The following is a 144179-nucleotide window of genomic DNA, read 5'->3' on the forward strand; positions in this document are numbered from 1 at the left end:
CAACATTCATATTTATTAGCTAGAGACTCCATTGCTTTCCTATGTGGCATGGCATTTAACAAGAGGAATTTATCTTGTAGTCAACATTTGGCTTATAAGATGAAAAAGAAATTCATAAGAGACATGTGCTCTGAATCAGCCTGAGTGGATTATATTTCACTACGAGGATGAATGTTTAGGAGAAAGTGTCTCTTTGGGAACATGATGGTGAGTATCATGAAAACACTAAAGCAGAATGGGCTACTCTACTCATGTACCCTCCCCAAGAAGAGGACAGTAGAATAACACAAAAACATTTGAATGATTGAAGAACCAAATGGTTTCTTAGTAACAAGAGCAAAGTGAAAGGTTTTGTCAAAGAGAAATGATGAGGACAAGATAACCTGAGGTGATTGTTACTAGAAGAAAGACTAGCTTGTGGGGCTGGGGACATTAAATCCAGTTCCCACATGCATGCAGGACTTCTGAGGATGCAAAGAGAAAGAGGAGGTTCCAGATATAGAGAAGAGGCAGCAAAGAAGTAGACAATGTAGTAAGCATTTGAGATTTAGCTTTTAGTCTCCAATGCATCACTTCGGGAGGCTGGCTAGGGACCTAAGCTGTAGGTGGTACTCCAAACATAAAACAGTTACAGATTCTGCCTGGCTTGCATTAGTCAATGATTCTCAGAAAACATAACATTCTCTTTGTACTCACTCTACTAAGAGTGAAGTCTGGACCACTCTATCCCAGCCTGCAGACCCTGAATCTATGCATGGCAAAGTACAGTGAGGGAACTGCAAATGACTCATTAAAACTATAGTAAGTATGTCTGCTCTTCTCAGAACAAGCAGTCTTAGATTGAAGAGATATGAGTAGATAAAAATCTTTCCCTGGCTTTGGAACATTTGATTCATCAGCATTCCTAAAAACAAGTCACCTTTATTGGGAAAAAAAGTCACACATTAGAAAAAATTTTTATTATAAACTTGCCATTGAGTTTCTTCTCTTTATTTTTTTAACTTGTGATAGAAGGTACAAGGCTCTTGTTTTTAGAAACTACTGGATCATTAACAGCAATAAGATAACTCTCGTTCTTTGAATAGATATTAGGTATATTGAATCAGGTAAGGGAAATAAAACATATTTTTAAAATGTCTTCAATCTCCTTTATATTTCTTGGGGAACTTGGACCATTAACTTATGTAACTAGTTTTGTAGTAAAATATAGGACACATGTCCATAAGAGAGATGTCTTATCATAGTTCAGATAAATAGGGAAAAAGTCCTTTCCATGTTTTGAGTTGAGAAAAAAAGACACTACAAAAACGATCCTAATGATGAGTGTGAAGGCTTTATGTTGGGTCTGCTAGGGAAAGGTGGGGTCTAGATGTACAGTATGCTATGTGCAACAAATTTATACATACATGTGCTGGGAATAGTCAATGATGATAATAATTCAATGATGGGGCTCCTGTTTTGGAAAAGTACTCACTATGTCCCAATACATTCGACCAATGCTTTTTATATATTATCCATTTGCTCCCCTCAATAAATATATGAATATAAAGTAATAACACATAATGCTCTTTATACTTTATACTTGAGGTATTTGTGGCTTGATCCTGAGTACTGCCTTGTCTATGTTAAGCAAAGATACAAGGTTCTTCCTCAGATGCTTGGCCTAACCTCCTCATCGTTTTACTTTATCATGCTTACGATAGTTAGGCTGAGATTGCCAAAGCCCTACAACAAGAGCTCATCTGGAGGTGTGCAGTAATACAGGGATCTATTTTTAGAGTATTTAAGAGAAGATAAATTTTTGCTACTAGAGCAATACATGTTGTTTGCTCATAGAGTCTTGTGCTGACCAGGGAAGCCAGCATGAGATCAAGGCCCATCTCCACTGAGGTATTATAGTAAAATACAGAGAAAGCGACCTGATCTAGAGAAGGTTCACAGCCTGATGTTAAGACTACTACCAGAGGGCCAAAAAATGCCAACTTGTGATTTACATTTATGGAAGTCTGAAACCTATAGAAGCTCTATCCTCCTACATAATTTAAATCGTAGTAACCTTGTGAGGTATATGCTGGAATGATCTCCTATTTTTTAAGTAGATGTGGCATTAAAAGATTTAAATACATACTTGAAGGCATATAGAAAACTGAAAGCTAAAAAATTTATCAGGGGCATATAACTATAGAAGATAAGTTACATAAACTATTCTATCACATGAGGTAGCCATGCAATACCGATTTTGTGAAGAGAAAGAAATTCCATGAAGTATGGACACAGTATATTTGAATTGAAACACAAAACCTTTCCCTTAAAATCACCTCCAAAAGCTGTAAACTGTATCACATACCCTGCACCCCATTTACCATCCCACAACTCTGACTGCTTTCCTAGCTGCCTACAAGACAAAGGCACATTAGGTAATCCCTTTTCCCTCCAATGCCCTACCAAACAACTCCACTGAAAGCACCTCCAAAAGCAATAAACTGTACCCCATACTCTGTGTTTCTTTTTTCACTCCCCAGTTTTGCCTGAACTTTTAGAAGCCCACAGTCACCAGGGACAAACAGGTAAGATCCTCCACCAAATCTTTTCCTATAATATTCTCCTAAAACCTAAAACTTTTTCTGGAGGCCCACTATACCATGTATGCCAGGTCATGCTGATACTGGGAACTCCAGAGGCCACATATACCACAAGCCACAGGGAAGCCACTATACTAAACCTGAAGACTAGAACTCCAAGGCACTCAGGCCAGTGAACATAGAAGAAACAGAAACCAAGAGAAAACCATCCAAAAACACCCAATCCAGCAAAGATAAACTCAGAAATCATCATCTAAACCCATACTTACCACAAAACACACTGACGCTTCAAGAACTCCCATTCCCGACTTATACCCAAGTGAGACGGCTGGTGGCATGGTACATCTTGGTCTTCATGTGGAACTCCTAACAGCAAGAGCATGTGCTGTGTCTATCTGACTGTTTCAGCCTTGGGATCCCTTTTACCTAACTGGGCTGCCCTGCTTAGCCACAGAGGAGATGTGCCTAGTCCTAGTGCAACTTGGTATGCTGATATGAGTGGCCTCCTTTTTACTGAGCCTTTTCTGAGGAGAATGAGAGGGACTGGGAGGAGAGGAGGATGGGGATGTAAATTTGGCATAATTAGTTAATCAATCAATTAATTAAATGATTCAAAATCCTTTGCTTTTCCATAAAATATTAGCAATGACAATACGGCACTAACTGGTATTATGGAGATTTTATAGCAACTCTTACAATAAATGGCTTGTTGAATCTTCACTGAAATGCCAGGACATCTTTGCTATCATCTCACTTTTGAAACATATTCAGATACGGTAAAGTTTATTTTTTTCTTCATTGATACCCAAAACAGACATTTCCTTAATATTGTACACTGAATCAGGTTGTGCTTTATTAAATTTTCTCCATGATTCAGGAGCAAATTATCTCCAGCAATCTACAGATGAGGAAACCAATGCCCAACAACCAGTAGTCATTATCAGAAAGCCACAACTCTTAAATGTCACTCAAATCCAAACTACTTGGTTTAAATGCTACTATAATTAATCCAAACTGCTTAGCTAAGGAGGACAAAGCATGGACCTACCAGAAGCTTGACTTGGAAGAAGCCCAAAGAGCTTCAAGTCTGTGACAGTATGTTGATTTTCTCTTCTTGGGAGGCCTTTTGAGGTTTGAGGCCTAACTGCCGAAGAGAGTTTGGGGAGTAGGGCGATAGACTGAGAGAGAAAGAGAGGCAGAGTCAGAGAGAGAGAGAGAGAGAGAGAGAGAGAGAGAGAGAGAGAGAGAGAGAGAGAGAGAGAGAGAGAGAGAGAGAGAGAGAGTCCTCAGACATAAGAGTGGCTTTTTCTGTGGTTTTTCTCTGTATGTTTGGTGTACATTACAAGAACTACTATGGAGCAAGAAGCATTTTCTGCATGTCTGTAGGTGTGAGATTGGGTTACCTTCTGAGCTTCACTCTCCTGATCTGTGCCAGCTTTCTCTCCTCACAGTGTGTACTACCAGGCAGCTTTTCTTGTCCTCCAGTGCACAGTGGCAGCCGCCATTTACTTGGCAAGACTTGGATACTGAATAATAGAGGTCATTTTCACCAAGTACATCTAAAGACACAAAGATATCTTCTTTTTAATTTATTATTATATAGTTTCTTCTATTTCATACATCGATAGACATTTGATATGCCCATCCTTGTTTCTTCACTATGTCACTTGAGGGCCTCAAAAAACACAGAATGGAAATCCAGACAGAGATGGGACAGATAAAGTGATGTGACTTGGGCAATGCTAATGCAGTCAGACAAAATTCTATTCTTCATCTTGCTTGTTTATAAGAATCATATCAATTCTGCATGAAGGGCTCAATCTGAAGCTTGGTCATAATGCAGTGGAATATCTAGAAGGAACACCCAGTTATTATAAGGTCTTTAAACAACAAAGCCTTAGTGTTTTGTCTCTTTCCACTTACTAGTCAAATCAAGTAATTCCTTTGAGTGAGCTGCTTGCCTATTAAAACTTTTAGAAGTCTGTATTTAGCTAGAGGCTGGGAAGTTACAGGAAGGCATAAACTATTAACAGGAAGAGAAATATGAGTTAGAATAGTGATGGTCAACATAACACATATGTGACATATGTGTTAATAATTTTGACACAATGTACAATCACTTGGAAAGAGAGTCTAGATCAGTTTAGCCTAGGAATGTGTCTATAGAGGTTGTTGATATTGTCTTAATTGATGTGAGAAAAACTAGCCCTCTGTGAGCCAACATTACCTGGGTTTGGGGCTTTAGATTATATAAAAGAGAATAAATCTCACTGAGTTCTAGAAAGCAAGCATTTATTTCTCTTTGCTTTGATTACATGTGGGATGTGACTATCCTCTTCATGTTGCTGTCTTGACTCCTCATCAATGACCGACTATTATTTGGATTGTGGAATAAAATAGAACCACTTTCCCTTAAGGTGCTTTTTGTCAAGGTATTTTTATAACAAGTATTAAGAGGATTCTATGGAAATGCAAGAAGAAAAAGGACCAGAAATATATTTCACCACCAGCATCGTGGTCTTAATAACAGAATCTGACTAATGTCAGTGCTTTAAAACTCCAGAACCCACTAGTGGAAAACCTGACTGGTTATTTGTGGTTATTTTTTCTTCAACTAAACTTATTTATGAAGAAGAACAGGTCCTCAATATCCCAACACTGATAACACTGACGTTTGCACATCATGGTTCACAACAGCAATAGACATATGAACTAAATATGGAAACCATCTAAACCCCCATAGGCCCAGTATTACAGAAGGAAAATCATTGTGAATACACACAAACACACAAGCGCTCACAAGACATATATATAAAATAGATTATGCTCACACAAAAAACCATTCACATGCATGCATACTATAAAATAGTATGCATATATCATCTCACACTTGCATATATACAACAGACTATTATGCACACACAGACACAAAAGTATATTGTGCATACACACACATGAAAATAGAGATGGCTATATAAAATAGAATGTTAGGAGCAAAACCAAGCACATATAAGATGTATACAATAGACTATAATGTATACACACAAGCAACATGCATGTAAATACATTATAAATTATTAAATACATATGCTTACATAAACTATAACATTATGCATACACACAAGCATCACATATGTTATGATAGAATATTATTCACACACAATCACAGGCATGCAGAAGCATATTATACGTACCAGCACATATATGTACATATAAGACAGAATATATTAGGCACACATGAGTACACATACATACATATATGTAACAGATAGAATATCTTTCACATTTACAACATTGGGAATTATTAATTATTAAAATTTGGCTTATGTTACACAATAAATGACCCTTGATAACATTGCAGTAAATTGCAGTTAAAAGTAAAAAAGACAAAACCAAATACAAATAGCCAAAACACTAAGAATGTAACAATTACATATAATTTCAGATTGTGTCATGGTTCTTACTATTGGTAATCTATTGCATATATGTGTAATAATATAAATGTATATGTAAAAAATAAATAAAAATGAAAATAAAACAATAAAAAACAAAACAAAACAAAAAAGACAAAACATGTTTAATTCCATCTAAAAAGGCAATTAGTGATCAAATAATTCAACAATAGAGTACTAATTGCCTGGACTTAGGCAAAGAGGGAAATGAAAGGTTTCTTTTTTTAACTTTGTTCTGGAGGTGCTGAAGATTGTGTCAGTATCCAGTTCATTCTTCATTCCGTTCTTCCACTGAGCTTCATTCTTAGACTATGTAACAAGAAGGATGCATGTTGGGTCTTTCCCTCTTTAATTCTATTGTTTCCTTCATTTCATTTTTCTCATTTTTATTTTCTTCTTCCTTTTATTTTGAGATTATATTGCAACTAAAACATTTCTCCCTTTACCTTTGTCCCTCTAAACTCTCATATACACCTTCCCTGCTCTCCGACTTTATGCCTTTTTCCCCATCAATTGATACTGCACTCATACATGCACTGATATATGCATATATTTTCTAATATAACATATTGAGTTGATATAATTTTACTTGTCCATCTGTTTCCGGGGCTGACAGATTGGCACTGGGTAAGCAGTTGATGTGTTCTTCCCTGAGGAGGGCTACCTCTCCCACTCTCAGCTTTACTCAACTCCTTTAGTACTTGTTGTTTTTGTGTAGGATTGAGGTATCACGAGCTATTCCCCATTCAATTTGGCATGCTAATGAGACTTTATGAACGTAGTTTTTGATGTTAGTAGGAGGCATAATATCACAGTAAAGTTCCTGATCCTCTGCCTCATAAAGTCTTTCATCTGATCTTGCACTATACTTCATGAGCCTTAGGTATCGGAATGTTTTTATATGTATTCACTGGGACTGGGCTCCACAGCTCTGCATAGTGTGTGTGTGTGTGTGTGTGTGTGTGTGTGTGTGTGTGTGTGTGTGTGTGTGTGTTTCTGTAGGGATCACTGTCTGTTGCAAAGAGAACTTTCCTTGATGAAGAGTGAAGGCTACACTTATCTGTAAGTGTAAGGACAAATGTTTATACATTGTTGTTAGTCATTATCCTGGTTTAGTACATTAGCGGTTGTAGAATGTCCTTCAATAATCATTTCACTAGTACCAATTAGTTACCTAGGTTTCCAGTACCAGGCATTGTCTCCTTGTTGAGTGGGTCTTAATTTCTACCAGAGTGCTGTTACTTACCTACAAAGCATGTGTGCCACTACTGCAACTTTGGGTTATTTTGCCATGCTGGTTATTGATGTGGTTCATAGTTCTCAAAGCTAGTTAGGACTGTTGGTTGCATCCCTCCTTTGGAAGTATGCATGACGCCTCCTGGTACCATAAAAGCTAATCTTCAGTGAGGGGATATTCAGGTCAACTCCAGCTCAGTGAACTCTGGGACCTGTTTCTGAAGTGAATGGTTTCTTCAGCAATAAGGACTTATGTGTTACATCTAGGACATAACCAAGGGCAACAGTAATGGACTTTATGTTCTGGGAGTAACTTAGACATCTCTGGCCGGTAACTCAAACAAGAAGACCACTCATGCCTAGTATTATGTTGTTTGTTTGTTTTTTGTTTCTTTCTCTGTTTTTTTTGTCTTTTGGTTTTAAAGTGAGCACCATCAGTCCAAATGTTAAAATTTCATTAAAACTATGTGTGTATGTTTATATAATGAATTATGAACATAATTAATTGTATGACTACAGTAAGGTGATGGTTTTCTATCATCTATATTTATATTTTACCTCCTTCTCCTTTACTTAGCTCCTCCTGTTTCCCCAAGGATGCCTGTCTTTCCTCTTTTCCCCTAACAAATCAATTATACCCTTCTATTCCCCTTTAACTTCCCACTTCTTCTATTAGCCTCCTCCCTGCCCGAGAGTCTACAATTTTCCTATGTCCCCCATCAAATCACTTTTATCCTGATACCTATCACTGTCTTCTTTCCATCTTGTAACAAGCAAGGGGGCTGTTTGCCTGTGCTGATTTAATTTTAAAATAATAGCATCAATGAACTCATAATAAATGTCATGTAACTTTTTATTTTCCTTGAAAGATAAAAAAATGAGCTTAAAAACTAAGAAACTTTTAAGTGTCCACATTTCATTGCCCAACTATACAATGCTGACTATGAACCCCAAAATTATGTTAGGAGTCTAGGACGAGACCACATTCCTTACCTGGGGGAGCCGTAAAAACCTATAATATAAAAGAGGGGATCACATTCCTTACTTGAGCCATACAAGCCTATAATGTAAAGTACAAATTATTATCTTAATGGTGGTCCATAAAAACTTAAGCTTCTTTTCAGTATTTTATTCTTTTGGGCCTTCTTGACAAATACTGCCCCACCAGCTCAGGTATTCCATGTCCTGCATTGGGGATGGTTCGTCCTGAACTAAGAGACTGTCCCTGTGACCTTGTGGAATGTTATTGTATAATTATTTCTTAGTTGTATCTAGGGAGACTTGGAGGCTCATTTAGATTAGATTAAACCATCATTTGGCCAAGTCGGAAATTTCTCTTGGAATAATTGGTAATAGAAGAATAAGAGAAATATTTTTAAAATCAAAGTTTACTGTAGATGTAACAAGAGAGATGCTGTCTCTCACACCAGCCCTGACCTCAAGCCAATTCTTTAGGGAACTGCAAGAATAAATTACTAAGATGTGATTTTAGAAATGATATCCCAGGTGAGCCAAGAAGCCTTTGCAATTAGAATGTCATTTGCATGCTTAGCTGTATTACTGCAGCCCCAGTTCTACTTTCTCTGGAGCCACAGTAGAGAAAGTCATCCAAATAAACACTGGTTAATATTTTTTAAAAGGAAAGCTGAAGAGCATTTACTTAGTCCTTAGTGGTGTAGCAGGCAGTATAAATGAAAAATTGGAAACATAACTTTCAAGCCCTGATACTATCAGGGAAATGATGATATTAATTTACAGGCTGAAAGAGAATGAAACAGAAACAAATTCTCTCTTTTTGCTTAATGGCTGAAGTCAGAATGTTTTCCCAATGAAAAAGTAAACTAAGTACCATTTCTGTGGACTAATTGTAAACTCTGTGTAGATGGTATTGTTCCACACTGCAAGTGTATTCAAGAGCACTAACTGAGTAGTGGGAGATGGGAAGTGACGAAGATGTCAGCACTCAGCATGATGGTTTATTATTTTTACTTAGAAGCATGGCTGTTCAAACTAAGAGTCACTTACAGAGTTTCTATATGGAAACCTGACTCCCATGGTCATTATGGCTAAATGAATATATCAGATTAATGACAATGGAAGCAATAGAGAACTAGAAGGCTGTTGAGCAAAGTTCTTTTATTCCCCCATTACTAGCCATCTGATGTCAATGTGAACCACAAAAATAATGCTGAGCACAGACTCTCTACACCTTTAAATCCCCTTTATTTGTATAGAACTCCAGAGCTATGATCCTTCTAGCACTCCTCAGCTCATTTTCTTCCTCGCTTCTCTGAAACTTCTGTCACCAAAGATAAACCATAAGAGATGCAACGCATAAAGCTAATGCTGAGATGGAAAGACACACTGGCCACTGTTTGGCTTTCAGAGACAAAGATCACAATAGTACTTTCACCAATAGAAACACTAAGAAATGATGAACTTTAAGAACCTTAAGCAAACATGTTTTCTGAATGAAGACAAAATTCTTTCCTGTTTGTTCAAAATAAAATCTGATTGTGACCCTCTTTATGTAGCATTTCTTTTCCATTTGAGTGAGGAGACAGACTCATGGAAGTCAGTGGCCTTTCACATGTAAAACTCAGTCTCTTTGTCTTCCTAATACCAGCCAGTTTTAACCATTGAGTCCTAGACTACTCAGATATTAACAGTTAGCCGTGAGTTTAGCCAAGGTAGTGTATGACAGTTGCATGAATGTGTGAAGAAAGAATGTGTGTGTGTGCATTTGAAAGTGAAGGTCCTCTAAGAGTCCTCAGAGAACATCCAGTAGACAACTGATTTAGTGGTGCCTCACATTTGACCATGTCCCCTGGAGGGGGAGACCTGGTGGCACTCAGAGGAAGGACAGCAGGTTGCCAAGAAGAGACTTGATACCCTATGAGCATATACAGAGGGAGGTAATCCCCCTCAGGAACAGTCATAAGGGAGGGGAATAATGGGAAAATGGGAGGGAGGGAAGAATAGGAGGATACAAGGGATGGGATAAACATTGAAATGTAACAAGAATAAATTAATAAAAAACATTAAAAAAAAAAAAGAAAATCAGAAGACTGAAAATGCACTCAGGTCATATTGAAAGGGAAAAAAATATAAATGTATACTAGTCAATCATACAATTGCATGGCTATAGGACTCATTAAATTCAGATAAAACTGTGTGAATGTCAGTCCCGCTCTCCACTCAACTGTGGAGACTGTCCTGTCCATTGGCTAGATCTGGGTAGGGGTTCAAAGTTTACTGCACATATTGTTCTTGGCTGGTGCCATAGTTTGAGCAGGGCCCCTGGGCCCAGATCTGCCCATCATAATGTTCTACTGTAAGACCCTCTGGATCCTTCTACATCCCCATTCTCCATTGCTTCTCTCACCTAGAGTCCCAATAGGAAGTCTTCCCCTCTGTCCCACTTTCCTGGTAAGTGAAGACTTTCATGGGACATGTCTCTTGGGCTAGTGTCCAGATATAAGTGAGCATATACCATTTGACTCTTTCTGCTTCTGGGTTAACTCACTTATTATGATCATTTCTAGTTCAATCCATTTGTCCACAAATTTCAGGAATTCCTTGTTTTTAAAAGCTGAGTGGTATTCCATAGTGTAAATGTACCATAGTTTCTTTATCGATTCTTCTTGACTTTCATACGAACTCTGGTGCCCCATAGTTGGCCATGTCCTCTGGATGGGGAGGCCTGGTGGCACTCAGAGGAAGGATAGCAGGCTACCAAGAAGAGATTTGATACCCTATGAGCATATACAGGGGGATGAAGTCTCCCTCAGTCACAGTAATAGGGGAGAGGAGTAAGGGGAAAATGGGAGGGAGGGAGGAATGGGAGGATATTAGGGATGGGATGACACTTTAGATGTAATATGAATAAATTAATAAAATATATTTTAAAAACTGTATGAATTCTTAAACACCACTGGTAGGAATGTTAACCCAGCAGTAACAGGATCATGAAGGAGTTTTATGTGGAAAGAAATTGGTAATATTGGAATTGGTACAAAAGAGGCAGAAATAGGGTAGGTACGAATAGATGCTAATTCTAATCCATTACAATATTTTATCCAAATAGCTTGCATGCTCTCTTAACATTGCTGCCAAATGTCTCCCAGAGCATCACAAAATGTAGTCTTTCATTCTTTGCTGATTCTTACATGAATAAATTTGAACTTTAAGATTCTTTTCCAAGAAGATAAGGGGTCTGCCCCACTATGAGACGTTGGGCCAATTGCTTATTCATTCTGAACTTAAGTAATTTCTCATGCAAAGTGAAAGTACCGTAACAATTTTAGTTTGTATATGCAAAAGGAAGCCATTGTACTGGAGCACACAAAGACAGCATTTCATGACTGTAGACCCTATAAGTGCTTTACTAGAGTATGGAAGAGCAGGGACAATAACAGAATAACTTGAGTTGCTATCAAAAGACCTTGGCACTCCACACAGTTGTTCAAATGGTGGGGCCTTAAGTAAAGCAATGAGGCTGTGTAAGACTTCATGACTTGAAAAAGAGACTTTACCTCTCTGAGAGTAGGTGAATACCTCAGGAAGATGCATGTCAGATGACTCAGAAAAGAAAAAGTTTTCTGGAAATGGAAGGGTAGCTATCAAAATCTGTGTGAAATTTTGGTTGAGCCACTTATTTCAGGAGTGTATCTCCCAAATTATAACTCAGTAGTATTGGGACTAGTAATTAATATTTCAAAAACATGTGCCCACATATAAAGGACAATGTCTATCATTTCTGAATACTAATCATGACACAGTATTCAGTCTCTCACTATTGAGTCTGTGTTCTCATGAGAAAGCTAAGATAGATGCTGGTCATTTTTCAAGATCCCATAACTCTAGTAAGTCATTCATGAAGGAAGAGGAATCCCAGCCTAGGTTTCATGGGGATCCTCTTGACACTTTCTCTAAACTAATATGTTTCTTGTATCCAAACCAGTTTAACATTTCAGCTTTATGTTGTCAGAAAATGGCCCAACTAAGTGCCTGTAGTTAAATATACCACACATCTTTCTTGGAATTCCTACTCAGTCTCTAAAAGCGTATAAAGGAACATGGGTAATACAACTCCATTACCTTTTCAACAGCATCCTGCTTATAGCTCAAATGTTATTCTAACTTTTGATTTCCTACTACCTAAAATAGATTTCTAATTATTTTCAGTATGTAAAAACATATTCAAAAGACACCTTCTTCAAAATGGACAGTAACTGGAAAAATAGGCTCTGAGTAGAAGGTCATTTTTTAAAATGTTATTATGGAAATGTCTCTGATTGTTGAAATAATTGCATGGCTTCTCTAGTTTACTCCTTAAACTATGAAAAGAACTGCTTATAGGTTTTGTAAGAATAAGTCTTAGTGGCTCATTAAATTATCTGTACATATAGTATTTTTCAAACAATATGCTTTATTATTTAAAAACCTGTGAGTAAATAAAAACATGAAACACTAAAATTAAAAGACTCAAAATCTATACAACTTAATAAAATTATATAGAGTTAGCATTGGCATCTGGATCAGAACAGCAATTCTTCATATTGAATTTAACACCTTCATTAACAAATATATTACATGCACTGATCCAATATCCATCTATAACACCACCAACTAGATACTGCATATAGTCAAAGTCAGTCCCTTATGTACACAACTGCATACACACATATACTGTCTCTATTCTATACATAAATTTTTCTACTTCATAAGAGTATTAGTGAAGTCACGTTAATGAATTTGATGTGCTTATTTATTTTTACTCAAGAAATTAAATGTTGGCTGGCATAACGTATTGTGATTCATATACCATCTTTAATCCCAAACCAAAATTATTTGAAATATTTATTTTTTGTAAAACCCAAGACATTGGTCTGAAAATCAAGCATTCTAACACAAGAAAATACAAACAACAGATGAGTTTGATGTTTCTAAGCTGATAAATGAAGGCAGGAAATAGTTAATATCACTGTTTTTCAGGAGCTATTAAGTTTCTGTAAGGACAGAAACCTCTGTGGGTGCATGGTAAAGAGGCCTGGAGTTCCTAATATGAGCCAGTCTTGAATCTGAGCTGAAGTTCACAGCAGCCATTGTTGGCATGACATGACATTCAACACAACAGAAAATATGTGCATGTTGCAATCAGAGTCCACGGTGCACTGAAGCCCCATTATATACCACCTTGGATTCATGATATTTGATGTGGATTGCAGTTTTAATGTTATGAATTCAGAAACATTCCACTGTTGTCAGTTGTTTTGCTCACTGGATTACGTGATCCATGGTTGTCTGTGATCCACAGCTTAGGAAACTGGGACAAACAAGAGAGCCTTGCCAAGACTGAGATGAGGAAGGGGCAACTAGAACTTCCATATTCAAGACGTTGCATGCTCATAGGCCTTTCTGTCTCTGTGTTGATGGCAGTGAAGCGTTCATCAAGGCTTTACGCTATGGGAGTAGTGTTGATTCAAAAAAGGAGCATGAAAACAAACTCTGAAGGAGACATGTGAATACTATGGCCATAAGCAGAGCTGTTTCTATTGAACAGAATTTTGAAAAGAAAATGCAACAATTACTTTATTTCACAAATGAGTTTGCATATTTGTTAAGTTTTGCTATTTGCAAACTGATAAAAAACATAAACTATGAAAAACATAGCCTTGGTTCTTCATTGCATTTATTAAATATACTATTTACTTGATATATTTCTTATTTTTTTTCAAAAGTAAAAATCACTGGTATACCAAACTTAGCTTTCTTTTCATACAAATTTCTGGGAATCTTAAGGACAAAATTCACCAAGCTCCTATTGGAATTAACCACATTGGAAGATATATTCAAAGAGTCTGGTTAGTGTTTTATGAGCTGGAATGTTCATGTCAAGAACATCCTAACATCCATGACAACTTCATCCTGTATAATCAATACTCTTGCCATTTAAGTGCCTTTTCCTTGAGGTGGAAACTTTTGGTTTCTTTGAAGACTCAATTATGTCATATGAATGTGGTTTTGTTTTGGTCTCAAATGTGGGATGTGGGAGTGTTTCTCCACTGCTGAAAACAGATTCATGGTCTTTGTTAACTGAAAATAGGTACGTGAGGGAGCATGTGATGTTTGATGGAGGCTGTCTCATGCCAGGGGCATGGCTTTTGCCAGCTACAAAACATCCTTCTGTGGATGCTAAGAAGGGACAAATGAAAGCCTACAGACAGGAAAAGAATGCTAGTGCATCACTATGCTTTGCAAGGTCCATGTTGCTTTGCTAGTCTATGATTCCTACACTTCACTTTTCAAAAGGGAATGTTCCAGAGAACTTCCTGTGGCACTCCTGCCGAATCTTGCCACTTCTGCTGACTCATGAAGATTTGGCAGAGTTTTGCTGTTCTTGCTGGATTGCACCACTGCTACAGATTTGTGTCGCTGTTTAGAGTTTCTATTGGACTGGGCTGCTATTATCCGGATAGCAAAGATTGAGATCACCCCCAAGGAACTACGTTTAAAAAGGTCCGTATCCTCCTCTTCCTACTAACCTTCCTTTCCCCTACCTTTGGTCTATGGGTTGGATGGGAGGAGGGAGCTTTTTTACTTTCATTTATTTATTGGTTTTTGGTTGTTTGTTTGTTTTCAGGTTTTCTCAGTGTAGCCTTGGCTGTCCTGGACTTGCTTTGTAGACCTGGCTGTCCTTTAACTCACAGCGATCTGTCTGCCTCTGCCTCCTGAGTGTTGAGATTAAAGGTATACACCACCATGCCTGGCAGGAGGAAGAAACATTTAAGAAACCTAAATGAAGTAGGTTTTTGAAAAATCTAAGCCTACACTTCCTTCTGTAGATAGTAATGGCATTAATATGGGTTTCCTAGATCCAGGAGACAGTACAATAATGAATAATGTGGATGTTATTCCATGAAACTTAAGGGTAAAAGTATTAAAGATGCTTTCGCTAGGTTTTTAAAAGTCACACTCTAAATGTCTATAGTCTTCCTAGTTGCAAATTGTTGTAATAGTCTTCCTCTGCTGCTTCTTTCTCTCTGCTCTTCTTTGTTGTGGAATGAGAGCTATACTTCTCTGTGGTAAGGATACATATTAGAATAGACTGGAAAATTATAATGTCTATGCAATAAAGAGTTCTCTGGGGATCATGAACTCTCCAGCCATTGTTTTCTGGCTCAGTTTACAGCAGCACACCTGAAACTCCACAGATTACGTGGGCCTTAATTTTAACTATACAGCTGTAAGTTATTAACAATATGAATATATCAGAAAAAAGATGAAATCTTGTTGGACTTGTTTTTCTTGGGACCCATTAGCTTTCCATCTGTGTAAGGCTAAAGATTGTTTCTCTCCCTTAGAAGCTTGCATGGATCCTTTAGGTACTGTCATTGCTAGTCTCCAGGAAGGAAGCTTCCAGATCAGTTCCAGCTGGATTCCTCCAAGTTTTGTGTTTGAAATATGTGGTGTATTGGAAGTAACCAAGGAATTAAAACAGCATATGAACCATGTAGCTCAGGATTGCCTTGAATATGGGACAGTTTTCCTGCCTTGGCCTTCACAAAGATGGGATTACAAACACATTATTCTAGGAAGGACTCTATTGAAAGATTTAAATTTCAGTGTTTTCATTTTTAAAATAGAATGGCAGTAACAAATCTTTATTTGGATAGTAGGTAGTCTAAGCAGGTAAATAGCATTATTCTAGGCAACAAGCAAGAATAATACCTAGCATAGTGATCGATGCTTCATAAATGATAGGATTTTATGTATCTATAACTTATGGAAAAAGTACATGGGTGATCAAGAACGGGAATAACAGGTTTTGATTAGCATTAGATTGCAACCATTGAGCTAAATATTGTTCCTGGTAAGAAGACAGAGTACTAGAACTCTTTAAGATGAAAAGAAGAAGAAGAAGAAGAAGAAGAAGAAGAAGAAGAAGAAGAAGAAGAAGAAGAAGAGAAGAAGAAAGAGAAGAGAAGAGAAGAAGAGAGAAGAAGAAGAAGAAGAAGAAGAAGAAGAAGAAGAAGAAGAAGAAGAAGAAGGGAAGAAGAAGAAGAAGGGAAGAAGAAGAAGAAGAAGAAGAAGAAGAAGAAGAAGAAGAAGAAGAAGAAGAAGAAGAAGAAGAAGTGGAAGATAAAAGGCAAACTAATGTAATTTCTATTTTTTGTTAGTAAAATAAAAGTTTGTAAACACATACAGTGCCTAAAAGAACACAACTACTAGTCACCTGCTAAAGTTTCTGGCATACTTTAAAATATTTCTTTTAATTATCATATTAGTATGCATTAAGGAAGGAAAATAGAAAGGAAAATATCAAATACTAATTGGAAAGGTAACTAATACCTTCCTGGTAAGAAGTATAAGTATTTTGTTATAGTTATACAATTCTGTTTAGATATTCCATTAATCATTGGATTTAATTGGAACCATACTCTGTATAAAATGTTGTGATTATAATTTTACTAACTTATATTTTGAGTATATTTGATATAATTTTTATAATAGATGTTAGAGCTAATAATTTCCATTTTTTCAAAATTTATGGTAATGGTTGAGAGTTTTCACAGCATTCTGCTATCCAAAAGGTTAAAGAGTTAGGGTTAGTAAAATATTTCTAAATTCTCAAATGAAGCTTCATATATTTCAGTTTTCCTCTGAAATGGATAAAATAGAATATATTTTTAAAAACCCATAAATTAAATAAATAAACAAAATCACAAACTGTAATCCAGAGTAGATGTGCTTGATGGGAAAGAGAAAGACAGATACCAAGGAGATGTAGAAGGGAAAGGGGGAAGAAACAGGCACAGCAGCTCAAAAAATAAAACACAGATTTCAATCCACAGGAAGAACCAGTTAGCATCCAGAAAATAAAACGAGTGTAAAACACAAAAGCACATTCATTTTATATATTTTGATGCTTACCATTCACAAATTTTGCTTTTATCGTTATATACTCTATCCTCATAGAAAATGTTCTCTAAATGTGGCTCTTGAGAAACATCATGTCTAAAACATAAGCCAATATGTTTATCTTCCAACGGTCTAGTCTATTTATAGGTACTTTCAACCTTGGAGGTTATCCTCTTTTTTTCTGTCACTACCATTATATTTTCTCTATATTTTTTCTTACCCTTTTCTTTCTTTTCTTCCCCTTTTCTTTATTTTTCCCTGTACTCTTGCTTTTCATATTTAATAATTTCATAAACAAATACAACATATTTAGGTCACACCAACCATATCTTGCTTCTTCCAGAACTTCCCACCTACATTCTCCTCCAAAATTCATTCCTTTTTCTCCTCCTTCCTCTCCTCCTCTAAGTCCTTCTTTCCTCTTCCTCCTATGTCATTTCCTTCTTATTATTCTATAACCATCAAGTATAATTAATGCTGCCCCTGTGTGTATGGGTATAGTGCCATCCACAGGAGGCCAGAGGTCACACCACTGAAGAAAACTAGCTTTCAGCAACCCATATCAAAATACCTTGGCCCATCCATAGGGCATCATGAGCACCCCTAGTTTTTTTTTTTAAGGAACTTGAGCTACAGATAAGGAAAAAGCTTCATTCACACTTACTGGACACAAAGGTTCACATCTAAGCTTTACCAACCCTGCTGTCCTTTCTGTATGGCATCAGACATGAAGTTGTGGATTGGTTTTTACTTCTGCCAAACTCATAATTTGTTCCATCACTAGTATTTATGCAGTTTCCCCTTCACATTATTTTTAGTTCTAGTGCAGACTTGATGACTAATTACAACCATATATATGCCTTGCTTGTCACACTGAATGGAGAACTTTCAGCAAGCCACGCATAAAGAAAACTAAAATTAAAATCTGTGATTAGACATTTCTGTTTCTAGCACTGAGGTATTTTATAATCTTGTAAATAGAGTCAATGTCAAACTGTGTAATGATTGCACAGAAATCGCTCTCTGCGACAACAGAACATTCTCAAGCATTATGCCTTTAAGTTAAAATATACTGAAATAAAATGGGGAACAGAGGTAAGGGTGCAGTGCTGTTTGCATTCTTCAGAAGTCTTGTTCAATAAGTACTGAGTTTTGATCGATTGATACAGTGTCATATTTGACTAAAGAGGTAGGGAAGTCACACTGTCTCTTTGTGCTAGGTGGAAGCAGAATGCACTATTGATTTTATATGTTGGATGGGTTGTCAGTGTTCAGTGCATTGTTGATTTTGACTTTTATAGCCAACATGTTTCCTTTAATTGGATCATTTGTAAAAGAGAGGAGGAGACTCTTTCTCTCCTGACAGTAACTGATGACAATCATTTCATGTTTGTCAATATTTCATAAGCCCACTCTTACCCAACACCATGGCTGCCCTTGTATATTTGCTCATTTTAGTTCCACCTCTCTGCTTACATATTACATGGAATGGGTTTCCCCAATTTTTCTTGCATAATATAATCTGATAGTTGCTATTTTGCCAGCAGTCCTTTTTTCTTTAATTTTCACAATCAAATCCCGTATGAGAACAACCTGACTTCTTCATAATCTAGTTATTTTCCAATATCTATGTTAGATAGTACCAAATTATCCAGGGCATAATCATAACCAAGGAAAAAACTCAATGGTTCTGTAAGTTGAGTGTTGTTTCCAGAACAAAGAATACTCTACTGGAGTAAACTACTTTTTTTTAATCTAGTATTGTAATTATTTGCTATCTTTGGTCCATAATTTCTGTGAGCACATCTGTCATGAGGACTTCCTGTTCATTCAGGAAAACAAATACAGGTGATTAGGAAGAATTTTTTCACTAGAAGCTTATCAAATGATTGTGTATGTTTCTGCATATTTTCCAGAAGGACCTGTAGCCAACTTGGTAGCCCAGCTCTTCTTGCTCTATTAGATAAGAGATTTTTTCTATGCCCCCATTTATACCTAGGCGCCTTGGACTCAGATTTGAGAATGTGCTTGCGGTATGTTAACAAATGCTTTTTAGAAAATGAAATCTTTGTAGAAAATGACTAGACTGCAAAAAGAAGGTGAGTTATGATCTGCTAGACCTTGGGCAAGTCATTCAACTTATCTGTGAGTGAATTTACTCACCAATAAATTACAAAGTTTACACTAAGTAAAATTGAAGGTCCCTTCTGTCATTCGTTATAATTTCATGCTTACACATATCAAGATTTGGTGTGACAGGAGCTTGGAAGGCAATCTATGTATTTTTTCAGAAAGAGCCTTCTCAACCTAGGTAGATAATTCAGGACAGTCAGGGCATCTGACTGCTTATCCACTGGACAAATGGTGTAAACTGCCTCTAGATGTTTCCCAAGTAAAGATGGATGATAACCCACTTGCTCAACCCCTCCCTGTATTCTACAAATCATGTTCTGTTGACAAGCTTTTCTAGCTAGGCCATGTATGAGTGTTTCAGAGACAATTCTTTTTAATTAGAGAACTCTGACAGCACATAGTCTGATGTAGTATATTGGTCATTTGCAGGAACAAACATTCATTGTACCTTTATTGACAAATATATATATTTGACACTGGCAAGATTCAGTAGAGGACATTTCTGGTAGTCAGATGCAAAACAATAAATATAAACTGTTGCTTTGCAGACATTTCTCATTTAGCATTGTCCTAAAGGACATAATTTAATTGATTGATAATTTTTAGAAATGCATTTTACAATTGTGTGATCTTGTGTTTTGAGATATTGTAACTATAGACAACCTAATTGAGTTTAAACTGAGAGGGTTATCATATTTAAATACTCTAATCATTTTTAAATCATTACTTTCACCCCTTGTTATGTTAAATTTCCTAAAGACATCAAGGCATTTCTTGGTTGGTGGGTCTCCTTTTGACAAGAGAAACACATCTATTCTATTATATGCATGGATATCTTCTGTCTCTTCTCTGTTGTCTCAGAGGCTGATATGATGGAAACACTTAGCAAAGTTGAAGTGTATCTTTATTGAGAGTCTGTAGAAAGCCCTTGTGTCATTAGCATCTAAATGATGGCTCATCGTAGAACATGTGGACTATTGAGAGATGAGGCTGTACTTTCTTTCTCAGCTTCTCTCTCCATCCTCTCAAGTTCAAATACTTGGCAGTGGCTCATTACCTTTATATGAAGGGTTTCTGTGAAATTGGAGCTATGTTTTCCATATTCATGTTGTTTTTGGTCCATTGTTACCCTATGGGAAAACCATCATATATTCCTTTGTTACTTTAATGATGGAAATCTCTGGGTACCTTCCTATGTGTCTCCTTTCTCTTGGGTAGGAATGTAGTCAGAGCAACTAGAACAATTTCAATAGTTGTGTTATGAAGGAGGAGATGCAGTTGGCTGTGATGCCCACTGACCTCTACTTATGATCTTGCACCGATGTTCAGCCTTTCCAATGTTTAATGAAGGAAAAAGTCAGGATGTGTTCTTCCACAATTAATAGTTTCTGGGCATACTCTCTCTGAATCTCTTATCTTTTCTTTAGCTAAGTTGAAGAAGAGTGACTGAAATAAGCTCTACCAAAGCATATGAGACACTTGATTTCCTTTAGCATAGAATGTACACCAGTGTGTTTTTATTTTTGTTTTAACCTAAGTTAGGTCTAAATTTCTATTCTAGCATTATTCTAGATGATCTGGATTTGTGTTTTTGAAGTGAATATGAAAGAATTGAAGTACAGAATGCTACTAAATTGTCTTCCATGAATAATTTGAGAGTTTTTCTGAAATTATTTGATAATATAAAAACATAAGCTGATATTTGCTTAGATTATAACATATTTGCATTCTATTTACTCAGTGTAATCAGTGAAAATCACAAGACAAGGAAAAGGCAAATATCTCCATGTTATAGTAAAAGTAGGATGTACTCTAAAAGAAAATGAGGAAAGCATACAATATCCTGATATTTTAGTAAACAGGTTTATTTTAGTGTCACCTCTAAAGATGCATGACTTAGATATCATCATCACTATACTTAGAAGGACAAATAAAGTAAAAGTTTCATAACTACAGCAACTAATTATTAGAGCTATTTCTCATTGTGCTTGAGGTTGGATGAATCAAAATAGGAAAGTTAGTAATTACATCGAGTCTAACACTTGATTCACTTTTGGAACAGAACAATTTAAAAAACACAAAATAAGCAAATAAATAAATAAGAGTAGGTACATAAGTATGCATAATGTTTTTAAAAGGCAGAGTTTGGTATATAATATTGAAAAAGGTATTTATCCTATTCATTTAGGTAAGGACAGTGGTATCAATAAGAATAAGCTACAAAACAGTAAGGAGTTGTGGAAATCACAACAGTCAAAATTAGAAGAGAGTCTTCCCAAGAAGATCAGCTTCTATTTGTGGGTTCTTCTGTATTTATTGCAAGATTCATTCAAGACATCAAATCTTAAGCCTGGGCCTCAAAGCTCATTGGTTTTACTGTATAGTACTCTTGGCTTTATTTTTTCCTTTGACTTTCTTCTGGTTTTAAAGATTTCAGTCATTTTTATTCATTTCAACAGCAGGTGTGAAATAGTAGGCTGTCATCTGCCTTTTTGTAGTGCTGCGAGCCAAAATTATAAATGGGTTGACATTAATGGTAGTCCAGAATTTAGTGCTGTGTTGGTAGACGGTATTGAAAATGTTTTCATATGACAGATGAAATGCCGGCTACTGAAACTTCAGTGAGACTAGTTGAATACATGTGACAGGTGGTAGGTTTTTTTTTAAAAACTTTCTTGTTGGTATCCATTTTTTTCTCGCATTTATTCACCTTCATACTCTATAGTTCTTTCTGACTTTTATCTGAAGTTGCATTTTTTTCATCCCCTTTCATTGCTTTCAACATTTGACATAGTTTAAGAACTCCTAGCCAGTGAGCATGGTCTCCATCTGGAAGGAACTGCATTAAGAATGCAAACTTGCCTTCCTTACAAAGCCACCTCAAGCATGGAAAGTACTAAGCATACAGACACCTTATCCAAGTTTCCTGCATGTGGTTCACCCCCTTTCACAGACCTGGTCTTTAAAGTAGACTCTGGGCAGCAGTGGGGGTGGGTGGGGGTGAGGTGATGTGTATCAGGAAGAATTTCCTAAGCCCTATCTGTAGTTGCTTTGCATAGAGTTAAGTGATCCACATATATGGGGTGCTTGTTAACCAAAGACAAAAGCAATTCCTTTCTAAGGAAGTCTTGGGGAGCTTCTGAAGAGTTCTCTGAATGCATTCTTTCCTTCATAATAGTCTCTAGATTGTTATGTCTTAGAATCTCTTAATTAACTTTACTACTTATATGGTGAACACATTATTCTGTTATAACAGACAAAAGCTGCCAGTAAACTGAAATTACTACAATAAGACTTTTTTCTTTCTCTCATTTAACATTGGCTGTGCTGGAAGCTACCTATGGTATTAATAATTGTCTAATTCAATAAGAAATGGTCAGACTTGACATCACACACATACAAGAGCACTAAAAGGACTCAGCAGTGTGTGTGTTTGTGTGTGTGTGTGTGTGTGTGTGTGTGTGTGTGTGTGTGTGTGTGTAAACAATAACCAAAGGAAAAAGACCTTGAATTTGAAGAAAAATAACGACGGTGCAAGGGAAGGATTGGAAAGAAGAAAGAGAATATGGGAAATGATATGATTACATTTTACTTAAAACAATTGCTGTCTTCTATACTGTTAAAGACTTAGGTTTGATAGTTAAAATATAGTTTCCCCTTCTGATACATTAAGCAGTATTTGATCTTGTCCTTATAAATGTGAAATATCGTTGTTTTTACTTTTTGAAGTGTCTCATTTAAGTTTAACTCTTAATTTTCATTTCTAAGATGTCTGAGAACTTACCTTTGCATAGGATACAGAAAAGAAAACATGTTTAAGTAAAAAATTGCTCAATCTGTTTTCTTTTACTATTTCTACATGTTATTTTGTACACTATTTGAGAATTGTCTAAATTATCTCAGGTCTAATAGACAATACTGGTAAGATACGTGGTATATTATACATTTTAATCTTCAAATAAAAAGAAGGCAATACAGATATTGTAAAATAAAGACAGCACATAAGAGAATGAGGGAATATGGGTGGAAAATGTAGGGAAATGCCTGATGGTGTACCAGATGGTAAACTAAGAAACAAAAGACTTTGCGTAGCTTTCTGACAGTTGTGAGCATGCTCCATTCACTCCACCTAGGTAAACCACACAAAGAATTCAGAGAGGTGTCATTTGTTTTTACTATGAGTAGGAATGTCATGGCCTGAGAATAGGAGGGAATTTCAAAAGGTAAAACAGCCTGAGTAAATAAAAGGAAGAAGCCAGAAGGGACATTATAGGGTTGGAGAAATTTAAGGAGATCTGTTAGAAGGAAGCAGAGTACCCAGGGTGGAGCTTTGGAGCACTGGTCATAAAAATTAGTTTTAGGTCAGGATGAGAAAGCAATGGATTATTAAAAGAATTGTATTTTGTTTTGCAGGTGAGGATATCCCTGAAAGAGTAAAGGAGCATTCATGCTTCATGCTCAGAAGAATGTCTGATTGAGAGATTCTTCAGTGGAAGCAATCCAAAGGGAGTGGAATTGAAGTTTACAAGAAAAAAGAACACGAAAGTTTTTTATTATTAGAAATCTTGGATTCATTTACTTATACCCAGGATTCCATTCATTAATAGTACTTTTTGACTTGAGAATACTTCCTGCTCTGCCACTGTATTTAATATATACATTTGACAATCTTTTAGATCTAATATGATATATTCCCATTTAACATTTTATAATACTTGTATAAATCTAAGCAATATCTTCTTGCTGATAATATCAGAAGCATCAAGTGCATCTCAGAATTTTCCAAGACAATTGGTTTCTGTCATAAGAAATGAAAACATAATACAACGAAGATGAAATAATTGGAAAAGATGTCTGAGGATGAGCAGCTTTGAATAAAACTGACACCACATTGGCAGGTATATTGCTTGGGAGAATTATATAATACTCTTTCAATTATCATATGATAGAACATACAAGATGGGAAAAAGAAAGATCGTAGTGTTGCAATGGAGAAGTCTAAACGTATATAAGATTTGTCATCAGATTATAGGGCATGGTGGCTAGAAAGATGGTGTAGCAATTACGACTTTTTGCTGCTCTTTCAAAGGTCCCACGTTTAGTCTTCTATACCAAGGTCAGGCCTGTCACTTGAGCTCCAGCTGATATGTGTGTGTGTGTGTGTGTGTGTGTGTGTGTGTGTGTGTGTGTGTGTAGAAAGACACATAAATAAAATAAAATGAAGCAAAAGAGAAAATAATAAAAAGTATACCCTATGAAGATGAGTGGCTTTTGGTTCACTAAGTTTATTTTGAGGCTGAGGCCAGACTCTTTCCATTCTTTTGTCACCATCATAACTAATAGTCATCCTATATCATTTCAGAAGTAATACTTTATAGGATATAAAGAGAGAGAAGAGACCAGAGACAGAGAAATCACCCAAGAGTTGAGGAGACGCTCATCATCTTCTCCTAAATTAATACACAATTACTTCATAATCAGTTATATTGATACTGGTATTCATTTGAATGTACTAGGGATGACATTTGCATGAAGTTATTAAACAGCACTTTTGCTTTGAAGCTAATGAATATTCAGAAGGCTATAGGAAAAAAATGATGGGCAGAAAGAAAGACCAACTGACTTACATTAGCCTAGAAGTTTCACAAGAACATTACACGTGTAGTGAATTTTAAAGTGTGAATTGTGTTTACTGTATGGGCAATGGCAAGGTATGAAGACCCAATCATATAGAAGGGGAGGATGTCCCCTCAGTCACCGACATAGGGGAAGGGAATAGGGTGAAAGTGGGAGGGAGAGAGGAAAGGGAATATGCAAGGTATGGGATAACAATTGAGATCTAGTATGAATAAATTAATTAAAATAAATAAATACTTTTACAAGTGTATTATGACATATTCTCATAAAGGTCGATGACACCTGTGGAAGAATGAAGCAAAGGGTGATGGAAGATAGAAGGGAAACAGATAGAGCTGTGCTTTGACAAACTATGGCTGCCAATCAAGGATTTGTACTGATACTTTGGATGTCATAGGGTACCACTGAGTATTTAAACAGTTGTGGGATATGGATACTAGTGTTATACAGAACAAGGACCATTATACCAGAAAAATAGAACATGTGAACTTTAACAATGTAGATGGACCTTCACTCTCATATTAGTCCCATCACTTGAAGATAGCAATAGAATGTATCCCTCTGCAATAACAAAATTAGATGATAGTCAAGAACTATGTAATCTCTATTATAGAATATTTCTCTGAGATGTATATAATAATAACTCTACATGCTAAGTTTGAATCTGGTTTTTTATAGTATATGTTCTATGTGACAGACATTGCATCACACAGCAGTAATTGTATAGTTCGCTAGACACAGCTCCTGCCACCACACAAACATAAATCAATGGCAAATGTCCCAAGTACTGTCACACATCATTGATTTTTGCTGTTACATTTTGGAGAAAGTAACAGGAAAGGATACTTGTTGAAAGAAGTGTTACAATCAAAGGTTGATGGTAATAAATGAAATAGCAGAAACATAAAGCATGCTACATTGTAAAAGAAAAACATAACAAAACAGCATCAAAAAAGGAAAAAAAAAAAAAAACAAAAGCAAAAACAAAAACAAAAATTAAAAAAAACTAAAAAAACAAAACCAAAAACCAACCAAGCAAGCAAACAAACAAACTATAACAAAAGCATAACTCCAGGGGGTTTGATGAGTAGGATTTTAACTTCTTGAAGTTCTTGAGGTAAGAAGTCCCAAATTAAGGTGCCTTCTGGTGTTTTCTATGTGCTCCCTTTCTGTGACTTGTTCATGGACTTATGCATGCGTCCTCACTAGGTCCATTACTTCCACACACTGATTCCTGACGTTTCTCTGCTCTTCTGAGGACCCTGTCCTTTTGGATTAGCATCTTTTCCTTGTGAACACATTTAAACTTTAATTACCTGTTTAAATGAATGGTATCCAAATACTGTCACTTTATGAGTTAGAGCTTCAACAAATAAGCTTGCATGGAGGATAATTAAATTAATAACAAATGGATTAATTTCTTGTTTTATATTGTGTTTCATTAAAGCTTATCTAAGCTACTGGGTGGATATATTGATAAATTAATACAGATATAGGTTTTTAATGTGTAACAAAAAACTTTATGGGTAAGAACTCCTAGAGTTTTTTTTTTTTTCTAAATTACATGTTTCTTTAGAAACTGGCATTAAGTGTATCCTCAGTATTGGCACAAACTGATGGGAGATGGGTTAGGGCAAGGAATGAATCACGCCTATTTTGTGAGCCATTACTTCACACTTCAAAGGTATATGCAAAACGCTGGTCCTATCCACCAGTGCTGTTCAAGTAGAAGCAGGAGTCACAGAACTGGCCCCATTCCTCCCCTGGGGGCAATAAAGGCATGCACACTGAGGGTGGTGAGGCATCCTTAAGATTTAATGCTTCCAAATTAAAGAAACTCAGCAAAGGATGCTAATAGATCCAGTGTGTGGCACATGCACTGGTCTAACACCTGCATTCTTTTTCTTAACACATGACAAAACGACATGGCTTCCCAGGGACAAAGAAAAAAGCATCACCAGGGACCCAGACCACAGAGATTTATGAGCCAGTGTCATCACTGCGAGGGGAGGGCAGGGCAGTGCTTTAGCTTAAGATGTTTAAAACCTGGCTGCAAGAGAAACAGGGAAGTGCACCACAGGGAGCAATTCCCTGCCAGGTTCTAGGGATGGAAAAATGACTTAATGGCACTTTCACTGTCTCAACTTTGGTGATTTTTTTCCTAGTAAGCAGGTATCTCTGTAATTCCCTTTGTAAATAGACTCATAAGATGGAGATATGCATTTCTCTAACTTGGCTTGTATAAATCATCATTGCTTCTTCTCCCTCACAGAGTTGGAAATTCATCACTGAGGCATGAAATAAACCAAAGAGACTACACCAAACATCATCTCTGTGCCTAAAGTCCTGGCTAGGTCAGGGCCAGCCCAGGGATGCAGAGATGATTTAAGCCTCTAGGAACTATGAAGTTTATGCAAGTCGAAACACTGGGCGGAGCTTCCAGGCCATCTTTGATTATTCTTAGTATTAGTTATCAGGAAAACAACTGTGGATGGAAATAGTCATGCGCACGAGAGGAGCTGAGCCCTCTAGGTCCCTGGGCATCTAACACTCTTAGCAAGCATATCTTCCACTACCCCTGCTCAGATATTAGTATCCCAAAACTAACTAGATCTCAAGCTACAGGTGCTCAGTGCTTCTGATCTGATGGTATCCTACAATTCAACACAAATTCTCTCTCAGAGAAAACAAAACAAGACAAAACACAACTACAAAATAGCCAGATCTGTCTACGCAAGGAGGGAAAAACAATGTAATCATTATTTTTAATTCCCACAAAATCTACCCAGTTGACTCTCATCTAAACTGACTTGGATTAGGTACTGTCCTTTTAATGTGTGTCAACATATCTCTGCTGAGTAGAGTATGGAAGAGACAAGGGAGAAGGTATTATAGATTATACTATCAAACCTCCATGAAACAAACACCTTTCTCATCTAATCTAAATATTCTAATCTAGAAAGATTCTGTGTTGGCATAAAATTGATATTATACAAGGTAAGGAACATGTATATGTGCATCCAAACAAGTTTGCTGTATAAACATATGGTGGAATTACATATGCTTTTCTGTAACTCTCTAGTATAGTTGTAAAAGCATCAGCCAAGAAAACCATTTAGTATATCAAAAGATGGATATGGCATACTTTACTGAGTTTACTCCAGGATAAATTTACCATTAGGAAAACAAGGAATATGATTGGTTCTGTCAGCGGGTCAAAGGGCATAAAGAAGAAATATAATCTACTCAGCAGGTGGCATCAACACTGTGCTTTAGACTTTCAGTGTGGTTCTTCCTGCTCCATAAATTGCTGCTGTTGATGGTAGAGTGCTCATCCTGTGGCAGTGTTTGGAGATGAAGGAACCTGTAAATATGGCTTGAATGCACTGGAAGGTGACTGAGAACACTGATTCTTCCTCTATCTCTGAAAAGGTGGGCAAGTGCTTAGTTCTGCTGTCTTCCCACCAAAAAAAATGTCTTGCTGCTTCACCGGAAATTCAAAGCAACACGACTAATGTAATATGGATTATAAACTCTAAAATTGTGAAAACAAGGAAATCTTTTGCTTATAGGTAGACTGTGTTAGGTATGTGTTATGGTGAAGAAAACCAACTAATATAGTGTCATAAGGAAAATGACAGTGTCTTTTACTGATTGTAGGACTCTCTACTTCAAAAACAGTAAATTAAACAAATATTACCTGGAATTTCCAATGTACTACAATAATGTTTATGAATATAAAGTGCTTGGAGAACTCTAAAGCTTTGTTACAAATTAACAAGTAATTAAAAAACAGGAAAAAAATCTGTCAATAATAGTCAAGAGAACAAGAAATAAGTAAACATTAATTAAAGAAACCTAAAACACTGCATTTACAATTTACATGCATTGTAATAAAATGTATATATGTATGTATGCATGTGTGTGTGTGTGTGTGTGTGTGTGTGTGTGTGTGTGTGTACATAAGTAAAAAGAAATCAACACCTATGACCCTGAGTGAAAACACATTATGCCAGGAAACCATTTATTCTCCTGAATTAGGCAATGACATTAGAGGAAATTGAAAAGTATTTCAAGAATTTTAATTTAAATAAATGATACAAGAGTTGAACAGAGACAAAGGAATACTGCAGTACTGCAGTATCTTGAGCAGGGAGGTGAGGTTACCACACACAGATAAACAAGGAGGTGAAGTTGACTGTACACATATGGGTATAGGAGACAAGTTTACAAATTCCTGAGAAGCAGTCGCCATATCGGAACAGAATACAGGCTATACATATCTGGGTGAGAAAAAAATATATATGGATAAAAAATAAATTCACTGATTCAAAACAAGACAAAACACAAACAAATTAACTATACAATATGTATTCAAAAAATAATAAACTCAAAAGTCTCTCATCATTCCAGCCAGGGAAGGAGATGAGCCAACAGCGTTTCCTCTCTTCTGGTCTCCACTCCAGTGACTCCGCCCAGCCCCCATCTCCAGTGGCCCACACAGAGCTTCCTCTCCTAATTTCCCTTCTTCCCATTCATTGCTTTATCCAGACCCGGAGCTCTAACATGCTTCCCCTGGGAACTCAGAGCCAATTCCCACCAGAAAAGCAGGTGAGCTAACTGTGGATCTTCACTTCTCCCTTCATTCCTCCAATACTCCCCCCTCCCCCCGGTATCATCCCCAGCCCTGTAGAAAACCAACTACTACAGTTCCTCCTCACTTCTGTCCCTATATCTAGGGTGGTAAGGGGTTCACCGTGGAACACCCTGCTTCCTTCCTTCCTTCCTGGGGACTCCCTCAAGGCTCCTACCTCTATTCCATTCCTATTCCTAAATGTCAGCCCCAAATGCCTGGAAATATACTTTACCTGGGCCGTAGTGGCCACAACTATCAGGACCCCAGAAGAATTTCCTAACCAGAGCACATACAGAGTCACCATGTTCCTAAGATCCAGAGAAGAAACAGAAATCAAAGAACAAAACATCCACAAATTGCAATCTTCCCAAACCTAAACACCTAGATGCCTGCTAAAAACAAAATAAACAATATGTCTTCACTAGACTGGAGATGCTCTACCATAGCAAGTCCTGAATATTGCTGCTGTAGCTGATGAGCAAGTAAAAGACATAAAATAGCCTTGTGAATATGATAGAGAGCATTAAGGAGGAAATGAATAAATCCCTTAATGAAATCTACGAAGACAGAAAAAGTAGAAAGAAATGAATAAAACACTTCAAAATCTAAGAGTGGATGTAGAATCAATAAAGAAAACCCAAAGAGAAAAATATGGAAATTAAAAAGTTAGCAACTCAAACAGGAACCTCAGAGGCAAACCTCTCGAAAAGAAGATAATGGGTGGAAGAATTTCAGGGATTGAAGACACAATAGAAGAAATGCATACCTTGGTCACATAAAATGGTAAGCCTAGATCTTCCAGTCCCCAAACTTTCAGGGTATTGGCAGACTTTGAAAAGACCAAATCTAAGAATAGAGAAGATACCTTGCTTACAGGCACAGAAAATATTTTCCAAAAAAATCATAGAAAAAAATTTCCCTATCCTAAAGAAAAAGATGCCTATCAAGATACAAGAAGCACACAGTACACCAAATAGACTGGACCAGAAAAGAAAAATGTTTCAGCAATTAATAATTAAAACACTAATCATACATAATAAAGGAATATTAAAAGCTACAAGGGAAAAATCCAAGTAACATATAAAAGCAAACCAATTAGAATCAAACCTGACTTCTCAATAGAGACTACAAATCCTAAGAGGACCTGGACAGATGTTCTACGGATGCCCATGCAGACTAATATATGTGTCAAAGCTTTCAATGACAATAGCAAAATAAGACATGCTATGATAAGACCAAATTAAGCAATATCATTCTACAAATGTAGGGGGTACAAAAGGCACTAGAAGGAAAACTTCAACTTAAAGACATTAACCACACTCAAGAAACACAAGGAATAAATAATCCCAGACTAGACATAAATACACACACACACACACACACACATGTTTTTTGTTTTATTTAGAAGACAAAAAAGAAGCCAAGAAAGGCAGCCCCTTCAACAAACAGTGTCAACCAAACTAGATAGATGGCTGGGTATAGAAAAGTCCAAATAGATCTGTACTTTTCATGTCGGCATGAAACTCAATTCCAAATGGGTCAAAAACCCCAACATAAAATCAGATACATTGAAACTAAGAGAAAGTGGGTAAAGCCTTGAACTCATGGGCACAGAAAAAAGGGGAAAAAGCAGAACAACATTAGCATGGGTACTAAGGTCAACAATTAATAAATGGAACCTATGAAACTGATAATATTCTGCAGGACAAAGAACACAATAAAGAGCTAGCCTACAGAATGCGAAAAGATTTTACCAACTATACACATGAGGTATATAGTAGCTCCTGTATACAACTATACAGTGTGGCAGTTCCTTGGGAAGATGGGAATTCATCTAGCTCAAAATCCAGATATACTACTTTGTGACATATACAAAAAAAATTCTTCCTTCGATCACAAAGACACTTTTTTAAAACAATGTTCTCTGATACTGTATTTAAAATATACATACATTCAAAACGATCTAGATGTCCCTGATCAGAAGAATGGATAAAGAAAAAGGTGTACATTTACACAGTGGGATATTATTAATTCATTAAAGAATAAATTTATTTATTTAAATGGATGGAACTAGAGAAAAATCATCCTGAATGAGGTAATATAGAGAGACAAGTATAGGATGCATTCACTAATACTTGGACACTAGCTGTTAAGTTATAGACTAAGCCAAAGTCCTTAGGACCCAGAGGTAAGGAAAGAAGTAAATGCCTAGGGGACAGAGAAATTAGAAAATCATGCTTGGACAGGATTGAGGAAAACTGGAGCAGAAGGATCAAATGGAAAAGAAGAGAGAAGAGAGGGTCAACAGTGGGAATACGGGGAGAAACATAAAATTAAGGGCTATTTGAAGGATAGTGTGGGAATATAACACAGTAGAATCTTACTAAAATATACACGTATATGAAGGCCCTCAAATTGATATTGCCAAATAAAGGGGCAATTTGCTTTTGGACAGTTGTTTTTGTAACCAAATGGAGCTTCCAGCGCAATGACTGGGTTATGTCTAATTGAGTTGTTGGCCAAAGTGGTCCCCTATAAATCGCCAAGCTGCCAAGGCTGTTGCCAATACCATGTTATTCTCTACAAACTGATGACGAGGCAGGCCCCACTGTTGAAGACTGCAACCACACAATTTGTTGAATATGGAGAAGGGTAGCCATTGCCTACATGAAGCTTTATCCATACATGCTAATGTCCATTGTATAGCAAAATACTCTGCAAGCTACCAAAGGAAAAACAAACTGCAAATAAGCCAGAAACACTTGAATCCACCATGGTGTACTGCCTGCAAGTTATGCTAGGAAAAAGGTTGTGGGAATAATCAACAAATATTTTATTTGAATTTAGACCCACTCTATGAGATGAAAATCATACTATCATTGCTTCAGTGATCATTGCTTGAAGCACATGGCTGGCATGGACGTAGACTCAGCTCAGATGGTGATACTTAGCAAATATTTGGGATTATGAAGGGAGGTAGCTTGATAGAAATTATTAGAAGCATATGGCATGGGATTGGAGCAAGTATGCCATAACTGCACCAGTATGGGAAGTAATTTAGGGCATTAATATCTGCCCTGCCCAGGTTAACTAAGGCTATTTTAAAATATAATAGGTGTCTATGTCTTGATTGATTGCTAGTGGGTTAGAAAATATTGCCATAATAATTATAGGCCAAATAATAAATAATTAGGCAATACTGGCAAATTAACCACAACAATGGACATAGAATAAAACCAAATATTCCTGTACTAAAAAATCAAGAAAACAAAACAAAACAATAAAATGACTCTTAATGGCACAGATTACTATGTTGATCAGCTATTATCAGAGAAACTTCCTCCTCCAGCAGATTGGAACAAGTATCAAACCCTACAGCCAAGCATTAAGCAAAGAATGAGAGACCATGGCATACTTCGCTCTAAATGGAATTGCTCCATCAAATCCTTCCCACAAAGGCTCAGAGAACCTTGAAGAAGAAGAGGAACAAAGAACATGAAAGCCAGAGGAATCTGAGGATACCATGACAACAAGGCCCTTTAAATCAACATAATCAAATCAGGTATGAACTCACAGACTGAGACAGCATGCATTGGGCCTGTGCAGGCCTTTAGTTGATCCTGTGTCTACATATTATGGCTTTCAGTTTAGAGTTTTCAGAGTGTGCTAACAAGTAGAGCTCTGATTTGTCTGACTTCTCTTACACTCTTTCTGCTTGATGTGTTGAATTCCAATATGTTAGTTTTCAGGGTTTTTTTTTTTTTTCCATTCTATTCTATTCTATTCTTTGAGGTTTTTGCTTGTTTGTTTGTTTTATTATTTTTTTTAAACTATTATTCCTTAGATGACTGTTTTCTAATGAGAAACAAAAAAAGTAGATCAGGATGAAAGAGGAATTGGAGCATGGGGACTGGCATGAGTAAAGGGAGTGGAAACCATAATCAAGATATATACTATTAGAAAACAATCTATTTTCAATGAAAGGAAAAGAATAAAAAGTTGCTACTTTTGAAAGGGTCATATTTGGCATTGTCTCTTTAGGACAAATAAATTTTATAGCTTTCAAGGTTAAAATAGTTCATTTTTGGAATAAATAGTCAAAACGTATCATTGAGGAATTAGAGAAATCAGAAGGAAACGGTATATCAAAACACAATGTAAAGGGAGCAATATAAATTTTACTAAAATAGAGAAAGAATACAAAATTATTACTCATAGTTCTGATGTTATACAAACATTATTAAAGTGCAACTTAGTATAAATTTTTACAAAAATTTTATTAGTTTTTACATATACATTTATATTATTACACCTACATAAAACAAACTGCATACAGCAAAAGAACCACAGAACAGGACTTCCATTCATGTTCCATTCATTCTGTTTTGGCTGTTTGTGTTTGGCAGCATTAAAGAGAACATTTTCCTTTCTTGGTGAGTCTAAAATTCTGAACTTAGCAATATTTAACATATCTCATCTTTATCAACTTAAAACATCTTTATAGGTCTAAAGACACCTCAATCTTCAAAAAACTAGGCTCAATCTGTTACACTAAACTATTTGGTCTCCAATTCCATCAGAGACTTGAAAAAGAGTAAAATTAATTACCTGAGCAAACAGGAAGTGTGTGCTGGAAGATTGATAAATTAATAATAGAAAAAAATGAATGACAGTTTCCTGCCTGAGCAGTTACCCATAGCTCTCTAAAACATTGCAACAGCATCTTCAGCCTTCTGGCCTACTATATCTGACAGACATATTTGTGAAGCAGCAACCATTGAGGACCGGCTAGGCAGTTTGGCCATCGACTCTGCCTTTATCCAAGCTTTCTCTTTAGTAGGCAGCATTCTGTCTGTAGTAGAAATGAGGACATTTTTCCCACAGGCTTGTTTGCCAAATTTGAAGCCATCTCCATAAGGAGGTACTTTGATGCTCATCATCCTCTTTGAGGTAGGCTCAGTGTTGCCAGGAGTTAACCTGTCTGTTGTAAAAGAATAATTAAAACAATATAAACATCTTTAAATGCCATATTCTGTAGAACTCTAAGGTTTTTGAAGACCTTAACTATTTTACCTTATCTATCTATAGAGTCATATCTATCTTTTACATCTAGGATATATATTCTGGAGGTATAAATAGACTAGTGATTGAAATGACCACTATTTGATCAATTGACAATTAACTTGTGTAACTTACTTATCCTAAAAAGCCTGAGTAACATTTTTGAAATATTGGAGGTAAAACTTGCATTCTACTTCAATGGTATGGATACACACACACACACACACACACACACACACACACACACACACACACACATCACTCAAGTAGAATACAAGCTTTATATATATATATATATATATATATATATATATATATATATATATATATAGTGAGTACAGAACAATCTAAAATTTGAGTTCTAATCCAATGTATTGAAATTAAACTTATTTTACTTCAAAATATAAATTTGTATACCAATGAATTAAAAATAACCTTGTGTACAGAGTTAAGGCCTTAAGTTGAGGGATCGACTCAACAACATACTTTTTGTTGTATCTTCCCCATGCACCTTCACATTACCCCTTTTCTCTTTTCATCCCCATCTCCAAACCCAAGAAACAATGATAAAGGAATAAAGAGATATCCCTGAGTCCAGCCTTATTTTCTTTTTTGGTAAGACCAATAGTAGCTTATAATCAACTCCCAGTGAAAATAAATGCCTAAAGCCCAATAACGCATCCAAGAACCTACCCATGCCCCCTTAAGGGATATGGGCATCATTCTCTCAAGGTTTCTTCTGGCTGATTTGGGATGAATAATACGTTTGTAGGAGCTCAAATAAAATTGGGGAACATGGATAAAAAAGGTATGAATATCATCTGCGGTTCAGTTTTTAAATGTTGAGAACTTCCAGGCCTAATAAAAAGTCCTGTGTAGGATAGTCTGAAATTCTGGACCCATTGGGTACAGAAGCTTTCTTCAAACCTGTTTTGGGAGCTGTCCTATTCTGATGGAGAACAACAACTGAAACACTTGGTGCTGGAATATGAAAGATGTAGGATGTCAGCATCCAGCATGCTGAGAGGGGAATGAATTCTGTCAAGTCTGATCCAGCTTCAAAGTACAGTTCTTTTGTTCTGCAATTCTCAGTACACTGCCTAGATTTCAGCTTCAAGTCTCAGTATCTGTTCCTATGTTGGGCTAAAATCCACTTATAAGTGAGTAAAATGCCATGTGTGTCTTTTGAGGGCTGGGCAATCTCACTTAGGATGATCATTTCTAGTTCCACCCATTTGCATGCAAATTTCAAGATTTCCTTGTCTTTACCAGCTGAGTAATATTTCATTGTGTAGATGTTCCACAGTTTCTTTACCCATTTTTCAGTTGAGGGACATTTAGATTGTTTCCAGATTCTGGATATTACAAATAAATCTGCTATGATCATAGTTGACCAAATTTTTTTGTCGTATGGTGGAACATTTTTTGGGTATATGCCCAGGAGTGTTATAGCTGGGTCTTGAGGTAGAACTATTCCCAATTTTCTGAGAAAGCACCAGATTGATTTTCAAAGTTGTTATACAAGTTTGTACTCCCCCTAGCAGTAGAGAAATGTTCCCCTTTCTCCACATCCTCTCCAGCGTGTCTTGTTACTTGAGTTATTGATCTTCGCCACTTGGATAGATGTAAGGTGGAATCTCAAAGTCATTTTGATTTGCATTTCCCTGATGACTAGGGATGTTGAGCTTTCTTTAAATATTTCTCAGCCATTCAATATTCCTCTATTGAGAAGTTTTTGTTTAGCTCTGTACCCCATTTTTAAAATTAGATTATTTTGTTTGTTTGGTTAGAGTTACACCAAGATACTTTATATTACTTGTGACTATTGTGAATGTTGTGTTTTCCCTGATTACTTTCTCAGCCCATTTGTCATTAGTATTCAAGAGATACTGACTTTTTTGAATTTATTTGGTATCCTGCCACTTTGCTGAAATTGTTTATCAGCTGTAGGAGATCTTTGGTAAAATTTTGGGAGTCACTAGTATATACCATCATATCATCTGCAAATAGAGAAAATTTAAATTCTTGCTTTTTTATTTCTATCTCCTTGATCTCCTTTAGCTGTCTTAATGCTCTAGTTAGGACTTCATGTTCTATATTGAAGAGAAATGGAGAGTGGACAGACTTGTTGTGTCTCTGATTTCAGTGGGATTGGTTTAAGTTTCTCTCTATTTAGTTTGATGTTGGCTATAGGTTTGCTGTATATTGCATTTACTATATTTAGGTATGTGCCTAGTATCCTCGGTCTCTCTAATATTTTTACCATGAAAGGGTGTGGGATTTTGTCAAATGCTTTTTCAGCATTTAGATAGATGATCATGAGTTTTTTCCTTCATTTTATTTATATGGTTGATTGCATTGATGGAATCACACCTGCATGCCTGAGATGAAGCCTACTTGGTCATGATGGATGAGATTTTTGATGTGATCTTGGATTTGGTTTGCCAGAATTTTATTGAGTATTTTTGCATCTATATTCATAAGGGAAATTTGTCTGAACTTCTTCTTTGTTGAGTCTTTGTGCAGCTTAGATATTAAAGTGACTGTGGCTTCATAGAATGAGTTTTATAGTGAACCTTCTGTTTCTATTTTGTGGAATAGCTTGAGGAGTATTGGTATTAGTTCTTCTTTGAATGCCTGGTAGAATTCTGTGTTGACTCCATCTGGCCCTGCGAGTCTTTTGGTTGGGAGACTTTTGATGACTGCTTCTATTTCCTTAGAGGATATAGGACTATTTAATTTGGTTGCCTGCTCTTGATTCAACTTTGGTAGGTGGAATTTATCAAGTAAATGTTCCATATCGTTTTCAAATTTTGTGGCATATAGACTTTTGAAGTAGGACCTAATGATTCTTTTGATTTCCTCAGTATTCATTGTCATGTCTCCCCTTTCATTTCTGATTTTGTTAATTTGGGTATTTTCCCTTTGCCTTTTTGTTAGTTTGGCTAAGGATTTGTCTATCTTGTTGATTTTCTCTTGGCTTCATTGATTCTATGAATTGTTTTTTTTTTTTTGTTTCAAATTTATTTCCAGCTGCCTACTCCTCTTGCCTGTGTCTTTTTATTGGGGAGTTGAGCCCACTGATGTTGAGAGTTAGTATTGATCAATGATTGTTGGATCCTTTTATTGCAGAGTTGGAGGTGATTCTGTGTGTGTCTGTGTCTGTTTTGGTTTTACTGTTGTGAGATTATCTATATACTGTGTTTTCTTGGTTGTGATTGACTTCATTGTGGTGGAGTTTTCCTTCTACTATCTTCTGCAGAGACTGTTTGGTGTTTAGATATTGTTTTAGTTTTGCTTTGTCATGGAATATCTTGTTTTCTCTATCTATGGTGGGTTGAATGTTTTGCTGGATGTAGTAGTCTGGGTTGACATCTGTGATCTCTTAGTGTCTGGATGACCTCATCTCAGGCCCTTCTGCCTTTCATGGTCTCTATTGATGAGCCAGATGTAATTCTGATGGGTGAGCCTTTAAATGTTACTTGGCTTTTTTCTCTTGCTGCTTTTAATATCTTTTCTTTGTTCTGAAGATTTAGTGTTTGGATTATTCTGTGACAGGAGGAATTTCTTTTCTTCTCTAGCCTATCTGGTGTTCTGAAGGCCTCTTGTATGTTCAAGGGTATCTCTTTCTTTAGGTTGGGAAATTTTCCTTCAATTATTTTTTGAAAAACATTTTGTGGTCCTTGGAGCTTGGCATCTTTCCTTTCATCTACTCCTATAATCCTGAGGTTATGCCTTCTCATGGTGTCCTTGATTTCTTGGATGCTTTGTGTCACAAACTTTTTTATTTTAGTATTTCTTTGAGAGATGTACCAATTTCTGCTATTGTATCTTCAGCCCCTGACATCCTCTCCTTCATGTGTCAGGTCCTGTTGGTTATATTTGTCTGCTGGATTCCTACTTTCTTCTTTAATAATTCCATTTCAAAGGTTTTTCTCAATTTGTGATTTTTAAATGGATTCCAATTCTGATTTCATGTCTTGAAGAGTTGTACCCATTTCCTTTCCCTGCTTTTTTGTGGTTTCCTGGTTTTCCTTTATGGTCTGTATTCCTTTGTTTGTATTAGCCTGTAATTCTTGGAAGGATGTATTCATTTCCTCTTTACAATTCTCAAATAACTGTATAATCATATCTTTAAGGTCATTTTCCTGAGATGCATCTGTATTAGAGTGTCTGTTGATGTCTGGGCTTTCTAGTAGATCCATATTGTCCTGGTTTTTGTTGTATGTCTTCTTACTCGTTTCTTTAGGCATCTGCTGGGGTTTCTAAGCTGGTAGTCACAAGGTTGGGCACCTTTGGAGGACAGCTGCTACATATACTGGATTGTCAGACACTGTCCTCCTGGCGCTAGATTTGTCTGATCTCTGCCACCTGGGATCCATGATCTCATAGGTTTCCTCTGGCTACTTGTTCTCCTCAGAGGATCAAGACACAGTGTAGAACTGTGGCTTGGATGCCAGTATGCTGTGTTGTTTCCAACATGTTGATGCTTTATTCCATAAGGGGCCTACCCTCCTCCAGTAACCAAAAGAGAGCAGCATGCTTGGAGCTTGTGGTTCCTAACCACTGGGGAAGTCCAGCAGTGGTGGGGATGTGGGTGCTGGTTGGGGCTTGAGGGCTAGGGTAGGGGCTTCTTCTTGTCCTCCCCACTTATTAACTCTGAGAAAACCCCAAGACTGTGGGTTGACTCAGAAGTATTTTGAATAGAAGCCCTTTTGCTCACCTAATTTACTGAGCTGCCGTGCTGCTGGCCTCTGAGTGTGGGTTCCCTAGAAGGTCCATGCTGTCTCTTGTAATGGGAGGAGCTCAGGGTGTTAGAAGTTTGTTCCCTCCAAAAGGAGAAGTCGTCACACTGCACTGAGGGGGAAACTTGGTGCCCCTGATTTGTTGCTTTTAGGCTCTTTTCTAGTCTATGGCCCACTGCACTCTATACATGGTAGATACTTTGCTTTGCCATCTTGTCCCTCCCCACTACTCAGTGTCTTAGGCCAACTTTTTTTATTTTAAAAATAGTATAAGATTACTTCCGACATGTACTCTGGTCATGGAACTTAGAACACTTGCCCCTGGCAGGACGGCCTTGTCAGGCAACAGAGGAAGTTGTAACAAGCAGTACAGATGAGACTTGATAGGCTGAGAGCAGATGTCAGGGGAGGCGGGCTCCCCTTTCTGAGGACTAAGGGAGGAAAGGAGAGGACATGAGGGAGGGAGGGGGTGATCTGGAAGGAGGGAGGGAGGAGGACACAATCTGGATGTGAAGAATTTAAACTGCAGAACAAGCAGGTAACTTATATTGTGAATCCTACTATATGGAAATATCTCCGACACTGGCAGCAATATGAATGTCTAGGCACAGACAATGATTCTTTTTGGCTGCAGAACCCCTATGAATTATTATTAGATGCCATTTTTCATATGGCATGAATGAAGATATACAGATGTCTTTTTTTTTCTTCTCAAAGAAAGAGCAGAAAATCAGCTTTAATTGTTCTGTGCATCACTTATACTTTATACACTTATAATTTTAAGACTGTATAATGCTTATGAGAAATCATATGCTTTCAGAACAAAGAAACTGGACACTGACATTGGATCAGACATCACAGGATTCATTCCTCACAGCATGCTGAACACTGACATCCTGTATCCTTCATGTTCTAGCATCAAGTGCTTCAGTTGCTGTTCCACATGAGAACAAGACAGCTCCCAGGACACTTTCAAAGAAAGCTTCCAATCCCAATTGGTCCAGCATTTCAGGCTGTTTCACATGATTCCAATTCAGCCTGGAATTTCTCAACATTTAGAATCTGGACGGACCACAAATGCTATTCCTAGCTTGTTTAACCATTTTCCCAGTTTTATTTAGGCCCCTACAAAGGTATTATTCATCAGCCAGAAGAAACATTAAGATAATGATGCCTCAATGGGATTCAGGTAGGTTTTTGGTTGCATTCTTGGGCTATAGAGGGTTATTTTCAAGGGTAGTTGTTTACAAGTTATTATTGGTCTTATTTAGAGAGAAAACAAGATTAGACACAGAAATGTCTCTCTTTTCCTTTATAACATTCTTAGGCTTAGAGATAGGGGTTGAAAAGAAAGAAGGAGGGATATAGAAATATATAGGGAACATACAATAAAAAGTAGATTGTTGAATCTATTCCTCAACTTAATGCCTCTGTTTTCACTGACAAGGATATTTTTAATTCACTGGTATAGAATTTTGTATATAAAGGCAAAATAAGTTCAATTCTAAGTATAATGGTATAGACTTCAAATGTAAGATGATTCTTTACACACACTATAAACACACACACACACACACACACACACACACACACACGTACCAAGACAGGGTAAGCAAGTTCTCAATAGTTCCTACCTCACAAATATGTCTGTCAGATATATTGGGTCAGAAGGCTGAAAAAGATGCTCCAGCATCATAGGAAGGTATGGTTAACTATTCAGGTAGCAAACTGTCTCTGTCATCTTCTCATTTGCAAAGCTACTAACATGCACTCCAAGCATACTAAGGTAATCAAGTTTATTCCTTCTCATGTCTCTGATGGGGTTTATGATCAGGTAGCTCAGTTTTACAATGAAGCTTAGTTGTTTAGGGGTTAAGATGTTTTTAGGTCTATATAGATCTTTTAAGTTGATAGTGACAAAATGTGATGAAGAGAGATTAACTGTAAGAATTTTAGACACACCAAGCTAGGAAAGATGTTCAAGGCTGTCAAATACAAAAAGCCAAAACACTAAGAATGTAACATTTATATGAATCCTGATTATGTCATGTTTCTTCTTGTTATAGGTAGCTTATTGTGTATAACATATGTTATATAGATTTATAATATAAATGTATATCAAAAAATAAAAACGTTTAACTGATTAAATTTTTTTAATTAAAAAATACAAAAAAGAGAAACAAAAAATGCTCAAAAATATTAAAATAGAGTAATGATTTTTGTATGAGAACAAAAAAGAAACTTAGAGAATAAATATCAATAGATATTTTCTAGCTAAAAAAATTTTTAAAAGCTGCATAAATTAATAAGATAACCTCACAAAAACTTAAGTGACAAAGAAGAAAAATGTATCTGAATGTGCAGTGGTCACAAGATGAACATGCATGCAATATAAAACTTGTTATGATATTGTTTTTATAGTTATACAATTGTTTGCTTTTAATTCTTTTTAAGCAATTAATTAACTTTACTTACCAATGGCAGCTTCTCTCCCTCTTCTCCTCTCAGACCCTTCCACTCACTTACCCTCCTCTATTTCCCCTCCCTTTCCCCTCCTAGAAGGGGACTTCCTCTCAGGGATTCCATTCCCCTGCCTCTCATGGATATCAACCTACCTTGGCATATCAGATTACAGTAGGACTAGGTGCGTCTTTTTTTTTTTTTTTTTTTTTTTATTAATTTATTCTTGTTACATCTCAATGTTTATCCCATCCCTTGTATCCTCCCATTCCCCCCCCCCCCATTTTCCCATTATTTCCCTCCCCTATGACTGTTCCTGAGGGGGATTACGTCCCCCTATATATTCTCATAGGGTATCAAGTCTCTTCTTGGCTACTTGCTGTCCTTCCTCTGAGTGCCACCAGGTCTCCCCCTCCAGGGGACATGGTCAAATGTGAGGCACCAGAGTACGTGAGAAAGTCGTATCACACTCTCCACTCAACTGTGGAGAATATTCTGACCATTGGCTAGATCTGGGAAGGGGTTTAAAGTTTACCTCCTGTATTGTCCTTGGCTGGTGCCTTAGTTTGAGCAGGACCCCTGGGCCCAAATCTGCCTATCATATTGTTCTACTTGTAGATTTCTAGGACCCTCTGGATTCTTTTATTTTGCTGTTCTCCCATGTGTCTCTCATTTAGAGTCCCAGTAGGATGCCTTCCCCTCTGTTCCAGTTTCCTGGTAAGTGAAGGCTTTTGTGGGACATGCCCCTTGGGCTAGTATGCAGATATAAGTGAGTATATACCATTTGATTCTTTCTGCTTCTGGGTTAACTCACTCATTATGATCATTTCTAGCTCAATCCATTTATCCACAAATTTCGGGAATTCCTTGTTTTTAATAGCTGAGTAGTATTCCATAGTGTATATGTACCACAGTTTCTTTATCCACTCTTCTACTGAGGGACACTTAGGCTGTTTCCATGTTCTGGCTATTATGAATAAGGCTGCTATGAACATGGTTGAGCAAAGTTTCTTGTTGTGTGCTGGAGCATCTTCTGGGTATATTCCAAGGAGTGGAATAGCTGGGTCTTGAGGAAGCCCTATTCCCATTTTTCTGAGATAGCACCAGATAGATTTCCAAAGTGGCTGTACTAGTTTGCATTCCCACCAGCAATGAAGGAGTGTTCCTCTCTCCCCACATCCTCGCCAGCATGTGGTGTCGCTTGAGTTTTTGATCTTAGCCATTCTGATGGGTGTAAGATGGAATCTCAGAGTTGTGCGTCTTCTATTGAGGCTAGACAAAGCAACCCGGTTAGGGGAGAGGAGTACAAATGCAGGCAACAGGGTGAGAGACAGCCCCTGCTTCTTATGTTAGGGTTCCCACATGAAGACCAAGCTGCACATGTGTTACATATGTGAAGGGGGCCTAGATCCATCCCATACATGCTCTGTGGTTGGTGGTTCAGTTCTGTGAGCCCTATAAACCCAAGTTAAATGGTTCTCTATGTTTTGTTCTGGTGACCTTGACCTCTCTGGCTTTTTGAGCCCTTCCTTCCCTTCTTCCACAAGATTCCCCAAGTTCTGCCTAATGTTTGACTATGAACCCCTCCATCTATTTCCATCAGCTGCTGGGTGAAGCCTCTTAGACAACAGGTATACTAGGCCCCTGTATACAATATAGCAGAATACTATTAATGGTTTCATGGATGGGCTCTGTCTCTTGGCATGGGACCCAAGTCTCAAGTCAGGCCAATCATTGCTTGGCTATTCCCTAACTTTGTGCTTCCTCCTCATTCCTGCATATCTTATAGGCAGGAAAAACTGTAGTTCGTATGCTTTGTGACTAGTTTGATGTCCCCATCCCTCTATTGGACATCTTCCCTCCATACAGGAGGTGGCCATTTCAAGTTCCATATCCCCCATTGCTACAAGTCTTAGCTACGGTCACTCTCATAGATTCCTGGGAGTTCCTATTGTTCCAGATTTCTAGATCATCAAAGTGCTGCCTGCCTACAAATTTCAATTCTCTTTCTCACCTTCTTTCCTAAACTTGATCTCTGATATTTTCCTCACAACCCTCTTTTCCAACCAGTTTCCTCTCTCAATCCACAACTGATGGGTATTTTATTTCTCCCTCTCAGAAGATTCAAGCATTGTTCATTGGACTCTCCTTCTTATTTAGCATCTTTAAGTCTGTGTATTGTAGCATGGTTAGCCTGTATTCTATGGCTAATATCCTCTTATAAGTGAGTATATACCATACTAGTATTCCTAGGTGTGGGTTAACTCACTCAAGATGATCTTTTCTAGTTCCATCAATTTGTGTGCAAATTTCATTGTTTTTAATAGCAGAGTAATATTCTATTTTGAAGGACATCGAGGTTGTTTCCAATTTCTGTCTATTACCCATATTTTTCAGACCATAAGACGCACCTTACCACAAGAAGCACCCCGTTTTTAGAGCAGTAAAACTCTGAACAGGTTCCTTGGCTGTCACACTGAAGACATTGGGAAGTGTCCTCTTTGCTGATGCCTGATGGATCATAAAGCATACCCTAATTTCCCCAACTTTTTTCGGGGGAAGTGCGCATTATGGTCCAAAAATACAGTACAAATAAAGCTGCTATGAACATAGTTGAGCAAATGCCTCTGTTGTATGGTGAAACATCTTTTGGATGCCCAGGAGTGGTATAGCTAGGTCTTTAGGTAAAATAACTCCCAATTTTCTGTGAAACCACCAAATTAATTGATAAAATGGTTTTAAGTTTATTTATTTATTTGTTTATTTATTTATTTTTATTTTTATTAATTTATTTAGATGACATCTCAATTGTTATCCCCTTATTTGTATCCTCCCATTCTTCCCTCTCTCCCAATTTCACCTTATTCCCTTCCCCTAGGTCTATGACCAAAGGGACCTCCTCTCCTACTATATGGTCATAGGCTAACAAGCCTCATCTTGGTAGCCTGCTTATTCATTCTTTGAGTGCTACCAAGCCTGACTCTAAAGTGGTTTTAAAAATTTGCACTTCCACCAAAAAATAAAGGACTGTATACCTTGCTCCACATTTTCACGTGCATGAACATTTCACTTCCATTCTAATCAGTGTAAGATGAAATCTCATAATAGCTTTGACTTGAATTTCCCTGATGATATTGAACATTTCTTTGAGTGTTATTCTGGCATCACAGATCTCTCTGTCAAGAATTTTTTGTTGCGCTCTCTGCCTAATTTTTAAAATTGGGTTATTTTATTTGTTGATGTCACATTTCTTGAGTTATTTATCTATTTTAGATTATTAGTCTTGTGTCAGATAGAGGGTTGGTGAGGATCTTTTTACATTATGTAGGATGCTCTTTTGCCAGTGTCCTTTGCCTTACAGAAGCTTTTTGGTTTCATGAGGTCCCATTTATTGTGTTGATCTTTGCATCTGAGCTGTTGGTTTTCTGTTCAGGAAGTTGTCTCCTGTGTTATAGCATCAAAGGCTACACCATACTTTCTCTTTTATTAGATTTAGTGTATCTGGTTTTATGTTGAAGTCTTTGATATTCTTGGACTTGAGTTTAGTTCAGGGTGATATATAAGGATCTCTTTTCAATTTTCTACATGCAGATATCCAGTTGGACCAGCACTCTTTGTTGAAATTCTTTCTTTCCTCCTTTCTTTCTTTCTTTCTTTCTTTCTTTCTTTCTTTCTTTCTTTCTTGTTTCTTTCTTCTTTCTTTCTTTCTTTCTTTCTTTCTTTCTTTCTTTCTTTCTTTTTTTCTTTCCCATTGTATGGTTTTTGGTTTCTTTGTCAAAAACCAGATGTCTGTAAGAGTTAGGTTTAATCTGGGCCTTTGATTTGATTCCATTGATCAATATTATTATTCTTATGCCAATACCATGTGTTTTGTATTACTATTGCTCTGTAGTACAGGTTGAAATCAGGTGATTCCTCCAGAAGCTATTTAATCTTACAGGATTGTTTCAGCCATCCTGGGTTTTTTATTTTTCTATGTGATTTTGAAAATTATTCTTTCAAAGTCTGTAAAGAATTGGGTTAGGATTTTGTTGGGAATCACATTGAACCTATAGATTGCTTTTAATAAGAGAGCCATTTTTACTACTGGATCCTGCCAATCCAGAAGCATCGGAGATCTTTCCATCTTTGATATCTTTCTCAAAGACTTAAAGTGTGGATCATACAGGTATTTCACTTGCTTGATTAGAGTTATGCCAAGATATTTTGTTTATTTGTGGCTACTGTGAAAGGCGTTGTTTCCCTAATTTCTTTCTTGGCAGGTTTATCATTTGTATGAAGAACAACTATGGATTTTTTAAAGTTAATTTTGTATCCAGCCACTTTACTGAAGGCATTTATCAGCTGTAAGAGTTTTCTGTTAGAATCTTGGGGGTAACTTATATAAACTATCCTATCATTCGCAAATAGCAATACTTTGACTACTTCCTTTCTAATCTGTATCTCTTAGATACCCTTTAGTTGTCTTATTGTTCTAGTTAAAACTGAAGGACAATATTGAACACATACAGAATGAATAGGAAGTTTTGTCTTTTCTCTGATTTTAGTGGACTTGCTTTAAGTTTCTCTCCATTTAATTAGATGTGAGCTATCAGCCTACTGTTTATTGTCTTTATTGTGCTTAGGCCCTGTATCCCTGAACTCTCTAAGACTTTTATTATGAAACAATGTTGTATTTTGTCAAAGGCTTTCTCTGCATCTACTGAGATGATCATGTGAGTTTTTGCTTTCAGTTTGTTTATATAGTGGATTATATTGGTGGATTTTTAATATGTTGAACCATCCCTCCATCTCTGGGATGAAGCCTACTTTATCATGGTGGATGATTTGTTTTGATGTGTGTTTGGATTCAGCTTTCAAGTATTTTATTGAGTAGTTTTGCATCAAAGTTCACAAGTGAAATTGCTCTGAAATTCTCTTTTTTGGGGGGTATCTATATGGTTTAGTCATCAGGTTACTGTGGTCTCATAGAATGAATTTGGCAGTGATCCTTCTGTTTCTATTTTAAGAAATAATTTGAGGATTATTTTTATTAGCTCTTCCTTAAAATTTTGGTAGAATCCTGCACTAACATCATCTAGTCCTGGGCATTTTTTGGTTACAGATATTTAATAACTACTTCTACTTCCATAGGGCTTATAGGTCTATTTAAATTGTTTATCTGATCTTGATTTAACTTTGGTAAATGGAATCTATCAAAAAAATCTTCCATTTCCTTTTTATTTTCTAATCTTGTAGCTACAGGTTTTTGAGATACCTATGATTTTTTTGTGTTTCCTTGGCATCTATTCTTATTTCCCATTTTCATTTCATATTTTGTTAATCTGGATATTCTCTATCTGCCTTTTAGTTAGTTTGGCTAAGGGTTTGTCAATCTTTTTATTTTGTCAAAGAATCAATTATTGTTTGGTCAGGTGTGAAAATCCAAAACAATTCAAGCAGTGATAGGAATCCAGGAAAACAAGATCTCCATTTGAATTAGGCAGCAAAAAGTGACCAGTCAGGGACAACAGCACAAACTTGGGAGCTGGCTGTGCCTTTGGATATTCATCTTTGTAAGTATTTAAGCAGATGAGAAAATATTTCTATTCAGGCCACTACTATTCAATTGGGGCTACAGAACAAATTCAGAAGCTAACTACAACCTGGAAAAGAAGCTGTATAACATTTTTAAAGGATAGGACCCTAAATCAAGGGGGAGTAGGGCAGGCTGTAGCATTGTCCAGTTATATTTTGACTGAACCTTCTCTGGGTCTTCAGGGTCCTCAACTCAGCTATTGCAATCAGCTTCCCTCCTGGACTTATGGCCTGAACTTCAGAATAACAAGAGAACAAAAGAGTAGGCAACCTGCATATAGTCAATTGATGTAATGATAGGCAATATATTTATGCCTTGTCTACCTTAGTTTAGGTAATCAGCAACTTTCTTCTTTACATTCCTCTTTTTGTCATATATTTATTTTATTTCACTTGTATAAAACAAACTACATACAGCAGGGAGAACCATGTGACAACCATGAGTTCTATAAATGTTACATTCATAGTGGTTTGGCTATTTGTATTTGTCAAACTTGAAGTAAACATCTTTCCTGTCTTGTTGGGTCTAAATTTCTGAATGAAATTCCATATCTATCCTATCTCATCTCTACTAAGTTAACTCTTTATCTTGATCTAATTGCTTAACAGACAAACATGAAACACCTGAAGAAGCAGGATTGGAATTGGTTTCAAAGCCTGGGAACCTGAACACAGTTTTGACCCTGACAGAAAGATGGGGTTGTTCCTATGATGGCTGAACCCAGGTAACTGTCTCCTAACATGGTTTCTCTTTGATTCTTTGTATTGTTCTCCTTGTTTCTAATATATTGATTTCAGCCCTGAGTTTGACTATCACCTGCCTTCTACTCCTCTTGGGTGTGTTTACTTCTTTTTTTCTAGAGCTTGCAGGTGTGCTTTAAGTGGCTAATATGAGGTCTTGCTAATTTTTTTATGAGGACACTTAGGGCTATGAACTTTCCTATTAGCAACACTTTCATTGTGTCCGATCAGCTTGGGTATGCTGCGCCTTCATTTTCATTGAATTCTAGAAAGTCTTTAATTCTGTTCTTTATTTCTTCCCTGACCCAGGGGTCACTGAGTAGAGAGTAGCTCTGTTTCCATGAGTTTCTAGGCTTTCTGTTCTTTCTTTTGTTTTTGAGTTCTAGATTTATCCAAGGTGGTCTTATAATATACAGGGGGTTATTTCAATGTTCTTGTATCTGTTGAAAATTGCTTTGTGACTGAGTATATGGTCACTGTTGGAGAAGGTTCCATGAGGTGCTGAGAAGAAGGTATATTTTTTTGTATTTGGATGAAAAGTTCTGTAGATATTTGTTCAGTCCATTTAATTCATAACATATATTAGTTTCATTATTCTCTGTTTATTTTCTATCTAGATGACCTGTCCAGTGGTGAGAGAGGGATGTTAAAGTCTCCTGCTCTTAATGTGTGGGATTGGATGTGTGATTTAAGATTCAGTAATATTTCTTTTATGGATGTGGGTGCCCTTTTCAGGGGTATAGTTACTCAGAATTGAGACATAATCTTGATGGATTTTTTTCTTTGAATAGGATGAGGTGCCCTTTCTCATCTCTTTTGATTAATTTTCATTGAAAATCCAATTATTAGATATTAGAATGGTTACTCTATCCTGCATCTTGTGTCCTTTTGCTTGGAAAATATTTTTCTAGGCCTTTCTTTAAGGTAATGTCTATCTTCATTGCTGGGGTGTATCTCTAGTATGCTGCAGAGTGATGGATCTTGGTTTTGCATCCATTCATAAACCTGTGTCTCTTTATTGGGGAATTGAGAACATCCAATGATTGTTAATGTCTATTATTTTGATGGTGTGTGTGTGTGTTTGTGTGTGTGTGTGTGTTTCCTTTCTTTTGGTTTTGCTACATGGGAGTTATTTATTTACTGTGCTTTCTAGTTGTAGCTAACCTCTTGTCTTAAGGTATTGTTACTATTATCTTCTGTAGGGCTGGATTGGTAGATATTGTTTAAATTTAGTTTTGATATGGACTATCTTGTTTTCTCCATCTACGGTGATTGAAAGTTTTGGTGAGCATAGTACTCTAGGCTGACATCTGTGGTCTCTTTGAAACTAAAAGACATCTGCTCAGGCTTATGGGTGGTGTTGAGATAAGCCTTATGGAAGCCCACAGAGAATTGCCAGTGAAGCATCAGTGACTCTCACAGCTCCTTGAAGTGACTCCCACACCCCCTTGAAGATTCCTGATCTATTGTACACTGTGCTGATCTGCTAGAGACTCCTAGAACAGTAGCGAAGTTTCAAAATGGGTCAGAGGCTGGGGTCCTGAGTCCTTGCCCCTTCTTTGTAGAAGTCTCCTGATGTGACCTTGTCCCCCACATCTTCTTTTAGCTACTCCAACCTGATTAATTGCTATTGGTGCTTTAGGCTAGTATGGGAGGGTCTGATTGCCCCTTCAATAATATAAAGGTTTGTACATGGAACAGTAAAGTTTGTTCTGCACCTTGAGTCTGGTCTCTGGAGTCTGATTCCTGGGATGCTGTGTGGGCTTTGACACCATTCATCCCCTTTCCCCCATCTCTGATTCCCACATAGGCCCTTCTGACTCCTAAAGTTGAGAAGTCTGGTGTAATTCTAATAGGACTGCCATTGTTACACGGTGTTTGGCCTCTTTTCCTTGCTGCTTTTAATATTCTTTCTTCATTCTGTACACCTGCTATTCTGATTACAATGAGGTAGGATTTTCTTTTTTGGTCTAATCTATTTGGTGTTCTATAAGTTTTCTGTAAGCTTATAGGCACCTTTTTCTTTACGTTAGGGATTTTTTTCCAATAATTTTGCTACATTTTTTTCTGTGCACTTGGAGCTGGAAACGTTGTCTGTCTTGTGGTCCTATTATTCTTTGGTTTGGTCTTTTCATGGTGTCACAAATTTCCTGAATGTTTTGTGTCAGAAACATTTTATATTTAACTAATTTTTGACCAATCTATCAATTACTTCTATCATATCTTATACATCTGAGATTCTGTCTTCCATCTCTTCTATTTTGTTGGTATTGCTTGTGTCTGTAGTCCCTGTTCAATTACCAAGATTTTTTCATCTTCAAGATTACTTCAGTTTTTCTTTTATTTATTGCTTCTATTTCCATTTTCAGGTATTGAAAAGTTTAATTCATTTCTTTCACCTATTTGATCGTATTTTCCTGCGGGGGTTTTTTTTTTTTTTTTTTTTTTTTTTTTTTTTTTTTTTTTTTTTTTTTAAGGATTTTATTCATTTCCTCTTTAAAGGACTCTATCGTCTTCATAAGATTGTATTTAATGTTTTATTGTGCTTCAACTCTCTTATGATGTCCAAGATTTGTTGTAGTGTAATAGCTGGGTTCTGGTGGTTCCATTTTGCTCTGGCTCTGCATTTTTAAGCTGGTCTTTAGATATATTGCTGTCCCTCATTCTGGTAGGCCTCCGGAAATTCAGGGAGAGTTGTGGGCCGGAAAATGGAATACAGGGGAGCATGTAGAGTTTTCTGCTGCTGTGTTGTTTAAGTGGACTAGGCACACATGGGATTTGGGTGGGGTGTTACTCATTCATCCCCAGTAGGCTTCCAGAAATGTAGGCCAAGCTGTTGGCTGGGAAACAGAACACACAGGGTACAAAGAACACCTCGCTGCTGCTGGGCTTGCCCGGTGTGTGTGGAGGTATGAAACTTGTTTGCTAAAGAAGAGAAAAAGTAATAATAAAATTGAATATGCAGCCAGATTTTTCCTTCTTCAAAGATATTAAAGAATCAATTATACCAGTACATAATACTTTAATTTAGAATTTGTATTTTGTATTTTATTTGTATATATGTTTATGCATTGATTTGTGCTTATGTTCATGTGTCTGCCTGTGTAACTGTCTGTCTGTGAATACACAAATTTAGGGCAGAGCCTTGGATGTACCTCTATTGTATTTTCTGGTAAATTTATTTTTCAAGAACAAACAACTTGCATATTAACTTATTTCCTGTAAAATGTTTTGTGTGCTCATGTAAATATATGTGTATGTGTCTCTTTAAGATTACACTTTAAATTATCATCAGGATTCACATTTTTGTAGAATTGGAATCATGGATAGTCATTCTGTATATCTGTAATATTTATCTGTTTTTTTAAAAATACATTATTTGGGGAACATATGCATGTATAATATGTATATGCACACACACATGTGCATATGTATACATAAGTATATATAAACTTTAATCAATATAATTCTGGATAACAGTTAAAGTTAAGAACACCCTTTTGTAAAATGTTCTGAGTCCCATTTCTAAACTACACTTTCACTCCTACAGTTTTGGACATCAAAGGCTTGTTTATGATGCTAACCATAATACCATCTGTAATCTAGCTCCAGACAGCTCTGCCTCCACAGTCACTATCAGAACTCTAAAAGTAATGCACATCCATTTTGTACTGTTATTAAAGGGAGTCAATAGTACTACATAAGCCAGTCTTCACTGATCTAGAAGCAACTACCTATGTACCTCCTATATGTAGGGGGAAGGATTCAGTGTTTTTAATCTTTGGCTCAGAGAGCACACTTTGTGTTAAATTGAATCCCAAACAAGGGTAATGTCAGAGCATATGAACTTCTAGACATTCAGAGTTCATGAAAATTTCCAATATTAATTTCCTTTAAAATGAGAAGAGAACAGATGTCTCAGTGGGAGCTAATATCCAGCCGTATAGCTGGCTTACATTATATTTGCCTTCATAACAACATAGTTATAAACGCAATCCTTTTTAAATTGTAGGAAGCATAGCCTTGAATCTTGTAGAATGTTATACAGTGTGAGTAATTTATAGTTGGAGTATACACTAGGCTTCCAGATGGTTTCAAATGTATGGCAACCAGATGAGTCCATCTCTTCTAGAAAGCTCCATAGCTACACCAAGGATGAACACAGCCAGTTCTCTTATTTCTTCTGAGAACAACTTTAGAATCCTTTACTGAATTCCTACTAGCAGTCACAAAACCAAAACCATTCTTATCACAAGACATATCTTAATAAATCCTATATAAATCAAAGTTTAGCTTATATAGAACAAGGTTGGCTTGCAGGTTCTTCTTGCTGTCCACTTTTATTTTACAGTTGGCTCCTGAGAGGTTTTAAGAAATCAAAGAGACTATACTATTTTGATTTAAGGAGTGAAAAAAATTAAATATCAGGAGAGGTGAGTCTTTATTCAAAGCATATTTTTGAGAAATCATATTCTAATGTCTATGGAATGAAACAAAGTTTCTCTGGGAGCTACCAACAAACAAAACCAGCTTTCAATCATAACAAAAGTCTCCTAGTCTCAACAAACCAGCCTTCCTATTGCTCTAACATAAGTGGCACAGATGTTGGTCCCAAAAGCAGTATATACATGCCTGCTCTGCTTAAAGAGGACATGAAAGAACCAGGGTTACAGCTTTTCTTACTTATACTGTTATATAGACCAGTATTCTTAAAGGGGGTGAGTGAGAATCAGTAAACATGGGACAATCTATAAGAGAAGCTGAGAAAATGCTGCTGTCTCTTGGTAACTGTGTACACTGATAGTCAGAATGCCCTTTAATGGTAAAACTTTCTTGAAGTTATAGTTAGATCCTTTTCACTATATCAAGAACTAAGGTGCTGGGCACTCTCTCAATTGCTATACACACCCACTACCCAGAACTGTATTATGAAAAACACACAGCTTCATTATAACGTCATGAGAATGTGATTTCTACTGTCTATTCACTCCACCAGACACTTCTTTGTGAGACTTCAAGAGGACTAGGAGAAGGAGTTTCATAAAATAGGATCTGGTCTCCCGTGGGGAAAAAAAATCAGCTTACACTAATAGCATGCTTTCTAAAAGACAAGAATTGATCAAAATATTGGAAATATTTGCAGTACAGAACCCAGTTAGCTCGCATATGATCTTCAAGTTCTTCATTCAGTCTCTCTACCTTTTCTAAGTACACTGCTACTTGCTTGCTTTGCTTGCTAAGTGAACTTGTACTTAAACTGATTTGTGTATTGAATTCTTCCCTTCAGGAAGACGAGAATCAAAGTAAAACCCTTGCTTAGCAGAATTTTGTCTGCTCTGTATGATTCTATAGCGAAGTTAGGTTCAGCTGCCAAAATCTAAAGATCAGAAGGTAACCAGAAAAATAGTTCAGTCATCAAGGGCTAAGGCTCAGAGCTTAAAGGACAAGAGTTAGGTTCCCAAATATTAGAAAAATCCAAGAACAACCCTGTTGAGTGAAACATATCCATACAAATTAAAACCTTAAGCATTGTCCAATAGGAATTCTAAACTTTGTTCAAAAGAGGACCATGTATGAATTCCCAGTAACTATACAATTAGACTTGAGGTAAAGTATTATACCAAGGCCATGATAGAAAAGAAAAAAAGAGGAATGAAAAAGAAAAAAGAAAAACAACTACTAATGCTCCTGTCAAAAGCATTAAAGCAAGATGTGTCCATTCAGTCTGAAACTTCTGTCCTGCCCCAGATGAAGAAAAGATAAGTGAGGAGAATGAGGGAGGACATGGGAGAGGGAGGAAGAGATAATTGACAAGTTTCAGGGCTTCTCTAAGCAAAGCATATGTGTACAAAAAAATAAAAATGGATTAAGCCAGTGTCATTTTTTTTCCTTAAAAATAAACCAAAGCAGACGCTGAAATGGCAGTGACATTGGTGGCCTGAATGTCCCCTACTGCTTTCTGTTAAGGCTGAAAGAAGGAGAAGAAAAGCTCCACAAGAGACTTCAATTTCATTATGTTCCCTGCAGTCGAAAAGCAATGGTAAGTGGCGTCAAGGTCTTTAAAGAAATCTGAACAATCGTGACGGCTTCCAGAGTGTTTACTTTGAAGGGGGGAACATATATTTTTCTCCATGTGAAAACAAAAACAGTAAAAGCCATCCTTTGCGAGTGTAAGTACAAAGATCTGAGAAGAGGAGTTGCAGGGTGTAGGCCAGCAAGCATTCACTCTTGCCATGCTTTTCTACGAGAGGACACTGTGCTACGAGGAAAAGGAAACCCCATCTGCTACAAAACACCTGCTTTGTTTCACACCAGCTCCCAGGTTGCTCAGAATGTGTGCCTCCAAAATTAATTCACCTATTTAAATTATGTCTCTGACAATCTCTTAGGAATTCCTGTTCAGGCTTCATAGCTTTTGTTTATAGGATAATGTAGTTTCCACATGTCGCCTGTAAAATCCCTGAGACATCAGTTTCTTTATGTCCTACTGTATTTACTGATTAACACTATGAGGAGAAATGGATGTACCAGAAGATAACACTGAATGAATGAATTTCTGAAGTTTCAATCCAGCGACATGGCTGGTCTGGCAAGGGTTTTCATCCGAAGGTCTGTGTGATCAGGCAGGAATAAGGCATACTTTTAGTAAAGATCTTTAATCCCTCTGGATGGAATATAGACACACATACCTTTCATTCTTTGGGTGGAATTTAGTACACATTTAATCCTAAACAAAAAGAGCTAATTGACGGGAAAACAAAGTGACAAATAAGAGGAAGGTTTGACAGAATGAGTCAGAGATAGGATACACTCAATTCTCATAAGAAGAGACAGTCAAGAGAAGCCACGTAAGAGCAGTGCAGAGAGAGTGAGAGAGCAAGCAGAGAGTTTGTAAAGACAGTACAGGTGTAGAACTCAGTTCAGCACAGTTCTGTTGAGTTCACTGAGTTCCTGCTGCTCCGTTCTGTTCATCCAGCCGGTGAAGTTCAGGTTGTGGAGTTCAGAGGCAGTTTTTCCAATCAGAGTATGTCAATGAGAAGTAGAGAGAAGCCGGTTTGGATGTGTCAGCTTGGAGAGAAGATTTGAGCCTGAAGTGCTGAGTTGAACCAGTCAGCCAGTGTTTAGAAAGATTTAGAAAGGGTGAACTTATGTAGCAGTAAGTTTCAGAGGCTGAAAACATTCTATACCTAGGGTAGCAGATGGAGGCTGGAAGGTAAGGCCTTCAAGGTCAAGATTTACAAAAGATTACATTGTATGCAGGCTGGAAGCTTTCAGGCTTAGGCCTAGGGATAGTTAGAATGGAAATAGAAACACTCTGGGCTCAGTATTCATAAAACTTGGATATGGCTCTCATCTCATACATTCATCAGGGGAAATATATACAAGTGAAAGAAGGCAAATTCTACTAAAAACCATTCCAAGAATTAGGGTCTGACCCTAATTTCTTGTCAATTAGGTCTTATGGAGAGCTTTGCATGTTTCATTTTCATAAAAATGAAGAGTCATTTGAGGAAATCGCTTGCCTTTCCATTTTATAGAAGAATAGGAGGGCTTCGTACTGTGGGGGCTTTTATGGTCCCTGGGGAATAAGGGAAGAATGGACATGTATGTGAACACATTTCAGTAGTCATAGCAATTTGTCTACAGAAGAGATTGTGTGCATGATTTGTGAGTGTCTTTAGCAGAAGTTACTAACCTGGGGTTTCAGATCGGCATTTATAACAGGAAATACAACTCTTATTTAATTCATTGGAAATCCTAGACGCCATGGGATCTGATGGCAGTATGAGAGGTGGATGAGGTTGAGAATGAGCATGCAGTGTCCTCTGAAGTGCACTTCATTCACTGTAATGTGTATGGGTAGAGGATGTTCCACGATGGGTCTAGGATGAGCTGTCCCTATCACTCACTAGACAATCTTTTTTAAAGGTTAAAGTATACAAAGGAAAACATTCCTGACAATTGGGGAAAACATAGGCTTATAGTTAGAAGAATAATTTGTAGATTAAGATTTTAGCAACTGCCCTGCAGGTTTCTATTTATTACTCTAATAGCAGATTAAAAGGTGTCTTGAAAATACATGTTTCTGATGCTTTCTCTTCTGTGTTTACATATACAACTGTCTTCATCTGTGTACTCATCTCTCAGGTGTGCTATCAATATAAGAATAGCCAATGGTCAGAACATTCTCCACAGTTGAGTGGAGAGTGTGATATGACTTTCTCACGTACTCTGGTGCCTCACATTTGACCATATCCCCTGGAGGGGGAGACCTGGTGGCACTCAGAGGAAGGACAGCAGGTAGCCAAAGAGACTTGATACCCTATGAGAATATAGGGGGACGTAATCCCCCTCAGGAACAGTCATAGGGGAGGAGAATATGGGAAAATGGGGGGGGGGAATGGGAGGATACAAGGGATGGGATAAACATTGAGATGTAACAAGAATAAATTAATTAAAAAAAAAAGAAAAGAAAAAAAATAAAGTTTTGATCTGTTAAAAAAAAAAAGAATAGAACTAGTGTAGAACATAGTTAAGACAGAGTTACAACAATCAATAAAATCACCATCTTTTTTATGCCAATGCTCTTATTTATATTTATTATATGGATAAGAGAATCTGAATAACGGCAGGTGATTTCTCACCTGGATTGGTATCTGTACCCATCTTCACCATCTGCTTGTTTTTCTAGAATATGAAGACACATAATCAAAGGTCTGCCTTTCAAGATTCCTTTTTGTAAGTTCAATATATAAAGGTATGTCTAATACAATGAGCACATTCATAAGATCATACATAAAATGCCAGCAGAATTCTGGAAAGGAAGAAGTTATGTTGATGTACAACAGAAAAAAAAATACCTTTCACAAACATTTCTGAAAACTGTGTGGTCATATAGATGGAGATGCAAGAAGGTCTCTTCAAGGAAAAGGCTAAATAGAAAAAAAAAAGTTTCAGAAGCAGAAAAGCACAGAGTGTTTTGAGAAATGAATAAATAAGTCAAGAGTAGAAACTGCACAGGCAACAAGGTGAACAAAAGGTAAAATGACTGACATTCAGTCTCCAGGAAATATTTATGAAATGAATACAAAGTTAATGCGAGGCCAGCAGAGAAAGGCTTGAGAGTATGGCTTTTCTGGTTGGTACTTGGCAGTCACATTTTCTAAGTCAGTAATGGCAAGCCCAGAGAACACTATAAAATTGAAAACAGATTTAGAATATCTAAAAGAGGAATCAAAAAGAAACATAAAACTCTGGGTAGACATTTGGTTCAGAAAACTTGGTGATGGTAAGATCAAGGAGAACAAAGAACCTCAAACAATAAAATACTTCCTTATATTTAGCTAAAACCTTCTTCACTTACAGAGACACAGAGAGATAGATGGGCAACTCTGCAGCTCCTTACTACAGGACCATGCATGTTCATCCAAAATGCCAATTATATCCTCCCCGCAGGAGGGAGCAATAAGGCACATCGGCTACTTTTCATTTCCCCATTAATTTTAATTACTAAAATAGAATGTATTATTCTACCTGTAAATTTTCATATCATGAATTCCTGCTGAGAATCCTTCCAAAGTGCTTTTCAAATAATGTAATCTTTCAAGTCTATGTTTAAAAAATAGACAAGAAATAATACTGCATTTCTTGCAGATCTGCTTTTAATATGCATCTCTTTTATGCTCTACCTCCTTATATAAAAGATAGCACTAGAAATAAGTACTTTGGGGGATTTTGTCCTGGAGAAAGATGAGGCTTCACCAGGAACACAGTTAAGAAAGCCCTAGCAGTCCCTGGCAGCTTTCTAACCCTCCCCAGATTTGTAAAGTGTTAGCTTGTTTCTGAACCAATATTTTGGTAGGTTCCACCTGTCAGCAATAGGGAAATACAAAGTGCACCTTTCTTTTTCTGGTTCTGAACACCTTGTCCTGCTGAACAGATTTCTTCAGCACAGACAGAAAATACAAAGCACACGTCCTGGTAGTCACACCAAGGAAGGCCTCCATTTGCATACCCTTCATAATTCAATTTAATTTTTTTTTTGTCAAGAGTCCTGAATACTTCATGTTTGCTTTAATCAGAATGTTGACATTTACACTGAAGCCAATTTCTCTTTTTCTCCTCTGTGTTTTGTTTAACCACGACAAGTGACAGCAAACTGGAAAGAACAGACTTTTTAAATTGGCTTCTTGCCCAGAATGCATCATTTCTCCTGAAGCTTCCCCCTTTCAATGCACTGCAAGAGGAAATGTGAAAACACTCTTCTAACACAAGAGTGAGGTGTTACTGCTTTTAGATAAAGATTTGTGTTGTATTTTAAAACTAGATTGCTGTAGAGTTTCAAGCTATTAGCAGCAGCCTATTACACTGCGGCCCTGGGTCCTTGGGGAGCTACGCTTAGTGTATTTCAGTAATTCAAGCCAAATAGAATACTACATGAGAAAATATCTAATGTCATGAGCACTGGCTTCCAAAAACAGCAGGAGAGAATAGGGGAGCATGGTACCACTCACCAAGTACCTCCAATGTGTTCTCTTATCTTTCTAGGTTATGCCTCAGATGGAAGAGGGAAGGCCTCCTGAGAAAACCAGCACACGTGTATCTATCAGCCGTTCAGAAAACCACCAGCAGAAGCAGCAAGCATTCTGTCCATTTCACTAGAAAAGCTCTTGTTGGGTGCCACGTTTGGTAGTTCCATGAGACTGTAACTTGGGATTTGAATTCAAGTTTGCACAAATATCAGACTTGATCATTTAAATTAAGAGTCTGAACTTGTTTATATCAAACATTGACAAAATATCCACTATCTGTGCCTAGACTGTTTGTAATAGAAGGGATGTAAATTCGTGGAATTTATTCTTCCTCAACAGAGAGACAACAAAGTAAAAATACAGGTATTAAAAGGATTGGTTTTGTATGTTGAAATCATAGATTCATATGCTAGACATTCCCAAGGGTCACTGAGGCCCCACTCTGCCCATAGGAAGATATTGCCTCTGCAAACCCTGGTACATATGTCTTCCCTAGTCAATTGCTAAGTATGAGAGATTTATCTGGAGAGACTAAAGGAAAGTCGGCTGACTCGATAGGTAACTCTTCTAGGCTTGCTTCCTGCCTAGCTGAGCTGGGACCCCATACAAGAATCACTATAACATGCACTGATGGAGAAACCCAGTCACCTCAAAAGAAATATTTCAAATTCTGAATCTTGATTGATCACCATGAACTCAACTTAATGCTTATAAATGTCATTTTGTTCACTAAGCAAGCACAGAGCTGAAAATAACAGCTTTAGACTTTTTTTTTAATTTTTAAAATTATATTTTATTCACATTATGTGCCGATTGTTATCCCCTCACTCTTATCTTCCTGCTCCACCCTCCCTCCCTCTTCCTTCCTATTCCCCTCCCCTAGACCTGTGACAGGTAGGGTCATCCCCCCCCCAACCCCTGTCTGACTGCAGCCCATCAGCTTTCATCTGGATAGCCTACATCCCTTTCACCTGTGTTTTCACAGAGCCTCTCTGCCAAGGGGCAGTGATCTAATGGGGGTAGGGGGAGGCACCAGGGCTCATGTCAGAGGCAATGCCTCACTCTCTCCCCTTCCATACGTGGAGAATGAGCTGTCCATTGGCTATATCTGAACAGGGGGTCTAGGTTCTCTGCTTGCATTGTCCTTGGCTGGTGTATCCATTTGTGCAGGCCCCCATGGGTCCAGATCCCCCAGCCTTCATAGTCTCCTTGTGGATCTCCTGAAACTCCTCCTCCAGTCCTTCCATCCCCCAACTCTTCCATAAACTAAGCTTCTTGTGTGCGGGATTTTAGTCATAGTGGTCTCTCTCTCTCTCTCTCTCTCTCTCTCTCTCTCTCTCTCTCTCTCTCTCTCTCTCTCTCTCTCTCTCTCCTCACCTCTCTCTCTCTCTCTCTCTCTCTCTCTCTCTCTCTCTCTCTCTCTCACTCTCTCTGTGTGTGTGTGTGTGTGTGTGTGTGTTTGTGTGTGCATGCATATGTGTGCACATGAGTTTGAATTCTGTCAAGACACAGGTTCTATTTCTCACTGAGGATAAACAAACAAACAAAAAATGATGAGAATAGTAGGTGTTGTTTTGATTGTCCCAACTTTTCTTTTTGTTAAAATAAAGGACCTAAAACTATGAATAAACTGAATTATACCTTGCCTGTCTACTTGGTATAGAATTTCCAAGTCCATTCTTTGCCACTTGCTAGAAATGCAATCATGTCTGAGGGAGGGAGTAGTCATACAGTCTTAGAAAGCCAGGTGGTTAGAGAATTCCTCTCAGATGCCCAATCCTCACCAAATGCCTAAAGGGGAACGGAAGTTAAAGTGTTCTCTTACTTCGAAAAGAGGTGACCAGTTTGGGGCATAAAAGACTATATATACAGCTAGCGAAAAGAAATCAAACAAAAATGAGTGTATAATGAGTGATGAATATTCAAGTAGAAGGAAGACTGGAAAGGAAGTTTATGAAGCTTACAAAAGAAGAAAGAACACCACCTCAAAGCTGGGCATGGTAGCACATACCTTCAGGTCGAGACTCAATAGGCTGAGCAGGCTGGTTGGTGAAAGTTCAGGGGAAGCTAGCAAAATAAAGACTCAAATCCACCAATCCACCAGATAAACCAAAACTCATGGGAAAAAAGTCATCATAAATGTTATCAGTTGCTGCACCGGCATCCGTCAGTGTATATGTAGGGAGATAAGGAAAAACTGATGAAAATAAAGAGGACACAGTTTATTTAGCAGCTTAGGATTTTAGGAAGTTATATATAACGGAAGGTGATATGCATGTCTTCTTGGAGTAGTCACCACGGAGAATAGTACATTCTCTCACATTGGGGTACCAACGGCACTGAACCAATGTTTAGCCCGCTCCATGTCTCTGGAGGCTCCAGGAAAGAGCCTGTGTCATGCCTTCTTTGTAGCTTCTTCTTATATTACTGGTTGTCCTTCACAAATCTTGACTTTTAGACACAACTGAAGACTCTTTCATTGTGTTTATGTGCTCTTGTCCCCTACCTCCATCCCCCATCTCCCTGTGGTGTGTGTGTGTGCGTGTGCATGTGCGTGTGTGTGTGTGTGCAGGCACACACACATAGAGAACTGTGTACATGCATTTCTACATGTAGAGGCTAGAGGGCCACTTCAGGCGCCAATCCTCAGAATAAATCCACCTTGGTTTTGTGAGATGGAGTCTCTAATGGACTCATCAAGTAAGCAAGAAGGGCTGGCCAATGAACCCCAGAGATTCACTTCCCTTTGGCATGCCAGTTTTCAGATGACAAGTGAAAATGACCTGTCCAGTTTTTTTATTCATTAGTTAGTTTGTTTGTTTATAATGAAGGCTGTGAGGATTGTCTTGCTTTTATGGAAAGCATTTTAATGAGTGATATATTTTCAACCCTATCATGTTTTTTATAAATATACAAGACATTATTATAGAGTCAACCTATGATTTTGTTTTAGTATAATTCAATATGAATAGATTTTCAAGAATCTAATTTCACTGGTATCAGAGGTTAGAGGTTGAAAATAATTTTTAGAGAAGACATCCTTGGAAAAAGAACTGGTTAATACTTTCTCATTACATTTTCTAAGGTAAAGGTAGAAAGGAGTGAAACAGAAAATAGTGCCTCAACAAGAAAACAACTATTTCCATAGGAAAGCCTTATCTCCGATCATGAAAACAAAATATTCCAGGAAACGATATTTTGATGGTTAATTCCCATTGTCAACGTTTCTGGATTTAACATCATGATGGAAATGCAGCTCTGTTTTCTGGATATCCCTTTCAGCACAGTTTTAGAAACATCTGATCGAGGAGGGAACATGAGCCTTATACAGGCTGTGAGGCATTTCATGATCTAGGTGTGCACCTGAATAAAAAAGAAAAGGTGGCATCTTTCTTCTACCTCCTTCAGGCCTACTGTTCCTTCTTCTGCTGACGTGCTTTCCTTGGCCCCCAAGGATTCTACTCTCAAACTGGAAACCAAGATAGATCCCTCTTCCTTAAGTTGCTTTTATATGGAATTATGCCAACACCTTCACATTATACAATTGCTTCCTGAAGAACTAGTTTTTGACTTCGACAATAGCTGTATATTTTCTCATCCTTCCAGACGCTTAGATTCTAAGATCAAGGTGTCAAGTAGTTGGTATCTTGATGGTGAATTCTTCCTCCTCCTCATTTCTTTCTTGGTTCCCTTTACATTTCTAAATGTTTTAGCTAACGTACAAAATGACTGTTTTCTTTATGACATTTAAAATTCATATGTCAACTAGATGGTGAGGTGACCCCTGACCCATACTTCCTCCCTCTGTCCCTTCATCCTCACCCACCTCTCTCTTCCTCCTCTTTTTTCTCTTCTCTTTCTTTCAATTCCTCAAAAACCAAACCTATTTGTAGTTCATAGATTTCATTTTTTTACATCAAAGAAAAGAGTTGGATCTCCATTTAAATGTGATCAGTGCTTTTTTAAAAAAAGGATCATCTAGACTAAGCAATCTGGTTATTTCATTAAAATGTTTTCTGTATAACCTTGCAGTGCTAAAATTTATTTTGGGGATATACTCTTATTGTTTTGTCTCCTTGGCTTGTTTTTTTTTTTTTTTTTTTTTTTTTCCCTCAAGACAAATGGTTACTCAGCAGCACTGGCTATTCTTGAACTTAGGGCAGCCTTTTGTGTCATTTCCCCCAAGAGCTGGCATTTAAGGTATTAGGAATGAAACCCTACTCTACACTGGTTAATTTTCTCATCAGCAACCAACTTGATAGTGCTTAGCTCCTATTTTAACACCTATTTTCTGTCAGCAGATTGTAAATTTTGGAAATGAAACTTGGTTAACCTTAAAAGGAATGGTTTACTTTTCGTGTAGTCCCAGGCATTGAGTCCATCTGAGGTCTCTTGAATGGAAAAGATAATAGGTGCTTGTACCCTGTATTTTCTTGGTTTTGTCACTCATTATCCTAAAGCAGAAAATGCATTTAGTCTTACTGGTGATAGGTGTTCCTTTTTGCTCATCTGATAATCTAAAAGTACTTGCAAGCCGACACAAAGGCCTGAGTGACAGGAGCGAAGGCCTGAGTGACAGGCTTCTGGCTTTGTGGCTCCATCCGAGGATAATTAACTCTTCTAGACCAGCTGTGACCCTTGCTGGGAATCAGCCTGTGCCCAACATGATGAGAGAATCAGTCCCAAATGAAGCCGCTACACATGCATCTCTACAGTGTGAAGTGATTTTAATGAACGGAAGGGCTGCCAAACACGAAAACCAGTGCAGAATATGGGGGCCAGGTGGTCCCCCAGAGACTCCTGCAAATGATTGGAGAATTTTAGAAAGCATGTCCATCCGGTGCCCAGATTGTGAGGAGACAGTGGTGAGCTTGCACCCTTCCCCCATCTCCTCACACTGGTTCCCATAGATCTCACTGATTTCAGGGAAACAGAAACTTTCCCACTTGGTTTTTATGCCCTCCCACTCCTCCTCCCTCCCCCCACCCCACCCCCGCACCTTTTAAAATGCAAATACTTTAGGGAAGGGAACAGCTGGTCAGTCATTTTGATCTTAATGTAATGAGTTTATTAGAACCAGCCTGCTGAGGGAATTCTGACACTGTGCAGAAGATCCTACAAACAAGGCTCTCTTTTGAAGCTTGCCAGGGCTAGATAATTTCCCCACAGGAGGATTTCCCAGACACACTGCAGCACAAGGACTAGCAGGCTTGCAGAAGGAAGGCAGAGTGTTGAAAGTGAGTAACAGGATCACACTAGAAGCTGCCACTGCAGGTTGAGCTGCTGTACTTACCTGTGTAAGTAACTTCAAATCCTTTTATATTTCACACTATGAATAGCCAAGGAGCACAGTGAACTCTCCCTATTGCCCCTGGTTTTATTTAACAAAGTCCTATGATTTAAATATTAGGATAATAGCTGCAACAGAAATTTCTAGATAATGTTGAATATACAAGAGCAAAACTAGTTGGTGTGGAATTGGGTGGCTGCCCAAGGAAGTGATATTTGTGCTGAGATCCATGGCCATGCCTACCAACAAGACATTTATGCAGAGGTGGGAGCAGGCATCGATTTATGAGTTCAGAGAAATTAAAAGATCAGGTTGCCGACAACGTTGAGGATAGAACTTTGCAGACTTGTATGATCCTTTAAGTATACTTTTTCACAAGTATCAAGTGCAAATGAATAGTTGGCAGAGTATCAATAGAAAATAAGATTCAGATCAAGCCTTCATTATGGAAATTCTCAAATAATTGGACTTATGTGAATGTCTTTTCATATATGAACATTAAATTTTTGCATGCTTATAATCGCTAATTCTGTATTCAGACGAATCTTGAAAAAAATGTTCAGAGTTGTAGCTGAGGTCTCAGGTGTGGTATATGACTAGTAACTATAGAAACAAAATAGAAATTGAGATGTAATATGAATAAATTAATAAAATATATTTAAAAAAAAGAACAAAATAGAATGGAAAGCTTTGCTTAGCTGGTGAAAATAAGATAGTAATATTTTTATGAGATAAATATTATTGATAAAAATTAATTGGATTCAGAACTAAATGTTCTCTATTTCACTCCAAGTCCCATTTTCTTAATAAATAAAATAAATAAATAAAATGCCCCCTTCACCCTGTTACTCCTGTACCCTCTGAAGTGAGCATACCATGAATGGTGTCTGACACACTACATTGCTAGTCTTGCCTCCAAGCTTTCTGATGGGGCATCCTCACTTAACTGGTTGAGACACTTGAGCTTATAGAGACGGAGATGGGATAACAACGTGAAAACTCCTTCATAATTGGCCTAACCGGTTGATGGATGGCTGCTGAAGGCTTCAGCATCACTTCCCATTTTCCTAAAAGGGCAGAGGGAATTCACAGCGAAACCCCAAATGCTATTTGTCTGATGGAGTTTTCCATCTCAATAAAAGCACTGAGGTTCAATACATGGCAATTTGGGCATAGAAAGCAGTCCCATTTTTGTAGTAGTTGTGTGTTAAGACGTGGAAAATGGCATAAGTTTTAAAATCAACATTTTATTCCCATCCATCTATCTATCTCTACAATAGGAAGGATAGTGAGTGAGTCTGAACAGGCAAGGGCTCATGGAACTTGGGTTTCTTGAAGGTGTTTTGAGGATCTCAGAACATTGGTTATTCATCTCAGGCTTTGTGGCAGTCACTGGTTATCTTACAGTAGAGCCTAGACATTGAGTTATAGAGCAACAACGCCCAGGAGTGAGCCTTAAGGTCCATGCTGGACAGTCATCCCTTTGTGGGTTACTGACACTATGCTGAGTGTCCCCTCCCTCACCTCTGCAGATCTCTATCCCTCCTATCAGGCTGAATGCATCCTGAGTTGGCTGTGTCAGCAGGACATTGAGTAATTACTTTAAACTAAGACATTCAGCCAATGCCATGTCCTCAAATAGCCAAAGAGTGTCTCTTCTTACAGTAAGACTTGCAAAAAGTGGAGGGATGTAGGGTATATAAAATCAAGTTAAGAAAATACAAAGTAGGGGCCTGACAGGAGTGTGACAAAAGAAAAAATAAATCGGCGATACAGTCGGTGAAAGTCAAGAGCATCAGAATGCATATAGGATGAAATGTATGGTGGCCTTGCCTGTGCTTGTGGGTTTATATAGATTGACACATGTCCCCCCCACCAAACAGAGCCCTGCTCAGGAGACAACTACTCTCAAGCAGACTTCTGGGTTTCCTAGATAAGAATTTGACCTCTCTGGAAAGCCAAGGATAATTGGCCTGAGAATGATCTCAGGACCTTCACCAGAAAGTGAGAGTCCTCAATTCTTATTTCAAAAGTCCTGGGTGTCAGATAAAAATGGGAAAATTGGAAATGCTTTAGTTCATGCCTATAAAGTAGCCAGAGATACTTTAATGTCAGAAAATATTACTTAGCAAAATGCCCTGCCCTATCTCAAGCCAGCCACCCTGAGAAAAGAAATAACCTATTACAGATATTATGTCTCTCTGGTTTACCCACTGAAGTCCCTTGAATACTGTTATTTCAGAGACCTACACCCTTATTATTGTCTTAACTCATACAAAATATCACTACTTTAGAAGACTGAAGTTCCCAGTCACTCTGTTGTACCAAAGTAGACTCTTTAAAATGTCACAGGATGAACTGAATTGGTTGGGTCTGTTTCATAGAGCTCAAGACTTGGTGAGACGATGATGTTTTGTTATAAGGCATCTCCTTCTTATATACCACCCTAGGCTTTGGCACATTAACATGACAATTGTCTTGCAGACAGTCTGGTCTCCAGTGCAAAGAAGAACTCAGTATGCTAAGTTACTGGAATTTAAAAGAAACAGGTTGTCGGTTGTTCTTTAACCTGATAAAGAGGAAAGAAGAAACATCAACCTACCTATAAAACAAAATTCTCAAATAGCTGGTCACTTCTGGACAGTGCAGTGGTGCTATTATGGATTCAAACCACACAGGTGGATCTTGTCATCTGGCATTTTGACCCCTTTGTAAACATACCATTAGCAGAGCTGAAATGTCGCCTATAATGATGATGCCCATTATGTGCCCAAGAATAACCAGCAGGGCCTTATCCAAACTAGCAATAGTATCTGGCTTCATAGCAAGTTTTCTTTTCCTCATTTTGGGGAGGTCAAATAGACCTAATTGATAACAACTTCCTGATCTCCGGCTCCTGCTCACTACTTCTCTTTTGGAAACATAAGGAGCCAAAAGATAACCAAAACTTCCCATCCTAAGAGAGGCCAAGATCAGCGCCCAAAGGACAACACATAGGTCTCTCAAAACAGGGCCAGCACTAGCTATGAACAAAATCCCATGTATATGCATTAGTCTTTGGATGTCATAAGAAAATATAGCAAACTATGGCTCATAGAACAGACACTAGGATGTTTCAGTGCTGGAGGCTCAAGTTCAAGATCAAAGTTTCAGCTGTTTCTATTCCTGTGAGAACTCTCTGGTTAGCCAGAGCCAATTTCATGAATTATTCCAAATAGCCATTTTTTTAATTGAAAATAGATTCTTCTTTCATAGTAATCATCCCAACCCTCCACTCTCCCTAGCTCCCAAGAACACCTCCCTCTTTCCCTGAACTATTATCCCTCTATTTCCTTTTCAGAAAAGTGAAGAACATCAAGAGACTATAGCCAAAAAGGACAAAACAAAACACACTAAGACAAGGTGACAGATCTCAAATTGAAACTGGATAAGGCAAGTAATAGGAGGAAAAGAGTTTCAGAGTAGGCAAAAGAGTAAGAGATATACCTGTTGACACTGTTAGGAGACCTGCAGCAGCGTCAAGCTAATAGCTATAACACGTCCACACAGGATGTGGTGCAGACCCATACAGGCCCACTTCTTGGTATTACAGTCTTTGAAAGCCCATGTGAGGCCTACTTAGTTGATTGGAGGGCCATGTTCTTAGGGTGTTCTTCCCATGCCCTATGTTTCCTGGATGACCATGTACCAGAGAGTGGCTATCTCAGAGATGTAGGAGAGGACCATATATGTTTATCTATGTATGTATATATATATATATATATATATATATATATATATATATAGTTTATATATAATCTCTAATGATATTCTGATATACTCATAGACTAGAGCCTTGTTCATTTGTCATCAGAGAAGCTTCCTCTGGCAGCAGACAGGAATGGATGGAGATAGCCATATACATACACACACACACACACATACACACACACACACACACACATACACACAGACACACACACACATACAGTCCAGATTGGAGTTGTCTATTAATTTCTTCCCTTTGAGGTAAGAGAATTCTATGGAAGAGGGGAAAGAAAGACAGCAGGAGCCACATAACTGTTCCTCGGAGAACATAAGGAGGAAAAGAGGGTTCTTTGGTATTTCTTCACTTATACACACCAATCTTTTTTTTCCCAAGGATAATTTAATTTCAGTCACCAATTTCAATGTCTTGTCTCCAAATATAGACAAATATACTATGTCCGGTAATATCTTTTATGAATGATATAAATCCCCATTTTAAAACCTTGAGAATGAGTGAACAATGAGTGACATCAAGTCACAATGTCAGATCTTTCCCATTCCTTCCTTCTGCCCTCTCTCCCTCTTTCCTCTAATCCTCCTCTGTCCCCCTTTCCTCCCATGCTCTTTCCTTTCTTTCTCTCTACTTCCATATTTCATTTCATGTGAACATTTCCTTAAATATTATCTGTGAGCCCATATTGCCTGATATTCTACTGTTTTACATTTCATATTATTTCATCTGAATGTACTTACAGTATCCCATCACCTGGTGATGAATCCACAGCATTAACTTGGAAATTTAGGAAGCAGTCAGCTGATTTAATCAAACACGAGTGTTGTAGTAGATATGTGAGTTACAAGTGATTAATTGGACAATCTAGAAAAGCATTCCCCACATTTGGGTGAAGGGTCATTATCACAGAGATAATTTGTATTTCATATAAGTAACTGTCATGGTGGATTAATGATGCCCTCAATGTAGGTGTGGTTGTGGCAGGTGTGTTACCCTTCCTCTTGTGAAGAGATGTTTTCTTCCAAGAACAAGACCATGGCTACTATTTATCATCTCTCTCTTCTCAAATATTTTCTCAGGAAACATATTTACTATTGTTGAGATATTTACCAACATATGTTACAACTAACATTTTTTATTTCCTTCCTTTCCTAGAAGATGCCATAGAGCAAAAAGTTGAAGAAGGGAGTAGTGCAAACAATGTGTAAAGCTTTTCAGAGGGAAAGTATAGAAGGAATAGACTTGGCTAAAAAGTTGGCTGTGATATCATCAAACCTTATCAAATTTTGTCTCCTCAGTCTGGTAGCATGGAATACGAACTTGGTGAGTAGAGCTGGAAAAGGCATATATAAGCATGTGTTGAAGCTTTTGGGTGATGGCACAATGTGGGAACTTGGAGTACATGGTGGAATATGGCGCTGCCATGCCTTTGCTGAATGGCTCCCTTTATCATCTCTCTTATGTGAACGGCTCCCAGAGTCTGTCTCTTAGGTTTTCTGTTAAGTGGCTGCAGATAGAAACTTAACAGATATTCCAAACTAGCTTAAGGGGAGGTTGGATGGATGAGTTCTGGAAAGCTGAGTTCTGTGCATGTCTTTAGTGGCCTTTTAATGGAGCCAGAAGCCAAGTAAGGAAACAACGAACACTGGCAGACAGGGGCCAACGGTCACTGGGATTAAGATGATTAGCACAGAGTCAAAACTGGCTTCTCACTTTGTTAACGATGGATCTTTTGAAAAGTCTCACACATTGCTTTTCTTTAATTTTACTAGGCCCTTTATTTAGAAGCAGTGTATCATGTATTTTTCTCTTCAGTACACATTCAGAGAGAATCAATGAATATTTCAATAATGGTCCCTAAATCCTCTTTGTTAATGTGAGACTAAGACACATACTAAGTTTTGAAATCTGATAAATGATATCATGCTATATTTGTAATTGTGTAACTTGTTTGTGGGTAGGTACACTGTGCACCTGTTATACATACAGATAACAGTTCCTCATTTCCCTTTTTGATAGACACTCAAGTTGTTTGTAATTCTCTGAAATTAATAAAAATGCTGTGGTACAAAAAAAGAGAAATCCTCCTTGCAATGTGTCAGCTGAAAAACAGACATGATTTCTTACCTCATGTTTCTATAAAGACTAAACTAAGTATCATATGTAATCAGCCATCAAAAGTGGCTAAAACTCACAGCTATTTCTTAAACTGACATATCAAATACTGAGTTCAGTTGCTCAGTTTCCCAGTTGCCCCAGCCATATAGCACCTAAGTAGAGTGGTGGAAAATAGTAGGAATGAGTTGAATTTGGAGGAAGGGAATGATAATTCCATCACCCTGCATATATTAGGGACTTGTCTCGCCGTGATTTAATGCTTGAAGAAAACCAACAAGAGGGAGGAAGGCCTCTTTTAGTTCACAGTTTGAAGATACAGTCTCTCATGGCTGGGAGGCATGGTGCTGAGTAGCTCTGGGCATGCATGGAAGATTCCTCACATCTCAACATAATGAGATGATGAGAGAGATGAGTAGAAAAAGCAGGGCAGGGCTGTGACTCCCAAGGCATTTCACAATAAACCTTAGTACTAAGGTCTGTTTTGTCCTGAGAATCACCATCTCATAGATTCAAGATAGAAGTCCAGGAGCAGTGAGTATGAGAAATGAGCAGTGTTTGGATACCATTTACAGGACAGTACAAAGCTGGTGTTAAACAATCGTAGTCAGCATCAGCGGTAATAGGTGGAAGGCAGAGGCTAGAGATGGATGTAGTTAGATTCCAGCACTTCAGTCTGCTGATAGCCAAGTGTTCCTACATTCCTGGTTTGCTTAATAATTCACTGTTGTATCATTTAGTTTCAGGAAACATTACCCTAAAGGGCTCAAAGCAGCACCAGCCAAGCAAAGCAACACCATCACCACCTCACCAAGGAGGCATTCAGGAGTGTTTACAGAACAGAATTGCCTGATGGAGCCATTGATCATGTGATCGCTCTCCAGTCCACTTCCCTCTGGAGGTGGGAGTCACTCCCATCCAGGGCTCTTTAATCAAATGTTGGTTTCTCTTGTAACCAGATCCCATCGAAAACCTTTTCTTTGGCACTTCTGAAGGCTACACATAAGCCCTGTGTTATTATTAAAAGTGAAATATCAATCAAAGAGTCACTATCACCTGCTATCAGTGCTGTTTGGGGTAGGTTTTAAATGTTTAGGAGGAAATGGGTTGCAGAGGGTTGGTCTTTAGGTCTATAGTCCAACCCTACATCTGGCCCCATTCTCTGTCGGCTTCCTCTCCTTCTAATATATGACCTGCTAATATAGTAGGATTCTCATGTGCCTATATTACTGAATTATACTAAGAATTGAAAGACTTCCTCCCAGAAGCCAACAACAAAAGAAAAAGTCATTATTTTTACTGTAATTTAAAAGAGAGAAAGGCAACAGAATCTGTGGTCCCAAATCCACTTCTATGTCAAGTATAAAATAAAAATAAATAAATATTTTTTTTAGTATTTTATAATTTAAAAAAATTTTTTATTAATTTATTCTTGTTACATCTCAATGGTTATCCCATCCCTTGTATCCTCCCATTCTTTCCTCCCCCCCATTTTCCCAATATTCGCCTCCCCTATGACTGTTCCTGAGGGGGATTACCTCCCCCTGTATATGCTCATAGGGTATCAAGTCTCTTCTCGGTAACCTGCTGTCCTTCCTCTGAGTGCCACCAGGTCTCCCCCTCCAGGGGACATGGTCAAATGTGAGGCACCAGAGTACCTGAGAAAGTCATATCCCACTCTCCACTCAAGTGTGAAGACTGTTCTGCCCATTGGCTAGATCTGGGTAGGGGTTTAAAGTTTACCGCCTGTATTGACCTTGGCTGGTGCCTTAGTTTGAGCAGGACCCCTGGGCCCAAATCTACCTATCATAATGTTCTACTTGTAGGAAAAATAAATAAATAAATAAATAAATAAATAAATAAATAAATAAAACAATGTGCACATATTAGTTGAATAAATTTTCCTCTACCAGGTCCAAACCACTTTAAGTTGCAAATGAAGCTATCTTTTACATTGCAGTAAACATTCTGGAGTAATATTCTTTTGGTTGTGTCCATTCTATTTTCACATTTAATATGTGATTTTTTGGATTTTCACAAATACACTAAGACATTTGTAGCTTGAGGAAGATTCAGGAAGCTCCGGATACTATGTTGTTTGTCTTAAGTGAAAAGAAACTAAAGCAAACTAAAAATGTGCAGGTTTTAAACTTGGGACTTGTTTTCCTAAAGATTTGAGTTTGTGTCTCTGATGTAGAATTTAAGGTCAAACTCAATCCTTCTGTGTTTCAGTCTTTCATTTTAAAGTGCAGTAAAACGATGGCCCCTGCCAGGTGAAGCATATAGAACATTCTTTATGGAAAGTGCCAAGTAATAGCCTCTCAATCGTTGCTGGAAATTAACTTACTAATGATAGTTGAAAAGCCATCAAGTAACTGAGTTCTTTTTTTTTTTGCTTTTTTCCGAGACAGGGTTTCTCTGTGTAGTCTTTGTTGACCAGGTTGGCCTCAAGCTCACAGCAATCTGTCTGCCTCTTCCTCCCGAGTGCCGAGATTAAAGGTGTGAACCACCACGCCTGGCTCAGTAACTGAGTTCTAACACTGCCACTGAAAATGGCAAAGGAATGTGATTATTTCATTGTTCTTGTTGTTGTTAAGGAATAACTATACTGATAGACATCTTTGTTGTTTTCTTTTTCTTCTGCTTTTTACCCCTTATTTTTGAGAAAGGCAGGGACATGTTCAGATCTTGCTTGATTGCCTAGTTGCTCAACCTTGAGATATTATGTCAAAGCAGGGTATCTGGAAAACCCTATGTTGTTTTGATTTCCTTTCACAGATATGAAATCCCCTGAATGGGACAACTGAAAATGAAACAGCTGTGCATGAATTTTTCATCTTGGAAACTTTGGAATGTCTCAATTTTCAGTTTATGACTCTTCTTTATAGTTGCTTACCATAGTAAGGCTGCACAGCCTCATCCTTTCCTTCTGTGTGAAAGGTGCCACCCCTCTCTATGGAGAAGATTTCAGGATTCAGCCATCCAACCAAGAGTTCATCTGTTGCTTAAGAATCATATAAACTTTTCTTCTGTGACCTACCAGCCATCTAACCTTTTGTCTTAAAATCACTTAACCTTTTGTCTCTGTAAATGTATTTTCATTGAGCTTTAGAAATGTCTTTGAGAAAATGTTTGGCTTTGATACAGAACAGGAGATATCTTTTCAACCAATAGGAAATAGGTCAGAATCTTTATGGGCATGAAGATTCTGTGAAGGCACTACAGCCATTTTAAATAAAGAAAACTGAAGAAAGTTAAGACATGTTCTTTTTATGATTATTGGGGAGCAAATCTAATAATTTGATGCAAGAAACTAAAATTATGCAATACTAAAAGAAAATGAAGATATGAAAATTAAGGGAAGAAAGAAGAAGAAGAGCAGTAAGACAGTAAATAAAACCAATGTGACCAAAATATTTGCAATATTTATTATCTGAATCACAAAAGGCTAAGTTTACACGCTTGTGTGGGAAACAATCCCAGGCAAAGAGAGGAAGACTAAGAAAGAAAACAGGAAAGATAAGAGCTCTCCAATTCAACATACATTGCATTTCATGTAAACGGCCTCAAAGAGACAAACATGAATTAGATCCAGTTCCAGAGAACAGCTCAATTTATTGTACCAGCATAGGCAAAATATGAAGCCAAACTTACAACATGTTGTATTAAAAGCATTAGAAATATGCACAATATTTGTGAGAATATGAATTGGTATAACCTCTGTGGAAAAATGTCAATAACTATCCAGATTACAAGTATGTTTTCTATTTTATTCAGCAAGCCCACTGTCAGGTGAATGTGCTACAGATATTTGTTTAAAAAACTATCTAGGGCTTGCTTCCAATAGAAAAAGATTACAGCAACCTTAGCATCAAAAGAAGAGCATTTAAAAATTATATTGGAGCTATACAAAGGAATATCACAAAGAAAAGATTCCCTTCTTGATTATGAGCCTGGGGTCATTTGTAGATTGAGAAGTCTGATGATGAATAAATTTTAACAAATAAGAGGCTTTATTAGATACTGGCCAGGACTATGGATACTAACTAGATCCATATGTGAAACTCATATTAGAGTGTGGCACTAAATTACATTAGTCAGGGCCATATAAAGGCACAACTCACAGGCTACATACTTCTTGCCTTCATGTAATCACAGGCAAGCACACATCTTTACCTATTTCCAGCTGATGTGTAATCTAGCACACATCCTCTGCACCAACAAACAAGCATGTTTCCCAAAGTGAAAACAAAATGGTCTGTTATCTTACACGAACAACAACTCCCAGCATTCCATAAAGTTATCTGTCCTTGGTAATATGGGGCTGAATGGTTAGAGGCATTTTTGTCTTGTAGATCTCTTAAGCACAGTAGATTAAATTTAAAACATAAAATTAGCTATTACATTTAATGGATATCCCAACATATCCCATTAAATCAATGGTGGTCAGTGAGTGACAAGCATGGAAGAGAATATAGGATGTGTATTTTATACAGCTTGTTTGAACACACTAGCATATCTTTCAAAAGCTGCTCAAGAAGACAAATTATGGGTTTTGTTTATTTTGGTGGGTAGAAAAGGAAGCTAATGCTTCATCTGAATTCATGTGGAGATTATCTTACTTCTATTTATTATTTTTCTATTGAACACTTTTAATCTCGTCTTCATAATAAAAAATAACTATAATTAAAGATGAAACTCCAAAGATGTATTATAGTAAGTGTGTACCTGAAAAGAATTTGGTATATTTTTACTAATGCCTATCCTGAAGAATAAAATATTGTAGAGACATAGGTATATGAACAAAGGCAAAGCAGAAATCAGCCTTGCAAGAAAGTGCTCAGAAAGTAGTTAGCAAACAGTATCAAACAGTTGTCTTATTAAAACTACGATGGGCATATCTACTGGGACACAGCTCATGGCCCCAGACACTCTTGATAGAAAAGGTTTTCTTTGGACCATATCAAAGAAAAAGGCACTGGAATGAGTGATCTAGGACAATATCTTGTGCATTCAATTGGATGGCAAGATTTGTGGAGAAGTAAGTGTTGGTTATGATGCCATGGGCATGATGGAAGACTCTTGAAGAAGTTGTTTTTGCTTAGGGAAGTAAGGAGTGTTGTCATTGGTGTTAATGCTGAGGTAGGTGAAGCAGAAAGAAGTCATGACAATGCAGCCTTCTTAGCTGATAAAACTCGAGTGAAATATTGACAAGAAAATATTTTGCATGTATTCTGCATTTTTGTTTTAGTTTTAGTTTTTTTTCATTTCAGAGTGTTTGTAATGATGTATTACTTATTTTCTTTATAACTTAAAAAATAACTAAAAGACTGTATATTATTTTTATTAAGAAGATGGTGATTTTGGTTGAAAGTTTCAGGAGAACTGTCCATGGGGCCATGGGCTTGTGATACATGAACTTCTACATCTTAAATGATCAAGCAGAGCCTGGAACAAGGCAGGTCCATAACTCTCATTGATCTGCCTTTAACAACCCAACCCACATATTCTAGCCACATCTTCCACAGGTTTCAAAACCTCCAAACACATCACTACCAGGTGGGCACTCATTGTTAAAACACAATAGCCTATGTCATAAACCTATCTCTACCCAGAACATGTAACTCCAATCAAATCTCATTCTGAATCTGTGGCTGAGACACAAAATTCCACTGAAGAATTCTCTAAGGAGGAATATGGTGAATAAGCATTAAGGATAAAAAACCAGAAAGAAGCAGAAGCTGCCTGATTCATATCCACAGAGGCCTAATATGATTGTCCCTGGAACTGAGACTGATCATAAGTTTTTGTAAGCAGAGATAGGGAGCCAGATATTCATGCTCTTTAGTATTTTTGTTGTTGTTGCTCTATATAGTAATGTTGACTGTACAGCCATCCTTTAGAAGAACGTGTGGTAATAAACCTACATTCTCAATTTGAGAAGATTTTTCATTACCTGGAGATTGATGTGAGCATGTCTATGAGACTGTTTCTAGGAACTTTTCAATGAAGGAAGCTGATGGACCCTGTATAAAGGCACTATCATCTTACTCACTGGTTTATGGACAAAATACAGTAGAAAACAGGAGGAAAGCAAGCTGAGCATCTGATTCACCCAGGTTGCACAGCTGTGACTTGCTGTGGCTACCATGCTTCCTCACCATGGTGGACAGCACCAACCAACCATGAGCCAAAATGCAACCTTCTTATGAGTTGTTCATTGTTCATTACCAAGTAGCAAATATAAAAATATGTGATTTTTTTTAAAATAAAGCATCTTCCTTCAGTCAGAGGAAGGGCTTTGAAAATTACTTGTCTCAACACTGCCTATGCTTGAAGAAATGAAGAGTTGTTGGTGTATAATTCTGACCAGTTCTTACAGCATGCTGTACAAATGACCAAGTTAAATCCTGGACTATCCTCATAAACTGTTGTCTATATAAAAAGTGAGTATACTCAAGCCCCCTTGTGTAAGAATAGTATCAGCAGAATACACCTCTCCACACAGAATGAAACCGTGAGTAAACTATGAGCTATTCAGAGAGTCCTTTCCAGAACTCCTCTGGAATCTGGCATTAACCTATATGCCTGGCACATGCCTCCCCATCTTCAAACACACACCTGAGAACTCAAATAGCTCACAGCCGGAACTGCTGGCAATCTTACATGTGATAACAAAATGGAAAGGTTCAAGCCAAGAAATATTTTAAATGACATAAGGTGTGACAGATGATGCCTCACTCCAAAAAGGCCAAGGGCAATTGAATCCACCCTCACCCTAAGCAATTCAGATATGAGAGCAATATACAAATTACCACAGAGGCCTTCCCAGTCAGCAGGACCAGACTCAGCCAGACAATGTGTGCTGTAGAAGAAGTCACTGCCTGCGCAGTGTGACTTGGAGGAGCCTGCAAGGCCTGAGGTTTCCTTCACTTCCCCCTGCATGTAATCATTTATTTCCTGAAACTCAACCGTGCCCTACTTCTGGCTTTGAATGTCATTCGAAATGCAACTCCTTCCATAATTACTAGCCCTAAAAGGGCAAATTATACTCCACTGACTGCTGTTATTGCAACTACTTTCCTGAACTATTTTGAAAATTCTGGTTTAGTTCCATGGCTGGCAATGTATATCTGACCACTTTTGCATGTATAATATAGCAAACATTTTATAAAGGGTTATATAGCCTTCCTGGCTCACTCAGTATATTAGCAACAATAAACGGAAACAACTATGTGTACAACAAATGTCATCTAACTTTATGGGGACATCCTTATTGAAACCACCATATTGAGGAAATGAAAATTTTCCATTTCCATTTAACCTTTCACTTAAACTGAATCTCTCTGTCTCTGTCTGTCTGTCTCTTCCTCTCCTCTCCTCTCCTCTCTCTCTCTCTCTCTCTCTCTTCTCTCGCTCTCCTCTCTCTCTCCCCTCCTCTCTCTCTTCTCCTCTCGCTCTCCTCCTCTCTCTCTCTCTCTCTCTGTGTGTGTGTGCGCGCGCGCCAGGTAAAAGGAGAATTTAGTGAAAATCTGATGTCTGAATTTCAGCTTTAGCTCTGTTACATTCAATCTTTCTGTCCATATCCATGCAGTTAATTAGCTTAAAAGATCAGTAAGTCCTCATGCAAATAGGACTACCTCTCCTAAGAATAGCTTTCTTTCTTTCTTTCTTTCTTTCTTTCTTTCTTTCATTTCTTTTCTCTTTTCCTTCTTTCCTTCATGCTTCTTTTCTTCCTTTGTTCTTTTATTTCCTTATCTTCTACATGGTTTCAGTCTATAGCAAGCTCTGGACTTGAACTGTCCTTAGGACAATATTTCAACTCACCTCTATTTTCACCACAATGGTCCAGCATTAGGAATGACATTTCTTAATTATAATAAATTGCTACATAAATGCAAAAGCATGCAAGAGAAAAGAAAACATGAAAGACAATTGGCTAGTCTCAGCAGAAAACAGGAGTTCTGAAGAAAACTATGTAGTAAATAGAGTTAAGGGAATTAACAAATGATATTGAGCTTTAGGGGAATATTAGCAGTAAGAAACATTACCATCCCTCAAAACGAGAGAGCTCTGGAAGTTTTCTTCTTTCTCTTTCATCTCCTGCTATAAGTCCTCATTGGACATATCCAAGAGGAAGTCAGAAAGCCATGGATCACATCAGAATCAACTTTTAGAAATCAGAAAACTGCCTGGTGACTTGGCCTATGCCAATAATGCCAAGACCTGTGAGGCAAAGTGCAAGAGGATTGACAACAGTTTAAATTCAAAGCAGGCTACAGATTGAGATGATATAAAGAGAGAAAAAGAATGAAAGTAAGAATGAAATTGAACAAGCAGAGAAGATTGGGTCAAAGATGGAAGGGGGAAAGAAAGGAAAAAGATAATAACGGTTTCCTAGAATATGGAAAAAGGCATGACAAGTGGAGATAAAGATAGAACTAGAAGTGCAAGGTGTGAGTGGAACAATAGTTCTGATTTCTTATGTACTGTCTCTTCTATTGAGTCCCTAAGAAAAATCATCTTTATGCACTGTGTAGGGATTAGAGTAGGTGCATTTGTAATCCAAGGTGAGTTTCCCCTTTGGTTTTTTTTTTTTTTTTTTTCTGCTACTTTGAGAGAAAACATGACCAAAAAGATCTTGGGAAAGAAAGGATTTGCTTGGCTTACAGGTCACAATGGATCACACATGGTAGCCAAGGTAGGGACTCACAGCAGAAACCCGAAGCAGCAATCCTGGTTACTGGTTTTATCCGGGCGTTTTGATACAGTTTTGGAACACCTGGCCAAGGACTCGCCTTCCAACAGTTGGGTGGCACCTCCCACATCAGTCGTTGATTTCTTTGTTTCTCACTTTCTGGCATAAACCACTGACCAAAAGCAACTACTGGGAAGAAACGGTTTATTTAGTTTGGAGTTTGCAATTTATCATTGTGAGATCGCAAGGAAAAAAACTCAAGGAAGAGGTGGAAGCAAACAGGGAGGAATGCTGCTTACTGGGTTACTCCTTGCGGCTTGTTGAGCTACTTTGTTTCCACCTCAGGAACACCTTCCAGTATGGCATCAACCACAGTGGAGTGCCCCCGCTCCTCTGCCAATCATTAATTAAGAAAATGCCCCAAGGCTAATTAGATGGAGCCAATTCCTCAACTGAAGTCAGCTCCCAAGGGAATCTCGTTAGTTGGTATCAAGTTAAAAAAAAAATAACCAAAATAATTATCAGTCAAGAAAATGACCTACAGACAAACTGAGAGACCAATCAGATGGAAGCAATTCTCTCTTTCCAGGTGTGTCAAAATGACAACTACAATTAGTCATAGTATCCTGTTCTAAACACCTGTCCAAGCTCTCCTTGAAATTAGAGTATAACGTTCTTAAAAGCAGAGTCTCTGTGTGTGTTTAAATGTAAATTTAATTTATTTTAAAATATTTTTTGCTGTAGCATTCCATTATATTTTTATAAGGCTACATCTACCTTAATTGCATTATGGTAACTGATTGCAACACATCGAAAAAAAATGGAAATCAATATTCATATGTACTTCTTTATCTTTGTTTCCTCTATAAGCAACAGTTGATCCCAAGCTTTCTTTCCAGACTGGATTTTCAAATGTCTTATTACCATTTAAATGCAGAAAAGAAGAAGCTATTTCTTTGGAACATTTTTTGGTGAATACTTTTATAAAGGAAAGCATCACCTTTGAGTTGAAGACAATTCTGATTTCCATACATCAGGTTTGCTTCAAGCAGTGAAGAACTGTATGTGGCAGGATGGAATAGCTAGGAAACATAGCTTTGGGGACTGGACTGGAATTTAATATGTATTTTAAAACACAAATTGCATTGTCACATGGTGAGGTCCATGTTGTGATGACTGGAAGCAAAGCTGTATTTTTGTAACCACATTTTCACTACAATAATCCCCCAAAGCACTGCAAAATGGAGGTGCCAATAACTGTTGGGGAACAACAGGAAGGAAAACTCAGACACAACTTCTCATTTTCTTAATAATGAATTCCTTATTTTTGTGAATTTATTTGATCTCCACTAGACTTGAATAATAATGGAATATAAATTCTTCAGTCTTGATTTTTCTTCTTTTCAGAACTGTCTGTCAGCGGACAATAAAAGTGGCCTGGCACATGCCACAGGATTGGTTAGCAGGGATGATGACCCAGAAATTGGGGAAAGAATAGACATAGGATTCCAGAACAGCAAGTTATGTTAATAAAATAAAATACACCGGTGTATGTGTGCCTTTGTGTTCCTGTGTATCCACATGCATGTACATGCTAAAAGTCCATCTCAGGTGTCATTACCGCCTTGGCTATCTGAGAACTCACTGACCTGGAAAGGATGCCTGGCCAGTGGGGGTCAGGATCCTTCTTCTTTTTTCTACAGTGCTAAGATAACAAATGTGCCAGCACACTCAGGTTTTCACTTAGCATCTACAGGCTTACACTCCAATTCTCCACAGGATAGTACTTTATTCAAAGAGTCATCTCCCCAGGACCAGAAAATGCTTCATTTTTAAAAAGTAGTTGTTGACTCTGGTTCCTTAACAATTAAACTTTATCATGAATTTATGAGGCAAAGGTATCGTCCTTTCAACCCGACTATCCTAAACAGGAGGGAAAAGATATAAAGGAGAGTAAAAAATGAAACGTTCTGGCTATCAGTTCCGTGAGGCGAATGCCTTGGTGTAATGCTCCGGCCATCTCACAGATCCTCTTACAGCCTTCTTCATCGCTTGGCTCGGTCGTCCCCTCTCCAACCCTCCCCCTTCTCCCCCCCCCCCCCCACATACACATACACACATGGGGTGGAACCACTGGTCTCTTCTCCCATCAATGGCCATCATTTTGCAATAGAGTAGCCCTGCCAGAGTCCCCTGCCCTTGTCCTTAATCCTGGGCCCAAAATGGTTCCTCTCAGTCTTATCACAGATGTTTATCTCAGTGGAGTACCAGTGAGGTCAAGCCACCCAAGGCTACTTTCACCTTGGGTCCAGTCTAAGGCAAGGTCACATTCCTTCCACAAGTAGGACTTAAATGCACACCATAATCATTTTCTGATTCATTAATTCATTGAATTAAATAGTCATTGAATAACTGCTTGCTGTGCATCATAGATAGGTGAACAACACCCAAGCAGACTTGTGTGACTTTTACCATGAGGCTAGAAGAAAAATTATTTCATGCTAGTGGCTGCTGGATGTCATCATATTTTCCTGTCTGATTGGTTGATTTAGTATCTTTATCTGTGAGCATTCCTACATACCTCATAAAGTATGAAGGGACAGTAACTGAGCTGCCACTGGTGTGGATCCTAGAAGGACTGCTGGGTTGTTTGCAAAGAACCTCAGGGTAAGCTGTTAGGAAACTTGTAGTCCTGAATGTCATCCCAGTTTCTTCTCCATCCCCTTACAGATTTGGTGGGTTTTTGTTTTTTGTGTGTGAGTGCATGTATATATGAATCACTACTTTTAAATCAAGACATTTTTGTTGGTTATTTGTCTAACTGTTGCAAGGAAATACTCAACAAAATCAATTTAAAGTAGGGAAAGTTGATTTTATCTTGCAGTTTCAGGAGGCACAGTCCCTTGTGGCTGGGAAGTCATGGCAGCAAGTCACATTGTGGCCACTGGGAAGATACAGACAGGCATACATGCTTTTGTGCAGTACGTTTCTCTCTAGTTTTCATTTTTTGAAACAGGGTTTCTCTGTGCAGCCCTTGCTGTTCTGGCCTCACTTTGTTGACCAGGTTGGTCTTGAACTCACAGAGATCCACCTGCCTCTGCTTCTCCAAATTCTAGGATTACAGGTGTACACTACGGTGCTCAGCTCCAATGTCCCTTCTTATTCAGTCCTTGACCCCAAGCCATGAAATGCTGCCACTCAAATACAGGGTGGTTCTTTTTTTTTTTTTTAAATCTTAATTAACTTATTCTAGATAATCCCTCACAGATATACCCAGAGATTGGTTTCCAGGGAGATTCTGAATTTCATCAAGTTGGTACTCAAGATTAATCATCACATTCTTCAGTTTAAAAAAATATTAATGAATAGCAAATTCTACATTCTCTAATAAATTATAAAAATAATAGCCTGCAAGTTGACCTAGAAGATAAAGGCACTTGCCTCCAGCCCTAGCAAACTGAACCGAGTTTAATGTATACACTCCAGATGATAGAGAGAGAAAATTGACTCCTGTAAATTGTTTTCTGAATGCAACATATACACCATGGTATGCAAACACACACACATACACACATATGTAGACACACATACACACACACACAGAGGCGGGGCAGACCCACACAAAAGCATACCCACAAATGTGATTTTAAAAAGAATTATAGTCTTACACTTTTATCCCAGCCATATATATTTTATAGACATTGAAACCCCATACCATTCATTTCCCCCACTTCCTGCTTTTTTTCTAGTGTTTGGACCTCTTGTCCCAATTTAAAAAAAAAAAAAAAAAAGAACTTCATGAAAGGACAAAGGACACATACTTCTGAACTTTGAGACTATCTGATGTGTTCATAGTGACATGCTTTAGTTTGCTCATATGATTTATATGTAGACTTAGCCTATTGTCCTCTTTTCTAGTGTCTGCTATGGTAACCTTCCATGAAGCTCTTCCCCTTTCCTTAGTCACAGAAGCCGTTCCCTGATCAGATTTTCTAGCAAAGAAAAGATCAGACATAGGTGCCCATGCAGCAATATTTTCCCCTCCCAAGACCTGTTTTCAAGTCTGTCTCTTTATGCCACAGCTACTTAGCACACACAGCCATTACAGTACTTGCAAATATTCTCCTTTAGAGCCATCAGGGGTTCCAGGCATGATTTCTCAGCAGCTGGTGAAGAGTGTGATAATAAGATACTCTGGCTCACTCCATTTATCTTTACCTGAAATTTTAAAATAGCCACCAGGAATTGCATTTTTATATAAAAGTGGCTTAATGTTTCATTGTCCTTAAGGAAGTAGTTTCTGAGCCAGTGAAAGTTGACTGAGAGCAGCAGCAAGGCTTAGGGGAGTGCCCAGAACCTCCTTTATTCATGATGTATTTGAGATATTTGAAATGCTTGCCTAAGAAGGATATGTTACCTACAGCTAACATAGAGTCAGCTCAGGGTTACTTTTTTCATTGTCTATGTTCTGGCTATTCCCAGTCTTTTGATACCTCTCCAGCAGAATATAATTCCAAAGCTGTTATGCTTGATCATGTTTGCTCCCATATATATCCAGTTCTTAAATTGCCCTAGAGAGGTTGGTCTGAGTTTAAAGTGAAATATGAATGCCTATATTGTATGTTATCTATGCTCCCTGGCACTATGAAATTGATGCCACTAGCTGCCAAAACTGCACAGGCTTCTCTGGTGGTGTCACAGAATTGTGTGTTGTGTTCTATAGGAGACCCTATGATCAGCTGCATCTCAGAGCAACATTTTGTATAATGCAGGAACTGAGGCAATGTGATGTTAAAACTCTGTACCTGTTCATACTTCCACTAGTGCCACCTCCAGAATAGCAAGTTCTGTGACTCAGATCAGGTCTCAACCCATGAAATAGCTTTGTCCCTCAGTATCACTCCATGTCACCCTTAGGCAGAACAGTTACATTTGTCTATGATGAAATGGTAGGGAAGGACAAAGTGTACATTAAGGACTCAATTGAAAAGTATTAACATGTGTCTCATGTGACTAATATTTTAGAGAGCATTTTATTATATACCTACAATATTAGAATTGAGCACAATCTGTACAGAGTGTCTGCATGGCATCTTCCTCTAGCCCTAGCATTCCCTAGGTATTCAGAGTAATACCAACACACCCCTTTCTTCATTTATAAAATGAAGATAATATTATCCCCTTCAAGATTAGTTTCACGACCCATGATGTCATTGATGTGATGTGTTGGTATATGAAACAAGCTATGTGAATGTTTCTTCTTTTAAAAAAAAACTATGTGATGGAAACTGGCATTGAAGGAATAGTAGAGAAGAATAGAAAACAGTTTTAGTCCACAGCTGCTTGAGTATTTCCTTTGGAACTATGATGACAATGTACATCATGCTGGAAGCATACTGTCAAGAAAAGATTACCTCATGGCAACTAAGAATCAAAGGGAAAGAAAGAAAGTTGTGCTCCAATGTGTTCTGCAAGGACTCCTCCTGCATGACTAAGTTTCCTTATTCTAGGACTTTCCTTCTAACATCCCACTGCTTTCTCCTAACAAAACTTTAGCGCATTTGAAGTTGGAACGACAAAAAAATTTTTGAATGATTATGATTCTAGAAATGATTTAACCTTTATATATTTTACAGCAATCTTCTTCATATTTCTGAATCATAGATCTACTTGTGTATTAATTAGGATTCTCTAGAGAAAGATAACTGATAGGATAGGATATATATATATATATATATATATATATATATATATATATATATATATGTATATATATATATATATATAATTTTTAACAAATCACAACACACAAGCACACACACATACACATACATAATACATAGGATTTATTAAAGTGCTTTACAGGTTGTCCAACTATCTTAATAACTGTAACCTCCCAGTAGAAAGTCCAAGATACAAGTAGTTGGTCAGTCCACAAAGATGGATGTTTCAGCTGGTCTTCAGTATGTGCTGTAATTAAGAAGATATCTCTAATGCCAGTAAATGAAGAAATTTACCAGCCAGAATGAAAGCAAGCAGAGAAAGAGCAAGTCTTCTCTTCTTCCCTGTCGTCTGTACAGGCAGAAACTGTTAGGTGTGACTTCAGTTTAAAGTGAATCTTCCCATATCAAAAGATCTGGATTTAGAGTGGCTCTCCAGTTTCAAATAATTCAATCAAGAACAATCCTTCACATGCGTATGTACTCAGCCACCTGGGTGTGAGATAACTCTAGATGACAAATTAACAGCTGGGAACAATCATCACAACTTGCTCCTTCTATGCAACTGGACGAAAGCGAATGAGAGTCCAGAGAGATGAAAGCAGTAACCTGATTGTATCATGTGAACTGATCTAGGCAATGCCACAATGGCCACATTGGAATATGAGTTAAAACTTTAAAGACTATATGATCCTTAGCAAGAACTCAAGCTATATGAGCCATCTTTTGTAAGGTGACCAGCATTCTGTCAGTGGAAAGCTGTAGAACACAACGGTATATGTCTTATTGGCATGATGTAAAATACATAGACTGGCACAGTGAAGCAGATCAAACGGTATTAACATTCTCACTGCTGTCATATAGGCTTTCTCCACAATTTCTCAAGATGTCTTCCATCTTCCATCCAACCCCCAGCCACCAGGAATTGTCCATAGTCTATAAAAATGTTTTGCTCTTCTGTTTTTTTTCTTGAAGAATGCACATATTCATCACTCAAACATAGCAACGAATAGAAACACATGTCATCATGGGCTTCATTATTGTGAAAACACCATAGAATTTGATGCCAGGGCTTCAAAACTGTTGGCATTGCACAATCGTTTATAACAAACTGTTTTTTTATGGTCAAAAGAAACATAGTGTAAAATAATGACAAAAGTACAGTATTACTGTAAATCAGTGCTACAGCCACTTATTATCATGATCTAGAATGATTAGTATATAACATTGTAAATTAAACACTTTACTCTGTATGCTAGATTTGTCTCACTGGCTTCACTATACACAACGGTAATAATGTACTGTATTCTGTCACTGTGATGCCTACAATATTAACAGCCCATAAGAATTGTTCACCTCCATTGCACCTATGGTTCCACCATTGTATATGTGATTTATCATTGCTCAGTTTTGATTTTTCCGAATATGTATGTTTTCCAGATATAGCATGGGATGTTCATTTTCTCTTTCATCTTTTGTAAATATTATATTTACCTATATTTTTTAAAAAGAAGTATTTAATTTATCTTCCCTAGTTATCTCTGAAATGAAGCTCACACTGAAGTAGAATAAGACAGATAAGACTAAGAAACACCTGTCACTGCCTGACAGAAGAACAAGCCACAGCTTCCCTGGCCTCACCTCCATGCTTTAGTACTGTGATACAGCCAAAAATATCGGGCAGACAGACACCTGCTGCTCAACCACAGGGAACCTAGGCCAGAAGACCATGTAGTCTGTTTGCTGACCTTTTCCACTCTTTCTGTTCCATCAGACCCAATCCTCAAGGTTGCCCCTAACACTACAACAATACACCAGCTGAAGACTCCCCTTCCCTCTCTCCACACCTACTAAGAATCTCAAAAACCATCCTCCTTAGCATCTCTACCCCTTCTAGTCACTTTGTCCCATCCATTTACTAGACTGACACACAGCTCAACCATAGACGATGCCTCCCAGATTACCAGGTAGGAGAACTAAAGATCTTCTCTCTCTGTTTCCCTAGACCTAATGCTCTGGGTCATCCCTAACAGTACAACAGAAGAGCAGCCCCTGGGTTCTCCTTTCCTACTCTCTAGTCCCACCAAGCATTCCTGTGAACACATCAGAATTAACAGGTCAGTAAAACAGGCAACACACAGTCAAGCCACTCTCAGAAAACCCAGAGGAAACAGAAATGAAAGAAGAAAACAAATACCCAACAAAGATAAACTCAGAAATCAGAACCTAGACCTACAATCACACCAATCCAGATGCCTAGATCACAGCATAAGAGCATAGTAAATAATACCCATGCCTCACTATCCTATCACAGGAGACCTGGGTATTCAAACATAGCTGAAGCAAAAGCAAAAGACTTTAAAACCAACTATATGAAAATAATAGAGGCCCTTAAAGGATAAGTGAGTAAATCCTTAAAGAAACTCAGGGAACCACAATTGCAGGAAATGAATAAATCCCTCAAAGGAAGTCAGGGAAACATAAATAATTTGAAGAAGTGAATACATTTTCTGAAAGAAAGCCAAGAAAAGACAAACAGTTGAAGGAAACAAATGAAACGGTTCAAGACCAGAAAATTGAAATGGCGGCAATAACACACACACACACACACACACACACACACACACACACACACACAGTGAAGGAATTCTGGAAATGAAATTTTAGGAATGCAAACAGGAACTATAGAGGCCAGCTTAATCAGTAGACTAAAAGATATGGAAAAGAGAACTCAAGCATTGAAGATATGATAAAAGAAATAGATACCTTGTTCAAAGGAAATGTTAAAACTGAAAAATTCCTGGCTCAGACCATCCAGGAAATCTGGAGTGATATAAAAAGATCAAACCTAAGAACAATAGAAATAGATGGAGGAAAATTCCAGCTCAAAGGCTCAGAAAAAAACTTTCAACAAAATCACAGAAGAAAATTTTCTAACCGAAAGAAGGAGATGCCTATAAAAAGTACAAGAAATTTACAGAACATCAAATTAATTGGACTAGAAAAGAAAGTCTCTTCAGTACACAATAATCAAAACACTGAACATACAGAACCAAGAAAGAATATTAAAAGCTGCAAGAATAAAAGGCCAACTAACATAAATATCTATTTGGCATCTTCACCTTTCAATCCAGATGCTAAGAACTAGATGGGCCTGAAGAAATGTCCGGCATACTCCCAAAGATCACAGATGCCAGCCAAGATTACTATACCCAGTGAAAATTTTAATCACCATAGATGGAGAAAATAAGATATTTTTTCTAGTCTTTCACTTGTAAATAAGGATAGATCAGTCATGAGTGTTGTATAAATTACAAATTACTAAAGATATTAAATTTTTTTTTTAGTAGAAGAAGGAGAGACAAATTTTCTAAGGTGAAAACATAAATATCTCCTGAAACATCTTAAAACATAAAAATATGTCAGAACAGCCATCTGCCCCAAACCATTCCCTGGTCTAGAGGTTGGCTCCTGTTCTACATCTTAACCTATCATTTATGTTATCTTTGGTATTGTGTATTGTGAGAAATTTGGGAGAAAATGAAGTATAGAAAGTGAAAGGACGATTTGTAAATTCCATACTCCAAATAATATCTTGGATATACAAATGAAAGTTTCTTTGTGCCTCTAGACTCTAAGAAGGAATTCCTCATAGGGCCTTCATGTGTCCAGGACAGAAAGTGTTGTATTAGGTTTAGATGATTAGTCCCAAGTTATAACTACTTCTCTTATACTCTTTCCAGATGCACTGTATTATGAATTCTGAACTCATTTTATATACTGAAAGAAACATTTGAGTCAAAGATCAGCAGGGTAAACATAGAGAACACCATCTTGGTGTCTTAGTTTGGGTTTTATTGCTGTAAGGAGATCACATGACCAAGGCAACTTTTAGAAAGCAAACATTTAATTGGGAATGGCTTATAGTTTCATAGGTTTAGTCCATTATCATTATGGAGGGGAGCATGACTGAGTGCAGGCAGACATGGTGCTGGAGAAGCAGAAATTCTACATCTTGAGCCACATGCAGGAAGGAGAGACTATGTACTACACTGAGTGTAGCTTATGCATATATGCCATCAAGCACACTTCTTTCAACAAGGCCACACCCACTCTAACAAAGCCACAACCCCTAATAGTGCCACTCCTTATGGGCCAATCATTCAGATACATGAGTCTATGGGGGCCATACTATTCAAGCCTCCACATGTGCTAACCATTCTCCTATGTGACCTAGAAGAGCAAGACATTGCTTAATCTATCCTCCTTTCATAGCATTTAGATCCCTAATTTAAAAGAGCTACTGAAGTTTATGTACTCTCCAAAATGTCCTTCAGATCTACCACACTGACTCCTACGACCAAATACAGATAATTAAATGTATATACCTTAAAGTCATGACTAAGGCAGTGAGGCCTTGCTCTTTCCTAGACTCTTGCAAAAGTCATGGGAAATGTAGAATGTTTTTCCCAAACATATTCTTTCTCCAGCATCTCCTAAGAGAAGCCTATAGCACTGAAGTTCTCTTTCTGACTTGACTGTCTCATGGCATCCTGTATTGGCACTTGATTAGTTAATTCCTCTCATTCTAGTTACAACTTTGACTGTCATATCTCTGTTTTGCAATGCACTTACTTACCAACTAATCACAGAATTTAAACTCAAACAATGATTTCAAATCACAGCTGCTACAACCCATTTAAATCATTGCTTTATTTTGGCCTACTTTGGGAGATTCTTCTACTTTCATGCTATGGTCTTCTTTGAGCTTCTATGTTTGCATAGAATTGATACTCATTGGTGCTTCTTCAAAGACTGGCAGTGATGCGCTGTAAATTGTGTGTGCAGACAGCTCTTCACTTTTGCCTCCTTCTTCAGCCTCTCAATGCCTTTCTCATTGCCTCTCTGCCTTCTTGGTCTTCTGTACCACATTCTCTATTAATAATATTCAGGAGTAGTTATGAAATTAGGTGCAAGAAAAAAATGTGTGAATTTACCACAAGCCAATCAGGAAGATTTTATTATTCTTTAATCTCAGCAGCATGCCAGAATACTTGCTGTCCTAGTTTTGTGGCTTCTTTATGACTTGATTATTCCACTGATTCTGGATTCTTAGGGTCAGGAATAATGTGATGTTCTTTTTTTGTGTTCTACTCTTACCATTATAAAAAACTTTTAGTTGCCAGTAGGAAGACATATATATACATACACACAGTGTTGGGGTAGGAGAGGATCCCTATTGTGGTTGTGTAAAGTTAGATTTTGCTAACAAAGACAAAGAAAAAGAAAGAGGCAGCTGACTTTGTTGATTGGCTCCTTCTGGGGGCACATGATTTAGATATTTTATCTGAAGCAATTTATAAAGAGGTAAGCAGTGACTTAGATACTAAGATTGGTTCCTGTAACCTGTTCTCTGTAGTTAAGTATGGCAGTGGCAATTATATGACCTAGCTTCTAAATCCAGATATAAGTTGATATCTTTTCTATACAAATATTGAGGCTAAATAGCAGTGATAAGAGGATTTCTGAGCCATATTTTGGGGAAAACTACAGTGTGGTTTAACAAACATCGTTGGAGCCTGCAGTGGTGGCAAACACATGCAATCCCAGAACTTGGGAGGCAGAGGCTGGCCGATCTTTGTGAGTTCGAGGCCATCCTGGTCTACAAAGCAAGTCTAGGACAGCCAAGACTACACAGAGAAACCCTGTCTTGAAAAACAAAAACAAATAAAATTTGTAGGTAGCTGAACAGAAAGAACAAATTACATTTCTCCTTAGTTAAGAAATGTATTGAAGTATAGTTACCACGGCCTAAGCCTCATGATATATTTCATGGATGGAGACAATGAGACTCCCACAACACAGAGGCAGACAGTTCTTAAGACTCTTTTCTTGTCCTGCAATATCAAAAAGTAGTTACAGTTATTTTAAAAGAAAATCTGAAATGTACATATCAGAAAAGATGCCCAGAAGACAAACATAACTATTATGCTTTTCATTCAAATCACATCACAATAAATTTCATTTTGTTCCTCTACAATTTGACTTTATTTGGTGTCGAAGAAATCTTGTCACAAATCCCAATTGCCACTTTGTAGCTGGTAAATTATAATAGTAAATTGTGTAATTTTTATAGTTAAATTAAATACTTTATGGTACTTCATGCTTAAACTCTTAAATATGCTTCTAAAATCTCAGGAAACTGATCCAATTTTGTATTTCTATTATTCTTCTTACAGAAACAATAGAGTACATTCTTGGGGCCAATTTGTCCTCAACTCAAGATGTTTCAGTTTATCCTATATCTGAGAATCTTCTAATGTATATTAATATCCCAAGATATTGCAAGTACTCATATAATATTAAAAGCTTAGATTTATGTTGAGATTGTATGCCAAGCAAAATTTCAAAAGTTTGGCTATATTAATCCATTTAATCATGAAATTCTCATAACACTGTTATGAATTACAGTCTTCATATTTCATGGATGATGAAAGAGAGGCAAACAAGACTTAAATAACGTTACTAAGGTCACAGAGCTCTTAAGTGTCAAAACTCAGGAAAATCTCAGCAGCTTATTGCGGAAGCCTGCTTGATTACTATATAACTACATCTAAAAATGCAAATCAATCCAACCTTTAACTACATTTTAATAATCATTTTTAGTCAATTTTTGTTTAGAAAAGAGTTTTTAAAGCCAAATTAAGTGTACTTTTAAATACTGTGTAAATTGAATTCTGTTCCAGACAGCTACCATTTCTGAAAAATCTGAAATAAATTTAGCCTATTTTCATTGACTTCATTTTTCCAATCTCAAATCATCTCACCTCTTTTCATAAAGTTATTCCTTAACACCCCATGTGCCAAATCTCTCAAGTTTTCTGTAGTCACCATTGTCGCTGGTAGATATTCCCGATATGTGTGTCAAGTTCTCCCTTAGTCTCCACCAACCAGAACCTAGGAGAGCCAGAACATGAGCACATTTAGTTAACCTCTTAGAAGGTGAGCAAAATTGAGAAAGAGGGGAGGATAAATACACACACAGGTCAGCATCTGAAATATTTCACAGTGGATCACAAAGAGTCTATGGAGTCTAGACTGCAGATGTGGGACTGTGCTGGCTGGGAAGGACCTAGCCAGGGTGCACACACCTTTCTTTCTGGTTCATCATGTGACAACAGTGCTGCTCAGATTCGGATGCACTGCTGTAGCACAGTGCTTAACTCTGGTCTCTTTATTCTGCTTTAATTTCCTTAACTATTGTTCATATTTAAAGCACAATATAGAAGTCATACCACATTTTAGTGCATATAGTACAGTCAGTCTAAGACACTGCTTGGTTTCCAGTCCAAAAAAGGAAAAGTCACTGGGTTGAGACTATAGCTCAGTTAGCAAAGGACTTGATCTGCAAATATGAGGATCTGACGACCTAAGACCCCCAGAATTCACCTAAAGATAGATGTGGTAGCACAAGTCCGTTATCCGAGGGTTTCTTCCCTGAGAAGGGAGGTAGACAGGAGAATCTCTGGAGTCTCCTGGGTCAGATAGCAGAGCATGTGTAGCAGGAGACCGCTGTATCAGACAAGGCAGGGGCAAGCAAAACCTGGACATTGAGTTCAAGGTCTTATACACACAGAGCCAGAAGATGTTGGTGGCACTTCTGAGTTTGCAGTTGACACAGGCACTAGGCCACTGAGCTCATAGCTCCTATATGGAGCTACATGGATGCCAGCAGTAGAGAGAAGCTGATGACATCATAATGTACAGAATGAGAAAGAAAATGCTACTTTTTGGAGTGGGGTCACACAAAACAAGGAAAATACAATTATGTCAATCAGAAGCAAGTGGTAAGATGCTGCATTCAGCTGTTTCAAACCACTGGGTTTGTGTTGCTTTTACTCAATAGAAAGCCCAGTTAGCAATCCACTGGGGTTTGGGACCAAAGAAAAGGTTGGGTTTCAGTTGTCCCACTTCTGATACTTTTGGAAAAAAGTCAGAGGAGGTCCAGTCACACATAAATGACCAATGAGCTTTCTACTTTGCTATTTTGATTTAATGAGAACAAACTTAATGAACTAATGAAGAACTAATGACGAAGAGATGTTTGAATTGGCAAATGATAGAGAATGTTTTGAGTTAAAGGGTTAGTGGTTCAGGTATAAACTGCAGCAATGCTAACATGATGAAAAGTCTCCAAGAGTGCGATAGTGGCATTTGCAACTTCAGGGTAACCAACAGCTGTCTAACTGAGTTTAAGGACCATTCAAGAAGGGAAAGTCATGCCTGACACTGTAAAGGTAGTTCACTACTCATTGCTGGTGATGTCATGCACCCTAGAAGAGAAATTACTGCTGTCATCTTCCTAAACCAAAATAATCTCTAACTTCATGCTAAACATATATCCTTATAACCAAAGGTAAGTATAGTTCTTACTCCTCATAAAAAAATGTTTCTTTTAGCAGCAAACAGAAAACCATTACAAAAATCTTCAACTAATCAAAATACAGAGAATATCTGACTATGCATTTGTTGTCACAAAATTATACTTTCATAACACAATCCCTATGGCTAACACTCAGGTAAACACCATGGAAGATACAGAAAGATTCTAGCAGTTTGATAAACGAGACACCGATTGTGAAAATGTGTCATCTAGATATGACTGGAACACATACATATGAAATGCAAACAATATGGTCTTCTAAACAAGACTTGTACAAGGGCCACTCTGCCTACAGGCAACTAGTGGCCACTAGGAAAGGGAAATCTGTTTTCTTTAGAAACCAGATGCCTGATAGATTATCCAATCCTAAACTAAATGGACTCAGTGGTCTCTCTCTCTCTCTCTCTCTCTCTCTCTCTCTCTCTCTCTCTCTCTCTCTCTCTCTCTGTCTCTCTCTCTCTCTCTCTTCCTCCCTCCCTCATTCTCTCTCTGTCTTTGTGTGTTTGTGCGTGTGTGTGTGTGTGTGTGTGTGTGTGTTTAAAACAATAATTAAAGAAGTCATAAATTTGAGAGGGAGTGGGTAGAGGCATGGGAGGAACAGAAGGGCTCAGAATAATGGTTTAAGATGTAAATACAGTACAGATATATACAATCATCAAAAGGTTAAATATTAAAATAAAATGTTTACATACAAAAGATAGGCCACTGTAGTAAAAACTTATTGATCGGATAGAAAGGCACAGAGTACACATTGTAGGGTTACAGATTTTCTGTCTGTCGATGCTGTGAGGGCACATCTCACAAAATGGAGCCTGCTGCGCAATCCTTTGCTTGTGCGAGTGAAATCTGATAGTGTTAAACACCATGAAGACCTCTATGAACTATCATGCTCCTTGCAGTTTTGTGAGGCTATAAGCTGCAAAGAATGAAAACATATGACCTTCATGGAAATCCCTTTCTTTTCCCACTTCTCACTAGCAATAGGACTCCAGGGGCCTAAGGCACATGTTCCTCTAGTGGAGGCCATGCTGATGACATTTCTATAGATTTTTTTTCTGCTTCTCAAGGAATCAAAGATACAAGTACTAGGAATGACCTATTGCTCCTTCTTCAGTCCCCCAGAGTCCTTCAGAATTGCTTCCAAAGTTCTTTCCTGTTATGTCCAATCCAGTTTTAAGTAAACCAGGAAATGAAGTATCCTTCAGAGCCTTTGGAGAGCTCAGCTGTAATTTAATACATTTGTTATGTAGGAGGCTAACCATAAAATAAGCTTGCTGAAAAGAAAAAAAAAAACTACAGAATGCCCATCTTTTCCCTCTATCAATTATAGACTGTGATCTTCCTGCCACTGAAAGAACCTAATATTGTCTGTGGCTTTGTTGGCAAATGGTATCTTTTTCATTATCATATTCCAGTGGAGTGTTTGTCACCAGTTGAATACCCACCACCAAAAAAGTACCAAATAGGAACTATTGGGCTCTGATTTGGATGAGTGGATTACAGGGAATTGAAGAGAAGAGAAGGCATACTTGGAAGGAAGCTAATTGTCAGTTATCCGGTAAGTGCACACACTATATTTCCTCCACCTAAGAAAACTACATTGCTGTTAAAAAATGTGTATACTCTAAAATAATTTGTGGTAAAAGGGGAAAACAGTCCAGTAAATTATTCATGAGTGCGCCCATATAAATCCAATTGGTCATCATAGGATGTGTGCTGCCTATGTGCAAGTGTACATACATGTGTGTACTTATTGTTACATGTAGTTATATATTTTGTTTCCTTCTAAGGGGATGGTTCAGTAGAACTATCTGCTTTAAAGGATGAGCCTGACTGATTACTGTAATTCATAGGGCCTTAATTAGCTGCACAAACCATTAGCTACAATTAGACTATTATAAAACACTTGATGCGCTATGTCAACCATGGGGCCTCATTTATTCTTGTGGCAGGGATCAGGGATGGGGGTAGGGAAAGCACACTACACCACCAAGCATGCTAATAAAGAATGATTTTTGATTTAAGATGTTGCCGATAGTGACTCAAAATTAATCTCAATAGCTGTCTAATTTGTGTCGGTAGATGGTATATTTATTGTAAAATGACACCAAAGCTAAATGAGTTCCCTGCAGCAGGAGGTGTTAATGTCAGTGCCTGGAGATCAGGCTCCATATGCTGGGACTTGCAGAGTCACTAGTGCCAAGTGCTCCCAGTGGATCATTTGGCCTCATCTGTCTCTGAAATATCTATCAGGAAGCTGACTTCCACTTTATGATGTTTAAGTAATAATAATAATAATAATAATAATAATAATAATAATAATAATAATAACAAAAATGTGAAATAGAGAGCCACTGCCTGGGATAGAAGAGGGACAAAGAGAACAGAGAGAGAGAGAGAGAGCCGAGAGAGGAGAGAGGGAGAGAGGAGAGAGAGAGAGAGGAGAGAGAGAGAGACAGAGAGAGGAGAGAGAGAGAGAGAGAGAGAGAGGAGGAGAGGAGAGAGCGAGAGGAAGAGAGAGAGAGAGAGAGAGAGAGAGAGAGAGAGAGAGAGAGAGAGAGAGAGAGAGAGAGAGAGAGAGAGAGAGAGAGAGAGAACACAGGAGGGAAGTATACCAATTATAACCTACTGGAATAAGGATTAGCCTTATAAAATTATGAAAATAAAGAACATCGGTGGGCCTGAGGTGTTCATCAATCTCCCATCAAGGAGAAGAAATGAAAATAAATCAATAGTTAGCAACAGTCCTCCTGCAGGCCCGTGAAGAGAAATAACATTGTCTTCTGCTTTAAGATGACTTGATGATAACATTTCATGTTTATGTAGGGTGGGGATTTAGAATTCATTCATGTTCTTTATACATCTTCAGCAAGTGTGGGAGGCAGCATTTGCTGAGAAAGAATCTTTGAACCAGGGAAATGGAACAAGGATGCTGTGGATGGTTTGGGATGAGAATATGCATCTAGTTCTGTAGGATTCTGGAGACTGACAGAGGGATAGCTCCTTGAGCACAAATTCTCAAAAATGCTATTCTAATGAGCACAGTGTGAAAAATCAGTTAAAGAAAAATAGTTCATCTACTAGAATTTTTATAGTAGATAAACTGTAGTATATAAATCTCTATATATGTGTAATAGAATATGTAATGTATATGTACTTGGTCATCGTACAAAGGAATGCATTTATATTTGCAACAAGTAAATGCTGCAAAGAGTGACTGGAAAGCATGTTCAGTATCATAATCTAAATAAATCAAAGTGAGGCCAGTTTGACAAAGTCTTCTGGCTGCTGCTCAATTTCAAAATTAAGTAAAGTCAGTTTTGGAAAAGTGGTGGCCTCCGAACTCCAATTTCCACAGTGGGAAGCATCTCTCCTATTCCACGGACAAGGATGAGCTCAGCCATTTTTATGTTAGATAAAAATTACTATATAAATCATGATGGAAGAAAACATACTTAAGGACAATTCTTGTTTGTTTTACTAATGGATGTGTGACACCATTTCTTTAAGTAGCAAGCTTTTCTCATATAAGTAGAGGACTAGTTTCCAGAAACCTATGGGCAGTCATATGAGCTGGTGACATTCAAGCAGAACAACGAATGTAGAAAACTATTGAATTGTCTTCAAGGCACACAAGTAAAATTAGTGATGTAAAATTGTCACTATCAGTAATCTTTTATAAATGCACTTTACTTGAAGGATTTTCAAGTTTATAATGTGTGTGTGTGTGTGTGTGTGTGTGTGTGTGTGTGTGTGTGTGTGTTTCTCCTCTAAGCTCACCCAAGTGAGAGAATAAGAGTGAACACAACAGTGGAACATGTCAAGTCACCCCTATTTTTTGTCCCCGGCTTAGAAATGATGCAAATACACTATAATTAAAGCTAAGAACATAATCTCACCTTCAAGAGATAACATTTAGAAATAATGCCACCTCCACGATGCAGCATTTACTTGTTGCAAATATAAATGCATTCCTTTGTACGATGACTAAGTACATATACATTACATATTCTATTACACATATATAGAGATTTATATACTACAGATGTCTCCACTATAAATTCAGATTATTGAAGGCCACCTCACAACTGTCACACAATGTGAGCACCTGTGTTGATGGACTTCAGAAATATTGCCAGAGATGGGAATTATCAGGTCCTCCTGCACACAGCCAGTTGACCTGCCACTTTCAAGTGCAGCTGCTGAGTGTAAGAATGCCAGGTCCAGAGCTGGGGGAAGGAAACCCTGGCTTTCTTTGTTTGTGAGACAGAACTGAGCCCTGATAAATTCCTTTAATGCAATATTTTTGCTTCCCCTTGTTCTGAAAGAAAAAAGATCCCTCTGATCCAAATTTATCACAATCGAAATAAAAAATGTAAAAGATCAGCATAAAACATTTAGCAGCAACAGTTAATAATGTATATGATAACATATTGCACTAATATATTGACAAATGTGGCAATAAAGTATTAATGTGATTATGTATCATCCAATATACCAGCCATCCATCCTCTCTTCTGTTCCAGTTTGAAAACAAAGAAAATCCAGGGACTCAACATCAGAGATGGAGACTCCAAGTGTGATTTCAATTAAGCATATCTCTGAGAAACTCTGCGTACAAGGTCCTAAGGAGGCAGGTTGTCGGTTTGATTATGACAAAGAGCTTTCAGGACTAGCAACAGAAGCCACAAGAAAATGACCTCCATATTTCAATCTAAATCTGGAAATCAGATATGACCAATATAATCAGGAAAAGGCGATGTCAGTGAGGTTTGTTTGCTTTTTCGCATTCCTTCCTTCCTAGACAAGCATCCTCCTCCTTCCTGGTCCAGAATCTACTGTCCTAGGGTTACTATGTGAGCAGTTACTTTTATACTGGGCTTATTTGAGCTACAGATTCTAAATATAGCCTAAACACTCATTCACTCCCCTGTAGCTGGGGAGGTAGTTTGTATATAGGATTAAAGTTCATTATCTGTTGACTTTACGTAGCACCTGGTATTCTAGATGGTCTGAGTGGTTGATTTCTGCTAAGACCTGAAGGGCATAACTGGATCTTTCCTGAAGCTCTGCATCTTCACCTCTTGATTGAGATACCCAACCCATTGTCCCTGCCTGTTTGCCTGCAAATTAGAGGTTTACCTTACAAGCCTCTACAATCCTGCAATCCAATTTCTCTTTCTTACTCTGTGCAGCTATAGCCCCCATTGATTGTTTCTTTGCATATATTTTATTGCAGATACCTAAAGTTTCAAGAAGCCTCAAATCTTCATTGAACTAAAAAAATAAAACAAAATAAACCACACTATTAATTAACAAGAACATATTTCTTCTCATAATATTCTGTTGCCTTTTCAAAGGACTGATGTCAAAATAATGTAGAGAAGGCAGAATGTGGGAGAAAAGCTGGAGTTTGCATCTGGTGTAAGACATCACAAAAGCTCCATCATTTATCTCTCTACTTGATATGGAGCAAATATTCTCTCAGTCTTCAGGTAGAATACAAATACTTCTAAAAATGTTGAATTGAAAGCAAATGACATTAAACTGCCATGACTACTGACAAAATGTCCTCTCTGAAAGTGCTGCGATAAACATCATTTTTACAGTAGCCCTACAGTTCTTTTTCTTTTTCTTTTTTCCCCCTTTCCAGAAGGCTGGCGGTTTTCTGTAAAGTTTTACTTGGAATTAGTGGCAGTGGTAGAGCAAAACTTTTTTCTCAAGGCTGTGGCACTTTCAGGTACCCACTAACCAAGACATCACACTATGCTTTGTTCTTTGGATTGTATTTTTAGTGGGCTTACATTCCTCTTGAGTTCTCCAATGAACAGTGAGTAGGAGTTTAATTCCAAGATGCCATAGAATTACTTGAGTCTGTTTTTAAACCTGTTTGTTCTTTGCTGGATATTGAGATCATTGGACCTTACACAATTCCTACAGAGGAAAAGCGCCCCTCCATTCATCATCCCAAAATCTTGCTTATTACTTTTGTCCTTCTGACACTGATGCTTCCCCAAAAAGATATTGAACCAATAGTTTATAGCTATACTGAGGTTCAGGGAGTTCTCAATTTCACTTGTAAAATCACCTGAAGCTCAGTCCAAGGTGCCAACAAGACCTCTTTAACCAACAGGGCAGGCTCAGAGACTATGTGGTCTCTTTTCTCTGTAAGATGAATAGAGATTGCCAGACTTTCAAAGACAAAAGCAACACTCTAGGGCAACTTATTAGGTCTGTAAATGGAGGAAAGGGAGGAAACATGGATGTTATTAATATGTAGCACTTGTTCCGTGAAAACATCTTTTTATTTATTTAGTTTTAAATTCAGTTTCCACTTAGTAAAACATAAGTCAACTTTCTTCCAAATCTATCATAATCATCATGTTTTTCTTTTTTTATTCTTATTCTTAGGGGTAAATGACATGATACTACATTGGGAATGTAACATATCAAAAATATAGATGTTCCATGAAAGAGATATAGTCATCTTACCCTTCTGAAATTTCTCTCTAGTGTTGCTACAGATATTCATGAGTTCTTCACCTCTTGAACTTTGCATATAGTTTGAAGAGGTGAAACTTTTTAACTGATTAGCTCAAGATGCTAGTTAGCAGTGTTGTGCCATGTTCACCCTTCCTGTTCTTCAATGTAGCCTGAATCTAAAACAAAGGAAAAATGAATTATTTCACTCATGGGATCTTGGTCAAACTATTTAGCATGTATTTGCCTTAGTTCTCTACATCCATAAAATTAGCATAACTTTAATACCTACTTCCTGGGTAATGAAGTTAAGGAGGGATAATAGGTGCTATATTCTTGGGGCATGGGATCTCAGAAGGGGTTGTTAGATGCATGGTATATGTTCAGACTTTTCTTTCTTCCCAGATGAACAAAGCTACTATTTCTGGACTCTTACTGCATCTAGTCCCTACACCCATTTTATGTCACAGTTGTTCTTGTATTTGGTATCTGCTGCAAGATACCATACAAGAAGACACTATCTTTCTATCTGCACGGCGAAGGCAATAGGAAAGTGATTGGGATGTATAGCAGAGAAGTCATGAATAATCCTAGGAATCAGATGAATGATAGAACTCAATAAATATTAGTGTGTAGCAATAAACGAAAAATGTTTTTACCTCTCCTTTAACCTCTACATAAATAATATAATTTAACATTATGTCTTTAAGCCTCACAAACATGGAATACAGAAGAACATTAATTATTATGGACTAAATGATATAATGAGTTAATAACTTAATGTCTAGCATGTATGTCCATTAAACTTTCAAGAGAAAAAAAAAACACCAAGAGACAAGTAAACACTTTCTATGAAGTCATTCTATGCAAAGGCTCACTTAAGGAAATTTCTACAAATCTAAAAGTTGGTTCAAAGCCACGAGGAAACTCTATGTTTAAAACAGTCAGCTTAATTAAGTATTACTATAACTACTGTTCCCATTCAGTGTCTTAAGTGGAATCATCCAAATGGTCAAGCTTTCCTATGGGGAGCAGGTAAAAAAAAAAAAAATACTTAGAAAAAGTAACGATCATCTACAGAGTATTTCATGCTAATAAGTAGATATGTTAGAAATACTATTTAAGTAATTTACTTTTGCCCGACTTTATTATTTATCTATGGCTACATCAACCACAAAGTTACTTTTGCCAGCAGAGTACATAGGTATGGAGACATTACGATATTAAGAGCCTTTTCTCTTTTATTTATAGTTTTAATGTACCCTTGATTCTTTCCCAATGAAGTTTGCTGCTATGACCAGCAATGGGTGACTGAACTAACAACATTCATTTTTAATGTTTTGTTCTTTTCAAGTGAAACACTGGTACTCATTGGCAGATTAGTAGTCAACTTTATAGGACTGAGACAATTGCATGTCTAGAAATATGTCCTCACCACCAAACAGCTCAACTGGCATGATGGAAAAATAAAGTTAGGAAAAAAATTCTAATTTTTTAAAGGCTTCCTAGGGCAAAAAGTTTCCACTGTTTAGAAAATGGGGTAGTACCTTAAGCTATTGTCTGTGTACCACACATAAAATTGCTTCCGCCAACACTGTTCCATTATATGACTCCTAAAGCATAGGTATTTTAAAGAGGGCAAGGGAGAAAAATCTGGCATTGATGAGGAAGCTAAGGAGGCTATGGACTATGCAGAAAGCATAGGCCTTTTGAGATCCTGTCTGTCTTGTGATAAGATTGAATACTGGCCATATTTTCCAGACTGTCCTTAGCCTTTCAGCATAAGAATGTATGAGTCACATCTTAAACATAAGATTTAAAAACACAAAATCATCTGTTTCCTAGGCTTAGCCTTTCCATGTTTCTAAATAAGTACTTGGATTTCCTCTGCACAGTAAAATAAGGAAAAAGTTTGGTGGGCAGGCGAGACAGTCACACAAGTGACTAGGAATGCCAGGTCTGTATTGTCTGAATGAAGAAGGAAAAGAACCAAGAAAACCAAGTAACTTCAATTAAAGGATATCTTAGCTTTTGGCCCTAGAATGGATACTTGATGTGAACTATTACTCAGCTAGAATTATCTGTATGATTAATTCTCTCTGTTTTCTACTTAATTTGTCAATGTGTAGAGAGCAGGACACTGCTGGAACTCAGAATCTCAGGGATCCATGCTGAAGGGCTATTAGGACCAAATTCCGTGAATCGTCTCTGATTCTCCAGCCCCTTTTGGCTTGCACACAGTCTCTGTTTTGTCATGGGAGCAATGATAATGGAGACTCTGTTGGTTTTGCTCTCATCCAGAGAGCAAAAAATGGCAAAACATGGCCATTAATTTAGAGAGCTATTTGCAGAAATTTTCACCGTAACACTTCTTATGTTTTCAACACTGTGTGCCTGTTCTTGTTGGGAAGTCTATGCAAGTCTATTGGAGTGACTGAATAATTCAGAGAACAAAGGCATTGAGAAAAGATTAAAATAACAGTCACTGCTGTCCCTGACCATGCTAAGCTCCCATTTATTTTTAAACTCAGCATCTTTACAGTTCAGAAACATTGAGCCCTAGAGTATCAGGAGACTCATTTAGCACTCAGGCCACCAATGACTTAACAGTGGGGCAACATGTGCCCTTTGTTGAGTCTCCCTCAGGTCACTGTCACTTCCTGCAATTGACCCAGTATTGGTCTCTATTTGACACACATTTCAATCTCTACTCTATCATTGGCCTCTATTTAACAGATGCTTTGAACACAATTTCAGCATTGGTCACTATTTAACACACGATTCCTCCTCAATCCCAGTATTGTCCACTATTTATCACACATTTTAAGCCCCACTCAGTACTGGTCTCTGTTTAGCACACACTCAAGCCCCAAGGTGATTTTGAGCTATGTGTATTCAGTTGATTTTAGCAAAATGCAATTTCCTAATGGACCAAGGCTGAGTATGAATTTGGTAGCACGAAAGATGGTGGAACTGTGCCTGGTAGGTTGTGTTATACAGGCAATAAATGGTCAAATATAGTGCTATCCTATCTAGTAAGTCTTTGACAGTATGTTATTCTTTGTGAATTCTCTCTCATTTTCCAGTGTCACTATGTACATCATCAGCTTCAGCTGTGCTATAGTCTTCTCATTACACCTGAAAACACAGCCACAGTGCTACATGGAAGCACATAAAAACAGAAATCCCCTTGTCCAATGCATGGTCTTCTTCAGCTGTTTAAACAGGCATGAGAGAAATGGAACAATCCAATATGGCAGGAAGAAGGCCACCACGTTACAGTCATGAGAGGCTCTAAAATGTGATTGTTCTCAGTGTCATCAGCTGAAAATCAGACTCAAAGCAGAAATTATCGTCTGAGAAACTTAACAATAGCTCATAGATGTGTAAAAAGAAATCACCAGGAATGTAGCATTCCTATGATTTTTCAAACATAGCTTAAAGTACCTTGTAAATATTCTTTTGACATATATTTAAATAATTAACATTTACATGAATAAATAAATACATAGAAATGCATCTATACATACAGAACTTCATGGTCAAAATGCTTTTTAGTCTTTAATTTTGCTTCAGAATGCATCAAGATCTCTTGCTCCCTTGTGTGAGATAAAGCATGTTTAACAAACAGCATCACTCATCAGACCACTTCTTAATCCTGGCTGCCCCCTGTATAATAACATTCCATTATGACTTTTTAATCTTACACATTATAGACTTTCATTAAGGCAAGCTCAGGTTAGCATTTTTAACCTTCTCTAAAAATGTTAGTATGAGCCACAGTGGGCTACCAGCTCAATAATCTTCCAATTGTCCCAAGCTCCAAATGGCCCATTGAGGCTCTATTTGTTCCAGTCTATTGCTTATATATGTATTTGTGTGGCTTTTTAAAAACATTTAATTATTTACCTAAGTGGCCCTAACAGCTGGTCTACTAGGTAAAGCCAATAGGAGGCAGCTGAATGTTAGACCCATTCTATTTAAATACATTAAAAAAATAAAAACAAATTAAAAGCAAAATCTCTTACCTTTCAATCTATGCCTTTCTATTGTGTAAACACAGACGGAAGGCACATGCTCTGCATATTAAAGTATGCTATAAGGAACACCTGTATAAAATCATACTACCTCTTGTTTCTGGGTCAGAGACTGTATCCATAGCATATGACTTCAACCATGTTTCATTATATCTCTTCTTTTATTTTAATAGAAAAAGTAGGGAGACCATATTATAAAGTCATTCCAGGCCCACAAAAATTCCTCTCTGAATTCTGTACTTTTAATTATTTGTATGTTTTTACTGACAAATATAAGACAATAATATATCTAAACTACTTTTTAAATGTTGTTAGCCAATATGTTTATTGCAGGTAACTGTATAGCCATCACTTTTAAAAATCCTGGAAGAATTTAGAGGTTTATATTAGTGTAAATAGACACATAAATGTGGCACTGAATAGTTTAAAGGCATCTTCTTGAAGTTGTCTTGAAATAGCTTCAAAAGCAAACCAGGGGAAGAAGAGATTCTCACGGGAGTTGAATCAAGCATGCACACAACATTATAAATGTTCATTATCTAAATGGATAAGTAAGAAATAAGTTAATAGGCTAGATTTAGAAACATTTGAGTCTCCTTCAGAGGCACAATGAATATTTGTAATGTTTTGTATCATCACTTAAGTGTAAGCTTCTTGTAGAGAATGAAACATCTTTAGTGCATCTGAAATATTTCTTTAAACCATGAGCGAACTATATACTGTTACTATCAGTGTGCCATTAGAAAGTAAAAGCCAATACACACACACACACACACAGAGAGAGAGAGAGAGAGAGAGAGAGAGAGAGAGAGAGAGAGAGAGAGAGAGAGAGAGAGAGAGAGAAACACAAACACACATATTACAGAATGAAACACCTCACTCTTTTCTTATCTCGAATAATGTACCATTTTAACCTTTTTTTTTTTAAAGAGCAGATGTGAACCATTTACTAAATTTATAAACAGCAAAGTCCTGAAGTAAGGACCTCCATGGGATAGCTGGCTATTCTTTGGAAGACTGCCAGCTTGAAGTTTCCTGGTATGGTCTGTTCTTCTCCTTTGGAACTTTGCTGCATCTGGCTATATTTGAATTGTTTTAACGTGCCCCAAGTTAGCAACTCATGTGCCATTTACTGGTTTTCAACCTGCCTAATGCTGCCATCCTTTAATAGAGTTCCTCATGTTGTACTCACCCCTAATCTCTTGACAGATGAGAATGGACACAAAGTTTTAAGTCTACTTGGACTTCTATGCCTACATTGGTGGACAAGGAAAGGTAATTCTCAGGTTAGCTCTTGTTCCACCAGTCTTTTCTTCTTATCTCTGTATAAGTCCAGTTTAGAAGACTGACCTTGGGAACATCTTGTTCAAATATTTTCCTGATGACTATTGGGTAGAAAGTTTGCTACATGAAAGATGGTATGCACTTTGGGAAACAGACCCAGGAATGTCCCATCCTGCCTTTAGTAGTGAATTCTGGAGTGCTGGGAGTGCTGACTCTCAACCAAGTGACCAGCAGGAAAAGTCTAGGACCACTCACAAAGGGATTCCAAGTGGAATTTATTTATTAATGCTATTTGATATTGTGATTTATTTACCATAATAAACCATTTAGGAAAATATATCTTTGAGGTAAATGGCATATCAATTTACCTTTTTGCAATGAGCTTTTGAAATGAACACAACATATTGTTATGAATTATTTTAAAATCATTTACCTTCATCATAGAGATTAAGAGTTAGTGCATAAAAACTAGTTTGAGGCTAATTAGACATTTTGTGATATTGGTGATGAACTTGGCCATTAGGTGACAGGAAAGATTAGAAATAGGTTGACTGCACAGTGACTGATGAATTCTCTGAAGTGGCTGTTACCATATTGATTGCTGAGCCATTGCTTTTATAACTCTTTAGAGACAAACCCCTAAAAGGATGAAAATATCTATTAAACCATTAAATTACTACTGAAAATGTTACTGGATTTCATCATATGTTTTTCCAAAAGAAACACTTTTCGAACTTCAAACAATTACTTTTTTCTTGTTTGGTCAATATCTACTTTGGAAATTTTGCAAAAATATTTTTTGTAAATGTGATTTGCAATTTTGGACACTGGAAACTGCCTCTAGGATATCTCAACAAATTTGTTTTTAGTTCCACTCTCTGTGTACTATATTTTCACTCAATCTTGGTCAAATCTCAAAATGAAGGAGATAAATGAAAATCTAAGATTCAAACTCCTATACTAAAGAGCTAAAAGAATTATTCAAACACTAAAAAAATATCGATTTAGATTTAACGCCTTTGAAGCCATAGTTGAAACTTAATGTTTCAAATCATTAACATATTATATAAGTTGTGGATAAATAATTAAAGCTCATTAGTATCCATTTGGATAAATCTAAGCTAGCAGCAGCATCAGAAGGGGAAAATGATAGTTCTGTTTACATTCACTTTTTTTTGAGCTTGATACTTAGGCATAGAACAAATCAATATGCCACTGACACATACATGAAGAGTACCTGAAGGATAGCATTTGGAGAACTACTCCACCATCGTCGTAAAGGATTTAACCAAAATAAAAGCTTATATCAATCAGATGAGAATAAACATAAATACATGAAATGAAAGAAGCAAAGATAACTCTCATTAGTTGCTATGAGTCAGAGGCTATCCTAGTCTATCATTTTAATGTGTTTGTTATGCTTTGGGTTGATTTGTGACATACTTCAATTGATCCAACAAGAAGGTCCATTATAGTAGTGTTTATGTCAAAAGTAATATCTTGATTATCTGTGTCACTTCATCAACATCCCACATTGGTCTCATTTCTGTGTAAAACAGAGGACATGTAAGAACTGAAAAGAATTCAACTTTTCTAATGGTTCTATTATTGTTTCCAGAACTTTTTGGACTATTTGAATTGATTTTACTTTAACACATCTAGTAATTGGCTTTATAAATATATGTGCTTGCTACATATTTTCCCAGCAAATATTAGCAGTATTAGTATAATATACAGTATAGTTTGAGAGGCTCTAACAGCAAGCCTAGGGAGAAGGCTCAGAGGTTAACATCAGAGAACCAGGTTAAGTTTTCTAGCACCTATGTGGTAACTCTCAAGCATCCATAATTTGAGCCTTAGCGAATCTGATGTCTATTTCTGACTTCCATAGGCACCAGACATAGATCACATACATACACTAAGGAAAAACACTCATACATATAAAATAAATATAAATTCACCTTAAAATAAAGTCTCTAATGATATATGAGATAACATTTTATAGTGATGAAACAAATTTCTACTAGTTTTAAAAGAAATGGGGTTTAAACAAAATTGGCTTTATTATTTTATTTCTTATGATGTGGACCTGTTTACTTGTTTCGGTTTTCCATGAATCTCATTTTGCCGACTTACAATCATTTCTTATTTCATTCAACCCCTGGTATTTGAAAGAGACATTCCTTCTTTCTCTCATTAACTCAATAAACTCAAGAGTTAGACTATTTTTACAGTCTTCCTAGAAATAGAAGGGTGAGATGTTCTGTGTTTTGCTCTCTGCCATTGTGGCAGACACTGGAATAGAAAGTGATAAGAAAAATAAATGACAGGGTACCAGTTCTGTCTTTCAACCAGCTTAGTGGATGGGGGACAGGGAGAAAGAGAGAGAGGGAGAGAGAGAGAGAGAGAGAGAGAGAGAGAGAGAGAGAGAGGAGGGAGAGGAGGGAGAGGAGCGAGAAAGGGGTAAATGAGGAAGGCACAGAAATGGAATAAAGAGAGAGACACACTAAGAGAGACAGAAAGGAAGGAGTAGAGAAGAAGGAAAGGAGGAACAAAACAGAAGGAGCGAGCAAAGAGGACATGAGATGGAAAAGAAGAAAAAAAGGAGAGAAAAAGTGAGGTTAGAGAAAAAGCACCATAACGATAAGGATAAAGAGACAAAGCTGAGAGAGGAGAAAGTACAGGTACAAAGGGGCAGAAAGAAAGAGGGGAGAGGGAGCAGAGGAGAAAGAGATGGAGATATGCACAACTTAAAAATGAGTGGAAAACCACTGTCCTAGCTTCATTTCTATCACTGTGAAGAGACTTCATAACCAAGGCAAATTATTAACAATTGCTTATTAGACACTTGCTTACAACTTTAGAGCATTAGTCATAGAGAACAGGGCAGCAGGCAGAGACACATGGTGGTGGTACAGTAGACATCTTTATGTCTGATTTACATGCAGGAAGCACAGAGCGGGGTGTAGTAGCGTGGGGTAGGGAAGGAGGGAGAATACAAGCTAACTGGGAATGAGATGGGCTTTTTTGTTGTTTTTAAACTTAATTTTTAATATAGTTCATTAATTTATGCATATTACATCTCAATTGTTATCCCAATCACTTGTATCCTCCCATTCCTCCCTCCCATTTCCCCCTTACTCCCCTCCCCTATGACTGTGACTGGGGGGACTTCCTCCTCCTGTATATGCTCATAGGGTATCAAGTCTCTTCTTGGTAGCCTGCTATCCTTCCTCTGAGTGCCACCAAGCCTCTCCATCAAGGGGACATGGTCAAATATGGGGCACCAGAGTTCATGTGAAAGTCAGACCCCACTCTCCACTCAACTGTGGAGAATGTCCTGTCCATTGGCTAGATCTGGGTAGGGGTTCGAAATTTACTGCATGTTTAAAACCTCAAATTCTCTCATCAGGGCCACACCTCCTCCAACAAGGCCACACCTCCTAATCCTTTCCAAGAAGTTCTACATACTACGGATCAAGTATTTAGCCATGTGTGTGCCTGTGGGGACTATTCTCATTCAATCCACTACAAAGACAGATGCTAATTTCTTTCTTTCTTTCTTTCTTTCTTTTTTTTTTTTGTAAGGAATTATGCCTCAGAGTTTTCCAGATCACAGAGAATTATTTGGTAGCGGGAAGGGTGGCCCTTATTTTGTATGGAATTTTGGGCCAGAGAGGTTTTCCATTTGCCTCTTGGCCTGCTCAAGCTGCATTGGCAGCCTATCATATACAGGATATAATTAGGGGTCTAGAAGAGACAGGGCTTTCAACATTGCTCCTGTTCAAACTTTCCCTTCTGTATTTCAAGCATTTGCTTTTCTTGTTGTACATAAAGCAAAATCTTGAAAACACCACCACAAGAATTTCCCAAAGAATAATGAATTTATACTGAGTCTAGCAACACTGAACCAATACTTTTAGCACCACAAGTTCTAAGCAAGCTTGTCATTTTCAAGAAACATTCTTTTTATATTTATGACTGTCTCATAATCGAACTAAGAAAAGTAAAGCCACAGTCCCACTGATAGCAGCTTCTACATAAAAAGGCCAAATTTGATGTTACATTTGAGGCTTTGCACATAAAGAAAAAAAAACAGTGGGCATGATATAAAATTTGAGGACTATCAAAATTGTTATTGCCAAGATTTAGAATGTTTTAAAGACCACAATGACTGTTATTAAAGTTTGAGACATGCTACTATTTCTGAAACTGGATGTTAATAAATTACAGTCTTGTTACTCAGAAACTATTACTTTCCTTGGAATTACTGGGAAAGGTAACTTGGATATGCAAATGCACATATATCCCTCAGATTGCTGAAAAGATGAGAGTGGAGTCTGTCTGCTTTGCTTTTGACTGAATGGGGAACTCCAGAATTTGCCAACCAAATATCAAGGGAAATCCTGGAGGGTGAATATGTTAGGAATATGGAGTGACATATATTCATCTTTGAAGATAGAAGTCCCTGTATTCCATGTCCACATCACCACTCTTTTTGCTTTATACAAGGCCACAGTGTAAGGTCATGCTTTGCCTTCTTATGTATAGTAGTAGATGTAGGAAATGGACTCATGGCTTTACTTTTATTAATAATCTCTCTCTCTCTCTCTCTCTCTCTCTCTCTCTCTCTCTCTCTCTCTGTCTCTGTGTGTGTGTGTGTGTGTCTCTCTCTCTTTAACACATAAACACACATTTATTATACACATACATATGTATATAACATATATATATAAATACATAAAGTATTATTTATATCTGTTATCAATGTCTAACTCCAGCTCCAAGTCACTTTCTTTGGACACTCATGTGGCAGAGAGAGAGAGAGAGAGAGAGAGAGAGAGAGAGAGAGAGAGAGAGACAGAGAGAGACAGAGAGAGACAGAGAGAGAGACAGAGAGAGATAGAGACACAGAGAGATAGAGACAGAGAGAGAGAAATAAAATAAAATGGAAAAGAAATAAATGTTATTGTAAAACAACAAAGGATTACATGTTTAGATAACTTGTACTTAAACATTTCAAAGTTATAAAGTGACAAATATATTTACAAAACTAGGCATATTGAATTGAAGCTCCTTGTGCAATAGCTGACCTTGATATAATTTTTGGTCTTCAGCTAGAACTATCATGAACTTTAGTAGAATGAAGTCTTCTTAATCCAAAATTCAAATCTGTAGTATAGTGTAACTCAATTGAGTCTATTCAGGACTGATGATATTCTGAGCCATCGTGAATCAGCTTCCATCTCTTGTTCCTCCTTTAAGGTTTCTATCCATGGAGTACATTGTAAGACTTGTAGCTCTACATCATTTTCCAACACAACATTTATTTGATACTGACACCTTAAACTATGATCGAAGTTTCAATGTCTTAGTATTATCTCTGGAGCTATAATTTTATATTCATGAAACATAAAATGATTGACATCAACTGGTGTCAATAATACAGTCATCTGTGTTCTCTAGATTTAGTACGTGGACATATGGTCTTAAGATAATTTCATATCCCTTTTAATCGGTAGAGGGAACTAGCAAAAGTAAATTGTCATAATCAAGATTAAAGGACAGCCATAACTTACGGAGGTAATAGGAAATAATCGACATTGAGACATTTCAGAATATAGGTCCTACATTTTATCCACATTACACATAGTATGTATGAATGAATCAAGTCTGGATGTATTTGCAGCATGGACTTGAGCTATGACTTGAACTCTTCTTCTCTTGTGAGGAAAGTTTTCCTAACTTCATGCTGCAACAACATGCAAAAGGATGAAGTTATAATGAAGTCCCAAAGCAGTAGCTTTCTGTCCTTCAGGAATTCAGATCCTTGGCAAAGGCCATTATCTTCCTGAACCATCACCTAACACTCAAGCAGAAGGTTCTGGGCACATGAATAATGCCACACCAGAAGGGAACTGTCTGTGCTCCCAAGTTTACCAATTCCCACGTGTCTCCATGTCGATCTGTGTGGCAGGACTGCAGCAAGAAGCCAATTATTTAAGAAGGCTTTTGTTTTGCAGTAAGGCACCTCACAGACTGCTGCACATTAATTCATTCCTGTAGATATAATGGCCACCTAGTTACTTTTGCCTACAAATGTCAAGCCCCAGGAAAACAGTTCTAATCCAGAAACTCTAACACTATTAAGCAAACAGAGGTTAAGGTTCCTGTTGGGCCTTATTTGACAGTGATTACAAGTCAGCCTATGTAAGTCTTTATGATACAAGTATTTCCTGTTTCCACGCTGTAGAGTAGCCTGGCATTGTGAGTTTTCAGCAATGGATAGTCCTCAACTTCAGAGACCACTGAACGTTATTTTGGAAGCAAAGAAAGTCTTCAGCTCAATACGATGTGCAATCAATAGAAAACCTGAATAAAGATGAGAGAGGTAGGAATTCTCAAACCAAACCAAACCCACCAACCAAGCAAACAAACCAAAAATCCTTCTATTAATAGTGTTGCTTAGTTTTGCTGTGATTTGTTTTAACCAGTTAGGGATATAAGAGGTTCTCATTAATCAAATGAAATACAGCATGTTACAGGATGCTGAGCTAAGAGACAGAGACTACAAAGGAATTAGCTTCTGTTCCTAGGACATAGTTAAGAGGGTGGGTTGAGGAAGTGAGAGCCATAACACTGGAAAAACTTATAGAACAGGAGCCAAACTTTGGAGGAGGATCTTCTTAGGTGTAGCATCAAGAGCTGCAAGGCTGGTTAAATAGGGCTGGGAAACAACTCCAATGTGAGGATGGCCCAGCATATGCTATACCTCCAAAGAGAATGTTAGCATTTCTGAGAAACCAGAATGCTAACAGTCTTCAAGTTGAGATAAACCTAATGTATAAGTAAAATAAAAGTGAACTATTCCCACTGCCAGCTATTGCAGTTGGTGTAATAGATATGAAGAGAGGGGATGTAGTAACAAACAGGAAAGAGGAAGCAGAAATAAGTGATTACAGCTTTGTACAAATTCAGTTAAAATTTTTCCATTTATCTGGAACTTTGCTGAAATCGAGCTTGGACATCCTCTCTGGTGTAAACGATTCACTCTGTCTGTCTGGTAAATAAATAGATAAATAACATTTGTAAAATGCAAGGATACAAAGTTTGAGTTTCTGCCTCCTCACATCAAACTAAGACTCTTACCACTTCTCCAAGCATCCTCTCAGGAACTCTATGGTCTATAGGAATTCATGTCATTGAGGAAGGCTATACTTGCTTTGTATATTACAAATATGATATCAAGTCTTGAGAGATACTTACCTCTGTGCAAGTCTCCACCATACATAACGTAACCCTTCCCATCGTGCCAATTATCAGAAGCACTTCACTTTCTCTTCTGAGAAATACAGTATTCTTGTAGAAGACTTCAAGTCTGTATTAAAGTCTGTAGCAGGGCTGGAAGTCTTCTGACCACTCAGATTAAGAAAAGACCTGCTCTTTAACTATGTCTACTTCCTTGGACAACTTAACAAGACGCAAGGGGAAAGTGGAAGTAAACAAACCGTCAGAAGATCAATCCATCCATCTGTCCACTACTCATGACACTGTGGTAAGATTATTCTTTGTTTTGACATTCTGTTTAGAATTCTATGGAATAACTACAATCAAAGTACAGAATTATATTACACTGTGCATCTACATAAAATAAGACAAGTACAAAGGACATCTAGGAAGCCTTAGTGAATTTTTATGTTTTCTCTGCTTTTGATAAACAATTGTGCCATAGTTTAGTTATATTAAAAAGAAATTTCGACTCAACCATAGGTAGATCACTCAATTAGCAAAATGCTTCCTTTGCAAACGCAGATGGTCTTATTTCTATCTCCATAACTCACATAAAGAGTCCAGAGCTGTGGTTCAAATATTTTTGTCACAGCCCCAGAGAGAAAGACAGGCTTATCATTAGGACTGTCTGATTAAGACAACCTTGCCTAATTGAAGAGCTCCAATCCAATGGGAGTCTTTGTATCTTAAAACAAACAAACAAAACCAAGGTTGGTCTGAAGTTGAGCCAAGCATTGTTTTATATGCTTATCTTTATTGCTGTATTATCTACTTCTTGTAGATAGGGTAAATTTTGCTTTGAAAGATTAGAAGGTTCCCCTCCCGCCACTATATGTCCTGTCTGGCTAGAAAGTTGTTTCTTCAGACTCGCGTCTCCTGCTGTTAGGAGGCTCAGTCAGAGATATCCTCCCTGTAGCCTGCACAATCACAGGTCTCCAGCTTGTCTTTGTGATGCCCCCACCTTCAGTTTTCCTTTCTCTCCAGGCCCTCAAACCTTCCCTACCTATTCTCCCCACATCTGATCACCTACCCTCATCTCTTTCCCCATACCCGTTCATATCTAGTTCCCTCTCTACTTCCTCTCCTTCCACTGCTTATTCTATTTCTCCATGTGAGCAAGATTCAAGGAAGGTCTACCTTGGCCGCGCTTGTTACTTAGCTTTTTAGAACCATGATTTGTAGTCTGGTTATCTTGTCATATGTTAAAATCTGCTTATAAATGAGCACATACTATGTGTTTCTTTCTCAGTCTGGGTTACCTTGCTTAAGACGATCCTTTCTAGTTCCATACATTTGCCTTCAAATTTCATGATGTCTATAGTTTAAATGGCTGAGTAAAATTCCATTGTATATACGTGCCATATTTTTCTTTGTCCGTTCTTCAGGTGAGGAACATCTCAGTTGTTTCCAGTTTCTGGCTATTACAAATAGAGCTGCTATCAGCATAGTTGAGCAGCCTTAACACTATAATGATATTCTGCTATGTTTCGAGACAGAAGCCTAACTTACCTGTTCTCTGAGAGGTCCTTCTCCCTAGCAGCTGATGGAATGAGATGCTGAGACTCACAGCCAAACATTAGAAGGAGCTAAGGGGGTCCTGTGGAAGAATGGAAGGGAAAGATAAAAAGACCCAGAGGGGACAAGAACACTTCAAGAAGACCAACAGAGTCAACTAACCTAAACCTAGAGGGGCTGGCTACAGAGACAGAAATACCAACCAAACAATAGGCATAGATTGGAACTAGGCTCCCTACACATATGTAACTGGTGGGCAGCTTGATCTTCATGTGGGTTTCCTAATAAATTTAAGGGGTGCTATCTATGACATGGACTGTGTTGGCTACTTTCAATCACTAATCACTTTGCCTTAATTGAGATGCCTTGCTTGGCCTCAGTAGATAAGGAGGAGCTCAGTCCTGATGAGACCTTATGTTCTGGGGTGGGTTGGTGGGGGCAGGATCCCCTTTTATAAGGATGGGAAAGGCCAAGGGGTCAGGGAAGAGGCCAGGAAGGTGAGACATGGAAGAGAGGAGGTGGCTATGATCATCTGTAAAATGAATATATAAGTTAAAAACAATTTTTTTAAAAGAAAGAAAAACAAGGTTGGAGCACCATGAGGTGGCTTCTCCCTGGCCCTCTGGGCTCTAACCTTAACACACAAACGCAGATACATACCTATAATCCTTACATGTACTCTTTCACTCCACCACCCCCCCCAGACACACAAACAATTTACAGAAAAATGTGTGGTGTGTTAGGAAACCATACAATCAGTGCACTAGAAGCAATTTTCAATTTGTTAAAAGTGCACTTTCTTTCAAGTGCTATTTACATGTTGGCTAATTTTACAATAGAGACCTTTTAAGCATATCAGTAGGTCAATAAATCCATGCTGATAATGGGGTGATACTTAACCTGCTGTTTGTGGGAGGGTTTCCTTGCATGGTGTGCTATAGTGCTGTAACTGCTGGCACTGCAGAGATTTATGTCTATTGATTGGTACTCTTAGCATGTTGATCTGTCAAACAAATGCAGAGGCTTTGCAGACTTGTACAACTGGAATCTATTCAAATTAAGAATTAAGTAGGATGAACTTTCTGATTCTCCAAAATTCAAACTATTCCTCTTGTCTCCTGTTCCTTCAATAATTCTGAAAGTGTTGGCTCTTTAAACTCACCTTGATACTCCTCCCTTTCTATTTTGCCTGAAACATTTCTATAATCATGTTATTTTCTTCCTTTTTGAGATTATAATGTAATTATATCATTTTCACTTCCCTCTCTTCTCTGCAAACTCTCTCATATGCTCTTCCTTGCTTTTCTTCAAATTCATTGTAACATTTTATTTTTCAGTGATTATTTTACATGTACACACACACACACACACACACACACACACACACACATACACACACAATCTAAATATAGCCTGTTCAGTCTGTATAATGGTCTACAATCTAACAAAAATCTACTGGGTTTGAAAAGTCCACTGTATACCTCAGGTTGTTTATGATGCCTTTCCACACATTCTCCTGGATTCTGGGAGCCACTGTCATTTTCTAATGTCTTGGGAATCCTCAGCATTCACTGTCCTGTCACCTCCTGGATCTTTAGTGTGTGTTTCTTAGACTATGAGCTTTTCATAAACCAAAGTCAAGGTTCTCCTCTGTGTCTTGCACCTCCCATTGTGTTGGTTGGCCAGGAAGTGAGAAGGGGCTCCATTGTGAGTGCCTCCCTTCTTGAATTGCCATATTATGTCATAGTATGAATACTTTCCTACCTCTGGATAGCAATTTTAAATTTGGAAAGAAATTATCCAAAGTTATTTACTTCAGTAATGTGACCACTAGTCAGTAGATACTTTTATTCTCTAATGATGAAAAGAAAAGCTAAGGCTATGAGTGGTTAAGAGATGAGTCTTTGGTTTTCAACAACAAATGAACTAAGACTAGTAATAGAATCTATTAAAAGGAGCTATTTCAGTTACAATTTTTTGAAGTGTTCACTTTATTTTTATTTATGTATAGGTGTGTCTGTCCATATGAATATGTGCCACCCATGTGCAGATTCCCATGGAGGCCAGGAAATGGGTTCATACTCTTTGGAGCAGGCGTTATAGATAGTACTGAAGCTGGTATTAGGCATTGGTGACTGAATATGGGTTCTCTGGAAAAACAACAACCCCACTTAACCTCTGTGACTTTAAAAAAATCTGTGACTTAAAATTTTAAGGTACATCTATCTTTTATGAGAATCTCCCTGAACCAATTCTGAACAAAGCCAGGTTTAAAATAAGCAAATGTGATTATTCTTAATATGATTGTACAGATTATTTCTATTAGAAAGTTCTAAACATTTTGTTTGTTGTCTGTTGAAAACTCAAGATCCTGTGCATCTACTGATTCAATCACCCTGAGCAGGTCCTAGGAATCAGTATGTGATGGTGGAGGCTTCAACGATTTAGTCCAATGGCCCTGGTGGCTCTTTTTTGTTATTTTATAAATGTAAGTGTTAAAGTGTGATATTCACCCCATCACTCAGTAAAACTTCCTGAATTAAGTTTTTTGAGTAGTTATCTCTCTCATTAGTGACAGCTTTCCCTTTTATAGCAATACAAAACAAGTTTAAACTCCTCATAGGAACCCTTACTGACATTTAACTACAATCCTTAATTACTGGGCATTTGGAAGGCCAGACAGAATGGAAGTAGACAGAAGATGAAAAGGCTTAGGTGAAAGAACACCATATTTTGTCAATGGCCACTGACTACAAAAAATACCATTTATTTTGAGAAGACATACAACTTTTTTTTAAAAGTATGACTATATAATGGAGGAGGAGGTCCCCCTAGGTCTTAGACCTAGGGGAGGGGAATAGGGTGAAAGCAGGAGGGAGGGAAGAATGGGAGGATACAAGTGATGGGATAACAATTTAGTTGTAATCTGAATAAATTAATTAAAATTTTAAAAGTTGCAAAAAATTGATTTGCATTTCTCTGATGACTAATGAGGCCAAGCATTTCTTTAAGTGTTTCTCAGCCATTTGATATTCCTTTGTTGAGAATTGTCTCTTTAGTTCTGAGCCCCATTTCTCAATTGTGTTATTTGGTTTGGTGGTGTTTAATTTCTTGAGTTCTTTATATATTTTGAACATTAGACATTTGTCAGATGAAAAGTTGGGTAAGATCTTTTCCCAGTCTGTAGGCTGTCACTTTGTTCTGTTGACCGTGTCTCCTGACTTACAGAAGCTTCTCAGCCTCATGAGGTCCCATTTATTAATTGTTGACGTTAAGGCCTAGGCTGTTGGGGTTCTTCTGTTCAGGAAGTTGTCTCCTGTGCCAATGTGTTCCAGGCTCTTCCTCATTTTTTCCTCTAACCGATTTAATGTCTCTGGGTCCACTGTTGAGTGGTGAGTGAGGTCTGACTTTCATACAAACTCTGGGGCCCCATTTCTGACCACATCCCCTTGATGGAGAGACCTGGTGGCACTCAGAGGAATGATAACAGGTCACCAAGAAGAGACTCAATACCCTATGAGCATATACAGGGGGAGGAGATCCCCCTCAGTTACAGACATAGGGAAGGGGAGTAAGGGGAGAACGGGAGGGAGAGAGGAATGGGAGGATGCAAGGGATGGGCTAACAATTGAGATGTAATATGAATAAATTAATTTTAAAAATTGAAAAAAAAAAAAAAAAAAAGCTGAGTTTTGAAACCAGGGCTTCTCACATGCTGAGCAAGTGTACTTTCACTGAGCTATAATCTTCAGCCATCTCTCTTTGCATAATATCTGGCTGTAGGTCTCTGCACTTGCTCCCATTTGCTGCTAGAGGAAGCCAGTCTGATAACCACTGTGAACTCTCATATAGACTTAAGATTGTCCTGTTTCAGCCTTTCAACAGCTAGGATGCCTGGTCTGGCTGAAGACCGGCATGAAAACAATATCATTTGGACAGGGCTGTGATCTTTGTCCTGAGATTTCCTATCTAGCCCATGTTCAAAATCATACCACTCAGCATTATAGGATGGCCTGATGAAAGGCTCTAATCTTTCACTCATTGTTAGTTATTTTGGATGGTTAATAAAAAGGGTTGTCAGTTTATTTTCAGGATATTGCTATTGGTCACATACCCATAAATATAGTCAGCACAGACTGGAGTCGGTACCATTAAAGAAAGAAAGAGTAACAGAAGACATGGTGTTCAGATTTATGAGTAGGTAGTTGGTAAGGTCAGTTTGAGATGGGTTAAGGAGAGCAGCGAAGAGTGAGTATCACAAAATTATATGGCATGTATTTATTACATTTTCCAAGCATTAATAAAAACATTATATTTAAATTGATTTCACTGCTGGAGCAATAGCTCAGTGTTTAGAGGACTTGCTGCCTTTTCAGAGGGCCCAGATTCAGCTTCTAGGCCACAACTCTGTGTACCTCCTGGGAACTTATACCTTCTCTTGGCCTCTGAGGGTATAAGGCATGTAGGCAGTGTATATAAATATATACATGAAAGCACATGTGTTCACAAAATAACAATAGACCTCAAACATAATTTTTGTATTCTCTTTGGTTACAAGGTTACAAATGTAATTTGGAAAAAGGCAAATACTGTTAGTGAAAATGCATTCCTTGGTGAGCTTGACTTAGAGTAACTTCTGAGATAGGGACCTACCACACTGACACATATATTCAAGATTGCAAACAATAGGCATGCTTATAGCATGGGGCACCTATGGAATAGCAGGAGTCAAGTGTAGTCCATTGTAATACAAAGGGGAGAATTGCTAGGGCTACATCCAGCCTCCTTGGGAATCCTGAACCTCAGTTTGAGGGAATGTATTAATATTACCAACCCTCTATCTAAATACATCGACAATGTCTTCAATTTACCTCATTTATACATACATAAATACAATCTGTATATGCATGCAATTACTATTTATTTTCATATTTAAAACATTCAAGATTTATTTATTGGATGGATGGAGAAACTCTTCCCCCAACTAAAAACATTCCTCTATGTTTATTCTATTCCTTTTCATGTCTCTCCTTTCTTCTGTTTTGTTTCTCAACCATCTGACATGCTGTATGTTCTAAAGCAGGTTACACTGGGCTAAATAACTCATTCTACTTCAAACCATGTGTAAAATGCTTATTATTTGGGAGGGTTCCACCCACTAACAACTCTAGCTTCAGAATATATTGTTTTCAGAGCTCTTCTGACATCATTCAGCATGCTGATTGTACACAAACAAATATGTCTGGGCTTGATAAGGCTAAATTGCATATAAGCTCAAGTTCTCTGTGCTATTATGTTTAAACAAAAATAACCATGTTATTTCCAGATCCAGTCAGACCACAAGAAAAGCTACTAGCTCTTGCCAAATAGCAGAGGACAGATTTTAAGAACAGAGGGGAAAAGACAAAACTTATTTTCTCGTTTAGAACAAACCAAGCGGAGAATCCAATTGGAAAGCTGGAGGCATTGTCTGATAGCCTAGATGAAGCTGAAGCCAGCTTGCCCATGGCTTGGTCCCTTCTAGTAAAAAAAAAAAAAACAATAGCATCTATTAATACTCGGCAACAGTATTTGCTGATAATTCTCTTGAGTAAAGGAGACAATGAAGACACATATACGTACTCTTGCATAATCATGCACACACCCACACCACCTATACTCCCCCTCACACAGTGTGTGTGTGTGTAAGTATACATATAGAAGAGATAGATGGCAAACAGACAGTCACATAAACAGAGGCAGAGATAGGACAGTCAGAGATATAGATTGAATTATCTTATAAATATGAAAGGTTGACATTCCTTGTGGATTTGATTAGGAAGCTGTGGAGAGAATAAATAAAATCTGTAGACCCAGAATAGAATGACTTCTAGATTAAAAGATGTCAACTTCCAGAATCAAATGGACAGAGAAGAACAGGCCTTACATCTTTCAGTTATTTTTTTTTTTTTAATTTCCTATCCATGTTTTCAGTTGATTTGAGGAGGCCTTTCTACGTAGGGAGACCAGCTATATCAATGATCTTAGGCAGGTCATTTATAAATAGTCTTTCACATATACAGAATTTGAACTTTGATCAACTATTTAGTAATTTGAAAGAGATAACTCCATAAATATCCAGCATTTGGATATTTGGCTATCAATTATTGGCTGTTTCAGGAGGGTAGGGGATGTGGCCTTGCTGGAAGAAGTATGTAATTTTTTCACAATGATAGAAAAGCCACTAAGATAAAATATCAAGGATCCTCATTGTTGACCCATAAAATTCACCATCACATGAGCATTAGGATTAAACTGTGCAGTCAATGTAGTCTTGGAGCTAAGCTCTGACCTAGACTCTTATTCAGGACAGGAACCATCCTGTCTCTTCAAGTGGTGATCTCATATTCTGCATGCATGTTTCATCATATATAATCTCCAATAGTCTACTATGTTGTAGGAAATTAAGATTGACAAGTTTATTAGTGTTTTGCTCAGCCACCTCCTGTTTCTACATGTCTATCACATTCTTGATGACACCACATGCTTTCCCATATAAAACTTTCTGTTTGATCCTTCTCTGATGAAATTGGGCAGATGGATACCAATACTTCTTTTTTTCAGGAACCTCATATTAAGAGTTCCAGAGTCTAGTGGAAGACCCATTTACTATGTATAGTCATTGAGTGGAGGAGACTGAGAATGGCAGAGGTATACTAATCAAAATCCTGAACTGTACTCTTGCTAGACCTCAGCAACCACACTCTGGATTGATGCCTCTCTATACTTCGTGTTGTCTTAGATACTGAAAACAACAACAACAACAACAACAACAACAACAACAACAACAACAACAAAACCATGAATTTGATGTTGGATGCTAATCACCAAGGTAGAAAGAAAATCTTAGAGCTGAAGGGCAGGGCACCTGGCTATGGGAAAGAGTAGGTAGGTGTGGAGACTGAGGAGTTAAGTGGAGGAATAATCATTAAAATGGGTGGCTTTGAAGGGTTCTGTTTCACAATATTTTAAGAATGACCTTATTCCGCTTCTGAAGCAGAGATGTGGATCCCTGGGAAGGAGACAGGGTCTATGGAATTAGATGTAGCTGGAGACATCTTTGTAAAACACTTCTCTGTAAAAACCTTTGTGGTTCTGGTGTGCAGGCAACTGAGATTTCCAAGATTAATTACTCAAAATTAGAAAATGGCCTTTGGCTCCAGACACATACAAGTATCCATAAGATTAGCAGCAATTCCCAAGCATGTTTTCTGGCCCTATGGAATTAGAGTACCTATTTGGCCAGCCTGTTCAGAGAAACAGCAAACCTGCCTCAACACAGAGGTCCTATAATGGGCTGCTTTGAATCCCTAGTGGCCTGCTTTGAGTCCCTAGTGGCCACCTCTTGGAAGGATTGGGGATTTCTGTCGCTTTCTCCACACACCGATTTTCACATCCCCCTGCCAATAAGGTGGGCAATTAATGTTGCTTGTGACAGCTCTTCCAGTTTAGGTCCAGGCTTGTAGGATGATAATTCTCATTGGGATACTGAAGCATTGGCCCAGGAATTGCAGTGAACTTCTCCTGATAGAGGAAGAAAAACCCTGCTGGGCAATTGTATCTAATCACATTTCTAAAAGTAAATGCATTATATATATATATATATATATATATATATATATATATATATATATATATATATATATATATAGTATAGATAGATGCTATTATATGGCTAGAAAGGACAAAAGGAGAGGGTAGAGAACTTAGATCCGAGACATCAGACTTGCAGCTTGAGGAGCCATGTTCAAGTTCAGTTCCCAGGCTAGGCTGATGCTTTGTCTTAGCTGAACAGAAAGCAAAAGAAGTTAGTTATGGTAGAACTACTAAAAGGTAGAGAGAATCCTTACCAGCCTATATAAAACAGAGATTATGCTATTCTTGATTCTCCTCTCATATATTTCCTGGTATTGGCTCTCTGTTATTATATGAACCTTTAAGTGAGCAGAGCACTACGTGCCTCCTTTTTCCCTGGGACAGCCGAGGCAGCCTGCATGTCGTCCTCACTTCGAGACACAGATAAGCACAATTAGTTTGTGCCTCACGTCTAGTTATCACTCAGCTGAGCAAGCTGCCGGAGCTTTGCATTTTCACGTAGCTTTCCTGTACATATCTCCTTTTTTAAATTATTTCTACAGGTTCTAATTTGTAAACTGCCATGTGAGATCCAGGGCTGCATTCTGCCAGAATAACCAATATGATTGCAAAAGCAAATTACAGCTACACCCTGAGCTCTGCTCACATGCAAAAATACATTACAGATCTTCAGTGTGGTGGAGGAAACACCTCTAGAACAATCTTCTAAGCAAACACAACAATTCTAGCCTACTGAAAATTGATATATTCAATTAAATGTTCAGAAGCTGGTTAGATTTCTATAAGTACAGCTTAAAAGCAGAAGTATCACTGTTCTAAGCATGATGCTGGGTAATGAAGCCTGGGTCTTCCTTACACTTAGAATTTCTATCCAGCAATATGCAACTTCAAAAACTGTTATCTGTGAGCCCAGGGAACAATTCATCTCTCTTTGGAATTAGCCTCCAATACATACCATTATCTTAACTTGATATTCCTTATAGCAAGAGCTTTTAATTCAGATGCTGCCAAAATAAGAAGAGATTAAACTACAAATTAATTTGAGTTAAAACCTTTGCTTCCCAGATTGACCGAGGAATTAGAGTGTAGTAGGAAAACCTGTGCTCCAAAGCATAAAATATCAGGTATCTTATGAAATGGTAATTACTAAGAAGCCCTAAAAATCTCAGTCAGAAATGTGCATAGAATTGTTTTAGTATAAGGATACATTTGTTGCACATTCACAATAATGTAGGCATATGTATGTTTATGTATGTATGTAAACATTTATATGTATTTCTCCATTACAAAGTTCTTCTAGCTAATCAATATCATATGTGCTAAATAATTTCAATGGTCTCTATGCTGGAAAAATTAAGGCCCAGTTATCCCAAGTACTTGAAAGTAATAGAATTGAATCAAACTGCCCATGAGTCTGACTTCATTAATTCACAATGCCTCACTCTCTAACTAGAGTGAATTGATGTTTTTGTTGTAGTGTATTTAATCAAACACTAGAGAAGCAAGGAGGAGGATAGCGCAGAGAAGAGAAATGGAAGGCAGGCAACTTTTACTTAATATTTTAAGTGTGAAGTCACAGCTGTCAATTCCCATTGACATTTTCCCATACTCTGCTTAATTAGTGCCTTTATTGCTATAAACTGAGTCTTTTTCTGCTTGCTAAGTAAAAACTGGGAGAGAAAGCACTTAATCTTACGTTTTGCTTCCCCACAACAAAGATATTAACCAGTCAGTTTGGCTAACTCTTTTCTCATGATGATCTGTTAATAGGCTGCCTAATGGCAAGAGACCTGGAGGTTTGCACGCCGAGTGACCCCAGTGAGGCAACGTAAGTCCACCTAAGAGGGGACAAGTCTCCACTTCTCTGTTGTTTTCTTTCAAAGAAATCTATACCTTTTTGTGGATGTGTATTTGTGTCTTTGCGGTTGTGCACAATGAGTATGGTAGAGGAAGCCAACCCAGGATGTTAGGGTCTCTCGACCCAGAGTTACAGACAGTTGTGAGTTGCTGATGCATGATCTGGAAAATGGATTGATGCCCCTCCAAGAGAAACAACCACTCCTAACTACTGAACCACCCTGGCCCATTTCTTGTTATTCTAAGAAGTCCTCTTGGCAACCACATCTTGGATGAATAGTCCCCTGGAGAAATTACTGTTTCAATAACTTAGAAGAGAGAGCTGGTGGAGAGCACCCATAGAACAGGTGAAGATGGTAGAAAGGAAGCATCTAAGCAATGCGTGGCTCCTTGTATACTGGACAGGATGTTTTGTAATTGTGTCTGCTCAGGGCACCGTATCTTGGGACATTGCATATCGGTGCTTTAATCACATACAAAGGAAAAGAAAAGAGCCCTGAGTGTATATACCAGGAAGACTAAAGATCATTATTTAGCCTCTCTACTCTGGCAAGAATGGAATTTAGAGGCAAGTTCAAGTGCAGAGTTCAATCATTGAATACTTATTACTTATTGGAAAGCGTGTTACACAATTACTTATAACCAACTTTGATTAGCCAGTATAGACATTTAATTGGGTACCTAAGCAAATGGCAGAAAACTAAAACAATTGTAGGAATATCTTGGAACAATGGCAGGGTCAGGAGGTACCTTGTGCAAGAGCTGAAATCGGTGTTAGTTCTTACGGTGCTCAGAAGTGGGCAGCAGTCTCCAAGAAAAGATTTGCTGTCCATGAAGGAAGGAAGTGGGTGCCAGAAGACAAAACAGGCACTAGAGTATATCTGGGCATCAACTGCTTTTAAGGTGCCCTGTCTAGTTATTGTATGAATAGTAGTTCTGTGGATAGATATGGGATTGGAGTCTCTTCCATAACGTGTTTGCACAGCTTACCCCCGCCAACCAGGAGCAAAGATAGGTTGGCAACTTCACAGATGTGTGTGCAGATGTCTGTGAATACAGTGGAAGAGGCTATGTAATTGATGTAACACATCTCGTATGTTCTATTTTCGTCAAGAGATGTTAAGGCACATCCCAGCAGGGAGAGTAATCTACAGAGGATCTCAGGAAATCAGAGAGATGTTTACAGGCCACCAGATGGTTTATCACTTAATGGGGCAGGCTAATTCCCGTGGTCAATTTGCACAAGTTCGTACTATTGTCTATGCATACACAACCTAAAGTGTTCATTCTATGATGAGACCTCAGTAAACATCTGTTAACTGCACTACATTAGTTTAAAAAAACAACAACAACAAAAAACAAACAAACAAAATAAGAAAAGTAATGTTTTAAGTAAGAAAAGTGTTAAGAATTCATAGATCATGTTGTGTGGGTGTTGAGTCATGGGCTCTTACTGACCTTCCTACAGAGTGATGGTTTACTTATTATCCCATCCCAGTCCCTTTGCTTACCACAACAGGACTAGGAAAAGCTCAGAAAAGTGAATCGTGTGAGCTTCCAATGACTTACTTGCTCACTCATCTCATTATCTGGCAGGCAGTTTGTCTTTCTGTTTTCCCTCGTCTAAAAAATGTGAAACCTCCAGGGTTTTCTATACATATCCTTTTTGAAAATTGTTGTTTCTGTTTGTTTGTGAGTGTAAGTTTCTCTAAAATGCAGCCAGAACCCATTAGAACACACTGTCAGAGTCAGTGGTAGGATTTTGTGTCATTTGCCTTTCGACTTGAAAAATAACATTTTGAAAAAAATATTTTTCATACAGGACATTTTTCTCCCTATTCACTTTGATAGCACCACCTGCTTCGGGAAATATATATTTTCCACAAACCACTCAAATGAACTAATCCATTTTCACTATGTGTCCTTTTTGGCAAAATATCTACAGAATTTGCTTTCATAAAGATAAATTCTGTTGCTTTGCTACTGTCTTTATTTTCTCCTCACTCTTTATGAAAGGAAAATGATTCCTTGTTTTCTTCCTTGTGGGGAAATACACACAGCAGTGAGATTCTCCAGACAATTAAAACCAATGACTGAAGCTCTGATTTTAGACAAATTTATTTTAATTTCTCTCACTTTTTCATTTGTAAAATAAGAATGCTGAAGCCAAATGTTCCTTGAGTTTTATTTGCTACATATTATGCCTTACTTTACCTGTTATATTTTACCTGAAATCTGAGATAGCTGTGTTTTAGGCTTCTGCAAGACAGAAATATATAATTTTTTGGAGGGGGGAGATGATTAGTGGTGCCATCCCTTTGGAGGTAATTTTTACATGCTAGAGTCAAAAGGTTGGTAGGTTGTATTTTGAATTTTATGTGCCCTGGTCAAAGCAAAAATGCCAGGCAGGGATGGCAGAGCCCAGAGGATGTTTCTTCTGCACTGTTGGCCATAAGCAGAGATTCCCTTGGAAAGGATGCACCAGTTGTTTCTCCAGTAGCCAGCTTGTTGTCTTTGTTTTCCAAACTCAAGTTCTGTGCATGAGTTTTCTAGTCACAAAGGCAAGATGTCAAGAGGGACTTGCTTTTTATGATGGACCTCACACCTCTTAGCTAAACTTCTGGTGTTTAAGCAAATGGTGTCCTTAATTCACATCATTGAAATGTAAGGGAATGTTAATCAGATTCATTACTACCAATACTTAATGTATGCATATGTGTACATATATTCTTCTGTGTGAGCTTCTTTGCATATAGATATGTACATATTTACATATCTTTTCACATCTGTACCACAGTTTGATGCATTGTTGACAAAGATATCTAAATTGATGCTTCCTACACAAATACAGACTGAGAATATAACATTATATTTGAAACTCTGTTTCCAGGGTCTTCTGTGTCACTGAACCCACATCACACAGATTTTTGAACGGCTTTTAATTTATCAATACCAGCTTTTTGCTTAAAAATGTCAGGTGCAGTCATCTTGTGACTCTAATGTTAATACTCAGGTGTTTCCTGTTGTGATGACATACAGGTATCACTTGTGAAAAATTTGCAGATTCTTGAGGGAGGACAGTAGAGAAGGACAGAGTGGGGGGACACAGAGAATGAGAAAACACTCCGTGAATATTTACTGCTTACCCAGCCTTTGATGCACACAGCCATTTTTAAATATCACTACCTGGGGAAGCAGGCATTATTGCTAACCCACTTGAGGAACCGGAGAGCTATGAAGTCTAAGCAACTTCCTCAAGGTTACATACCTGCTAAATGTCAGGCTTGGGTTTTAAACACACGCAGCGTGACCACGAAATGTGCAGCTTTATTTGCTTCTTTAAACGGCTTCTCTTTCCCCCAGTTCTTAAGCCAAATTCAGTACAAGGCAGACTGACTTCCAATCAGGATTTTAAAGCTAATTTCGACATGGCTACCCTTAATCCCTCCACTGGACAACTTCCTGCCTACTGGCTCACTCAGTACTGTTGGCAGGTGGTGAAGGAGGGCTCAGCTCCTGTACACACAACTGATGGATGATGGATGACATTTTCAGTTGTGACAAGTCATGCTTGGTGTGGACCATAACAAGAGCTAGAAGCCTGGTCTCTCCTTTGTTTCCAGTAGTGAGCTACTCGCTCTTGCCTTTCATGCTTAGTTCTCTCGTTTAACAACTGTAGACACCATTGCAATTTGCAGAAATGAGGCAGTGTAAATAGGCTATTAAAAGGGCCAGAAAAATGACTAGCTGATAAGGAAACAGGAAAAGAATCCCAAGTGTAACTTTTGACAATAGCGTTCCTTTATGTAAGCCAGGGTTCTGAAGCATCAACGTAATCATTACAAAGGCTAGGAGATGGCTCAGCCAGTAAAGTGCTTGCTGCTTGCCATGCACGGGTTCAGCTCTCAGAACCTGTATAAAAGCTAGGTGTACTAGAGCTGTCTTTGACCTCATGGTCCTCCTACTTTAGCCCCTAAGAGTCAGAATTCCAGGAATACCCTGCCGTGGATATATTCTTATGTGTTTTGCCTAGTACCTCTTCGCATTCAATCCCAAAGGTCTGTTTCATTTCTGTCTACTTGAAAAAGAAAATTAGTGGAACTTATGTCCTCATGAACAAGAGTCATTCAACTCCCTCCTCATTAGTTAATGTTTGGTGTGGCCTCATGTGTCTATGCAGAAGCATGGTTGTTTTAGCTTCTTTGTGTGAGAAGCCAATCACTCTGCCAAACAGGACTTTGCTTGGGGGCTTGACTCATTTCCCAAAGTTCACACTGGCTCTTTGTTTAGCTGGGACAGAGGTTCACTACATTCTGTGATGACAAAATATTTCCACTTTCTCTGCATCATGCCCTCCAAGTGGGATTTTCCTGAGAGAGAGAGAGAGAGAGAGAGAGAGAGAGAGAGAGAGAGAGAGAGAGAGAGAGAGAGAGAGAGAGAGAGAGAGAGGAGAGAGAGAGAGAGAGAGAGAGAGAGAGAGATGAGACAGAGACACAGAGAGAGACAGAGAAGGAGGAGGAGGAGGAGGAGGAGGAGGAAGAGGAAGAGGAGAGAATACACAGGATGCTAGTTCTAGAAAGGAACTGCTGCACACATAGAGAATCTCAGCCCCTGGGGAAAGGTCTTACCACAAGCTGTTCTTAGAATGGAGGTGTGAGTTTGCAAATGGAAAGTGAAACTCTACTTCATGCTTGTCATGCACAGTGGAAGTGTCTGAGTGTCAGAGAGTAAAAGGACTCAGAGGATTCTCCTCAGAAGGTGGATGTTTTCCTGTGGTCCAAAGGAAGGAATACAGTCATGCTTTTTGTTTGAGCTGTAGAGTTGAGGAGGGTAACATCTGAAATAGGCAGGTGATGTGATGCTGGAATGAACAGGAGTCTTTCCAGTGAAATTTCTTTGAGCCAAAGCAAAAGGAAGAGGTAGAGAGCCTGTGAGGTGGCTGACAACACAGCTCTTGTCTCAGTACCTACGCTAAGGACCAATTCCTAGGATCATCTGTAAAAGGAACAAAGTGGCTCCATGGTATCCTATTTTCCCTTAGTACTAAATGATTAATGGAATCCATAGACATATTTGAAGTTTTAAAACTTCGTACAAGTTGTATTTATCAGGATATGTGGAGGACTTCTGACATAGTAGTCAGAACCTTTCATGGCCCCTTTTTTCTCTTCAGATGAATTCAAAATCCATTCTGAAATATTGCCATAGTCCACAAGGGGGTCATGAGATAGTTCAGCAAGTAAAAGCGCTTGCCAGGCAAGCATGAAGAGCCGTGTTCAATCCCTAGAACTCATGTAAAAGCTGGATGTAGTAGATCATGCAGAAATTCCTGCATTCTGGAGACGAGAGACAGGAAGGGCCTGGGGCCTCATTGGCCAGCCACCTTAGCCTGTTTGGTGAGCTCCTGGCAGATCCCGTCTCAGAAGACAAGATGAGCAGCTTGTGAATAACAGCACCCCAGGTTGGCTTTGGGGCTCCATACGCATGACCACATACATACGCATATACTCCTACACACAGAGACCATGGAACGAGGGATAAAGTTTAGTGTTGGAGTACTTGCCTAGCATGAGCAAGGCCCTGGGACTCATAAATTGTGCCAAAAATAAAAAGAAGCAATCCTGGTGATGTGAAAGATTGTGCATCACAGGGAGACACACATGCTTCAAATGTGAAAACTTCAAAGCAGTAAGTCTACTCTACTTTGCTTGGCGATCTCAATTATAAAAGAGAAAGCAAGTAAGTAGTCATCCTAAAAGGCAGGTGAGTGCTTACTTCTAAGCAAAAGAAGAAAATGGCAAGTGTGGGAACAGAATTTTCAAAGCTACCAAATGTACTGTTATTGATCTGCACTGTGGTTACCCAGGCATTCATTGTAGAATGCTGTTAAGTTGTACCATAGTTTATACACTGTCCTATGTTTTCTGCTTTTAAAGCTTATTTTTTTATTTTGTAACTATGTATTTGTATGTGAATCTCAGTGTGGGTAAGTGCCAGAAAAGTTATGAGCTACGGAGCTGGAGTTACAGATAGTTGTGGGCCACTCTATGTAGGCTCTGGGGAAGTAAATCCAAGTCTTCTGCTGAAGAAATAAACCACCTTTACCACTAATACATCTTGGCATGTATTCTGATAATTAATTCTTGCTTTAAATCAAATAGTCATTGAAAAAGTAGGGGTATAGTGCAGTGATAGAACACTTGCCTAATATAACCAATGCCCAACACTGTAAAAAAACAATCAACTAATTAATTAAATGGCAAAAGGAATGGTCATAAATTTAGAATTCAAAGACTTGATGTTACATTGTACAGGAATCCCGCATAAGCTTGAATGCCATACACAATGCTATTTTTACCTGTTTATATCCTTTACTTCACAGACATTGGGACTTCTGAGAGCCTTAGCTATATGAGCAATCCAGTGCTTCTGACTTTCAGATCTCAATATGTTCACCTCTGTCCTTATTCCTACTAAAGTCAGTTTAGCTTAATGGGCAATTTATAGTGTGCAAGGGTATCCACAGGTCAAAGAGTACTAATTACTATACTGCCCCATAATAATCATCATCAAAGGCAAAATAACATGTTTTTAATGTTTTAGTATTATTACAGATGTCCCCTGGCTTTCACCTATATACTTAATAAAGATATGATTGATAGACAAATAGACAAATTACCTAAGGCTTCTGGACAGTATTCAGTTTCCTTTTTCGTAAAATAGGTACCATGAAAGTAACTGTCTCATTGGAGAATTTGGAGTCCACTTGCTCACACTGATACACACTCATGAATGTACACACTAAACACACACATATTATACATACATTATAACACAGTGCACACCATGCACAAACCATATATTGCACACACTACTTCTTGTGTTTCATTGTTGTAATGAAGTGTTTTGTTTGAGACAGTCTCCTTATGAACACTGACCTTACTCTGAACTTGGAACTCTCCTACCTTCCATGTGACAGGTCACGGGCTGTGACCCTTCATCACAAAACCAGTATTTCTTTGTGTTTCGCTTTTCCTTTCTATAAACCTGAGGGTGTACATTGGGGAGATGGAAATTTTCACAGCGATGTGAAGGCCAGAGAATCCTACAACCTATAACAACATCCTCATACCATCTACCTGTCATGAATAATTCTAAAAGAGAGAAATTCTTAGTTGATAATGAAAAAGTGAGAAAGTAAAAAGGCCTAAAAGAGAGAAGTAGTGTGTTCTTAGTTGATAAATGAACAAAGAAATTAGAAGGAAGTGAAAAACAAACAACAATTAATCAGTATTTGTATTAATTTGACAAATAGAAAAGTATCCATCTACTGAAAACCAAGAGCAGAAGAAAAGTCAAGTTGTGCCATCCTTCAAGCTGACCAGATAAGAGTCAGTCACAGTTTCCAGACCCTAGAATAGACTAAAACCATAGGGGGGGGGGGCTTTAGCATCCAGCCTAGCAAACCTCCAAAGGCCTCCTCCATGGCTCTGCTTTTGTGGAGACCTTCTGCTTCTCATTTCACAAAAATGAGAAGATATTCTGGACGCACTGCCCACCTCTTTTGGTACTGAAAGGTGAAGCACATTATAAAAGCAGTCATGTCTAGTGGTGATCAACACAGAAATAGACAAGCCATCTTGCCTGGCTTTATAAAGGTGCAGACAAGAATTGCATTATTTTTTATTGTGCTGTCTTTTAAAACATTCACTTTAGCAAGGCCTACTGGTCATTCTGATACTGCCTTCAAAATAAGAATAGGACCCTAAAAGACTGTGCCACAATGATAATCATGGTCCACAGAAGAAGTAAGTCTCATAGTTCTTGATATTTGTCTCAACAATAACCAAAACAACAAACAACAACAAAAACATTTCCCTCAGGTGTTATACAAATCCATCTCTAAAGTGACATTCAAGTGTTTCTCAAAAAAAAAAAAAAAAAAAAAAACAAAAAACCTACTGGTGCTGGCAAAATGATCTAGTGGATAAAACTCTTGCTCTGAAGGCATAAAAAACTGAGTTTAAATTCCCAGTTTAAAGAAAAAAATGCCAAGCAATGTAGGACATTTCTGTAATCTCAGTGATCCTAAGATGAAATGGGATGTAAAGACATCATAATTAGACAGGAATGGGTCAGCTACTCTGGCTCGCTGAGCAGTATACAACAAAGAAAGCCTGTCTCATCCAAGGTAGAAGCTGTGGATTGACACTTCAGGTTGTCTTCTTTATACTAATATTAGTTGTGGCACACAATCAGCTGCAAATGTGTGCTTACACACACACACACACACACACACACACACACACACACACACACAAACACACACACTGTAAATTGATCTTACTAGCTGATGATTTGCTGGTATAAAGAATAGTCTCTGTACTTGGGACAATTCTCCCAGAGAATGTCTCCACATATTTTGCAGTGCAATGGGACTGCTGAAAATTTCATCTAAGTTTCCATGGATATTCTGGTGATTTAGGGGATGTTATGTAAGATGAATTTCGGCGCTAACAGTCAGTTTTACCTTCTTCTGTAATGGAATGACCTGATAGTTTTTATCTTAGCAAGTACAGTATAACTTTCCTAACAGAAGAATCATGCATCTCATTTCTTAGTAATATCTGCCAAAATATCGGACACAGCTAGGGAATGTAGAAAGTATTTCTCTAACCTAGTAATTGGAGTTGCCAAGGTTCTGATTTTATGGGACTTGGGTGAGGCCCTAGTATTGGTAATTTTTACATGGTTCCCAGTGATTTTTAATATGCAGCTGGGATAGAGAATTGCTTGTCACATTTTCCATAGATGTTTTAGTTTTAATGCCTTGGTCTTTCAAATGACTTTTCACTAAACCTCTCAAAGGCTACAAGGACTTTTCAAAATGTAGAGACCCAAACTGATAGCAGGCATCCATCATTATCTTAAACATGAAAAATGAGAAAGACATGTAGAGTCTTACTGGACCTCTAAACCATTCTCAAAGTATTTAATAAATATGTTTATTGTAAAGACTCTTTTGAGTAAGTATGGCAGGTAAATAAGAGTCAAGGGGATGAAAAGTGAAAGAGAATGTTATGTCAACTAAATGGGGAGACCCACAATAAAGAGAGAGTTCACACATCTCACAGGATCTAGATATCTGCTGTTGGGAAATAATTACTCTTGCAATCACAGCTGGGGTGTGTTAGTCTGGGTTTTCTAGAGAAATGTAATTGATACAATGAGTATCTATTGCAAAGGGGATATATTATATTAGTTTGACTCAGAAGATTCAAACTGGGATTCTAACAATGGCCATCAGTGAGCCGGAGAAGCTGTGAACCTACTCCATGAGGCTGCAATCCTCTGCAGTCTGGAGCTAAAGACTTGGGAGGTTTCTAGAGAGCCACCGTTCTACAGTCCGTGTGAAAAGGCCAAACAAGTTGGGTGTCATTATCAACTAATAGTAACAGCCCCAGAGCAGATTGATTAGATGTACCTGCCATCAGGCAGAGAAGGCAGCAAGGCAAAAAGATCCCACTTTACCACAGCTCGTTTTACAGCTGCTCTGCTTCCTGATAATAGCTCCCACTGTTGTAGGGGTTGTATTCTTCTCAATGAATCTTCTCAGGAGACACATTTACCAACTGCAGACCCGCATGGAAGCTACTCTCTATATCGAACCCATATCTAGTCAAGGGGACACTCAAGGTCAGTCATAACACCTGCCGTCCATTCTGTTGCTTCCTCTTCTTCATCCTGTATCGGTTATCTCTCTGGAATTTCACATTCAGAACTGCACTTTCCTTACAGCACTTTCCTAAGCATACACATCCCAGTTTCTCCCATTTGAACCTTCACAGAGTATTTTAGGTCATAACAATAAACAGCATCCCTTTTAGAAATAGAAAAGGAGATGGGAATAGAGGGTTCTCTAAGAACCCTGTGCTAGGCTATCCCTCCATTAACCTGTCTTTCTTACTTTCACTTTAACTTTTGTGTTGGTGGTTGCTCTCTCAGTCTTGGAGTTTAGCTTTTCCACATGGGAAAATAGGTAGAGCACAAATTGTTATTGTGAGTTCAAACCAAGAGCAGCGAATCCTCCTTGTTTTCTCTTTATGAGGCTTATTAAACTTCTAAATGGAAACATTAGTGTTCATATTACCACATGCCTGGTGCTATTCTAGCACCAATGGTAGCAAAAAAATTACTGCAGATATTCTTTTTAAAAACGAGTCTCTAAAAGAGTCTCACACTTAATTATTTTATTTCTTTTATATTTATCATAGGAGGATAGAAAGAACATACATATGATAGTAACAGAAAATGTTTTACCTATGCCTGTAGGTGATACATAGTTTCAATTGTCTACATTGATATGATCTAGGATCAGAAGGATGATGGGCCTCTAGACTTCTTTGTTGGGAAGCATCTTGATAACGTTAACGAAGATGGGAAGATCCGCTCACTCTGTGTGGCACCACACCCTGTTAGGGATCCTAAACTGTATAGAAAAGGAATATAAACTTAGCACAGGCATCAAGTACTTTCTTCTACTTGAATGTGCAAGCAGTGTGACCCTGTGTCCCAAATTCTTCTTGCTGTGACTATGCCAATAAAAATGACCCAGGATAATCTTTCCTTCTTTGAGCCTTTCAGAGTACTTTTATAATAGCATAAATAAAAGCAACTAAGACTCTGGACTAGAAATAAAATACTATTAACCAAATATTTGTGTAATTAATTATACTTTCTAGCCATTGAAAGTATTCTTTCTTATGAATTCATTTTGACAGCATAAATATATGTAGCATTAATCAATTTACATTTAAGTAATCTTTTCATAAGTACTCTAACCAGAAGTAATACCAAGTCACTATGCTAAATAAGGCTGTTGTTTATGGCCAGGTTCATTCTGAGCAGTTGATCATTCCCTGTGAATATCAAGTAATCTGACAATCACCACTAGATACACAATCTTTCTAGTACCTTGGCATCAGCATATGTAGAACTCTGGATGTGTTGTAGAAGTTAATTTTAACCTCTATATGTATCAATGTGTATCATTATATTCAGAGCTAAGTGTAGCTTTCACCCCCATCAAAGACATTACTCTTTATAGAATTTTGACCACAGCTGGTCAAATTTTAGAGCGTCCCTGATTCTGGTGTTCCCAGTCCTGACAGTTGCATCTACAAGAAAACTTCAGTACATAAGTCTCAGGGAACATTATGGTAGAGGGTTTAGAAAGATTGTAAGAACCAGAAGAACAGAAATTTCTGTTCTGAGGCCCTGTCTCCTAAAAATGTCAGGATAGCTTCCCTTCTGACACCTCAACAATACAGCTGCCTAAGCGAAATGTGAACAATGATCATACCAAAATACATGTTAACATGGAATGGGGGCACCTCATATGGCTCTATCCCTACACATAGGCAACTAATGATTCCCAGTCGACAAAAAACATCTTATCAGGCATGAGCTTGCTAATTGGTTATCAAATATAAAGGGACCAACTCTGAAATCATATATACATTCTATATATATGCATATATACACATACATACATACAGCACTAAATGTATTCAGCATTTTTTAAAATATATATTTATGCATGTTTTATCTGTACATATGAATTTCAATAATAATCATAGAAATAGTGGTCATCGTTTTGAGAGGGAGAAAAGAGTATGTAGAGAAAAGGAGCGATTGGAAGGAGGGGACATGGGAAAGATTGGAGGGTGGAAAGGGAGTAGGGGAATGATATAACTATATCATAATTTAAAATCTTAAATACATAATTAAAAATGGCTCAAATTATAGCCATTGAGGATTTTGACACTATAAATTAGTGTAAACACTGAACATAACAGGTATTCCCCTACATGTACATGTCAGGGCACACAAAGAAATAGAAGGTAGAAGTAGAAGGTAAGCGGTGGCAGAGGTAGAGGCTACCTCTCACTGAGAAAAGAACGAATTCAAGGGCATTCTGCTATGTAAGTATTCTTAGGCCTGGGTGTTGGTGAATGAGTGAGAATTGCATGCCACAGATGTACTCATAGACGTTATGGGCTTGGATTTAGTAAAACTCAGAGACCCTAAGACTTGCTTAGAGAAGGTGACCACATAGACAGTGGAGGGTCCTAGAACTTTGATGAAGTTTGGACTTGTAATAAGAAACTTCCGGACTATACAAAAGTGACAAAAAGAGGCGTATACATGTGATAAAAGATGCTTCCAAAAGCTGGGACTGAAGTTAGTTTTAGCATCTTTTTTTTTCCCACTAGAATACAGCCCTGGATCTCTCCACAGAATGATCATTGACGTCGGCATGAGCTCCAGATGGTGACAGTGGAGAGATAGCAGTAACTGCTGAGAGACTTTCAAGTCTGGTTTTAGGATATTTGGCACGTCGCTGAATGTGCAAGCATACAACTCAGTGTTTAAATTGCCATTTTATATCTTTAATTTTTAAGAAAAAAAATGGGATCTGCAGCAGGAAATTTTAGAAGTACTATCAGGGGTTTGTCACAGACAGAGGATATTAGCCTGGCATGGGTAACTTATGTACCGCAAGTTACATATTTTACATGAATGTTCCCTGGATCATTTAACTTGGCATTTACAACTTGTGTTGAAAATAGAAACTTTGCTCGGCATGCAAGGTACAAGAATTATCTTCTACAGAGAGAGAAAGAAAAACGGCATCTGGGCAAAAACAGGAATGCACCAAACTTCTTTGACTTTGAGAAGGTTATAGACAGCGTGACAATGCCTATGATTTATCATGAACTTCAGAAGGGCCTCAATAAAGTTCCACATGACAGGCATCCATTGAAAGCAAGGAGTAGGCAAACCCAGGGTGGAGAATGGTAGTGAATAAAAATGAGGTATATGTGTGGGGGTCCTGAAGATAGAGGTACCGTTGACAGGAGGAGCAGCATTGCCTTTTAGATAAGCCTGGTAATAGCTGAGCTATTTTCTTGTAATTGTGTTAGTTTCTGGAGTTTGAGACCAACATCTTGGAATGTTTATTGTGAGAGAATTGCAGAAACTGGATGAACTAGGTGCTTAATAGCCTAGATAAGATTAATTTCGAGTTAAGCTGCCCCTAGCCTGGTTATGTTTTTACAGATTGCTGCAGTATTTGATTAGGAAGGAGGCAGACAATAAACACTCTCAGTGAACCAGTGAGCTGCCTTGTTAAACCAAAGAAACGGACCCAAAAGCCAAGATGCACAGAAGAACCTTCAAGGTACAGGGGAACATACATCAGGCCAGGACAGGGGCACCTGGTTCCAATCTAGGTTTCAATTAAGCCACTAAACCACTGGAGCTAATTTTGAAGCTACCAATGAGCAAATTGGAGCAAAGGAATAGAGGATTTCTGAGCGGCCTTTCAGTAACATCCTGATGCCATTCTGATGGTAATCAGAATTCAGAGGTTACATATTTAGTCTAAGTGACCAAGCCAGATGCCTGGATGATCCCATTTCAGGGTTAGAATAGAAAGAAGCCTTCCCAGCCCCTAATCCATACAGCGAACACATAATAGAAATAATAATGAAAGAAATGCCAAGGATTTTGTGTAATTTAAGTTGCTTTTACTACATTATGGGCCACTTTTTAAAAATTTTTTTTTGATCTATGCTCTCGAGCAAATTAATACTGCTTGCAAGTAGAGGGGAAAAGGAGAGGTGAGTGTCTCAAGTATATTGGATACATAAAAGCAAGAGTATGCATATTCGTCTTGCAAGAGTCCTTAAATCTCTGTATATAAACTGTTTAAAAGTAAATTAAAATTATCCCTTAATGAAATACAAATCTGAAGTCACTTGAATAACTAATCATTTTATGACCCATGCAGTGAATTTTTAATGCCTACTTCTACCTGATTATTTTAGATATGTCTGTGTTGTAAATTAAAAGCTACATAAATCATTAACGTGTTGATACAGATCAGTGAACTGCTTACACTGTGTGTGATTCCTTAGGACACACAATGTCTGATCCACCTCCCTCTGTTTCAATTATATGGCATCCAGGCATTTTCCTGCTTATCTTTTCTTAGCTCTCACTTGAAGCTACAGGATAGCAACTTTCATAATCTTCCTGTAAAGTGTCATGCTTCGGGTCAAAGGAGATTCATCCCATAGAACAAAATGGACCTGAAAGCCAAGAACGTGGACAGATGTAGGGAGGAAGACATTTGTTCATTTGTTAGGTTCGTGACGCCATACTACCTTCCTGGGAAAGGCTGCACCCTTCCAGCACCTCCAGTTATAGGGTTCCTCTTGCCTACTAGGAGGGCCCTAGTTTTCTCTCATCAATTTAATAATTATACAGCCTTTGGAGGCCTTCTCAAGATCCGTATATTCTAAGATGCTGATCAAGTGCATCCATAATTAAAACAAGTGCAATTCATGTCAGAGACACCCTGCTAAATTGTGTGTGAGGTATTGGCTGTAATAATGAATTTCTTCTAGGCGTTATAGATAAATGAAGACGAGTAAGATGCAGTCCCCAGAGCATAGCAGGGAACATCAAAATAGACAAAAATAGTCAAAAGCTACCACATGCTGTGAAAGAACATCAAACAAAATGGTATAGCTATATCATGAAGGAGGAATTAATAAAGAATTCACAGGATGAGGAAGAAATTGTCATAGAGACATGGGCAGGGACAAGCAGAAGCAAATACCCTTTCTTCTTCAGGTGCCTGAGAAAACACACACACACACACACACACACACACACACACACACACACACTCACTCACACTGTGTGTTGCATTTAGAAAATTTCAAATTGAAGTGGGCTAAAAGTTTTTATGCTCCTGTGAGGTAGACATCCACCTGCCCATCTGCCCATGCGTGGAGCCCACCTTTCTGAGAACTCACTTCCTCATTCTGGTAGGATTCTTCTTAGAACCAAGGAAGGCCCCAGTCTCAGATCTTTCCAGGGGCTAGGGATTGACATATGACACACTGATGAGCCTCCTCTACCTTATCCTGTCATCAGGAGAGAGGCTTCCTCCTACAGCAGATGAGAATAGATGAAGAGATCAGCAGCAAGACATTATACAAATGGATAGTCTAAGTTGGAATTTAGACTATCAAATTCTTCCCCTCAGAGCTCAGGGCATCTTGAAGAAGAGGTAGAAAGATTGTAAGAGCCAGAGGTTAAGGATACCAAGAGAACAGGGCCCCCTGAATCAAGTAAGCGAGGCATATATGAGCTCATATAGCCTGAAGCAGAAAGCCTATGTGAGTCTCCTCCAGGTTCTTTGCATATAGATTATAGATATTAACATAGTATTTTATGGGTTCTTGAGTATGGGAATGGGTTGGTCTCTGATTCTTATATGTGCTCTTGAGACCATTTTCCTTCTGTTGGGTAGCAGGGCCCAACCTTGACGTCATGCTTTTAGGCCAATTTTATTATAAAATAAAATTATATAAATATAAATTATAAAAATAGGTCCTAGGAACCTATTTTCTTAAATGAGAGGCAGAAATGGAGAGTATCCAGAGGGGAGTGGAGGGAGGCAGGAACTGATGGGAGTAGAGGGAGGAGAAGTTGTTATTCAAGTATATTATATGAGAAAATAATCTATGGAAACTAAAAAAAAGATTCAGATTTGCAAATTTAAAGATTTCATTGTTGTCGAAAGTTGAAGAGATGTGATTAACTCAAACTTCTCTACATACGAGTACATACGTTGTTACCTTGTTAAACCTTCCCAAATGAAACATGAAAACATTGGCCAATGAATGACCCATTCCTTTCTCATTCACCAATTGTCAATAGGTTTTGTTTAGTTATCACATGTTAGAATCAATCCCGAGTATCATAAAAAGCCCTGCTGGAATAAAGCTTACATTCAAGAAGACTAAGACAAGCAACATAAAGGAAGTAAAACAGTAAACTGTCTTCACATCATGAGAAGAAAACTGAATGATGGAGCACCCTGTGATGGTTGTAGAAGATGTTTCTTAAAATACTTCACAGAGGCAAAAATAAAAATTACCACAGCAAGAGGCTATATTGCTGCATAAAGCTACATAATCTAGCCATTTGAGACAGTTATACTTGGGGTATTTAGGAATGAAGAAAACAAGCAGGCAAATTAAAACCTTGGAAGAAAAATTCCCTTAGGTCTTATAAAGCTTGAACGTATATATAGGAAATTACAAATAAACTAATTCGGAAAAGTCAAAGGATAAAAACTTAACATATAAATAACAATTACACCCTTGTGTCGTCTTTTTGGAAATGTGAAAAATATGTTATAGCATAAGTTCATTCATAATAAAATAAAAAAATACATGGCAGTATAGTTAACAAAGAAGTGAATGATTTTTTTCTCTTTTTTTTTCTTTTTTTTTTTAAATTAATTTACTCTTGTTATATCTCAATGGTTATCCCATTCCCTGTATCTTCCCATTCCTCCCTCCCTCCCCTTTTCCCCTTATTCCCCTCCTCTATGACTGTTTCTGAGGGGGATTACCTCCCCCTGTATATGCTCATAGGGTATCAAGTCTCTTCTTGGTAACCTGCTGTCCTTCCTCTGAGTGCCACCAGGTCTCCCCCTCCAAGGGACATAGTCAAATGTGAGGCACCAGAGTATGTGAGAAAGAGAGAAGCATGGGAGAATATCAAAGTAGAAGGATCCAGAAGGTCCTAGAAACCTACAAGTAGAACATTATGATAGGCAGATTTGGGCCCAGGGGTCTTGCTCAAACTAAGGCCCCAGCCAAGGACAATACAGGCGGTAAACTTTAAACCCCTACCCAGATCTAGCCAATGGTCAGAACATTCTCCACAGTTGAGTGGAGAGTGGGAAGTAAATGATTTTTCATGACAGAGACTTAATGTTATTGAAAGAAGTTAAAGAGAATCTAAATAGCAAGACATGCATTGGAAAGCTTAGATGCGACAATATAATACCTACAGGGTACACACAGTTGCTATTGATGTGCTTTGATGCGTTTTAGAGAACTAGGGGGACTGATCCTACAATTAATATGCAAAACAAGGGACCCTTGATAGTCACAATAAAGTCAAATGAAAAGGAAGCTTTAGTAATTTTTAAATTTTTAAGTAAACAATATTAATCAGATTAATTAGAATAAGTGAGCATTCTCGTGAACATGCACACACACACAAACACACATAGAGCAAAAATCCCCCAGTTTAATATTAATTGGCTTTAGTAAATATAATAAATGTACTTATAACGGAAAGAGTATTTTTCTGTAAATATTGCTAAGAAACTGTAAGGATTCAATATACGTTTGAGTCCTACTTCACACCATATAAAACAAATAAAATAGATCATTGATAGGAATAAAAAGCTAATAATGAACCTCTTATAAGACAGTGTAAATACATTTTCTTGTTACGTTGGATTAGTGAATCATCATTGGTCTATCCTGATTTCTGAAATTGCCACAGGTTACATGATTTGTAGCTAAAATAAGCTAATATGAAAGACATGCTGTATTTCTCTCTCTGCGTCTAGGTTATATCACTTGATAAAATTTTGTCTAGTTCCAACCATTTACTTACAAAAGTCATGATTTTATTTTTCTTTACAGCTGAATAGAATTCCACAGTGTAAATGCATTTATCCATTTGTTATCTACTGCTAATAATGCTACAATGAATATTTCCAATCAAATATCTCTGCAGTTGGAAATCTAGCACTCTGGCACATGCCAATGTGCAGTGTAGCTGGATTATATGGTAGATATAATTCTAGATTTTTGAAAATTCTGCACAGTGATTTCTCTTCTAATTGTAGCAGGTTATAATCTCACCAAAAGTGAATGGGTATTCTTTTCTTACATCCTCATCAGCATTTATTAACACTGATGTTTTTGATCTTAACCATCCAGACTAGGATAAAGTAAATTTCCAAAGTAGGTTTGATTTACATTTCCCTCCTAATCACTAAGGATAGTAAACATTTTTGAGATATTTATTAGAGATTTTATTTCTTCTTTTGAGTGTATCTTTGTTCAGATCCGTAGCCCATTTTTACATGAGGATTTATGTTCTTGGCTGCTTGCTTTTGAGTCCTTTAAATATTCTGTATACTAATCCTTCATCAGATGTGTAACTGCCAAAGATTCTCTTTCATATTGGAGTGAACTTCCTATTCACTGGATTCATTGTTTCGTTTTCTGTGCAGAAACTTTTTGGTTTTATGACGTTTTCCATGTGTCAATTATTGACTTTAATTCACGAGCAAGTGTGTCTTGCCAAGAGCTGCCAATGTTTTCTTGTAGCAGTTTCAATGTCAAGTTTCACACTGAGGTATTTGATTCTCAACAGAGATGTGAAAATGGTCTGGGCAGATGTCTTACAGCTTCTAAGAAACCACAGATTCTAACCTAGACTATTATACCCAGCAAAACTCTCAATCACCATAGATGGAGAAAAGAAGGTATTCCAAGATAAAATCAAATTTAAGAAATATCTATCCACAAATCCAGCGCTACAAAAAAATACAAGAAAAACTCCAACGCAAAGAAGTTAACTACACTCAAGAAAACACAAAAGATAAATAATTCCACACCAGAAAAAAAAAGCAAAAGAAGAAAACACACACACACACACACACACACACACACACACACACACACACACACACACACACACTAACACCACCACCCTAAAAAGAAAAAAGAATTTGTAATCATTGGTCATCAATAGCTGTCAACATCAATAGACTTAATCCCCCAATAAGAAGACATAGGCTAGCAGAATGGATGTGAAAACAGAATATATCATTCTGCCTTATACAACAAACACACCTCAGGAACAATGATAGACTTTACCTCAGAGTAAAGGGCTGGAAAAAGGTTTTCTAAGCAAACAGACCCAAGAAGAAAGGTGGAGTAGCCACTCTAATATCCAGTAAAATAGACTGTCAACCAACATTGATCAAAAGAGATGGGAAGAACACTTCATACTCATCAAAGAAAAACAATCCACCAAATGACTTCTTAAATTTGAACATCTATGCCCCAAATGCAAGGGTACCCATATTCATAAAAGAAACATTGTTGAAGCTTAAATCACACATGAAATGCCACACATTAATAGTAGCAGACTTCAACACACCTATCTTACCAACAGACTGATGATCAAGATACAAACTAAACAGAGAAATAATAGAACTAACTGACATTATGAATCAAATGTGTCTAACATATATCTATAAAACACTCTATCCAAACACAAAAGATTATACTTTCTTTTCAGCAATGCATGAAACCTTCTCCAAAGCTGACCACATAGTGGGTCACAAAGCAAGCTTCAACAGATGCAAGGAAACTGAAAGACACCTTGCATTTTTTCAGCCTGCCATGGATTAAAGCTAGATATCAATAACAAAAGAAACAATATAAACCTGAACAACTCCCTATTCAATGATCACTGAGTCAGAAACAAAGAAAGAAAGAAATTAAAGACTTCTAATTTTCAATGAAAATGACTAAACAACTAAAACTTATGGGACATAATGAAGGCATTGCTAAGAGAAAAGTTCATAACACTAAGTTAAAGCATAAAATTTTTTGAAAGGTCTCATACCTAAAAGCAGAAAGAAGCAAACCTACTCAAGGGTATTAGATGGCAGGAAATAATCAAGCTAGGGGATAAAATCGATGAACCAGAAACAAAGAGAACAATACAAATATTCAACAAAACTAAGAGCAGTTGTTTGAGAAAATCAACAATATAGACAAACCCTTAGCCAAACTAATCAAAAGGCAGAAAGACAGTATTCAAATTAACAAAAAATCAGAAGTGAAAAGGAGGACATAATAGACAAGAGAGAAACCAAAGAATCATTTGAAGTGGGATAATAGTCATAAAATACAGGTTAACCATGCTATGACCCAGAGATGCAAATAAGCCAAGGATGCTTGATCTCACTCAGAATAGAAAATAAAATAGCATCTGAAGTAGATGGAAGAAGAAAACTGAGTGGGAGAGAGGGTGGAGGAGTAAGAGGGGAGAGGATCAGATATGGGGAGATTGGAGATGGGGAATGGTGCAGAAGGACTGGGTAGGAGAAAAGAAATCCATGGGGTCATCTGTGGAAGAGGCATGGACTATTGGGAGTCTATAGGGGTGACCCCAGGCAAGACTTCTATCAGTGGAAGATATGGAGCCTGAAGTATCTGTTTCTTATAGCCAGATGGGACTTTCAGTGGGATGAGGGATACACCAACCTACCCATGAAACCTTTGACCCAAATTTTTTCTTGCCTACACGAAATGCAGGGGTAAAGATAGAGCAGAGATTGAGGGAATTGCCAACCACGAATGGCAACAATTTGAGATCTACCCCATAGGAAAGCACCAACCTCTGATACTATTAATGACACACTGCTATGCTTACAGATAAGAGCCTTGCATTATTGTTTTTTGAGAGTCTTCATCCAGCAGCTGATGGAAACAGATGCAGAGACCCATAGCCAAACAATAGGTCTGTGGAGTTTTGTATAAGAGTGGAAAGAAGGATTGAGGGAGATGATGGGTAAAGGACACCACAGGAATATCTACAGAGTAAAGTAATCTAGGCCCATTGGAGCTCACAGAGACTGTCCCACCAACCATAGAGCATGCATGGGCTGGACCTAGACCCCCTATACATATGCAACAGATCTATAGCTTGGTCAATATATGGGTCTCCTAACAGTGGGAATAGGGACTGTCTCTTACTCTGTTATTTGCCTTTGAATCCCTTTCCCCTAGCTGAGCTGTCTTGTTAGGCCTCAGTGGAAGAGGATGCACTTAGTCCTGGTGCAACTTGAGGTGCCAGGGTGGGTTAGTACCTCTTTGGAGCCTCCCCTTCTCTGAGAAGAAGGAGAATGGGGGATGGAGGATGGGGCATGGGGTTGGAACTGGGGGGAGAGGGAGGAGGGGGCTGGGAGCAGGTAATACAGTGCTTGAAGCCCTAGATACAATAGGGAAAAACACTAAAGATAAGAGACATTAGGGAAACCACTAGGAAAAGAAGACAGACAGACCAACATGACAAAAAGCATGAAGTCAGGGTAGCTATAATGGAGAGAAAGCCCATGGAAACACCTTGAGGTTGTTTGTTCTACATAAGCAAGTGAAGGAGCAGCCAACTTCTCAGGGTTTTCTCTATAGGAGCTAGTGTACTGGCTGAAAATGTAAGAAATCTAAGAAAAATCAAATATAGACTTGAACATGAAAAAGAGGGTCAAGGCCTCGGTTTGGAGTATTAGTATCTTTCTGGGTTCCATGGAGTCTCCAATTTATATTGTCTATAGGTCCGTAACGTTTGTCCTTCACTCTGGGAATGTTG

The sequence above is a fragment of the Acomys russatus genome, chromosome 20, assembly GCF_903995435.1.
Source record: "Acomys russatus chromosome 20, mAcoRus1.1, whole genome shotgun sequence".
Taxonomy (NCBI): Eukaryota; Metazoa; Chordata; class Mammalia; order Rodentia; family Muridae; genus Acomys; species Acomys russatus.